Below are 138,042 nucleotides of genomic sequence, written 5' to 3'. Positions count from 1 at the left end.
ATATATCTAGACGAGAATGTCAAATCTATAAAATTAAGATTACATTATAAATATCTAATGAATATATAATTATTAATTATAGTCTAAATATTTTGATCAATAATTTAGATTAACAAATTGTATGGTAACTTTGATAGAAGATAAGATTTCCCAAACTATACGAGGAAATCTTTCTATTCTGTTGAGAAAAATCTTCTATTCTGTTGAGAAAATTTTTTTTCCTAATTTGTATAAATAGGAGAGGAAACATATTAATGTATTGAAGCATTTTTATTTCTTCAATAAAGCTTCTTCTCTTCTTCAATAATTATTCTTATCTTCTATTCGTTAACCCTAATCACACCATGTTTTTAAATGATAGAGTTTGGTAAAGGGTGATTGTCCACGGTCATGTCGGGTCGCAATCTGAGTTAAGACATTTTTTGGATTCTTGCTCCGGCATGAATGAACAGTCTAATTTTTGGGGTCCTTCGATAGGAATTGCTCCCATTTCTTAGTCTCTCTTTTATCTCAGTTCTTCATCAAGAATACTTTACTCGTGAGATGTGATTGGATTTGTGGAGTCCACACTGACAAGTAAGGCATGTCATCAATGGATGGATGAGATGGGGGATTACAAGTTGGCCTCAATTATTGCAGGCTTCACACAACATGTAATTTAGTAGCACAAGTCAGTGTGAGATGTGATGTGGTGCACAAACTCTGTTGTGGTTTGTGGTCTTTCCCTTCAATTAAAGTTAGATAATTATCATTAGTTTTCTATTGAACAAGCATAAATTGTTGGATTTAATTTACAATGAAATGTTTTATGATGTCAGTGATGAATCATTGCTACTTATTCTAATGAAAATAGCAAGTGAGTGGGGCATGGAGAATCACTAAGGGTAGATTTACCTTGCAATCATCATCTCATTAAGGTAGATTACTATGTGTCCTTTTTTGTGGTGCATGTTTGTCTTAATGTATCTGACTCTTGCAACTTTTCATAAGATGTTGATCTATGCTGCACAATTTCTACTGAAAGTGGGTCTTAATTGTGACACATAATAGCAATAAGGTTGAGACTTAACATCAATCTAATCTTGATTGCCTTTTTCCTTTGAGCTAAAAGACATCTTTTGATCCATTGGTCCATATTTTTGTTTTAAGTTGTCACTGTTTGTACCAGCAATAATTGAAAGAAGAGCTCTCTCTTCACCATTCTTGGGAGATCATGAGTGATGGATACCTCCAGTGGAGTCTATTCAACAAAGATCTTGAGGACTTAACCAAGACCTACTTTTACCATCAATGTAATGTATACTTCACTATTTTGGTGGTTTTCATGTGTATTCTTGCATTTATCCTATATGTCTTGGCACATAAACACAAATATGTTCCTGACAAAACTTCCTTCAACCTTAAATCAAACACCAAAAGTGTTTGAAGTTTACCTTCTAAAATCTTCAAAAATACAAGAAAATCAAATCAAATGCTTGCTATAGTACCCTTAGAGAGTACTGACGCCAGAGAAAGCCTAGTGTTTTGAGAAGTTAACCAGGCATGGAACACGTTGATGTGACCATTTGACCTAATGCCACGGCTTTTCTTGTCACTTTTACAAAGATGAAGCTGATCGAAAGGACTTGTCTTGCTAATTTTTTGATTATAATCCAAAAAATCAAGGTTTCACGTGCCAAAGCATGATCCTTGAAATTTCGCCAAACAGGTGGAGGAAGAAGGTGGCAACTTCGCTTCTCTTTATTTAAGCCTCTCCCGTTGCTGTCCTTTGCCACTTGCACTCGCCGAGACAGAGCAAGCGGGATTCTCCGAGCAATGGCGGACAAGACAGAGGCCGAAGGCAATGGTGCATCTGCTGCTGACACTACCACCACCCATGAGGATGGTCTCATCGACTTCCCCTTTAAGCTGGAGTCACAGTGTCTGCTGTTGCCGCACTATGCCGACTGCTCCAAAGTTGGCTATGTTCTTGAAGGTACCACCATCGTCTTCCTCGGTTCTTGTCATGCTGTTCCTCACCTTCTGCTCGTTTTCCTGCGGCAGGAAGAGCTGTGGTTGGGGTGATACTGCCGGGGGAGACCAAAGAAAGGGCGGTGCTGATCAAGAAAGGAGATGTGATCACCGTGCCCAAAGAAACCTACACATGGTGGTACAACGACGGGGACACCGACTTCTCCATCATATACCTGGGCGACGGCGCCGCCGGTCTCACCCAGGGCTTGATCACCTACTTCTTAGTTGCAGGCCAAGCGGCGGTCTACAATGGCCTCTCCACGGACTTCCTCGCCAAGGCCAGCGGAGTGAGCCAAGAAGCGGCGGCCAAGTTCTTCTCGAGCCAGGCCGGCATCCAGATCATCAAACCGGAGAAGAAGCTGTGCGTCAAGACTCACGACCGCGACCGCCACGGGATCGTCCTGCACGAGGACAGCGCCCGGTTCAGCAACCACGTCCCCTGTGGCGGCCACGTCGTGTCGATGACCAAGGACAACCTCGCCGCCCTGGAAGGGCGGTTCAGGTTCTCCATCAACATCACCAAGCTCGAGCCCAACGCCATGCGCGTCCCGGGGTTCTTCCCCGCCATCCAGCTCGTGTACATCACCAGAGGCAGCGGACAAGTTCAGATCAGCGGCGTCAACGGCGCCACCATCATGGACAAGGAGGTGGCAGCAGGATGCGTGTTCGTGGTGCAGAAGTTCTACGTGATGGCGGCGGTCGCGGGCAGCGAGGGGTTGGAGTGGTTCTCCATCATCACCAGTGAGAGGTAACGAGAAGCGACTTAAAGCTTCAGGTCCTTGACGCTCTGATGCGAAGCTCCTCATGCGTTCTCTGCAGGCCCATCTTCCACCCGGTGGTGGGGAAGACGTCGCCGCTGAGCCTCACAAACGCCGACGTCCTCGAAGCATCTCTGGGCGTGACCTCGGACTTGCTGAAGCTCGTGAGGGCGCACGGCAGCTCGCATGATGTTATCGTAGCTGCGCCAAAATAAGAGCGACTCCCGGCGTTACCAGATGCGTCTGCTGGAACTAAACTGGTCTCGATCTACCTGCTTTGGTTTGCTTTGGTGTGATGCAATAAGCAGTGTCCGATGCAAGGCTGAGAGTGTAATCTGTGAGTGCTTATGTCTCCAATAAGGAGGAGCAATAGTCTCTTCTCTATGATATATTTGATCTGCTTTCTTACCTTCGCTCATGGCCGTCAAATATCACTGTGCTACACAGCTCATGGTTGATTGATGTCTGATAACAGAGACCTGAAAGGGAAAGTTCATGGAAGAGAGTGCAAACAAAAAGGTTCATTAAAGGAAGCACAAGCAAAGGTTCATTCAAAATCCAAGTGATAGTCACAGAATCTCATGTCTAATTCACTTTACGAACAGCATTTATGGTCACAGAATATCATGTCTGCTGCAATCCAGATGGTCACAAATCTCCTAAGAATACATGATTGTGGGCTGTGTAAAATAAATCACTCTTCCTTTCTCTATAGGATAATAAAAAAAAAATAAATGTATCGAGAAATATATTCTTCAAATTTTGGTTTAGTTAATAAATATTGGTAATGATATCTACAATTGTCAACATCAAAAGTTGATGGTATGTTGGATTACCATTATATCTTGCGCGAGGTTATTCCGGGGACGACGGTGGTGCACCGGCTGAGAGCTCTGGTTCTTCGACGAGGGGACCAAACCTTCCGAACTCCGCTGCATTGATCTGGAAACATAGCTGTGGAAAGTTGCAACAACTCGGAACCTGTCCACAAGAAAAGATGATATAAATCTTCTTAGTTCCAGGAAAAAGAACACAACTTTATAAGATTGATAACCCATTTTAGATCTGTCAAAAGATGTTCTACCACCTGAAATCATTTGTAATCAAGAGAAAATTGGGGAAGACACAAGCCAATACCTCATCGGAAACCTTTGTTGATCCAAGACATTGTCTCTGGTCAATCTCCAATCATCTTCAAGTTAAATTAACCCTCAGTTTCAGTAAAAAGTCTTCAATATACATCAACAAAAAATTTTGGAAGAGGGAAAGAACTACAAGAATACTTGTGAGAACTTAGAATTACAATTGTGTACACCATAGGATTAGATATAACACATGCAAACCATAAAGCTAAAAAACAGATATTAAGATTCTGACATCAACAAAATGTTAACACAATTGAAAGCTGCCTATAATTTGCCCAGATTGCATTAAAGCCGCTGCCCCCATAATAAGGGGACAGAATAAAAGTAAAAGAGTATGATTATATTTCTATCCGAAGATTATGAATGATTTTGTGTGAAGAAAATTATGAATGATCTTGTCAAAAAAAATATAGGAAGAAGATACAAGCAACTAAATGGTAACCAGTTGGACCAAACTTCAGATGATTAGTTTCTGGGTGAATGTAAGACATCGGCATGCTCCATAAGATGCTGCTTGTTTCTGCACGTTTGTCAGCCCAGTTCTAAGTTGTATATGATCTGGGCAGCCAAGATATCGACCCAAGTATCCGGAAGGCCCGGGAGGCACCAATGCATGCAGTCCTGGCCCCAGATTGCCACAGCGTCCTTCTTGCCCAACCAGATTGCTGGATGTGCATCTGCTCTGAACTCACTCATATGAGTCAGGTCTAGAGACCTTATGTTTGTACCTAGCAATGCTTGTTGAATCAGAGAGTTTACTTCCCTTGCTTCCTTATTGACTCCCTTACGTTTGGCGTCAAACCATGAATCGAGCTGTGGAGGACATCAGATTTAACTGTCAAAAACACGTATTCTAACCACAATGTATCTTTCAAAGCTTAGAACAAGATTCAATCAGCATATATACCTCGGTCTCTTTCAGAGGCTCACCGAACAAGCAACTGCCATTGTGATCCCATTCCCCACCAAAGAAGTGCCTCGGTGACTGAGTACGCCAAAACTTGAGGGTCTTTTCAGGGACTTCTTTTTCAATGTAGGAGATCATACTATTCAGAACTACCTCGAGTCCGTCTATGATGCCAAGTGGAGGGTCTAATGGTTTTCCTCCCTGATAAAAAACAAGTGGTGTCTCATTTGGGAATTTATCAGTGCCCCACCTGTTTCAGTCGGTTAGATAACAGCCTTTAATAATTTGGTCCCATAAACAAAAGTTATAGAGCAATATAACCATCTCAAGAACAGCCAAAGCAGGTTATAACTTATAAGAGTGAGAACTACATGTTTCATAATGAACAACAGATACAGAAACTCCCAAAACATAAGAAACACTTTCATAGTGCAAATAAAATAACATCTATATAAGTATACACTTTAGAAAAATATGACCCATCACATGGAAACCAAGAGGTTGAGTCCATGCAAACTATTATTTAATTACAGAGAATGGACCAAATTAAAATATTAGATGAGGTGTTGAACCATGAGAAATAATGGACTGAAACAAAAATGTATGTACATGATCTGATCAAAGTAAAGCTTGAATCAGAACTGTGCACAATAATTAACAACAAATAAAAGGAAAACAATTAACAGAAGGCTGAATTGATGCACAAATTCTACAGTGGACATATATCATTACAGAAGAGTGAACAAAGGGAAGGGGCACTATATTAAAGTGACCAATTCCAAATATTCTGATTTGATAACATTGACATCAAAGTCAATTGGTGACCATAACCTAATTTTGACCACTAGCTGGCCAGAGGTCAAAGGCTGATGATCATCATTCATCAATTCTGATTGATCTGAATTACAAATGATCAATGACTGGGATCAAATTATCGATTATGAACAACCAAAGATCATCAACCGGTAGCCATAATTTTACATTACCGACAATTGATGATCTCTAAATTAATCCATTTAAAAAAAAACATTACCACAAAAATATTTTTCTTCAACCATAATTAAAAAAACAAAATTATTAAGTCAACTTCCAAAAGATAGATCTATCAGAAAGTGATTCTTTTACCTCAAACATTTGTATGCACTTAAATAGGCTCTAAATTGAACTGATACAACAACTACAACTACAACTAGCTGTAATACCCTAATTATTTGGGGTTGGCTATATGGATCTTCTTCCACCATTGAGCTCGTTTCAAATCAATATTCTTGGTTTAGTTAAGTGCATTTAAAACCTTTAATGATAGTGTTAACAAAGTGTTTTTTATGATTTCTTCTACCTCATCTCACACCACTGATACTAATTGTCTCATCTCATCTAGCTACAACATAAGATATTATCCCCACTTTTATTGCCTCATGACCACATAAATTAAAGGCAACAAAATTATAGTCAATTAATAATATCGTAGTAGTGTGTATATTACCAAATGAGAAGTAATGTATGACAAAAGCAATGATCTACAAACATGAAAAGAAACAAAAAAACATCATAGTTACTTCACTTGACAGGCTTTGGAAGAAATATTTGCATCACATGGCCAATGACAATGTAAAATACATATTCATTCAATCTACTTAAAAAAGGCTCGCTAATTGCTTAATTTGCTCTTTTTCTTTAACTTTATTTCTAGAGAGCTTCATCATTTGAAAGGGATCGCTCATTTTTGCTGCTTATGACTACAGATTTGGATATAATTTTAATTTCAATATGTGCATAAATGTTTCCTTCCCAAGGAACAGTACAGTATTAACCTAGAAATAACCACAATCTAGGAACTTGCATAAGGAAATAAACATTTTTCATGTCTCTCAATAAAAAGTGCATCTTTCTTGATATCATTTTGTATTTGTCCACATTCAGTAAAATTTCCTAAAGAATGTTTATAAACATTTAACTTCACACTGATCTCCATGAAACAGTGCAGTGGTCTTCGGTAGACAATTTGTACTACTAGTAATTCCTTAGGGTAGCTTATGAATAGCTAGAGCTTGCAGGATACATTTGTAGAAGAACCCATAGAAGAGTAACATAAGCCTTTAAGCTCCCCAAAGAGCAGCTATGGAAGAAGAATCACATGGACAACATCATCATCTCAGAGTGCAGAAATATCACCCTTAATTGAACAATAATTTGAAAATGTAATGTTGCCAAGTATTAGTGTTAAACATGTTCTCTGCAGGAATTCAACATTGCAAACATGATCAGCAACCGTAGTTAAGTTATACTCAGGAATCTATTTAACATATAATGACAATTAATTGTGACTATAATTTATGCTTGATTTAGTACAATGGAGAATGTAATTTGACATTGATCAAGGAACAAATCCTGCACATTAAATGCAATACAAGGCTTGAGACCAAGTTTATCCAAACTAAGTTTTAAAGTGGTCCATCTTAAGGCCGTATATAAATGACATAAATTTGGTACACAACTTGAGCCGAGACTATCTTGTAATTGGACCAGTCTGTTGAGTAAGAATGTAATTATTTCCTTGTACTATTTCTCTGTGTCATGATTCAGCTCTATTAATCAATGGCTGAAATAAATTTCATTTTACTTCATTTCTCATTTGAACATTATTTTAGGGGATATTTTGCAAATGTCACGTTTGTCAAATGACAATATCATCAATAACCCTACACTAGTTATCAAAAGAGAATATTAAAAAATGTATAGCAAATATGCAATTAATCAGATGAATACTCCAGATCAGAAAAAGTAAAACATCAAATGTTCATTAATTTTCATAAATATTTTATTTTAAACCTTCAAATAAATGAAGCCTAAATTTGTCACTGAAAAACAGGGCCACACAAAGAGCCCCACAAAAGCTGGCTAATGGCTCGATACATATCACTATATACACTATACATGTTGTGCCATAATGCAAACTTGAATAAATAAAAGCATATCAACTGACTAGGATGCAAATGAATAATTTAGAAACATTGAACAAGGTTATGGTTCACAAACGCCACTGTCAACAAGCATTCACTGGTTTTGAAATATTTCAGATTTGTGGCTATTTATTCAATAATCTTACTTATAGCAAGGTACCAAATACAAGCATGTCAGAGACATGCATGCATCTCCACCATGAGGCTGGTGGTCGCTGAGTGGTTACTGGGGTCCATTGCCATTTAACACTGCAGTAAGCCGGTATGTACTGGTCACATCTCAACATCAGCTGGGTTATATATGCTGGTGTGCATCCATTTTTACAGTTATATGATTAGTGCAGGCACTACAAACCAGCATTCTCCAACTCTTTTCACAGATGTGCATTAAACCATTCTATCACTTGCCAGGATGAGCAAGGCACAGTAACAAACAAATGACTGGTTGGACCTAGCATGAACCAATGAAGTAGAATGAAAACCAATCACAAAGATGACGTGTATGAAGCAAGAGAAATGCATGATGGAACTTACCAATGCCCAGTATTGAATAACAGGATATCATAGAACTTTGTGACATTAGCCCAGTCATCAGCTGGAACATCAATATCAACTTTATAGGTCCCCTTCACTCCATCTTGACCAAGATGAGCTGAGTTATCCACAGGCTGCCACCTTAAACAACAGGTTTGAGCATGTAAACATCTGACGATTAATGTGACATAAGGAGAAAACAACCCACATGACACAAATAACTACATAGATCAGCACAGAATATTATTTTTGGTGAAAGCTCTGAGATAATTATTATTCTCACCTCTATGCATAAGAAATTTTCATTTACATATTTCAGAAAGCTCAAGGACAATATTTCTGATGAATAATACTGCAATTGTGATTGTGGATGAAGTGTCACATTTAAGATGACATAGGGTCTATATAGCACATAATATGAGCACTAAATCTTGGAGGATGGGAAAAGCTTGTTGCAACCATAACAAAATGAATCATAACAGTGAAGCAGCATGGACCACCAGGGATTAGATGGTTTTCTTAGGGCATTCTTTGTTCTCCTAATAAAAATTTATTTAAAGACAACCATCCAATATGATAAGAGTGAAATAAATTTTGATGAGTAAGCACAATTTAGGATACAACCAGTCTAAACTGATAATTACATCCTGCATAATTGCTCCGAGATCATGTATTGGAGCAATTCCTTATTTGCTTTATAAAATTAATATTTCTCAAACACAAAAAAAAACTTGGCATTTTCCTCCTTCAGGACTTTTCCCGAAATTGAGGGATATTTCTAATGAATTACTTGCCCTGGTTGTTTGAGCTTAAAAGATAAAGAGCAATGCAGATCTTAAAATTCACTGGCTTTCATGTTAAGTTTCTCTTGCCTATATTTTGAAGAATTTGCAATATAGAATTGTTATCAAGTCGATACCAATTATAATATTTTGTAATATTCATAGAACCTTCTATATTTGAGTTCTGATCCATCATTGACCATGTAACGATTGAAAACTCTTAAATAATGAAGAGGTAATTTGGCCAAGGGAATTTCATTTCCAGCTTTAAGTTTTAAGTGACATGAGATGTTATAACCAGAACTTCATCTTCATGTAGGGAACAAGATGAGATGCTGTTGCATTTGCTGGCCATGTTAAAGGGATACAATGTCGTATTGCCTGCATGGCCATGTTGTATAGATGTGACATTTGTCCCCAAACTTTTGAGATAATTTATTATATAGATGAACAAGTTTTCTATTTAAAGTCTTTTTCTGGAAAATTATATGTAATGGCCATCCTTTCAATTTAAGTGAATGCTGAACAACATTACTCAATATTTTCTACAACAGCCGTGTGAAGCACTAAAAGTTATTGTGCAGTGTCAGAATGTTTAAAGCTAAAGCTAACAACATATTCTCAGTTGTTTTTCCCTATGGGCTTCATTAGAAAATAAGTTCACCAGTTCAAATTCCCTGATACAGTTTATGGGAATCATCAAAAACAGGGTGATCTCACCCCCAGCTTATAATTGATAGAATGAGATAAAGCTTACTTGGTGTTACCTAGCTGCTATTGTGGAGCATATAATGCCCTCTGTAAGAGGAAGGCACCATGATAAGTTATACACCATTTACAAAAATCTTCTGTAATTATGTACCCTTGTAGCATATACACTAAATCCAGTATCACCTGACTTGTCATTGAATTCTTCATCCAGTGATTCGGTATTATATTCACATACACCCGTCAAGCAAGTGCCACATATGTCGCAATTGCCAGTTCAGCTATGTGAAGACTTCCAGATTGAAAACAACCATAAGCATTTAAAATAGCAATATATGAGTCTGCAGATTCTTAAATATATGTTGCATAGTTCTAACACTTGTTCATTAATTCTCACAAAGAAGTCTGGTTTTCACTACCATAGATACTCCGGTGTTGTTACTGTATGGCTCGAAACCAAGATAAGTTACTCGAGTGTCGTTATTGTATAGCTCTATTGATTAGGGATCTTCTAACTTCAAGTTTCACCGCAAATAAAACCCCAAAAGCGAATCCAAGAAGGTGCATTACTAATCTAGCATGAAAGACGTCCTGAATCATGGCTGAAATGATAGCATTCAGCGGAAGTCAAGCTCAAACCAGAAGCAGATTTGAGATGCATGATCTGAGATCCACAAAGCAAAGCAATGACAAAGAGAAAAAAGAACAATGCCACATACGTGTACTTCGCGAGCAGCACCGCGCGGTGATAAGCCACGACAACATCAAACTTGGGGAAGTAGCCACCCCGCCACGCCCCTTTCCGCTTCCACTTCTTCGCCCCACCATCCGCCGACCTCAGCGTGCACAATAACGCAACCAAGAAGTTCTCGTTCAGCGAATCGCCAATGAACCCGATCTTTCGCCCTCTCATCGAGCCGAGGAACGCCGCTGGGTCGATCCGTGGGATCGGCTGCCCATCACAGCGATTGGGGAGCCAAACCCAGGAGTTGATGGAATCCATGCCCTCGCGTCCGTTGCGGAGGCAGTTCCAGGCGTTGCGGTGGAAAGGGCAGGAACCATCGTAGAGGGGCCGCGGGCTGTCGCGGGCCCATCTGCCGGCGGAGAGGTCGGCGGCGGCCGCGCCGCATGGAGGCGGAGGGGGGAGGAGGCGTCGAGAGAAAGAGGCAGAGTGGAGGAGAAAGACGGAGGCGGCGTAGAGGAGGGCGAGAGTGATGATAAGGAGGAGGGAGAGGCGGAGCGCCGGCGAGGGGAAACGAAGGAAATAGGGCGCTGGCGATGTGTTCCGGTGGAGGTGACGAGCCATTTGCGCACATTGCGCTCGAGTCAGGTGCTGATATCAGCCCAAGACGAGGGAAAGTTTGGTTCATTGCTTTATTAAAATATTCCGCGATAATTTTAGAATTATATATATGTATATGTATATATATATTGTATTTTTTTCAAACTTTATAATCCTATGTGATAATAAAATAGAAAAATTAAATTAAATTAAATTAAAAATATATTCACTCAAAGTTATCTTATCAAGATTTAAATCATCAATCTTGTGATTGAATGTTTATTTTAGTCATCCGACTTTTTCAATAGTGTTACAAAGATAATTCTCTAAGTTTATTATTATTATTATTATTATTATTATTATTATTATTATATATAGTTAAATTGATGGTTGTGAGGTAGAGACCTAGAATGTAATCCTAACTTCTCAAACGTATGGTACTCCTCGATCTATTAGAAATCTTTTGGATTATTCAATGCTTAAAAGAAAGAAAGATACCTATAATTAGGTAGGCGAGCTATCGAGACGACTATACAAGAGCCATTGGAACTACTGAACCTCAACAATGAATTATACTCATAACAATTTGTCTATCTCCTCACTAATTGGTTGTTAGCAATCAAGAGCAAACTAACGAGACATTTGCTTCATCGATTATGCCTCGAGGAGAATGTTCAGATGATGCTGAGTTACATTGGGATCGATTCCCGATATGTCTCGTGACGATCATATAAATCTCACAGGAAGTTGATGAGCTACACTTGCTTCTCCTTAGGAAGGGTCACCTCAACCTTAACAATTCGATCGGGTTGGGCTTTTTATCTAAAGGTGCTTCAATCAGTAGCTCTACTAGCTTAGGATGTGGGATATACTTGGCAAGTCTCAAGGGTCCATAGGTGGTGCCTTAGGTTGGACTTTCTTTGGTAGAGAGATCATCGGGTAGCATTGGCATGACTCCATCGGTTTACCTCTCAACTCTCCGATGTCAGTTCTCATCGAGAACTTAATCACCATATGGTAAGTCAACACCATCGCCTTTATTCTGTTTACGTGTATGATCGTATTTTATGTCAAGAAAATATCCATCATCATGAACTTAATCAATATTATCTTGGAGTAAGGCTCGCTATGACTTATAAGTTTACAATCCTAAGAGGGGAGATGGAGTCACTGATGAACACCATCAGCGAAGAAGTCATTGAAGTAAAGTCATTAGTTTATAGCCTAATTTTTTTAAAAGTATTTAATTAAATTATGTCAGTAGAGTTGTCTATGTCGATCATGACCCTCTTCATTCGAGTGTTAATTATCCTCATAGAGGCCACTAAGGCATCATTATGATTCGGGTTAAGGTACTCTATTTTTTCCTCCTTAAAAGTTATCTTTGGGTCACCCTCTATCTTCTGGCATTCTTCAATGGTAGATCTTACGGCTCGAGAAGCTATCTACCCCTCCCCTCAAGGTAGGTTTACTAATGATGACATCAATTTGCCTCTCCACTCCCCCTAAGGTTAGGGCGAGAGTTTCGAATGCTTTCGAATAAGTTGCTTAAGGTGCCTCATTGTATAAGCTCTTTAATTTAGTCTTTCAGGTCATAACATTTTTTGACATTGTGATTATAATCTCAGTGGAACCGACAGTACTTGGACTTATCTCTTTTGCCAGTGAAGTCTTCATTGGTTGGGGGCCTCTTAAGAGCTCATTTTTCGTTATCTGTAAGAAAGTTTTAGTTTCACTTATGTTTAGAGAGGTTAGCTTGAGCCTTAGGTGAGGTAACTTTGGTCGCTTATTTCTTTTTCACCGTGACGACATTTAGGTCGGGCTAATTATGGCCACTCCTGTTGCAGCCTCTTGTATGGTTCCTAACACTTATATAAGATCATTGTCTCGACGATAATATATTGATTGACTATTTAAAGTACCTTAGGTACAATCGTTAATGGCCTCTTTATCACAGACCAAAATAGATAAGAGAACTTGACACAATCATAAAAGTATATATTATGAGTGATAGATAAGTATCTACGTTATGCTAGTTACATATATCATATAAGTCAATCACGTGAGTGATGACATGTGTAACATGCTACATAGTCTTTTTGGTTATTATTATTATTATTATTATTATCTTCTCACTTTATATTGTCTGATTGATATATTGTGATGTCTATAGATCTATACAATGAGAATTGGATTATGATAAGATCAGGATAATGAGATAAATTCGCCTATAAACACATACTCTAAATATTCTTGGTCATAGATTACTCGTGAGGGATATCTGCTAGTCATAAGTACCCTATAAGCCAATCACGTAAGTGATGACATGTGTGACTTAACACGCAAACTCTTTGCTTATTATTATTATTTAGTATTTTATCACTTTATATTATATGTTGCTCGAATATATTGTGATGTATATGGATCTGTGCAATGGGAATCAGATCGTGATGAGATCATGATAGTAAGACTAATTCGCCTTTAAACACAGATTCTAAATAATCTCGGTCATATGTTACTCGAAAGGGACATCGAGATAACTGGACAGACCGGTGTGCTATATGCCTGTCTATATGATGGATGCAGCTAGTCTCATAGTTGCTCATGTGGGGACACTATGGATACAATACAAGTACTAATTAAAGAATGAGTTCACCGATTGATCTGCTTACGGAATATTGGATGGTTGATGATACCTTATTATCAAACAGTGATTTCGTAGTCCTAATGGTGTATATGGTCCCTAGACTTGAGACGTCAAGGATATCCTGTATAAGTACTCCACTCTTTGATACCAGACTTATAGGTTTGGAGGTTTCAGGTCTAGCATAATCGGACATTGGGAGTGATAGTCAACCTTACAATGACTATTTAGTATCGATAGAGGATCATTCACTCTTGATGTCATGAGAGAAATATCTCATGTGTTCTTGCTCAAACAAATCCATGGTCAAGGTCATTCAGATTGAGGGAGAAAGAGTTCTCCGGGAGAATCTGATTTGAGCGAGACTCGAGTAGAAACCGTATGAGTCTGATAGCACCATGCCAAGTATTCGGACTCTGAGATATTAGATGAATGAGGGACTATAGGTACATAGTAACTGAGGACAAATAGGTCCAATGGATTGGATTCCCCTGTATCGTCTGGGGACTACGGCGTAGTAGCCTAGTACATCCGTAGTCGATGAGTTGAGTGAATCATTATAAAGATAATAATTCATTGGGCTAGAAGGAGTTCTGATAGATATGACTCATGGCCAGCTTGATATTGAGCCTAGAGGGTCACACACATATGATAGGCGTTGCGATGAGTAGAGATTCAGATATGAGATATCCGCCGGAGCCCTTATCTCATTGGATATCCAATAAGCCCATAAATTATTAGATCTGAGATCCAATAAAAGCTCATGAGAGATTATTGGATAGAGATCCACTAATCTAAGAGGCTTGGATAGTTGGATGAAGATCCAATACCAAATAGGGCATAAACCATTATGGTTAAGTTGATAAGAGACCTTTATAAATAGAAGGGATTCAATGATTCATATGCTAGGAACTTTTTGGATTGCTTCTCCTATTCTCCTCCCCTTCTCCTCCTCAGACCAGGCATGGAGTTTCGATGAGTGTCGTCGCAGCCCTGTTGTATGGATCACCGCTAGAGAGGAGGACGCTTAACCTCTTTCACCCTCTCCTAAGTATCTATAGGGATTCAGGGATATACGATCTCCCTAGGTAACATAATCTTTACTATACGTAGTTTTCTATTTTGCGGATTTTGCGCATTAATCTTCGCATGACGACGAACATATCTTTGGAAAATTTGAGATTTTGTTTTTAATGTTCTTCCGCTACGCATGTGATATCGTCCCTCAAATTTCCTAACAGTAGTATCAAAGCCAGATTGTTCGTAGGAAAGATTAGTTTTGAACTACGTGTGTTATGTTTTGAAGAAGTATTTGATGTCAAAATCATTGATGTAAAAGGGGCAGCAATTGTTGTTGCCCTCGCAGATGGTAGCTTGCTACCGTCTGTGTGCGTGCAGCGACAGGCACAGGCAGGCAGCATAGTGCCAGCGCATGCACAAGCGTTGTGCGTGTAGCAGAAGGCTTGCGGCCGACGGGGCCTAGCAGCCCACGGTTACCCCACCCGCGGGCACTGTCTGCAAGGGTGGCGCTCGCCCGCGGGGGAGCCACCCGCAATGGGCGGTGCCTGCGAGCGTTGCCACGACAAGGTGCAGTGCCTGCAGGCACTGTCCCCGTGGGCAGAACAACTCGCTGCCCGTGGGGGCAGTGGCGCTTGTAGGTGGTGCACCTGCGGGCACAACGCCCGCAGGGGCGACGCCCCCGCTACCGCCGCAGAGGGACGTCGCCGGCAATGTGGCGGCGACCGCAACAAGCAATAAAGATGGGGATTTACGATTTTCTAAGCAAAAGATAATTTTGCCCTTATAAATTTGAGAAATTTCTATTTTTATCAAAATTAAAAAATACCCTTCATAATTCAAAATTTTCCTACGTGTCCCTAATTTCAAAAAATAATAATTAATTAAAAATTTTAATTGATTATTATTACTTTTATTATCTAGTAGTCCTACATGATGATGATGTGTACATGTGATGTATGATATGTGGACGGATGATTATTGACCGTGTGATATGTGTAACTGTGATTATTATTATTGAGGCATACAAGCTTTCATTTTATTTCTCATTTATTGTTGGGTCTATGTACTTATGATTAAGTTGTAATCAAACGATAGGCGCAATAGGAGAGTGGAAGTGATAGCGGGACCCACGAGACGAACAATCACGATGCATAAAAATACGTCGAAATGTCGACGGAACCGACGAGAATGAGATGGGTGATCACAAGGCAATGAGATGCATCACTTCGACGGAACCGACGAGAATGAGATGGGTGATCACAAGGCAATGAGATGCATCACTGTGATTAGACCCACTAGCTCAGGCCTAATCACATAATGCTGTGTGGTCCATGATCTTCTGGTGTGATTGCTCATGTGATGTGTGATTACTTATACACATACTATATATGTATATATATCTGGTCGGAACTATGCTGATTCTTCGACTACGGCGGAGAGGTTCGCCAACACTTGCCTTTCCTTTTTCACTCCGTTATTCTATGCCCTTATTTTGCCTTGTTATTATCTCTTGCGTTATAAGCTCTTCCGATCAATCCCCGACGCGTTTCTTTTCTAAGACGAACGCGTGGCCGAATTGATCGATGAAATAGGGTTGATGAGTTCCACCGACGCAGACCACAACCATCGCCGTTCATTACTGCGTGCTACTGGGAAGGAAACAACCACGGCCACGGGAGAGAGACCGAGCGACGAATGGGTAACGCGGCCACCCCCACCACACACGCCTTTTCGTCGGGTGGGTGGAACGCAGGATTCAGCGACAGTAAGACAGCCATGCTTTTACTTGGAGGCTCGTGATTTGCCGGATTCCATCCGTCCCTATGTCGTCCTCCGCGGGGTAGGACGGGCGCCCCTCGCCACCCGACGAATCCGTTGTGGAATCGATCGCTTTCTTTGATTGAAGCAACCTGTGGTGATGTGTTTCTGATGCGATGTGAAGCGAGTCTGCATGCATGATCTACGGCAACAACAACTCTTATCTTATCTTCCTCGCCATAGAGGATTTCCCTTAAAAAAAAAAAAATTTTCAAAAAATCTTATCTTCTATAAGTTACAATAGTAGAAAATTTCCCTCAACAGAATAGTAAGATTTTCTCGTATAATTAAGGAAATCATATCTTTTATCACATACATCCCTTCTACGTCTCATTCCAACACTATATTTTTTATATGTTCTGATTCTTAAACAATTTATGATTTAAGAAATATAAAATTACATTAATATATAAACAAACATATCAAGCAACAAGACAACAATTAGCTTTATAGATTTTAGGCTGATTAGAGCGACGTTGCATCACATGTTACGATCAGTCGTCAGCAGCCTTCTCAGCACGACCAACACGTGCACCACTATGCCGCACACGAACCCGAGCGCAGCGCTGGAGCCAACCAGCGACACCGCGGCGCAGATGAGCATCACGAACGACTCCGCCTTGCTCGACATGTCCCTCGCCGCCATGGCCAATTCCACCCCGGCGAACAGCAGCAGTACGCCCAGCAGCCCCACCGGGAACTCCATCAGCAGCCTCAGCAGCGACCCCCCCAGCACCAGCCCCACCGCCAGCTTCGCCGCCCCCAGCAGAGCCACGCAAGCGCCGGACCGCCCGCCGAACTTGTACTGCCCCGCCAGTCCCCCCGCGCCGTGGCAGCACGGCATCGCCCCGAACCAGCAGCCCACCAGGTTCATCAGCCCTACCGTGATCGACACCGACGTCGCCGATGAGACCTTGTCGGGGAACAAGTCGGTCGTCAGCTTGCACACCGCGATCACGGAGTTGAGCACCGACAGCGGTAGCTGCGGCACTGCGCCCTTGATGAATCCTTCCTTCCATGCGTGCTTGGAGATCTTCACTGCGTGGATGCGCGATGGACCTGCTTTCAACTCTTTCACCACGCCGGGCTCCCTTATTATAGCTAAGATTATGCCGAGCACAAAGACAACCACAGCTGAAGGAACAGAGAAGATCACTTTCGTCCAAGACTTGGCTCTTCTCCGTCCCCTGCCTTGTTCATGGATGACTTGCTCCTCCCGACCCTGTTCTGCTGCCTCACCAGCACCGTTGACGATCACAACGAACACGGTGGCCGCTATGGCCAAGACCAAGCCGTCGAGGCCCATCCAACGCCTGTCGCCGGAAGCCTTGCCTTTGGCGAGATCCTGGTCGTACCTGACGTACTTGACGGCGGTCATCGCGAAGGACAGGCCTTGAGCCAGCTGAATGCCGCGAACGACGGGGAGGGGGATGAACTTGTACGCAAGCTCCATGAGACGAGTTGCACCCAGCAAAAACACCACCGCGGAGGTGCATATTCCGGCGGCCATGATCTCCGGCACGCCGAAGCTCGAGGTGGAGATGGCCACGGCCGCGATGGACTTCATGGGCTGGACAGGCATGGGCACGCCGTAGATGACGCCGGTGATGATGTTGTAGACGCCGGTGAAGACGAGGGTGGTGCCGAGGTCGAGGTCCTTGGCGAGCGCCAGGGCCATGATGATGGGGATGTAGGTGCCCAGGTCACCCAAGGCGCCGTTGACCTCCGCCCACCTCGACCGGAAGAGAAGGTTGGCGCGGGCCGCAGCGAGGATCGTCTTGGGGATACCGCGGTCCGGCTTGTCCTCGACTGTTTCGCCATCGCAGGGGTTGGCCGCGTTGGTGGCCATGGTGCTTGTGTTCGTTCGACCTTGGTTTCGGCGTCGTCCGGTATATATATATAGAAGCGAGAGCGCCTTGGTTTGGTGCTTTCGGCCGAGTGCCGTTGGTGGTGGTGGTCCTTTGGAATCATGAAGGGCCAACTACGAGAGGAGCCTAAGAGAGAAGTCGGCGTCAACTGTGGCACATTTTGAGGGAGATGGAGGATTGATGACAGCAAGCGAAGGCAGCAGTGCTTGCCATCTCTTCATGTTGACATCCAGAAAATAATGCTTCTTACTCTTATCCGGTCAACACTTTGTTCATTGTATATTAATTATTGTATATTAATAGTGTATAACTGCAAAATTGAATGTTCTTATCTGCGGAAGGCTCGAAGCGAGTGCCAAGCAATGAATTTTCTATCTTTGAGTGAGATCATTATATGCCATTGTTGTGGGAAGATACATATATATGCTTATGAGAAGAGAAAGACTCCACTAGAAAAGATCTGCTTGCTAAAACCATTTCTTTGCAGATTGGTCGTAATTAGATGACGATTATATTTATCAAGATAACATTGCATTTATTTGACATCATTAAATATTTACTAACCATTTGATTAAGCCAGAATTAATTATTTCATAGTTATTTTTGCCTTAATCTAAGCAATGTTTGGTGAAGTTAGTACGTGATTGGTAATATGCTTTAGATGTCACCAGTGTTACGGTAAGTAACTTTTTTAGCCGTGGCCTCGGGGCCGACGCGGCTTGGTTCTGGGGTCCGGATGTCGGGGATCTCGGGCGCAGCTCCTCGGGGTCTCCCGGCGGCCTAGCACCGTGGTAGGGGTCGGTGGCTCGGGTCGGGAGGTCGGGTCGGCGGTTCGGGTCGGTGGTTCGGGTCGGGAGACAGTTCCGCCGCAGCTTCAGGAAGAGGCAACACCGTCTCGCACCTGCACATAGGTCGGGCCGGGAGCTCGGCCCGACCCCTCCGACGATCAAGTTAGAGAAAGATGTGGAGGGGATTGTGGATGAGGCAGAAGAAGAGCAGTGTTTTGTGTCTGAATGAGTTCCTCCCCCTATGCTTAGGACTCAGGGGTATTTATAGGAGGAGGTTTGATGTTGGCGTCTGACATTGCCACTGGGGATGCGTGGGAGGCCGAGCTGCCGCAGGGTATGGGCGAGCCTCGGTCAAGCGTACGGAGTCAAAGCTGCGGTGGTTGGCTGAGGGCTGGTGACGTCGGCGTACGTCGAGTCGGCGTCAATGCTTGCCTCCTCGGGCAGTGTGTTCACATGGCGTGCTGACGTGGCACGCTGCCATTTTTGCCCCTATCATATGCCCCCCCCGAAAGGAGCTATGCGTCAGTTTTTGCATGACTTCTTACTTCAGGCAGGCTGTTCATGCGGATCCGAGGGGCATGACGCAGACGAGTCGATCGCGCGAATACTTCCCGAGCAGAGCTTAGCCGGGATACGCAACTTGGTGGGGAGGCTGAGCGAGGTCGGCCTAGGGGCCATCAGGACCGATGAGGGTCGAGAGGCACTATGCGGGTGGTGCGACCGCGCAGGTGTGACTCGGGGCGATGCAGAGCCGAGGAGCACAACGCAGGCGGGGTGACCGCGCAGGTGTGACTCGGGGCGGTGCAGAGCCGGAGAGCCGAGGAGCACAACAGGCGGGGTGACCGCGCAGGTGTGACTCGGGGTGGCGCAAAGCCGGAGAGCCGAGGAGCACAACGCAGGCGGGGTGACCGCGCAGGCGTGACTCGGGGTGGCGCAAAGCCGGAGAGCCGAGGAGCACAACGCAGGCGGGGTGACCGCGCAGGCGTGACTCGGGGTGGTGCAAAGCCGGAGAGCCGAGGAGCACAACGCAGGCGGGGTGATCGCGCAGGCGTGACTCGGGGTGGCGTAAAGCCGGAGAGCCGAGGAGCACAACGCAGGCGGGGTGACCGCGCAGGTGTGACTCGGGGTGGCGCAAAGCCGGAGAGCCGAGGAGCACAACGCAGGCGGGGTGACCGCGCAGGCGTGACTCGGGGTGGCGCAAAGCCGGAGAGCCGAGGAGCACAACGCAGGCGGGGTGACCGTGCAAGTGTGACTCGGGGTGGCGCAAAGCCGGAGAGCCGAGGAGCACAACGCAGGCGGGGTGACCGCGCAGGTGTGACTTGGGGTGGCGCAAAGCCGGAGAGCCGAGGAGCACAACGCAGGCGGGGTGACCGCGCAGGTGTGACTCGGGGTAGATTGACCGAGGCGCTTGGTGCAGGTGGGCCGCGGCCGAGGTGATGGGTTCGGGCGTAACGCGACCGAAGCGATACTTGACTTTCGATTAGCGTTAGGTCGTTTTGACCGTTGTGCGGGCGCGGGCGCCCGGGTCGCCTTTCGCCTGGGAAAGGTCAAAGGGCCGTGCTTTTCGGGCGTCGTCGGTTTTCGAGGTTGATATGATTAGGGGCTCCGTACTTCGTACCGCGTCGCAATTAAGGGCCGCACCGGTCGAAGTTATGGCGATGCGACTTTTGCATCTTCGCAGAGTGGCTCAGGAGAGGAAAGGTCGCCGTTTCGACGGGAAACAGGCTATAAGTAGCGCTCCGTCGGTCCCTTTCACTTCTTGGTACCTGCTTCTGCTTCAATCCCTCCTTTGGGTGTCCTAGTCCGGCACTTCTTCAGCCGCCCTTCCTTCCCAAAAGTTCGGTAAGGATGGCTTCCCCTCCTTCGTCCCCTCCTTCTCCGCCTCCTCTTCCCGGTGCCGCCGGTGAGGAGGTGGCGTTGGCGAGCTCCCGCTCGTCATCCGAGGAAAGGGCCACCAAAGCCCTCGAATCGCTTATGTGGCCGCACGACCTCGACTCCACCGTGAGCGAGTCGTCGCTCGGCCTCCTCCGGGACCATTACGGTATCCCGACGGAGTTCACGCTCATTGCCCCCGAGCCGGGGCAGCGGGCGTATGACCCTATACCCAAGGGCTTCGCCCTAACAGTAGACGCCTTTGAGGCCGGGCTGCGCCTTCCGTTCCACCCCGTCATTACCGCCTGCGTCTCGTGGTGGCGCATTTCCCCTTCCCAGATGGCGCCGAATTCTTGGCGCTATCTGGTGGCGTTCCTTGGGGAATGCTATTATGCCCAGATCACCCCGAGCCGGTCCCTTTTCCTCTCCTGTTTCTGTCTATCCAGAGGGTCGGGGGGCTATTATTTGTCCGCCCGACCGGGTTTCCGTGTCAGTGGGGCTCCTTCCAGCAACAAGGGGTGGAAGGAGCGCTTCTTCTACGTTTGCCATCCGAGGAGTTGGAGCTTCGGGCTCCGGTGGGCGACGCGCGCAGTCAATAATACTGCCCCGGCCCTGGACGAGGGGGAGCTCCGAGCCCTTCGAAGATTGAAGGAGATCCTCCCTTCTTCTCGAGTCATCCGAAAGATGACCGAGGCGTGGCTGGTCGAGGCGGGCTTGAGCCCAGTACCTCGAGGTATGCCCTGAGAAGGTGGCGGTGGGCCTTCCAGTTTTGCTTTTCTTCTTTTTTTTCTTTTGGGATACTAACCGAGGTCGTTGTGTTTGTGCAGAGATGATGAACCTTGCCGTGGTGCGTGGAGGACGCATTTCGTCCGCCGCATCTCCGCGGCGCTAGGTCGGCCCGAGCGTTGGCACTAGAGAGGCGCCGGTGGATCTCGAGGACTCCCGTCCTCGAAAGAAGGCAAAGGTCGTAGCTCCGAGGAAACCGACTCCCCCAAGGGCTCAGGAGAGCGCAGAGGCGGCGGAGTCGGGCTCGCGCGATAGGCGAGGAGGGCGAGGTAGGGGCGAGGCAGGCCCGAGCAACGTGGTCGCAGGAAAGGCGCCTCGGGAGCCCTCGATCCGGGACTTGTGCCGTCTTCCGGCGGGCCCGCCGAACGACTTCTACCATGCACGCCTGATAGGCGAACTTTCTGAGGGCCAACCTTCTGATCGGTTGGTAGCCCGGTGGGGGGGGCTGACCCGCGGGACCTGGGTCTGGGCCGACGGGGAGACCGCGGCCGCGTTTGTCCGAGGGGGGCTGCACCCTGATCTGGCCCGCGAGATGTACACTCTGCCGTCCGACGTCCTGTTCGGGAAGTCGGTGAAGTCGCTGTTGTGGGTAAGTGTTCTGCTGTCGGCTTCCTGCTTGTGGTGCTCCCGAGGGTCGTTCTGACTTTCTTCTTGCAGGGCCAGCACTACGCGATGGCACTGGCAGACCGGGTCCGCGACGCGGGTCGAGCCCTTGGAATTCTGTGCGACCGCAACGCCGAGCTGCGCAAACAGCTCGAGGAGGTGCGGGCCGGGGCGGCTCCGAAGGCGGTTGCGGCGGCCGAGCAGCGCTCCTCGGAGCTCGAGGAGGAGGCGATGCATCTCCGAGCTGAGGCAGGGGCGGCCGACAAGCGTGCGTTGGCGCTGGAGACCGAGGTCCTTCGCTTAAGGTCCGAGGCGAAGGCGGCCGAGGAGGAGAAAGGCAATCTCCGGGGACTCCTGGAGGGGGCACAGTCAGAGGCTCGTCTGGCCCGAGACGAGGCAGCCGTCCTGACCCAGCGGCTGGAGGGCGCACTGGCTGACGTGAAGGGGGCTTCAGAAGCCCTGGCGGCCGAGCGGGAGGGGCGGCCAGAGAAAGAGAGGGAGATAATCGAGGCTTATAAATAGTCCCCGGGCTTCCAGCTCGGGCTGGCTCGGTCGGGGCAGGTTACCTACGAGTATGGGTACCGAATCGCCCTTGGCCGGTTCCAGACGAGCCATCCCGGGCTGGAAGTGGAGGCGGATCCGTTTGTCTCGCATCCTGAGGATTTGGATGTGGACATACCTCGGCCAACCCGTTCGTCTGAGGGTGGGCCACCGAACTGAACCTCAGTTGAATGCCATGACCGGCGCAGAATTCTCGGAACCTCGTGCCGACGAACTGAGGTCCGTTGTCGGTGACAATGGCTCTGGGCAACCCGAACCGGGTCACAAGGTTTTTCCAAACGAATTTCTCCATTTGGTGTTCCGTCGTCGTGGCCAGTGGCTCAGCCTCGACCCACTTTGTGAAGTAGTCCACTCCCACGATTATATACTTCCGCTGCCCAGAGGCCGATGGAAAGGGGCCAAGGAGGTCCAGTCCCCACTGGGCGAACGGCCATGCGCAGTCGATGGGACTGAGGGGGACCGCAGGCTGTCGGGGCGTGCGGGCGTGTTGCTGGCACCAGCTGCACCGCTGTACGTAGGCTTTTGCATCTCGACACATGGTTGGCCAGTAGTAGCCTTGGCGTAGTATCTTGTGCGCTAGGGTCCGCCCGCTAATGTGTTCGCCGCAGATCCCCTCGTGAGTTTCAGCTAGGACGGTCTGGGCTTCATCAGGCTCCAAACACCTCAGAAGGGGGTAGGTGAAGGATCGTCTGTAAAGCCGGCTACTTTCCTCGGTATACCACGCGTGTGTGCGGCGCAGACGCCGAGCTGCGACTTCGTCGAGGGGGAGGGTTCCATCTCGCTTGAAGCTCAGCAGCTCTTGCACCCACGTGGTCGGCGCGCCGCCCGGGGTCGTGGGTGCTACCTCAATGGCGCGAGCGGGAAGCTCCTCTATCTCCGGCCATGCTTCGGGGGTTCGTCTTGACGCCAGCTTAGCGAGCGCGTCGGCTCGTCCGTTTTCCTCCCTCGGAACATTAGATAATGTGAAGTAAGGGAATTTCGCGGTTAGATCCCTTACCCGCGTCAGATATTTGGCCATGGTCGCGTCACGAGCTTCGTATCCACCGCTGAGCTGTTTGGCCACGAGTTGCGAGTTAGTGAGGACATGTATTGCGGCTACCTGCATCTCGAGGGCCAGCCTTAATCCGGCTAGGAGCGCTTCGTACTCCGCCTCGTTGTTGGTGGCTTTAAACTCGAAGCGGAGGGAGCGTTCGAATGAACGTCCGTCGGGAGCGAGAAGGACCAGCCCAGCTCCGGCACCCTTTGAGCTGGCCGAGCCGTCCACGTGTAGGGTCCAAGCCTCAGGAGTTCGCTCGAGGTCTTTGTCCATCCGAGTCAATTCCACGATGAAGTCGGCTACCGCCTGGGCCTTGATGGCGGTTCTGGGCACGTAGCTGATATCATGTTCTCCGAGCTCCACCGCCCATTTGAGGAGCCGACCTGCAACATCGAACTTTGTTAAGAACTGCCGAAGGGGCTGGTCGGTGACGACTTCCACCGAGTGCGCTTGGAAGTAGGGGCGCAACTTCCGAGCCGAGAGCATCAGGGCGAGTGCGAGTTTTTCTATCGGCGTGTAACGCTCCTCAGGTTCTTTCAGGACGTGGCTGACGTAGTAGATCGGGAGTTGTGCGCCGGAGCTTTCCTTGACGAGGACGGAGCTAACTGCGTGCGGGGAGGCCGCCAGATAGAGTCCCAGCTTCTCGCCGGGAATGACGGAGGCGAGTCGAGGGAGGCTGGCCAAGTGCTGCTTCATCTGTTTGAAAACCTCCTCGCATTCTGATGTCCATTGGAAATTCTTCGGGTCTTTGAGCGCCTTGAAGAAAGGGAGGCAGCGATCGCCCGATCGGGCGAGGAAGCGAGACAGGGCGACAAGTCTACCGTTGAGTCGCTGCAGGTCTTTAACTGTCCGGGGGGACTGCATATCGATTATTGCCTGTACTTTCTCTGGGTTGGCGTCGATTCCTCTCTGGTGTACAATGAACCATAGGAACTTCCCGGAGGTGACGCCGAAAGCGCACTTCGTGGGGTTGAGCCGCATGCTGAATTTGCGTAGCGTGGCGAAGGTCTCGGCTAGGTCGGCAAGGTGTGTTCTGGCCTTTCTGCTTTTCACAATCATGTCATCCACATAGATTTCCATGTTCCTCCCGATTTGGGGGGCAAACATCTTGTTTACCGTCCTCTGGTATGTGGCTCCGGCGTTTTTCAACCCAAACGGCATGACCTTGTAGAAGTATATCCCTTGATCGGTGAGGAAGGTCGTGCGTTCCCTATCTTCGGGCGCCATCCTGATCTGATTGTATCCTGAATAGGCGTCCATGAAAGAGAGGCGTGCGTGCCCTGCTGTCGCGTCGACCAGCTGGTCGATCTTCGGGAGGGGGTAGCAGTCTTTAGGACACGCACCGTTGAGACTGGTGTAGTCAACGCACATCCTCCAGCTTCCATTGTGTTTTTTCACGAGAACTACATTGGACAACCACTGAGGATACTTGGCCTCTTCTATGAAGCCAGCCGCCAAGAGTCGGTCCACCTCTTCTTGTATGGCATGTTGCCGATCAGGTGCGTGGCGCCGGGGCTTTTGCTTTACCGGACGGGCGTCAGGTGGGATATTGAGATGATGCTCCGCGACCTTGGGGTCGACTCCCTTCATGTCCGATGGAGACCAGGCGAAGATGTCGGCATTTTCCCGCAGAAGACCGACGAGCTGTTCCCGTTCCTGCTCGAGCAGCTCTGATCCGACCTTGACCGTCTGATCCGGCCGTGCTTCCCGTAAGGGGACGTCAACAGTGGACCCCCTCGGCTCAGGGTGAGGGGCCGGCTTTTTTGCCTCCCGGGGATCTTCTAGAGGCACCTCTCCCCTGGTCCTTTTGCCCAATGAGACGGAGGTAAGGTAGCAGCGCCTGGACTCTTGGGGGCTTCCGGTGACTTCCCCGACTCCCTCCCGTGTCGCGAATTTGACGGTCCGGTAGTAGGTCGAGACGACGGCTCTGACCTTGTTGAGGGTCGGCCGACCAAGTATGGCGTTATAAGCGGTGGGAAGGTCGACCACTAGAAAAGTGGTCATGACAGTCTTTGATTTCAGCAGGGTCCCCAGAGTTAGAGGTAGGGTAATGGCTCCCAGAGGTGATATCGAATCTCCCGTGAAGCCGGTGAGCGCCGAGCACATTGGGCTTAAATTTTCCCTGGCTAGGCCCAGCTTCTGGAGGGCGCCAAAGTAGAGTATGTCAGCCGAGCTCCCCGTGTCGACCATGATTCTTCTCACTTGCGCGTTGGCTACCCTGGCCGATATCACCAGGGCGTCGTCATGGTGGGGTCGCTCGGCGGCTCCGATTGGGAAGGTGATCTCGGGTTCATGCTCATGCCCCGAGGCTTCGTCGGGGGCGGTCCGGGCATAGGCCTTCCTGCCCGACATAGAACTTCCTCCGGATGCAGGGCCCCCGGCTATGACATCGATGTGTCGCTCAACCGGGCCCTCCGGACGAGGAGACAGCTCTTTGCTCGGCCGGAGGTACTGGCCGAGATGGCCTCTGAGGATGAGCTCCTCGATTTGTCTTTTTAGCTCGTAACACTGCTCCGTGTCGTGCCCGTGCTGTCGATGAAATCGGTAGTACTTTGAGCGGTCTGCGAGCTCTCGCGGGTTCTTCATCGGGTGGGGGTCCCTGAGCAACCCCTTCCCCCTTTCGTGTAGGAATATCTCCGTCCGGGAAGAGTTCAAGGCGGGAAGAGGAGGCCTTGGGTCAGGCCTGTCCAACTTTCGCCGGGAGGTGGTGGGTTGCTGGTGTCGGGGCGGCTCCGACTTGACCTTTCTGTGCTCTTCTCGCCTTCCGACCATCCAGGTTTCTGCGGCGATGAACTGGCTGGCCCGTTGGAGCATCTCAGGGACCGCGACGGGGGGCCTTTCCACGAGGGACCAGAAGAACCTGGAGGGCCGCAGGCCGGTCATGAAGGCCTGCATCAAGAGAGAGGGGTGAGCATCCGATAATCCACGGATTTGCGTCGTAAACCGGTTCACAAAGTGAGAAAGGGGCTCGTCCTCCTTCTGGTTGAGCCCCAAGAGCAACGCCATGGATGGCTTTGGTCGGGAGTACGCTATGAAGTTAAGCTCGAAATCCTTGGCGAGCTAGTCGAAGGAGGCGATGGTCCCTGGCTTCAGGCCGCTGTACCACGCGCGGGCCGGTCCTCGCAAGGTCGTCGGGAACGCCTGGCACATCAGGGCGTCTGAAGTCCCGAATAGCGCCATCTGGGCCCAGAAAGCGGCCACATGGTCCGCGGGGTCGGTTGCGTCGTCGTACGCGTCCAGGGCAGGGAGGCGGAAGTGCGGCGGGATCGCCTGATCCTGTATCTCGGGGGTGAACGGAGATCCTTGGTGTCCGTCCGTCCCGAGTTCTCCTTTTGACTTACGAACCTCCTGTTGTACCTCGTCCAGCCTTTGACTGACGAGGCGCAGCTGGGCCCGTAGGGCGTTCGTCGAGTCAGCAGTCGGGGCCTCGGGCTCGGGGCGGCTCACCGTGCCCTCGGCTTCCGTGCTCCCCGGTCGGGTTGTGGGGTTTCGAGGCGAGCCCGGAAGTTCTGGGGGTGGTGCGTGGGTCCGGGCGAGAGTCTCCTGTTGCTGCGAGGGCCTCGCCGCACGCGGAGGGGATCGTTGGGAGACAATGGTCTGCACCATGCTTGTCAGAGTTCGGACCTGGTGGGCGAGGTCATGAAAGGCCTCGGGCGACACTTGCGAGGGGTTGGCGGGTGCGCCGCCAGGGGGTGACAAGCCCGGGTCGTTGAACAGTCGCCAGTAGCGTTCTGACACCGCTGCGGGGCGTTCGTCGTGGGTCTCATCACGCCGTTCCCCTAAGGCGGGGAGCTCCGCATTTGAGGATCCGTCGGGGTAAATTTGCTGATCGCTTGACATTTGGACGCCGGGCCCTCCTTCTAGCGCCAATCTGTTACGGTAAGTAACTTTTTTAGCCGTGGCCTCGGGGCCGACACGGCTTGGTTCTGGGGTCCGAATGTCGGGGATCTCGGGCGCAGCTCCTCGGGGTCTCCCGGCGGCCTAGCACCGTGGTAGGGGTCGGTGGCTCGGGTCGGGAGGTCGGGTCGGCGGTTCGGGTCGGCGGTTCGGGTCGGGAGACAGTTCCGCCGCAGCTTCAGGAAGAGGCAACACCGTCTCGCACCTGCACACAGGTCGGGCCGGGAGCTCGTCCCGACCCCTCCGACGATCAAGTTAGAGAAAGATGTGGAGGGGATTGTGGATGAGGCAGAAGAAGAGCAGTGTTTTGTGTCTGAATGAGTTCCTCCCCCTATGCTTAGGACTCAGGGGTATTTATAGAGGAGGTTTGATGTTGGCGTCTGACATTGCCACTGGGGATGCGTGGGAGGCCGAGCTGCCGCAGGGTATGGGCGAGCCTCGGTCAAGCGTACGGAGTCAAAGCTGCGGTGGTTGGCTGAGGGCTGGTGACGTCGGCATACATCGAGTCGGCGTCAATGCTTGCCTCCTCGGGCAGTGTGTTCACCCGGCGTGCTGACGTGGCACGCTGCCATTTTTGCCCCTATCAACCAGCTTCTCTCTGAAAGAAATGAAACGCTAAAGCAAAGCGAAAGCAAAAGCTAAAAGCTCCAAAGTTGGGACCTCGATGCACAAGATTTGATTGCCAAGAATCCCCCTTGGCCAAAGCAAAGAATCCAGCGTTAATGTCTTTAGCTACGTGTCCCTTCACTGCTATCTTCTTGTCTGTTCGTCTTTCGTGCAGCTGGTTGCGGAAGAAACCATGGCTGCAGCCATTTCCACTCTTTCCATCCTCTTCATGGTTTGGACGATCAAAGGTACCTCACCATCCTTTTGTATCCGTCGGTGATATGTGTCGGCTCCTTTGTGATCTCTGCTCTGTTCGTTGATTCAGCTGTTGATGGAGCCGGCATTGGCATCAGCTACGGCAGAGCCGCAAGCAATCTCCCCCCACCCGTCCAAGTCGCGCAGGTCCTCGCCCACAGCACCACCTTCGACTGCGTCAAACTCTTCGACGCCGACCCCGCCACCGTGCAGGCCTTCGCCAACACCTACCTCGCCGTCGACGTCACCGTGCCGAACGACTTCGTCGCCAACCTCACCGACCTCAGATTCGCCCACAAATGGGTGCGAACCAACATCGTCCCTCGTGTCGACGACACCAACAACGCCCGCATATTCGTCGGCACCGAGGTGATCTCCACGGCCAACAGGTCACTGGTCTCCAGCCTCGTGCCGGCCATGCAGAACCTGCACACCGTCCTCACCAGCTTGTCGCTGCAGCACCGCATCAAGGTCGCTTCCCCGCAGTCCCTCGGCGTCCTCTCCACCTCCAACCCCCCGTCCACCGGAAAGTTCAGGGAAGGGCGTGTCGCCGAGGTGATGAGGCCGTTGCGGAGCTTCTTGAGAGCCACCGGCTCCCCTTTCACGGTGAACGCGCACCCGTTCTTCTGATTCGCCGTCGACACGCTCGACTACGCCCTGTTCCGGCTGAACCCCGGCGTGGAGGACCAGAACACGGGGCTGGTCTACTCCAACATGTTGGACGGGCAACTGGACGCCGTCTTCTCCGCCATCAAGCGCTTGGGCTTCGACGACGTCGACATCGTGATATCTGAGACGGGGTGGCCGTCGGTCGGCGACCCACGGGAGCTCGGCGTCAACGTCGATAACGCCCGGGACTACAACAAGAACCTGGCGCAGCACGTCTCTTCCGGCACCGGCACGCCGCTCAAGCCCAACCGCACCTTCGAGGCGTACATCTTCTCGCTCTTCGACGAGAACCTGAAGCCCGGGCCTCTCTCCCAGCGGAACTTCGGCCTGTTTCATCCTGATCTGCTGCCCGCCTACATCGGAGTCATAACAACAGAGGTAGAGAGCCTCGTTCCTAATAACTTGGACCAACGCGGGTGGATCTTCTTCTCTTGTCTTTTTCTTGCAGGTGGGAGGTCACGCCACCGCTGCAGTGCAAACACTGAACCCAACACACTCCGATTCAAAGCGATGGTGCATTCCGAAGCCGAACACCGACGTCCTGTTGTTGCAGCAGAACGTCGAGTATGTCTGTGGGCAAGGTATCTATAACATCCTGATAAGTATAGGGATAGTATCCATAGTAAATATTTGTGGAGGTTTATATCAATATAATCCTAATAAATCATTTTTTATTGGGTGCTGGATCTTCATCCAACAATCCAAGCCTCTTAGATTAGTAAATCTTTATTCAATACTTTTTTATGGATTCTTATTGGATCTCAAGCATAGGATCCAATAATTCATTAACTTATTGGATATCTAATAAGATAGGGGCTCCTACGGATATTTTATATCCGAACATCTACTTATCGTAATACCTACTATATGTGTGACTCTCTAGGCCCAATATCGAGCTGGCTGTGAGTCATACATGTCAGAACTCCTTCTAGTTTAGTGAATTATTATATCCATAATAATTCACTCGACTTATCGACCTCGGATGTACTATGCTACTACGTCGTAGTCCCTAAACGATACAAGGGAATCCAATCCATTTGACCTATTTATCCTCGGTTACCGTGTACATATAGTCTCTCATCCATCTGATATCTCAAAGACTGTATACCGAGCATGGTGTTGTCAAACCCATATGGTTTCTAATCGAGTCTCGCTCTAATCGGATTCTCCTGGATAAATTTTTTTCTCTCAATCCGAATGACCCTAGCCAAATATTTGTTTGAGCAAGAACACATGAGGCATTCCTCTCATGACACCGAGAGTGGATGATCCTCTATCGATATTCAATAGCCCTCGTAAGGTTGACTATCACTCCCGATAACCGGCTGTGTTAGAACTGGGAGATCCAAACCTATAAGTTCAGTATCAAGATGTGGAACACTAATACAAGACATCCTTGGTGTCTCAAGTCTAAGGAACAGATATACCACTGAGACTACGGAATCACTATTTGACAATAAGGCATCATCAACCATGCAGCATTCCGTAAGCGGATTAATCAGTGAACTCATTCTCCAACGAGTACACACACATGTATATATATGTATATATATGTATATATATATATATATATGTATATATATACATATATATGTATATATATATATGTATGTATGTATATATATATGTATGTATATATATATGTATGTATATATATATGTATATACATATATATATATATATATATATATATATATATATATATATATGTATATACACATATATATATATACATATATACACATATATATTTATATACATATAAATATATATATGTACATACATATGTATATATATACATATACATATACATATACATATACAACAAGCAATAGAAAGTGATAAATACCAAAATATAATAAGCAAAAAGACTACGTGTTAAGTCACACGTGTCATCACTCACATGATTGACTTACAAGGCACATATGACTAGCAAATCCCCAGCAATGATATTTCAGATTGAGAGAAAAGGACCGATTAGAACAAGACTCGAAAAGATTCTATATGGCCCGATAGCACCATGCTCGGTATACGGTTTCTAAGATATTAGATGAATGAAAAACTACATATAAATAGTAACCGAAGGTAGAAATGTCCAATGGATTAGATCCGACTGTACCGTATGAGGACTATAGCATAGTGACATAGTATATTCATGGTCGATGAGTTAAGTGAATTATCACAAGATGATAATTCACTGAACTAGAAGGAGTTCTAAGTCAAAAACGAGTTTTAAGTCAAAATAAGTTCTGACATATGCAACTCATAGCCAGCTTAATATTGGGCTCAGAGGATCATACATATATGGTGAATGATGTAATGAATAGAGGATTGGATATATTATATCCAATAAACCCCTATTTTATTATATTCGTTGGGTGAGATTTAATAAAAGCTTAGAGTGGATAATTGTGTAGAGATCTAATTTTCATTAAGCCATGTATAATTGGATGGAGATCCAGTATCCAATATGCTAGGAAAATTAGATGAAGATCCAATACCCAATAGGACATGATCTATTAGGGATAACAGTAGAGGCTCTCTATAAAAAGAGATGTGAGACTAAAAATGTTTTAAGGCTAGACCCTTAGCCGCCACCTCCCTAACTTCTTCCTTGCTTCTTCCTTAGCCAACTGCCCCCTCTCTAGTGTGAGAGAGCAGCAAGAAGACTGTCCCATACTACATTGGTGGTGGTGCGCGAAAGCGAGGAAAGAACGCATTGTGAGAGAAAGTGGATCATCGCTTCATCCGCCATGTGGATCATCGCTAGAGAGGAGAACACAAGATCTCCTTCATTTGTAGACTAAAGTCTATATATCAAGGATATACGAGTTTCCTAAGGTGAGATCATCTCACGTCTTACACCGATTTCAGATTTAATGAGTTTTTGGCTCCCGATCATTCCACGTGATTCGATAAAATTTTATTTTTGAGAAATCAATTTTTGTTTTATTTTTTAACAGTGCATGTGATGCTGCCCAAGGTTTCCCAACACTATACCCTGTATCTCATTTGTGAACCGAGTGATAAAGTCTGCAAGCGTTTCTTTCTCCCCTTGCTTGAGTCCAATGAATATTATTATTGAAGCTGAGAGAGTACATTTTTTATTAAGTGAAATTCAAATTCTCTTGCTAGTTAAGTGAAAGTTGCGAGTGAGTGTACTATTTTCGCATTGGGCCTCTTATTGTGGTTAGAAAGGCACAATACATTATGATATCCAATGTATCATATAATGACATATGGGCATGGAATGTTGTAATATGCTATATTAGGTTGGTCCTATCATCGAATGCTTTTATGGATGGGAGATGAAAGTTTGTTAAAATTGGCCTCCTAGATTTTCTAGGTGAATGAAGACTAACCCGAGGTGGGGTCAATTAGCGTCTTCCCTTTTGTTTATTGAAACTCTCATCGTATCTACTCTAAATGTCGATCCATCTACCATAGTTGGATCCAGAAAGAATTATTTGTCAAGTCTACTGACCATGTCTCAAATTCAATTAAGGCAGAGAAGGATAGTATGCTTCATTGAATTCCATGGTTGGGGATTGAAGTGCCTCTTCGGTCAATGGTTTGACAGGCCTTGAATGCTCCTAAGATATCAACATGTGTCAGGTCAAAAAATCTCAATGAGTGTTAATGGCAGTGGAGTTAGGAACTATGGCTGAGTTTGTGGCATCATCTGTTGGACTAGCATCAATATCACATTAGAGTTTGCATCGACGTGGATGCACAAATATGCGAAAGGGTGGCTATTGCTCCCCTTAGGTTGAAAGTACCGTGGGTTAGAGGCAAAGCCTCTTTATTCGAGTATTTATTGAGAGAATCAATATGTGGACATTCCTATAATATTGACCCTTCTTTTAGGACAAAAAATGTTATAAGAGGATGTTATTGATATATGAGTTAGCTCAATATAGTTCAAACATATATGCACAAGTTTGTCTGAGATGCCTCCGAGATGAAAATGTTGAGCTTATAAAAAGGTTGATCGAGGTGCCACTTACACAAAGATCAAATTCGGAAAAGATTTCCTAGTTGATTCCTCATATGCCCAAGCTAATAACCTAAGGAAGATAAGTACAATTATCAAGCGTAAAAAGTGCTATATTGACTATGTTAAAAGCGAGCATTTATACCCGGTAACAAAGGAACTATATATTTAATAAAATATTTTTGAAAGAATCGATATTTAACTATGTTTAACAATCTCAATTTGATCTTTTATTCATGTGGACGATAAAAGCATAGACAACTCATAACAGTCTATTTTGCACTGATGTCTACACACAGACTAGCGGGGGCTAACTTTTGTCTCCTTCCTCTAGTCTAAGAATACATGTCGGATGTTGATTGATCGACACAATCGTCCCTATCACATTTTATACCAAACAACAAATCCCTTATCATTAAATAAAAACTAAAAAACAAGAAGGTACCAAAAACGAAGTTTAAAAATGTAAATAAAACTAATAATGTTAGTCATCAATAAAACACCATGAACATAAATCCATGCACTAAACTAGTGAAGTTATGTTATGAGTAGTTCACTTAACCGTTGAAGAGATTAATTTTCAGCTGCAAGTTGAAGATTAGAAGTCAAACACTTATGGAAATACATCTCCGAAGTTAAGAACAATAGACAACATTACGTAAGTCGAGTTGTTTTATTCATATTAATGGAGCCAATGCAAACGAAATTGGAAGACTAAAGGATTAAAATCTCCATCTCGTAAAAGTGACTTAGATATTTATGGTTCTTTTAATGATTGTTGATATGGAGTTTGAACACACGATCCATCAACACGTCATATTTACTTATATATATATATATATATATATTCTTAGCTTGATATGATAATCTAATAATCAACCTACGTGTATGTTGACTTGGCATTTAAAATAAGATTTATTATCAATAAATTTAAGATAAATGGTGATTGAGAGTGTTTGTCAAAATTTTTCGGATCCTAATACTTTCTATATCCATATGATTTATTATCATGAAACATTTTTTTGATGATATTTGATCATGTTAAATTAGTGTTGTAAATCCTATTAATTTGGGAAGTCATTTAGATGGACCAATAACAAATCCTAGAATCAAGATAATTCCCGAAACCCGGTTTATTTTTCGGATCGGTCCATGAACCGGGTTTTAGTGATCAGTCTCATTTCGACCGCATTAGGACCGCAGCTTAACCCGGCTGGATCGCTTTCCCTTCACAAAACCCCAAATAGCCCGCCCTATCGCCACCTCTCTCTCTCTCTCTTTCTCTCCGCCTTCCTCAAGGATGGACGGCGGCACTTCGGGCGGTGGTGACGTCTTCCTCTCTCCTCTATTCATCTTCCTCCTCGTCGTCGTTCTGCAAACCCTCGATGGCCTCCTCGAGCTCGTCAAAAGGGTAAGCGAGTGCAGATCGGCAGGGCCAGTTCTTCCAGAATCTTTCTCTTGTTTCTGTGCTCTCCGTTGAGATAGCATGGGATTTCCCTTCACGATTCATATTTTGGGTTCTGCTCTAAGAAACCATGGTTAACATTTAGTTATCTTTTCGGAATAATCATTGTTTTGCGGAGTAGAGTTTGATCTACGGTGAAGATCTAGCGTGAAGCGATCTTGTGTATGCTTATGGTACTCTGTTAATTGATGCTCTGTCTTATGCAATTGTGAAGGCGAACAGAATTCGTAAGCAATGAAGAACAATGTTTTGCTTGTTAGGAACTGCTTTGCTGAAATATATATCGCTATTGGAATCGAGAGATTTCCTGTTTCCTTTTCAGCATCTTACTTTCAAATGGTTAAGTTTCGTAAAATTATTCATTAACAAAAGGATAATGTTGCCTACTCTAATCTCCCAAATGGGTTATATGTAATTGAGTTTATAAACTGATGGACCATGGGCTGTCTATGTTTAAGGAAACGGTAATTATTTTCTTGTTTATCTTCTCTATTTACTTTTGCTTATTCTCTCTTTCTCTATTGCTAATTGGATTTCAACCTACTATAGTGCTCAACGTTACCTAATATGGGCTGAACATTATATCAGTTGTTATTAGAGCAAATATTTTTGGGGGATAATTTAGCTACGAGTGTAGAAGAGCTTATTTTATAAGATGATCAAATAACAACTTGCAATTTTTTACACTAATCTTGATATTTGCAAAGCTTGATAAGTGTTGATGTCATCCAATTTGGGAATGTCAGGCTTGCTTTGAACAATTAACTGTCTACCCACAAGATTGATATGATGTATTTATTTTGGTTGAGTTCCTATTAGAGGATTTGAGACATGATGGAAGGTGTTCATTCATCAATTATGTTATTAGAAGAAGAACAAGGCCTGGTCAACAATCCTCTTTCTTAATGCTAGAAAATAAATAGTTAACTTCTTTCAATACTCTATTGTGTAAGCCACAAAGTTGCTGAATAAGCCAAGAATCCACAAGATCAACATTCTTGTTTTTTAGACCTAGTTGATACTGTTACATAAGAAGAGCTTCTTGTAAATGTCAAGAGGTGATGAAGGTTATATTTTTAAGAATAAATTGAGGAAAATTTCAAGGATTTGCTAATTGAATAACCTCTTTTCGTACAAGGCTAAGGCTGCATGCATTGAGACTCAGACCCAGGAACCTTGTACACTGGGTGTCCCTTTATTGCAAAGGAATTGTTGATTTAACTATTTATTTTAAAGCATCCTCATGCATCTGCGTAACCTGCTATTGATCAAACACTTGAAACAGTTGTATTTAATGTCATTAATCATTTTGTCTAATCCTCGAGTACTTGGCTTCTTTGTTTTGAAAATGAGCCATTTAATATATATTTTGCAATAATAGTTCATCTTGAGGAAATGATCAACATGGAGCTAATTGATTATTATATAGTTTTCTCAGGTATCATTTAGAAAGAGTGTCATGATGCGTTATAGGTTGGCAAGTAGTTGCCTCTTTTGTTACTTGGGAATAAAAGGATACTTTATTAGTTTTATCTATTTAGACTGTAATTGATCGTGTAATTATGTAAGCCAGGAGCCATCTCTTTACAAGCAATGAATAATAATTATCCAGTTTCTCTTGTGTCTTGCTCTCTTTTCTAATCGGAGGCTGAGTTAACATAAGGCTATCTATTAATCCTTCAAAAATAAAATGATTGTAGGACAAGCTGTACTTGATATTATAGAGCAATCAAACTATGGCTAAAATGTTTGACTTGTTTGTTATTGAGCAACTTTGTGATACCAGAATTCTTATTATCGACCAAAATTTGACAATGCATATGGATTATGGAGTACTCTGTTGAATATATACTTACTGTTGGATTATTAATGAATCAGTATAACTTGAAATGATATTGCTGAAACAAGTTTGTTACATTTTTCCCAATGTTCCTTTAAGATAAGGCTTTAAGCGCCACACTTTGGGGACCTGTATAGAAATTCAAATAGCTTCACTTATTGGAATTGGACTAAGATTAACATATCTCAAGGAACATATTTTCAAACTTTGAATCCTGGAACATGAGAATCTTTGTTTTGATTATTATAAGGCCTATTTTGAATGGAGGTTAACTTAATCATTTTGTCTATTACCAGTAACTTCTTTAATCAGATTTATGAAATACTGATTTTTTTTCTTTGCTGATAGTTACTACATCACCATAATTGACTGGCTATAATTTATTGATTGCCACTATCTTCTTTTCAGGGTTGAATTTTTTCCAGAATGATTTAAGTTTGTTTTTTGGTTTCCATCTATAATTCCTTAAGGTTCAGTTGCATGTATGCTGGTGCATGAAGCAAAATGTTTCTTCCCCCAGAATGATTCATGTATTTTTTGGTTTCTATCTATAATTCTGAAATGGTTTTAGGCATGGAGCCTCGATGGTTGGAGAATAATTTTTTTGTCAAGATGCATCCGTTTCAAAATTTCACATTTAGCTGCATGCACAGACATTTTCTGCTGCTCTGTGCTGTTAGACATTTCGATTTACACCTTTTTTCTAAACATATATTTCACTTTAGATTTTATTCTTTCTATAGCCATTGAACTTCACTCTGTCATATCTACTTGCTGGTTCCTGTAAGTAAATATTTATATGTGAGTTCAACTGTGGTATGATTTTTTCCTCTCTTCTGCAACTTTTATCCCTTGCCCTTTTGTTTCTCCTTCTCGACCTTTTCTTTGATCGTATTGCTCTTTTTTATTGCAAATGATATTAGTTGTTCTATAAGATACTGATTTTTTCTTCTAGAATATATTTATGTAAATATGTGAATTTTGATGACTTTTATGAGGACCTTTTGAGTATTCTTGAGTAACACTGCCTTTACAGAAAGGGATGAAGAGTGCTGAAGAAGTTCAATTGCGAAAAGAAATCAAGCAACTTTTGAAAGAGGCAAGCTCGTTATCAACGTAGGTGATCAAACAACCCCCAGAAGAGATAATTGTATTACAAATTTACAGTCATTCAAATTTTTGGTTTTAGTATAGGCGGCTTCTTGTAACCTTTGATGGCATGTCAAGTCAAATATTAAGTATGGTCTCTGGCAGTTTCCTCATTACGCTTGCTTAAGTATGCATATATTGCATATATTTTGAGAATGGTCTATTAGTGTTTTCCTTTTACTGCAGGCCCTCAACCTTTGCTCAATCTGCAAAGCTTAGGCGATTGGCTGCAGCCAAGGAAAAGGAGCTACTAAAAAGTATGTAAATTGCAGTTTATTTTCTTTTCATTTTTCTTTCTCCAGATATTTCATTTGGGCTTAGATTATGGGAACCAAGTTCTTTGCGATCATAACAGCATGTGAGATAATAACTATCTTTCCGTGTGTGGTTTTATCTAGAAGAACTTTTCATGCTGCTTTGACTGATGTCCCAGTATTCTCCAATTAATAGATCAATCCCTTAACTTGGTTCTATATAAAGGGATATATATTTGAGCAAGGTTTATAGTCTGTAATTGATAGGCCTCACTCAGGTGCAATACATTGTGAATTATTCTTTAAATGCCTATTTGCATAGTAATGGAAGATGATAATGATAGACTGTAAGATCTACTTCAATCCTTCTAATAAGGTGTCATTTCATACCAAGTTTTTTCTTGAATTTATTAGTTTTAATTAATTCACTTGTATCTGGATGGTTTTTTTTCATATAATTAGGGGTTGAACTTTAGGTTTTCTAGATATAGTTGGATTCTAGTTAGATGAGTATTAGATTTGAGATCATTTGGATTTTTCTGTTCCTTTTGACTTGGTATATATTAATGCTAGGTTCTGATCAATTGGGAAAAATATCAGGTTATTTCATTAAATTAAGTGGTATGCTTGTTGCAAACATTTCTTTGCTACTTTCCTTATCTTTCTTCAGTTATTATGCAGAGGGCAGGCCTTGATACAACGTTTAAGGTCTCTCCTCTGCAACCTAAGTGCTTAGGGTTCCAGACACAGAAATAGTTGTGCATTGATTTTTTTTTTAATATTATCTACTTCTTCCTCTACTTCTAGTTCTCTGAGCATTTCCTTTTACTTGTTTAATGCAAATGCAGAACAGGAGGAGCACAAGAAGGAGAAATCCTGGGCTTATGAGTTGTGTGGAAGGGCCCTGTTGGTTTCTAAGGTAAAATGAGTATCCATATTCTTTCTTTTTCCGGAGTCAAGGATTCATTGACCATTTCACTTCTGCTAGGTACTGCTCTATGCTGCACTTGTCTTGCGGTTCTGGGGGGTTCCTGTTGCAGCAGTTCCTCAGCATCTGTTGCAACCTTTTGGTAACACACTTATAGGCCATTTTCTCCCTGAAATTGAAATAATCAACATTGCTTACAAATTTATGTTGAATAATGTTGCTACATTTAGTTAACCTATTTATGTTTCATTTTTATGAAATGTAAATAAAATATCTTAATATGTTGGTCACATTTATTATTGCCGGGTTACACATCGAAGCAGACATTCCTGAATTTTCTTGTCCAGTATTTCTGCCTTCCATTCTTATGATCAGTATATAAAACAGGAAACAAATTGTTTGTCATTAGCTTATTGAAATATTAGATTGCTTGTCATTAGATCATTGGAAGTGTAAACAGCATAGAAATGTGGACCAACCATAATTTTGGCTCCAGGCTATTCTTTTATGAAAATTGAGCATTCATTGTAGTATTTGCTGAAAGTGATCACATAAAGTTTATTGCATATATGGTGTGATGCACTAAATAATTAGACTTACGATTTAAGAATGGCTGGCCCACGGAGAAGTGCTCGTTTATGTTTGGGTTTAGGTAGGGAGGGACAAAATAATCACATTCTTGTTCTTTGGCTACTATTTTAACTGGTTCTAGACTATGACAATTTCCAGAAGCTATTTTTTACCTAGGTGTGGCAATTTTAGTTGTGGTTGGATCTGGCTGTTTTATGGTCAACATAAATTTGCTGAGATTATGACCCATTTATTGTTAGGGTAGAAGATTCAATCACAGCCAACCAACTAAGGTTCAGTCAAGTTGAAGTCAAACCAGTCAAACAAATAATGTTTAAATAAATTCTAACAAAGATAAACTAATTAATAGGAGGATGGTGCTGATTTCTATTGTACCAAGGTGTTATTCACTGTTGGATGATACACACTGTAGGGTTATAGGGAATCTCTGAATGTATGCTGAAGAAATATCGATTTTATTAAGTCGCTTGAGGGATTAGAGAATGCAAAAAATTTAAAAACCCATTCTGTTGTTTATCCATTGAGCTTTTGATCCAATCCATCTGTTCGAACACTGGATTACCCAGATTTATTTCATGTTGACTGACACCAATAATTTGGCCTCCTAGTTCAGAGGTAAACATGTACCTCCCAATCATAATCAGGTTCAATTTGGATGGTCCATAGTTGATCTGACCAACAGATTTTTTCAAACCAACTTATCTTGGGCGGGCTAGGATCAAGGATTATGACTTCTATCAACCCAAAAGCATAAAAACTAGTGTGTTGAGCAAATTTTTGATGCTTATTTGTATATTTCCCTTTCTATCATCTGTATCATATCAGTTTATCTATGTGCACCGCATCTCACAATTGACCCAACATCAAAGACTGATGTCATCTTGATTTGGCAGGCAAGATATTGTCCTGGAGGGCTGGAGATGCTGTCACAGGCCAAATCATGGTAAGCTCATTACTAGTTGTATATCAAACACAATGACTCCTGGAATTTCTTTCTTCCATGACCTTGTACTATTTCACTGATCTAAATACAGGTTGGGATGGTTCCTTGGCTGGTTTTAACTTCTCGTGTCAGCAAGTTATTTTGGCAAAAGCTCTCAAAAAGCTTTCTTAATTATTAATTATAGAACTGACTTTGCCCAATCTATGATTGTAATCTGGTATGTGGGCCACTTAGCTGTAGTTTCTGCTGGATCCAGATTTGTAAGTTTTGTGCATCTCATTATTCTCCTTCTCTTATGCAGGCAGTTTTGTTCAGTTAATTTTCATTCTTTTTACACTTCTTTATAGCATCAAATGTATCAAAATGGAGTCAAATTCTTCAAAATTTATTCAAAATTGTGCTTGGTTATGAAAAATATCACCTACAACATCTTTGGAAAATGATCTAATGATCTAAGTTAGGAAGTTCTGAGAGTTGCCTCATGTATTTATCAATTACACTGTTAAGCATGCTTGGCATACCACCAAGGTTGTCACATGACCAAACTTAGGGACCTGCCTCATGTATGAGTTGCAATGTATGGAGACTTTGCACATGCTTTCAGGAGCTAATGCTAGATTGCATGCAAATTTAATTCAATGATACAGAGAACAGAAGATTCTGATCAAGCCCTCAGCATGATATTTAATGCAATAGCAGGATGCAACTATGTTTGCTTTGTAACACAGTAGGATCACACCTGATGAGCATCAGTGAAAAATACAAAAAAAGAAGTGATGTGCATAATATATATTTGATGCCTCTGTTACAAAATGGTTGATCACAGAACATTAGGTTGAAGCTCTCAAAGCAATTCCTGGAGGGAAACAATGGTAATTATCCAAGATATTGAAGGCTCCCTAAGTAAATCTTAATGTCAGGTATTGCTTCAGGTGTTTCTTGAACAATTGATTGCAGTAGAAAAAGAGAAATAAATGCTTGTTTTATTCACATCTTTATTACCTGTCCCCAGAAGATTCCTTGATCAGTAAATGTTCATGCCAAATAGTAAAATAATTTGGTATATGTATCCACATAATTAAAAAAAATCTTAAAAACTTGCATATGACATTGTGGTTAATTTGTGTCAGCTAATTATCATTTGGCTATTAATTGAAGTTATAAAGGCATTAATGCCTTCTAAAAATGAGTTAATTATAGATTATTATTTCGGTTTTTAAATTTTAAAAAATATAAATTAAAATATATATACTTATAGAAGTGAAACAATTATTGTCATTTGTTTTAATGTTGTTGGTTTTATCGACGGAAGGTGTAGCGCATGACAGCACGTGTACGAATGATACAAAAATAATGGGTAAAACGTTAATTTTAATGTCTCAATTATGTTTTCTTTCTTTTTAGTGGTAGTGGCGGATGATGATTGTCATTGGAGTCATGGATGATTGTTGTGGCTGTGATCGATGAAAATGATATAGTGGTCGACGAGAACAATATATGGATATCTTTAGAGACGAGCCGGGTGGAATCCTGGAGGTAGAGTTGAGGGGTTTTTATGGCTTCTTGCAATGGGAGGAGGTGGAGGAGGAAGATGAAAGAAAGAGCGACGACGAGAGATAAGACAAAGTGAGAGGAGGAAGAAGACGACGTAATTGCAAAGCGGCGAAAGGAGGAAGAAGGATGATGGATTGAGGAAGAGGGGAAAAAGGGAGAGGAGAAGGAAGATGAGGGAGAGTGACAACAAGAGGTGAGACAAAGGAGAACAAGAAGAAGACAACGTAGATGTCCATACTCTGTATCTATGTTGGTATCGCTTGACATCTGTATCAGTGTCGGCATAGATGTAGAGCGACGAAAGGGGGAAGAAGGATAAGGGATCGAGAAAGGGGAGGAAGAAGGGGAAGGAGGGAGAAGAGGAAGAGCGATAATAAGAGGTGAGACAAAGGGAGATAAGGAAGAGAATGACGTAAATGCTGACACTTTGCATTTGCGTCAGTGTTGACGTAGATGCCAAGCGACTTCGATATAGATGTAGAGCGTCAGTATCTGCGTCATCCTCTTCCTTCTCTCACAAGAAGCTACAAAAGTCCCTCAACTCTACCCCTAAGACTCCATTTGGCCCATCTCTAAAGACATCCCTGCATCGTTCTTGTCAACCATTGTATCTATCATTCTCGCCAATCATAATTACAACAGCTATCCACGACCCCAATGGTGTCGTCGTTCGCGACCACCTCTAAGAAGAAAGAATAGGATATTAAAATTATCGTTTTGTCCATCATTTTCGTGTTATTCCTACATGTGTTGTCACGTACTACATCTTCTGTTCCGATAGTAAAATTAATAACGTTAGGGTAAATGAGATTAATTGTTTCACTTTCATAATTATAGGGGGTTAATTGTTTCACTTTGATAGTTATAGGGATTCCAATGTTAATTTTTTAAATCTAGGAATCGAGATGGGAAAGAGATTTGACTACATGGCTAATCTATAATTAGCCCTTTAAAAACACATAGAGAATATTTTATGTATTTATACTTTTTTTAAAACTCAAAATAGATAATGCTAATTATGGTTAATCACATTTAACTTGAATATTCTAGATTATTAAAAGAGTAATATATTTAAAGAATTTTAATATTTTGAGTAGTATATATGTTACATCAAAATTTTGAAGGAAAGAAATTATTTTTCAATATGTATTTTCGATTTACACTCATCATTAACAAGAAACCTAATTCAAATAAACAAATTATGAAATACCTCGATCAAAAATTTTACCAAATCTACGTTCCACCGACTATCCAACCGTATACGAACTTTTCCCAACATCTTATACTTGATATAATATCTTACTCCAATTTGATTAGATCTGATAGGTCGAATAGATCTACTTGTCACATAACGCATGAATGATCATTCCTTCTTGTTTAATGAACATATCCTGCAAATCACAACACCTTCACATCTCCAAGAGCCGAAGCTTCACATGAGCATATCCTGCAACTAAGAAGCCACCATCATCTTCTGATCTCTTCTCAAGATGAACAGAGTCATCAGCAAAGAAAAGAGGTGGCTCCCATTTTCTTATCCACCTACAGTTGATTGATGTTGTTCCTTCATTTGTCCGACACAATGGTCCAATAACAGTGCCAGCGGCATTTATGCAGTGGAATCATCATCATTCACATCACTTCGTACTACTACTACTACTACTACAAAAGAAGTAAGAACTCTTAACAGCAACTAATCCTGGATCATGAATCACATCATCTAAAGAATATTGCTAGATTAATTGCCTGTGCGTCAACTATTGATTCTTCTGTGTGACCTATGGTGGGCCTCGGGCACCGTTTTGGGGTAGTGCGATGGAGATAGGATTCCCTTCTCTTCTTGGGAGCAATCAAGTGCTCCGGAAATAGCTCGGCAGGTCAGGAAGCATCAAAAGGACGTGCTTCCTTCCCTATTCGACCATTCTTCTTTGGACACAGCCACTTATCGTTCTAAGCTGCGTCTTACGATACATGCAATATAAGAGCAAACGAAGAAAGCAAATATAATCGATCGTTCATAATAAAATCTTAACTTGAATTTTTTTTCATGATATAGAAACAATGGTCAAATGTAAACAAAAAAAAAAATCCACCAAAAGAGTATTTTTAATAACTTATCCATTAAATTTATTGAAGTCGTCTCTATCAAGTTCAAAGTCTTTGTCCACTTTAACACGATGTGTGGTGTATGCGCGATGAGAACCCCACACTCATAATAGACGTTTCTTAACCCCGTTCATATGTAATGTTTTTTAGTATCGGGGCTCCTCATCTTACCATACTCTATCCTAACTCACCTCAATTCTACATCATCCAAATTAATAATAAAAGGCACGAAGATCAACTCGAGTTCTCACCATCGTTAAAGATTTTAATTTTTCTTACGTTTTAGATTTAGTATTTTTAATTAAAAATAAAAGATAGATCACATCCCGACTCGAATATCATCATCATCGTTTGATCTTATTTCAAAAATATAAATTTTAAATTTATCATCATCATTATTATCATCGTCGTCATCATTCTCGCTAATATAATAAGACTTTATTTTAGAAAATTTATCACAGGATAAAAGTCACACAAGCTGACAAAATTCAACGACATAAGCTCATAAAAATCCGAATCGTCGGGAATCCGAACATTAACTCCGCCGTTCATTAAAGATCACGAAAGGATTCGGTTGGTTTCAGGTCCGCATAACCATTTGCAGGAGCAAGACTTGCATGTGAACGCTCATGTCCCAAAGTCAACCTCGTGCCGCATTTAACTCGAGTCAACCTTTGCCGTATGAACTCCGTGGAGCGAAGTCAAAACTCGAGCTCTACGTTCATTTACATATTCTCAACAGTTATTATATGCGGATGATCTAATCTACCATAGTAATAATACATATTTAATATTAATGATGAGGATCAATACATATTTTTGTAAGGTAATTTTTGTTCGTCGACTCGAAGATGTCTTCCGGTCAAGTAATCTCATTGTACGATATGGCCGTCTCAGGTGTAGCGCATTGACTTGACAATGACGGGTCAAAATGGAAGAGGGGAAGGAGAGAGAGCAGAAGCGGCAGCACTTGCGCCAACCTTTCTCTTTCCCATTCCTCCAATTTCCCCACTCTCGGCCTTCTTCCTGACTCTTTCCCCTGCTGTGCTCTTGTTTTCAGCTCTCTCTCTCCCCGGGAGACAGAAGGCACAGCAGAGAAGTGGAGGAAGGGAGGGTGAGGCCGGCAGAGTCGGGAATGGGGAATTGCTTCACTTTCCCTGCAAGATCTCAGAGTACTCCTCCTGACACCAGGCCATCCAGTCCGGGTATGTGTTACTGGATCAGAAAAAAGAAACACATAAGCTTCTTCAAGCGAAAAAAGGTTACCTTTTTTTTTTAATCTTGATTTGGTTATGGCTTCCTACTTTTCGTTCGCTTTCCCTTTCTGGCCTTGTATTTATGTCTCTAATCTGTATCTTCCCCTGGTCGGATTGGAGAGGATGAAAGCTTTTCTTCTTCTTGTGATGCTGTGTTGTAATTTGGCTTGGTTTGGTGCGACTGCTGCAAGATTAGTTTGTTCTTATTTAATTTGTTCTACTTTCGATGCTCTCCACAAACTTAAAGAGTCCTGCAAAGATGAATGCTTGAGTTGTTCTCTTCCTTTTTTTTTCCCCAAATTATTTGCTTAATGATCTTAATACAATCTGAATTCAATCTTGGAATTCCCAATCAAGATATGATTTTTGACCTGGAGATTCACATATATCTGCAATTCCTTCTCCGACTTTACTGTCCCTTTCGTCGCTTATGGACACATCTGGGTGTTGCTGAGAGAAAGATGACCTGTTTTCTCTCCATTTCAATGTCTTCCTGTCTTGGAATTGCAGGGCACTGGAGATCAAAGGCCAGTAGTAGTGCCAACACCGAGAAGCTCTCGACCTTCGACAGCAGCCACTTTGGTCAGTCCTATGGCAGTTTCGCAAGCGCCGACGGGGAACTTCGCGAGGGTCGGATCCTGGAGGTGCCAAATCTTCGAGTGTTCACGTTTGCGGAGCTGAAGACTGCCACAAGAAACTTCAAGCATGATAAGGTTCTTGGTGAAGGTGGATTTGGGATAGTGTACAAGGGATGGGTCGATGAGAAGACTTTGAATCCTGCAAAGAGTGGACTTGGCACGGTGGTTGCTGTCAAGAAATTGAACCATGAGAGTGTTCAAGGGTTAGAGCAATGGCAGGTAATTGTCTTTAAGCTTAAATAGAGGTAGAATCCACCATATTTAGTTTTGATGCTTGTTTGGTCTTCTACTAGTCGAAATAATGTTCTTCCACTTGCGCGTTTTAATTAACCCGTATTTGCTATATACGTTTCGTTTCCCTTTTTTCGCAAATGGTAAATGGTGAACACAAGATTTGATATGAGATTTTGATTCCATTTATCGTTCATAAATGGGGCTGATACATACCATCACTCAAGGTTTTAGGTTTTAAAACTTGTCGGATAAGATTTTGAACCCTAAATCCTTGGCTTGACAAGTGGATCTGCTATACCGTCATCGGACCAATGTATTTGCAGTACGATCGTATCTACATAACACTTGAGCGTCTGTACATTATTTCCTTTCTTGTTTCATGTATACCAACCAGTAGCATCATTTTTTGCTCAATTTTCAATGTTTATTTTGAGGTTTCTTTACTGTAAGACAAATTAAGCTCAGCCTTATACTGAGTTGATTGATAAGTTGGATCGAATACTACTACACTTTTATCACAAATTAAGCACAAGAATCATTGTCAAAAAGTATGGTTTGATAGATAGTTATCAGTTATATCTTTAATGCATTGAAAACAACACTCCTGTTTAATAAGGATTCTCTATCCAAATCTCGGCATCCTTTACACAGCTGAACATTTTGGTTTCAGCATTTAGGGAGTATCCGAAGAAAAAGGGTCAAAAGAAAGAAGATATGTTTTATGTGAATAATAAAGAGAAAACACCATATACACACTCTTGTATGCTACCAATGATAATTGCAGTAGTCGGTCGGTATCTTGAGAAGAAAAAGATTTCTGTTTCTTGTGTTCATTCTACTTAATCCAGCTAAAAAAGAAATCTGTTACTTAAAACTGCAGTCCGAAGTGGACTTTCTAGGGAGGCTTTCGCATCCCAACCTCGTCAAGCTCTTGGGTTATTGCTGGGAGGACGTGGAGCTTCTTCTTGTATACGAGTACATGGCGAAGGGCAGCTTGGAGAACCACCTCTTCAGAAGTGAGTTTTATGAAGATGCTGAACTTTCTACTAATTCAAAGATCATAGAATTAATAGCTTTTGAATACCAGTGATACGCAATCTCTTTTTCTTTTTTTCTTTGAAATATTTTACCTTGCAATTCCACATTACTGAGATTTATAAACATGGCCACATCAAGCTATGCATGATACTGGTGTGAGTAAATGAGATTTGACAATAATGTTAGCCACTTTTCTGATATCTCATAGCAATAATATGAAAGTGGTAAGCCTATCGTCTAATGCTGTAATGATAACGACTAAAGCGTCTTATTTCTTATTTTTCTTCTCTTCAAGACAGTTTATGTTCTTTCGTTAGGATACTTAAAAGTATGTTACCTCAGTAATTAAGCATTTTATTTCGGTACTAAAAAATGAAGGGATATATAGGACTTCCTGTCGTTTAAATAAAAAAGGTTATATTTAGAGCTCCCTGAATCAATTAAGACAAAATATTCAGCTAATGCTAGAACTTATACATTATGTGATCAAACCCCACTCCATCAAGATTTGTATATCCTTAGAAGTGAACACATGATCTTTGTTGTTCTCAAGTATTAAAAGAGTCTAAGAAATCATTTGCATCAAATTAGTTTATAAAGTATTTGAGAAGACCATTTCTTTTCTGAGCACAGGAGGAGCAACATTTGAGCCACTTTCTTGGAGCCTAAGGCTGAAGATAGCCATAGACGCAGCTCATGGCCTTGCATTCTTACATGCATCAGAAAAGAAGGTCATCTACCGCGACTTCAAAGCTTCTAACATCCTCCTTGACTCGGTAACACTCTTCCTTTCAGAAATCCATATGCTTCTTTAAAGTCGGTGATCTGATTATGTGTTTTACTCCCTGTGAAGAACTACAATGCGAAACTCTCGGATTTCGGTCTAGCAAAGCATGGGCCAACTGATGGAGACTCGCACGTCACCACTCGTGTCATGGGCACTTTTGGATATGCGGCACCAGAGTATGTCGCAACTGGTATGTATCATTGAGTATTTCTGCTCGCTGTAATCACTACATATCTTACGCAAATCAATAGTTCTGAGTACTCAATTAGAAATCAGAATGTTCGTCACATTCTCAAATGGCAATTTGTAGTCCTCTGTAAGTGAGCCACATCATAAGCTTCACTATTCAAACATTCGAATTTGCCCATCATGAATAGTGATGAAAAGCTACTTTATTATAAATGGAAGACGCAATGTGTAGAACTAATGCATGTGGTCTCTGTCAATATAGGATTATAGAGACTTTCAGTGGCTCAAAGGTCATTAATTATCAGCATTACCGTGGCTCAAAAGCTCAACCACTACTTATTATCATTAGATAAGAACTCTTTTTCGTGAATGGAATTATTAGATATTTTGGACTCTACAATCTTTATGATACTTGTTATTTCTTATGGTCGGAATGTGCATCATTCGTGATGTTAACAAGTTGCCTATGTTCATCCAGGTCATTTGTATGTGAAGAGTGATGTGTATGGTTTCGGAGTTGTGCTACTGGAGATGCTCGCTGGTCAGCGAGCTCTTGACTCTAATCGTCCAAGTAATCAACACAATTTGGTGGCATACGCTAAGCCGTTGTTAGCCGATCGGAGAAAGTTGGGACGACTAATGGACCCTCGGCTTGAGGGACACTACCCTTCAAAGGGGGCTCTTCAGGCAGCTCAGCTCACTCTAAAATGTCTTGCTAATGATCCTAAGAGCCGCCCATCCATGAAAGAAGTTGTTGAGACACTGGAGCAGATCGAAGCCACGAAAGGTAGATCTAAAGCGGCTAACAATGTATCCCGGCAGACTGTGGCTGGCAGTCGCAGCCATCTTTCATCATGCAACCATTCACCGCTTCATCCGAAGCATGAAATCCAAGAGACAGATGGTGGCACAAGCTTCAGTTAAATAGGAATTTTTCCTGTAAAAAATCAGTCAGATAGTTTTGTATGTTGTAGTTCTGATTGTGGTTCTTCTGGCAATGATTTATTCGACATTGGTGACTCAAATCTGACAATAAAATGAGGGTTTTGGTTTGTACTTCGATTATTTAACATATGGAATTGTAGGAGATAAAAGAGTGTTCTTCACTTGTAAGAGCAGTGCCTTCCTTTTTATGTAGTACAAGTACTGCAATGTTGTTTTTTCAAACAGTCAACCTTCATTGATGACTTCCTGAAAACTGAAGGCATGGCTTCTTTTTGAATCTGTATAACTTTAAGGGTTCCAAACCTCCAATCATCACAATGGAAATTTCTTTTGTTGACTATAGTCAAGCCAGAAAAAACACAGAATCAAGATTTGTGAGGCCAGCAGAATTCTTGGACAAGACTCCATACCATGAATTGTGGGTTAGTGGTTTGACTCTTGCATCAAAGTATTAAATAAAATATAGAATGCAGAATTCAATGAACAATTGTATGGTGAACCTTATTCTTGGAAGACTAAAGAGTAAAACTTAATTGGAGTCAACTGTCAGCTCTGACCTTTAGGGTCTCTTCTCCACTGAATGAATCTGTCTCCCCCCATCTCTCCACAAGTAATGATGGCCATTTGATCCTCCCATGAGAAGATGAGGTGCAATGACCACAAAAGGGGAGGGTTGACCACAAGTGATTTGAATTTTGTGACACTTTGCACTTTCAGGCAGAAAGGTTTGGAAAATGAACTCAGAATAAGAAGATAAAAAAGTTTCAGAATCAAAAGACTAAGACTTTTGCTTGCCCACAAGTTGAAACCTCATCAAGTGCTTTGGGGTTGACTTGCTAATTGGCTTGTGTTAAGCAAACAAATACCAGGAAGGAGAGAAATTGGCTTAAGATCAACAATGTCAAACTATAATATACATATTTAAACTTGTCTATGTTAATATTGTTTGTAATTAAACACACTATGGGTCATGAGACTTTATAGGTCTTAAAAGAGACGAAAAAGTTAAGACTAGTGCTCAGCTTCCACTTGCTCAGAAAATGTTCCAAGTTAGATTTGCATCATCCTCAAAAGAAGGTACATTGACATCATTATGTAACAAAGACAACCTGATAGGAAATATCTCCATTTGCAATGTAATATCTAGGCAATCATTTTGGCATTTAGAACATAAGAAGTATACAAACATTTTGAATCATGGCCAAGATGCAGATCAAAGTACATAACCCACAGGATGCTGATATTGTCAATCAAAGAGCATGTAAATGAAATTAGGGTACTTATTATCTGATAATAAGCATCTACAAGTTACTTACACAAACCCATGGCTTAAGTTTACAAAATCTGATTGAACAACAAGCATTAATCTCAACTTCATGCTGTAATCTAACTAAAATAACTCATCAAAGCACAAAACATAAAACTGCACAAGGTTCCTGCACAGTAGATGAATATGAAAATTGCTTAAGTGTACATTCTCTTTCACACTCCAATGGGAAGTATTTACTGCTCTGGAGCTCTGCTCACGAGAGGTGTCTGACTTAGAATGGATGCATGATCATTTGGTTGAGATTTGCCAAGAACATTCAGAGCTTTCATTCGTTGCAACTCCTTCCCTGCAGAAAATTAACAGATACATCATAATTTGTCACAAGAAATGCATTGCATTCCCCCAATAATCAATAAACAAAACAGCAGTCTATGGCTATGTTAAGAGAGAACTGTTAAGGTAAAACGGCTTTTACATGGAATTATTAACAGATTAGTACTACAAACATTTTACTAAACATCTGAATCACCTTCCTCCAACAAGAGATGTATGGCTCTTTTCTCCAATTCAACAGCATGCCTACTCCGGCCAATGGCAGATAAAGATCGTAGCACTGATACAATCAACAGATCAATTAAGAAGCTTGCAATATCAAAAAAATTTCAGATTTATTGTAATATACCATAATCTAAATGCAAATTACTTTGGATATAATCTTCCTGGTATGACTGATCACAGGTCTTTAGGAACATCTGCAGCCTAAGGAACCTGTCTTTCCAACCTTCCTTATGCACTTTGTGAGGAGGATCAGCAAGAAAAGGACACTCAGTGGCAATGGCTGAATCTTGTGGTTCTGGACCTGCCAATCTAGAGATGGATTTCCCATGTGAATGGGGAAATGATAGCCCCATAGACGATGTGGCCGGGGATGTAATTGCATCAGAAACATATAATAAAGAAGAAACCACCTTAGGCTCCTGAATCAGTTCTTTCTGCATATTAAGCCTTTTTGTGCAGTTACTGCTTAGCTTCCTTAATTCTGGAGATTCAGCATGATCGATATAGACACAAGCACCCATCTTGCCTTGTTCAGTCTCGAGCTTCCTACGTGTATACACCAGATTTGCAAGTGGAGAAACTTTTACTTGGGGCAGATTACTGGAAGGACTAGGTGGACCATCAGGTTGCTGCCTCTTGGTTTCAACCACCTTCCCAGATTCATGGGTTAATCCCTTCCCACAATCCTTGGGAAGAGAGGTCAAAAGTGGCTTGTTAGTTATGTTCTTAGATTCATTTGGCAACTCCCTTAAAGCCACTTTCTTAGCCAAGAGAATTTGTTCGTCCCCCACAGGCATCATACTTCCACTAACAAATCTGCACTCATTGAACTTATCAATCATTAATAAATTTTCATAAGAAATGTCAGGTTCCCACTCACTCAGCACAAGCAGAAGCTAGTGGGACAAAAACAGTGAACGAAAATTAGACATATTATGCAAACTTCCACCAACAAATGGAAAACAGCTGACGGGCCAGAGAAAATGACCTCAAAATAGCTTCATAGTCAACATGCTTAACTATTTCTAGAGTCTAGACACAAAAAAGCCACAGAAACAGCTCTCATCATTGGAAGTTCAACATAATAATGTCAGGTTCTCACTCACTCAGCATACACAGAAGCTAATGGGAAAAAACACAGACTGAAAGTTTGATATATCAAGCAAACTTCCACCAACAAATGGACAGCTGAAGGGCCAGAGAAAATGGCCTCAAAGCAGCTCCAGAGTCGGCATGCTTAATTATTTCTTGACAAAAAAGCCACAGAAACAGCTCTCATCATTGGAAGTTCAACAAAATCACATATTTCAAAAAGATAAATATGACAAAAGATGAAGACAGACAGGCATATTCTACAGAGAAAACCCCATTAAAGACTGCCCTGAATACTCAGAAATGAAAACACATAATCTATGGTCTCTTGGCTAAGCATGAAAATAAAACACAAAATACAAGATCAAGTTACTCTACCAAGATCTCAATAAAAAAAATCAGCTTACAGCAACATTGACTCGAGACACCTGACTCAAGTACCCAGCAAGGCAAGCACAAGGTACTTTCATTGCACCAAGGAGAGGCCATTTAAAATGAATTACATCTTCTGTGCTACACTCCTAAACACTATAAAGCCCTCAATAGACCAAATATGTCAAATCATATGCCAATTCTTTTCCGAACTCCAAGTGGTCTAACAAAATCTCCACCCCTCACTCCCCCCTTCGTATCTCTTCATCTTGTCTGGTCCCTATTAAAGATGCCCCGACAAACCCCAACTCCCTCCTCCCTCCTCCTCTTATGCTGCTGTTTGTGAGGTCAGCATATGGCGGTGCAGCCATAACTGCCGCTTGACTTGTCAAATGTGGCGATATAAGTTGCTTGCCTTACTGGTGGCTACAGCAGATATTGATGCTTGTCTGTTCAGTAATTGTACAAGTTCTATCATTTAACTGACAACATAACTGCAACAGCTTGCTCAGACAACAACTACAGCAACAATGATGAATTGATGATGATGATAGACTTTGCAAAGTAAAGAGACATTTAGGAAGATTAGGAAAACTAGTTTTCATATACTTTCTGAAGATCATACAATTTCTTTTGAAAAAATAAAAACTAGTTTTCTAAGAAAAATATATTTTGATTCCAATTATTAAACATAATTTTTAGTATCTTTCATTTTGCTAAGAAACTTCTGAAAGAAACATTTTTTTAATAATTAAATAAGCACTCAGTTTCTGGGTTCACTTTTTGCTATTGTCAATCTTGGCTTGCTGTTCACGCAGTTGATGATCTTGACAAATATTAGTTACTAATGTTAGAGGAGTATGAAATGAGACACATTGATGACAAAAAGATGGTCAACATTGTCATGTAAATATACATTTAAAAGTGTTCACAGCAAGGTCTGCCGTATCAGATCGTACCGCCCGGTATGGGCAGTATGTATCGGTCCGACATACCAGCGGTACATAGACCGCCCTGTATCGGTCCGCACTGTAGCAGTAGCACTGTAGCACTATAGTAGTGCAGCGTAGCACTGTGGCAGTGCTACAGTGCTCTGTACACCTGGGTGTACCGAGCGGTATACCGTACCATACCGGTACCGAGCCCGAGTCAAAACGCCGGTACGGTATGGTACAACAGACCTTGGTTCACAGCATGCAAATATTTCTGCTATAGTTTGAGAGTTGAAGTTGTTAAAACATGTATTGGATATTCAATATACAGCACAATAAGAACTTCAACTTGGCAAACTTTTGAATCTAAAACTTCTTTTATTGTTGGATTCAGCTGTTGACTTGTCAAGTAAATGTAAAAAGAGACCTCAATGAAGAACTGCATTTTCATTAAAGTTTGACTTGGAAATTCCAATTGGACTTAAGTCTTAGATCAAAATTTAGATTTCATTGAACTAATAGGCCATTACATTGCAAAAGAAATTTATTCATTTCTGTTCATGCATGTAAAATATCTTGTTTCAATTCCAAGTGTAAATTTGCTCTATTATAGGATTTACCAAAGTAGATATCTACACAAATTATAGCAAGTCCCAGTGACTTTTCATTATCAATATCATATATTCAGCTTCTAGTTCATGATTTTTGAAAACAACTTAACCATGTTTCTTGAACTACATAGGAATATGTTTGATGTATGACTGATTTTCATTCTTGGCCTGTAGTTAATCTTAAGACAAGTTTCTGAATAGTCAATGCAATAGCTTCTTATTACATTAACATGAAGTTGATATGATATTGTGTTCTACTATAGCATTCATACTTATACTCATGCAATGTGTTACACACGACAATGTCTGGCCTACAGGAAATCTATCAATTCCCTTTGCATATATCTACATGTATTGATGGAAAAATAATGAGTAAAACTATTAGTTCCCATACATGAACACAGGAATAGTGAATAGTTATTAAAAAGGAATTATAGGTGAGCTGAAGTTTATTTAAAATAACATGAGTAGACTGATCAAGTTATATGAGTCAATGTTTTCCAGAATGTTAACCTTAAACTTTGGTTCTGGAGAAAAGGTAACATTCGCTAACAATGTAACAAATCAAAACTGACTAATTGAATCTAAAGAAGCCTTTGTTGTCCAATTAAGCATGTCTATATAGTTTCATCCTGCCATATTGTCTATGTTCAAACTGTCTTTATGTACACTATATAATTAAACAAACATATACTTAAGGATAGAACCGGTCATAATGCAAAGATATTAGCTACCAACCACACATAATGTGACACTTAAAATTCAGTATATTAAGATTGCTTGGAAGTAGGTTCTCACTCTCGAAAATTAACTGTTTGAACACATTGCAAGACATGTTTGAGAAATGGCAATAATGCATATCAAGCTTGATACAGTGAACCACTTGCATACGATTGCATTCTGAATTTTGACAGCACATTATGATATGACATCTGTTAATGACCACTGCTATATATGTATGTATATATATGTATATATGTATGTATATGTATATATGTATGTATATATATATGTACACACACACACACACACACACACACACACACATATATATATATATATATATATACACACACACACACATATATATATATATAAAGAGTGGAAACCATGAAAGAAGGAGAAACAAAAGAGAAGAAAATTTCTTGATTTTTTACGTTTGTTCCTATGGTGCCACATCACCAAGCATATTCTTCCAGTCTCTCCAGTAAAATTTTATATCCTAATCTTACTTCAAAGTATCTTTAGCTTCCATCATATTATCTTTCAACTGTCCATTATTTTCCTTAATTTTTGTATACTTTCAAATTTAAAATTCTATGATTCTGCTTGTGAGGTAATGATGTGTTGTACATTGGCTCTCCCTATACCTCACATTGCAGGGGGCATCAAGCATTGGGCCAACCTCACTAGTCGATAGTGGAGGTCTTGATTGAATAATTAACTAGCTTCTCCCCAACAATGATAGGATGAATGCAACTGAATGGTAATAGATGAGACCCACTAGTCTATAGGATTAATAAACTATAATTTTTTTAACAGAAGGAGCCCATTAATAGATGAGACCCACAAATTCTAGAAAGCTGAAAAGAGAACAGAAGAATCATCTAAGAAGAAATATGATATACCAAGACCTATACTATCTCCCAGATACTTACAGCATGGTTCTAGTTTCTAAGCTTGTTTAGATCAACCAAGAATAAAAAAATGTTAGACCAGTAACAATCTACCAGGGTAAGAAATGCATACTATGAACAACATACCAGGGCTTGAAATGCACATAGTCCTTATTCCTTTTTGCTTAGACAAAAATGCATATTTATGCTAGAATAGCTACAGTGGATTTAGAATGGATAACTGTAACAGCTTGCTTATAAAGAAAGAACAAGATCAGAGATCATACCAGTGTATCAATTGGATGTAGTAATACTATAGAAGGACAATCCACAAATAGACTCTCGCGAGGAAAATCAATGATACATCACATATGTCAAGCTAAAATGATACATTACTCCTTAAAACTTTACAAGCTTCTTGGTAGAACTTCTAATAGCCTCTGTGGAAGTAGATTTTCCTGGTACATATTTCAACTAACTAAAAATGTCACAAGACTCTTGTTGTTCAATAAAGTTATTTGCAGATAACGTAATGAACAAGTTCACTAAGATGAAAATCAAGCTAGTTAGGTGCATATAAGAAAGAAACCAAGAGAAAGAAATGTTTGCCAACTAGTTATGGAAAAGGTGTTGACACTGAAAAAGTTTGAAAATGCAATAAGTATAAATCAAACTAGTAATCTGTGACTTGCTAGTTGTCTAAAAATTATTATCGCAGGATGTTAGGTTCTCTTGGTTCATTGTACTTATTGATGCCTTTGAGATGAAAATCTTTCCCCATGGCACAATCATCATCTCCCACTCTTTGTAGACTTTACCAAAACCTAAAAGAATTTTAAGCATATGATCCTTGGTTACGTGAACTTTTATAACATTCATTAAGATAGATATATCATTGAAGACCCTCCCTCACTTAAACTTGGTTGGGCTAGAATCTATGAAGTTTAAGGATCAACATCTAGGTGATAGATCAACGATAAATTTTATTGACTCTTAATCTTCCATGAGACCTTTTTTATTTTGACTATGTTGTATACACAACCACTATTAATTAATTTGGACATAAATCAAATCATGGACCATTCCTTTTTGGGCGATCAAGGTGCCATAAAGGGCTTATCACACGGTAAGTCCGGTTCTTTTTTATTTCTTCTTAACCCTAAAGAAACCTACTCGCGCATGCAATTTCTTTTCTCATCTCTCATACACACCTCCCTTGTGTCACTTGCCCTCTGCTCCCACTGTCACCGCTGTCAGCTCGTCGGTACACTTGGTACAAACACACCACCAGCGCCTTGACATAAGCCTATACAAATCAAGGCCCTTGCTTACTAAAAGGAACCCACGGTTTCTACAATCCTCAGAACTTGCACTAAGAAAATACAGAACACCCCCAAAAGAATTAACTTCAACTGGAAACGTGGATACCTAAACCAAGAAAACTAAGAATCTTTACGGAGATCAAGAGCACAAAACATATTTGTTCAAACTGAATCACAAAAGAGAACAACATAGTGCCGAACTTGCAGTGAGAAAATAAACATAACAAACAACGATCTAACTTCAATCGGCAATGTGGGCACCTAATTCAACAAAACTAACATCTTCCTACTACAAACAGAAACGCCAGAAAACAAAATGCACTGTCGCAAGGCAATACCCACAAACTCTTGGATAACTACTAGAAGCCAACCAATCATTCTTGCGAGAAGGTGCGGAGAAATAATTCAAAGAAACAAAACTAAAGTGGAAACGACAATTGGCTTAATCGATCAGTCCATACCTCAATGAAATGCCATCGCGGGCTCACGGCTAGCGAGAGAGAGATTTAGGGCTAGTCGAAACTTGCGCTCGATTTGGGCGGGACAATGCTATGTATGCGTGCGAAATCACAGAATTCGCTATGCTGTCGTAATCTCCACCGTCCATTTGGATCACTAAGGGTGCGAGAGGACGTGGTGGCTTGCGAGCCGTGGCGATGGGGTGTAAACGATAGTGGACGGATATGATGCAGTTCTCAGGGAGATCGAACGGCAGATCTGGTGAAGGCATAGGGATTCATATGCGGACATAAAGAAAATTTTCCATTTCATTAAATAACACAAAAGGCATATTTCAGCTTCTCAAATCGTGGTTATGTTTAATGAGGAGTTAGTCTAACTAGTCGATCGCTATTAATGAGAAGAATTCACTATGATTCCGTCAACGTAACTTATATCCACTTTCCGAGTTTTCCTCCAACAAAATCTCCGACATCCACTAAAGGAGAATTACATGAACTCACGTTTGAATCAGAGTTAAAGATTTTGGTAACATACAAGATAAAATATTTAGAAACATATATAGCATAAATTATTATAATAATTTTTAATCTAAAAATAAGATTTTTAATCTAAATTATTTTTAAGCTAATACAATTCCTTGTTACTCCTGCTGCTAAGCTTCACTTAGCGAGGAACGAAAACAAAGAATCTTCATATTTATTTAATTTATTCATAAAGATAATATATCACCTAATATGAATTGTTAAATATTTATTTTATAAATTTTATTAGTAAAAAAAGAAATAAAAATAATTATGCTTAAATTGGAGGATTTATTACACATTCCATTATAGTATTTTTAACTAAGTTTTTTTGTGACTTTAATTATTTTAAATTTCCAAAATTTAATCCTACACTCAGTTGGTCTAATAAGAATCTAATCCACAGGAGAAACGTACGTGGGCTTCCGGCCCATTCCAATGCATGATCCGCGTCGGCTATTTTTTGAGATCCGCGTCAGCCTTCGCGTTGCTGATCCGAATTCAGTTTCCTTGCCCCAAAGGCTCAACCCCGTCGGATGCAGCAGGAAACGACGCACTCCGCCCCCTTTCCGCTGCTCCGAGATCCAAGCAATAACCCTACATCGACAGTTCTTCGTCGATTCGAAGCCGATCTCTGCAAGCCATAGTCGTAGATTGAGGGACGACCTCTCGATTCCGCTCATCCATGGCGCTTAATCTGCGGCAGAAGCAAACCAGTAAGCCTCCGTCTCTCCTCCCCGGATCTCAATCATTTCTTCCTTTTTGATCGTATTTTCGATCTTTGATCCGGTTATTTCGGTAGATCACATCGTCCGGATGCTCAATCTGAACCAGCCGCCGAACCCCGGCGGTGGGATCTCGTCGGGCGCCGGCGCCAACGAGGAGGTGTACAAGATCCTGATCATGGATGCCTTCTGTCGCGGCGTCCTCTCTCCGCTGATCCGCGTCAACGACCTCCGGAAGCATGGAGTCACCCTCTACTTCGGCATCGACAAGGAGCGCCAGAAGGTGCCCGACGTCCCCGCCATCTACTTCGTCCGTGCCACTCCCGACAACGTTGAACGGATCGCCGCCGACGCCGGCCGCGGCCTCTACGACTCATTCCACCTGAACTTCTCTTCCTCCCTCCCTCGCCCCCTCCTCGAGGATCTCGCGCGAAGGACCCTTGAGAAGGACGCCGTCCACCGGATTTCCAAGGTCTATGACGAGTATCTCGAGTTCGTCTCGCTCGAGAACGGCTTCTTCTCGCTCGCTCAGCCGAAGACCTACGTCCAGATCAACGATCCCTCCGCTGGGGAGCGCGAGATCGAGGACATCTTGGAGAAAATAGTCAGCGGGTTGTTCTGCGTGCTTGCCACGCTTGGAGTTGTCCCGGTAATTCGGTGTGCCCGCGGTGGCCCAGCCGAGATGGTTGCATCTGCCCTGGATGCTCGTTTGCGTGATCATTTGGTCACGAGAAACAATCTTTTCATGGAGGGTGCTGGTCTTACGAGCTCATTCCAGCGTCCGATCCTCTGTTTGTTCGATCGGAATTTTGAACTGTCAGTTGGGATCCAGCATGATTGGAACTACCGCCCACTCATTCACGATGTACTGGGGATAAAGCTCAACAGGGTGACAATGCCTGCAGAAAAGTCTGCCGTGAAGTCATATGAGTTGGATGACTCTGATCCGTTTTGGGTCGCTAATAGTTGGTCTCCATTTCAGAAGGTAGCAGAGGAGATTGAGATCCAGTTGAGCAAGTACAAGCAGGATGCTGATGAAGTGAACAGGCGTACTGCTGGGAAGGATGGGGCTGAGTTTGAAGGGACATATCATATTGGCGATACAAAGCATTTGGCGAATGCAATTAATTCACTTCCTGAGCTTACAGAACGGAAAATGATAATCGACAAACACACTAACATTGCAACTGTCCTTTTGGGTGAGATCAAGGAGAGGTCTTTGGATGCTTACTGCACCCTTGAAACTGATATGCTGACCAAAGGAAGTGTAGATAGGAGTGCATTGCTTAGTCTTCTCAGAGGGAAAGGTACTAAGGCAGATAAGGTTCGTCTTGCAATAGCTTATCTTCTTTCTTTGGAGACCACACCACAAGCTGAAGTGGAATCGATAGAGACGGCATTGAGGGAGTCTGAGGTGGATACACGTGCATTTCATTATGTAAAAAAAATAAAGTCTTTGAATGCACAATTGACAGCCTCAGCAAGCTCTAGTAGCAGGAGCAACATTGTGGATTGGGCTGAGAAACTTTATGGGCAGTCCATTAGTGCTGTGACTGCAGGGATGAAGAATCTCTTGTCAGGAGGGAGAGAGCTGGCACTAACAAGGACAGTGGAGGACTTGATGGAAGGGAAGCCAAATCCAGAGGTTGATTCTTATCTTATCTTTGATCCACGGGCTCCAAAGACAGGATCTGGAGTGCAATTGAAGGGACCCTTCAAGGAAGCGATTGTTTTCATGATAGGTGGAGGGAATTATGTCGAATATAGAAGTTTAATGGAGCTGGCACAACGCTCACAGCCAGTGAAACATGTGATTTATGGGACTACAGAGCTCCTTAACGGGACTGAATTTGTTGAGCAGCTTACTGAGTTGGGGCAGAAGATGGGTCTAGGAAATAGTGGAGTTACCCCACCCCAATGAGGAATAAAAGTATCACATCATGTGGTGTTACTTGAAGAGAGTTCTGTGAGATTGTTTGTATGCAGGTTAAGATCAAAGTTCAGCCTTGTAAACCAATCTGAGGTTTTGTGGCAATCCTCGATGGACTTGAACGCAGTGGCATTCTTCTGAAGTAATCAGCCATGTAGGTCTGCCACCTTATACCGTGCTCCTTTTCTTTCCCTTTTTTATTATAATATTCTGATGCCGTTAAGAACCTAGTGTTGGTGTTGTCCATGTGGCAAATTTGATTATTAATAAATCGAGCTACTTTTTAAAAAAATTAAATATAATCCGTATACTAGGAACTTCAGATGGCAGGTCCAATAGCATTTAGATGGTGAATAAAGTCTTCTTGAGTTGGTAAGAGGCTTCCACTTGAAGATATAAGTAGGTGTCTTTATTTTTGGGAGCATGTTTAAGTAGGTGTCTTTATTTTTGTAACAATAAAAAGTTTAAGTTCTAAATTGAATTAGTATTAAGAATTAACAAGCGCATGTTCCCTTATGTAATCATGTGCGCGTTTTGTTCCTCGTGATGAAGCCATTTAAAATAGTTTTTTGGCCACTTTGTTTGGTTGATGTAGCTTTTTGCTAATTTGTTTTCATTGTGCCATATCAACCAACCTGACATGCTCATATTTTTATTTTGCACATCGGTTGGTTCTTTACATAATGGCACAAATCACATTTCTGGTATTTGTTTTATTTGTTCAATATGCAGCTTTGGTAGGTGAACATCAAGACATTTTTTCTTCTAACTACATTACTGTTAAAGAATTTCATGCATCAAAGAATTTTCTTTAATGATGTCATGGATTCTACTAGATATGAACTTATGAGTATTTGACAATCATACATTATGTTTGTAGACCATGGCACTTCATGTTCATTAAATGGTGTCAAAAAAACACATTGTGTTTGAAAAAGTAGGCATTGATTTGTACTGTCAACACTGGTAAATTAAAGTACTTATTAGTTAATTGTGCCAAAAGATAATCAATTTCCTTTAGCCATGTTAACTGGATTATTGTTGGTTCCAATTATTGCAAATTTAAAGGCTGAGATTTTCCCTAATGGCTAACTGTTTAGGTAATATCTCTTGATTGAAGAGTACTACAGTCAGGCCTTATCCAAATAATTCATGTGTTGTATCATTTAACCAATATCTAATGCTGTATATATTGTATAATCTTTTTGTGCAATCTTTTGTTAATTTTTTGTATAGATTTTTGTCATCTTGACAGTTAAGCAGCTTATCACAGGTTAAGATATCTGATAAAACATGTCAATTGAGATATACATAATTATCAGTCTCGTTTTGTAGAATATCAAGGAGACTTAGTGATAACCAAATGCTAAAATTTGTTCATCTGGCCTCTTGAGAATAACATCAAAGAATCACTTGAGAGTATTTTTTCTTCTTTTAGCTGATCAGTTGGCCTTAAATATAAAAGAGCATTTGCAATGGATTCAAGGTCCCTGCCTTGTGGGGTTCCTTGATATTTTGATCATCAATATATCTGGGATTCTTGGACTAAAAAATTGTGTCTTAACATTTTCAGAAGTCTGTTATATTGGCTTTATTGATAGTAAAAATGTTATGATGGTAAGTTAGAATAAGTTACTTTTCACTTCTTTGTTCTTTATGGACTCGGCCTTTCTTTATTACTTGACTGAGCCAATTACATCACAAGCGCCAAGCCTACACTTAAGACTCCTTGTGAGCAACTAGTCTTCTTGCCGTTACAAGTCATATTATGTGATCTTGGTACAATTGATATAAAGTAAATGCTTACCAGGCTTGATCTTGTTAACATAGAAAACATTGAGATGATGGCTACTGTCATTTGAGGACCATCCACAATCATTGCATAATAATCTGGCGATCTTTGTGAATAGATATCATTTATCACCGATCTTGACCTTGTTAATAATATCATCAAGAAGATGGGTGCAATCGTTGCTTGTTCTTCTTGATGAAGTGAGTTCGTTGTCCTTGTTGATTGCACATTTGCTGGAATCAAGTTTTCAATCGTGCAACTCACGGCAGAATCAATTGATGAACCTCGACCCCAGCAGTCATGGCCTGACCTGCACTCATTGACAGGTCCCATGTCAATGTTGCTGTCGACATGATACGTTTTGTCACTTGCAGTCTTTGGGAAATATTAGAAGTAATTGTAGTTTTTGGTTGGAATCAGCAATTGTTGGGAGTACTTTTTTTTTTTTCTCCAAAATACATGAACACTGTCACAGATTATGCCCAAAATATATAGAGATTCATATAAGTGCCAAAATCTGAGGTAAGAATATGCACAAACCTTAGTTGATGTTTATGTCGATAACTTGGACATGTTTGTATGGAGTTTTGTTGTCAATAAGGTTAATTATGAAATGTGTGTAAACTGTTTGTTTGTTTTTTTTTTCATCTTTTTTTTGGGGGGGGGGGTTTAAGGAATTTTTAGGTCTATTGATTTGAATTATGGGGACCTGTTTGCTGTATTTGTTTGTTTTTCACTTGTTTAAATTAGGTTTATCTACACTTTCAGATAGGATTTGTTTTCGACTATGCAGGCAATTTGTTGGGCTCAGGTTTATGATGCTATTTCCATCTTTCTTTTGTTGAATACAAAATGATAGCGGGTTTAGTTTAGTTTAGTTTTTTTAGTACTTTGTATGTGCTTGACCACCGGTTTCAGTCCGATTGATGAGCTCGGGTAGTAATTCCATAGGATTTATGTTTAGCATTATAAAATGGAGAAGTCTCAAATTAAGTAGGATTAAGGTCCAATCGTGCATGTTCGATGCTATTTATTACCAGCTGATTCAAAGGTATATTTATAAGCTAGATGGTCAAGACTTCACAATAACGACAGGGTAGGTTTTGGGGGATTATTATTATTGGTGGAGGGTTGCTTCTAATGCATAGTTTGGCGTTTGGATATAGTCGAAGCGAACAGTGCATATATCAGACATATGTGGGCATGGTGGGGGTTTTTGCTAAGTAGAAACATCAACTGGTGACGACGAGTCTTATGGTAACATATTTGTTATGGCTTGGGTTGGATTATAATTAAATTACAACTTAATTTAAGATTGAGTTAAAACCAGCTAGTTTTGAACTAATTGTGGATTAATAATTATTCCATTAGATTGACTCGTAGACGAGTCGAGGGGAGATGGCATGTGGAGGTGTCATTTAACAAAAATTAACGGGTGACGTTTCAATGAGCACCTAAGGTGGTAATCAAGACGAAAAAATATATTTATTTATTTATTTATTTATTTATTTATTTATTTGTTTGTTTTCATCGTGCTTGTGAAGCAATTAAGCCCCCACACAATAGTGATCATCCATCCCATCCTAGTCACTAGCAAGGACAAGTGGAGGAACAAATGCTGGGATCATCATCCTAAGGTCATTGTATCAAATTCCACCACCATCAAATCACCTTGGCAAAATGATCGGAGATTCTGTTTTTGCTTTGTTTGAGAAGACACCCGCAAGATGCGTTTTTACATGTATTTTTGTCGGGTTTTGGAAACGAAAGCAACGTGCCAAAAACGGAGGCATCGACGCATGTTTCGAGCATCCCAAAGTATCGATGATCTATGTTGAGATAGATGCTCAAATCAATCTGATTTGTCATCCATTTCTTGTTGTTGCGATGTGTATGCCTTCGATAAAAAAAGAAAGATTTCTCCGACATTCAAGTTTAAATACCTCGAGATCTCGAGTAACCGGATCAAATGATCTATGCTTTGGTAGATGCGATCTGATTTGTGATCCATATCTTGATGCAGTGTGCGTATATCCGTATCTCGAGTAACTTGGTCAAATGATCTATGCCAAGGTTGATGAGCCAATTGATCTGATTTGTGATCCATATCTTGTCTAACTTGTCGTAACGTATGTACCCTTCGTAACAAGATTCCTCCAACACTTAAGTTAGATCTCGAGTAATCTGATCAAACAATATATGTCGAGATAGATGCTCGATCTGATTTGCAATATGTATACCCTTAGTAACAAGATTCCTTCGACACTTAAGTTTAAATATCTCGAGATCTCGGGTAACTTGGTTAAACGATCTATGCCGAGGTAGATACTCTCGAATCTATCCGATTTGTGAACCAATGTGTGTACCTTTAGTAACAAGATTCCTCTTGACTCAAGTTTAAATACCAACCTGGTCAAATGAAACGATTAGGAAAGATATTATCCAGATAAATAAATAAATAATATTCTAAGAATATTTTCACATGATGAATTCATTATATTCATTCATCTTATCCTTTTTCTGCACAGCTAATAACTGTAGGCAAAAATATCACCTATCAGACGATATCTTAGTAGTGAATCCATGATAGAACACCTATGTTCCTAGTCTAAGTATAATAAAAGAAAATTTAATTTTCAAAATAAAAAAATAAATAAAAATCGCTTGTTAATGACAAGCCAATCTGTTTAAGTCCGATCAAAGGATATCCAAAGATAATTTAGATAGGTCAGGTAAACCTAAGAAAAAGCAATAAGAGAATGCCTCCTAGTTTAACCAGTTAATGTTGCCCTCCGTAGAGCTCAATCACAAGAAATGAATCGTGAATTAAAACCCCCTCCTATGCTTACTGTCCAAAAACCATGAATTACTGTTACCTGAATCAATATGCACACCCCATAAACATCTAACCAATCACAAGAAAGGAAAACATCAATTTTTACCATCATGTAATCACTCCCAACACTTTCATAACAATTCAAATAGCAAAAAGTAATAATAATAACCATAACAATGTTAATTTTTATAATTTTCAGTCCACCTGCATCTCAACCAAATATAGACAATGGATAATTTAAATGATCAAGAAGATGCATGTGGAGGATATATCACAAAAGCGTAATCCAAAAATGTCAAACTATTAGGTGTTGTGAGATAAATCTTAAACCAGAAGATGAATCCACTAGGAATTTGGTACATTCTATTATCAGAAAGATTAGGGGCAACAATCCACTAATATATAAAATAGATCTTCAAAATGGCATGTGGTAGGCGGAAAAAAATGTAAAGTATAGTATTTCTACCAAGATTCGAGTTTAAATAAGCGAAGCAAAGCATTAGCTAGAATTTACCTCGGTTGCTACTGCCTCCACATCGAGGGCACCATTTGATGAAAGAAAAGACTTGTATCACCCTACAGCTATTATGACGAGAACAAGAACATTCAAAATAAATTGAATCGCAGATCCTTGAAGCCAGCATGCATGTAGAGTCGACTACAGATGATGCAGAGCATGAATGCATTCACCCCAACCATTACCGGTTAACAAATGATCTCAAGCAGGCCATATTTGTCTTGCCATATATTACGCTAACCAATCCAACTGAAACATTCCTGCATCTTACAATTTTCAGTAAGGTAGTTTTACCAAATACATAGTGAGTAGCAAAAGTGAATGATTTTGCTGGCTTGATGAAATAGTTGGAGCTTTATGGCTCATAGGAGAGTGTCAATCTTTGCTTCTCTAGACCATGCAACATTAATGTCTATTGAGATCAAAGTAAGTTTGAAATACCATTGCTATCGATCAAAAACTGACTGATTTACCAGTCCAATAACCCATCGGATGATTCATCGAAGTAGGTCCGGTATGGGTCTGTATGTCCAATAAGCTCGTAGTCGACAGACCAGCATTGTAGTCGACAAACCAGCATGAACCTTACCATCCAGTACTAGTACCATTTAAAAAAAAAAATGAAAATAACTGTCAATGTCCTTTTTCTTATTCTTTCTTTCACATGGTTGCTCTCCTCCTCTGCCACTGCCACCTCCTTTCCTCCTCTTCTTCTCCTCTTTCCTATTCTAATCATCTTTATTCTCTGGTCCAAATAGTATTAATCTGGTCACTGGGTGATCAGACCAAGAGATTTTAACCCTTTTTGATGTGGTTGGTAAATTGGAGATGATTTTGGTTGAAATAGAATCTTTATTCTGATGAACAAAAAGTTTTTGAAGATCAACTGAGCGATCAAAGTTACTCAAGAATAACTTCTTGATGATTTCACTTTATCAAGAATCATTGCTCTCATCAATCTTTGTATCTTCTAACAACTGTCAAACACATCATTTCCTTTCGACATTCGGTTTGGCAATAGCCTCTCTTGCCACCACTAGCATTTTCCACACAACAATTTTTAGAATTTAAATTAATCGTGCACAATCACATAGCCATTTTAGAACCTTTCTAGAAGTCAAATGAACCATGCACCAATTTGTTTTTGCCATTACGATCAAGTAATAGAGGTGAACCAATTATGCTAGAGTAGCCATTTCCGACATCATTGCAGCATACAAATCGATGCAGGCTATGACTGTCAGTGTAGCCCCACCTAGTGTTAATAGATCTCTTCGGTTGTAGTTGCATACACCATTACTTGGCATATATGTATAGTTATTAGAAATGCTGCTATATTCTGACATTGCAGCTTACAAATTGATGCAGGCTATGACTGTCACTGTAGCCCCACCTAATGTTAATAGATCTCTTCAGTTGTAGTTGCATACATCATTACTTGGCATATATGTATAGTTATTAGAAATGCTGCTATATCCTGCTAATCGATGACCATTCTTACAGAGAATGACTTATTAAGATTTGACTAAAACAATCTAACTGCCTTAACTCCCTAATAAACAACCAGTCTTATCTACAACTTTCATCTCTCATCCCTCGACATATAATCCTGAAACTTAAGCGATAACTTGGCATCCTGCTTAGAATTCTGCCAATCCGATGGTCCTCTAGACATGTATTCTTTATATTTCCTAGATGAATGCAATATGTCTTTATCAAGTCACGAATTTGCCTAAACATTTTGAATCCAATGTCAGAATCCGATTAACATACTCTCTGCAATCCGCACTTACAATTACACAATATAGATATGGTGATAATATTATCTTTAACCACCTAGAGATGAAAAAATAGTGCTATAGAAGACGAACAAAGTGAGAGCAATTGGTTCATTACCAGCCGCTGCAACATATATAGCAAGCTAAATTGTGCAGATTAAACAATTATAAACAAATTTGCCACTGGTTGATTGGTTTAGTATTATGATCAATGATGGCCTGATAATTTCCTGTCAAAGATAGGCTCACTACCAGGAAGACATGAACTTATAAATAGTTCACATTGACGACCATCACAGAATATCACACATCCAGTTCACATTTTAGATTTTTGTAAGATTACATTTGCCCAAAGAACAGAAGTACAATCCTAATAAGAACAAACATTAGAAGCATCAGCACGTTATAAGTAAAACTCACACCAAGATAGTACTTTCATATAAAGCAACATTTACTTGATCCTAGTAAGAACAATACATATCAACAAATTAACATTCCCAAATATGCAAGACCTCCTGCTAAACAAAATTATATGATGTTTTTTATCTAAAAAGTTCCAGCATTGGAGCAAACATACACCAAGGAATTATAAATCTGTTGAGTTCAAGATGAGGATATGGACTATTCAGGTGGACAAAGCGATAAGAGCAACTGTGGAGATGATGAATTATTCAGCGACGAGAGCTCTGGACGACAGTAAAATATCCAGTCTAGGAAATAGTATGTAGAAGCAAGGAAGAAGCAAATGTACACAAGAAGATATCAACCACTAACCTCCACTCTCTAGGAAGCATAGAGTGGCACCCTTGCCGCCAGTCTTGTGACCTGAGCAGCACGAGCCTTGGCTATGGTCGCCCGGTGGAAGAACTGCTCCCTGCACAACGCCCTCACACTCTTGAGATACGATTCAAACGTGATCGCCCCCTCCTGCACCGCCTTGTCCAGCGAGTAGACCGTGTCCTCCACCGCCAAGTCGGCAGCCGTGCACTCCAGTATCTGCCTCGACAGCCCATCCACCAGCTCAAACACTTCATCGGCGTCCAAGACATCCCGGCCTGTTTTTTTGCCTTCGGTCTCCCTCGTCCAGCCCTCGAGCACGTCGGTGTTCATGAGCACGAGCTGCAGCTGCTGCTCGAGCCCTTCCATCTCCTCGACCATCTCGCGGACCCCGCGCACGAGTTCCTCTCCCCGGCCACGCAGATTGGCCTGGACGGAGAGGATGGCCTCCATCTCCGCCTCCTGAGCCGTGCGCAGGCCGGCCGCGTCGCGGTGCACGTTCTCCAGGATCTTGGCGACGGCGTTGCGGCGGAAGGCCTCGGCGGAATCCTCGGTCGGTCGCACCGGCTGCTGGATCTGCGGTGAGGGCGGGAACCCGCCGTAGGGGGACGGCAAGGAGGAATAGATCCGGGATTGCAACGGCGATGATGAAGAAAGGGAAGGGACGGGATCGGGATTTGGATTGGGAGGAGGGGGATTGGGGTGTACGGTGGTGACGGGACGGGAGTAGAGAGGGGGGTCGAGGCCGAAGAGGTGAGAGAGGGAGCGGACGAGATCGACGAGGTTGGAGGCCGGGAAGACCCAGGTGGCGAGGTAGGGGACGGCGGCGGCGCGGACGAGGCCGGAGGGTTCGACGAGGGGATGACCGGGTTTGACGAGCATGTCGCGCGTGGGGGTGAGGAAGACAGCGGGGGGGCGGCGGGGGTAGGGCTCGAGGAGCCACACCGCAGACGGGAGATTGTAGGCGGCGCCGCGGTAGACGATGGGGAGGGTGCCCTCGGCCTGGAGGAGGTGGGAGGAGCGGCCATCGTCGTGGGTGAAGGTGGCGGCCCGGGGGCGGAGAGAGGGATAGGCCTCGGCGAGCGCCACCAGGTGCTGCCGGATCAGCCACTTGGCGTCCTCCGCGTAGGGGAGCGCCGCCGGGCCGCGCTGCGACAGGGCGGTGCTCAGGTATTGCTGCACGTACTGGGAGCCCGGCTGCGAGGGACAAGCCATCGGAGACGACGACGACGACTCCTTCTACTCTTGATCTTGTGATGGAGGGCTGTGATTTGCTCTGAGGTCAACAAGATCCGGTCATCGTCGTCACCTCGCACCCACGTCTCCTCCTTTTCTTTCCCTTCTTTTTGCTACGGCGGGGGTCGGTTTGTTTGCTTCCGTCGTAAGTTTTGGCGTGTCATTGGCAGTTACAATCAAACACTCTTTTATTTTCTTTATTTATTTCTATTCACAATAATAAATTAAATACATATCTAAAATAAACAAATACATCCCTCCAAAGTTAATGACTAATGATTTCATATATTTTGCTTTAAACTAAACCTTTCCTTTGGAAGCGTAAAAACTAAAGAATTATATATTTAAGGAGTCAATAAATTTTCTATTCGACAAAAGAAATTATAGATTCATTTTTTTTCTATTTTTTCCGTTTCTTTAACTACACAAAATTGTTCTTAATTTTTTTTTATTTTTAGCTTGACTTTTCTCCGACCAAATTTATATATTTTCTTTTGCTAACATTCGGACTAATTAAATAATATCTTATATAATTAATTATTTGTATCGTTTTGATTCTTATACTTTCAAATGTTAGATTATGATTCGTCTAAAAATAAAATATTTAATCTTATTTTTCTTATATTATTATCTATATTGACGAAAATAACGTACGGTGATAAATTGAAATGAGATAACATTAAACTTTATGATATTTATAATATAAAAGTAAATGTTCTACTTTTATAAATATAAAATTTTAATATAATTTTTAAAAATATATTAATCGAGATACTAAATATAATTAATTATAAAAATAATATATAATTAGTCTCCCAATCCGTCGATTCTATGTTATTATGAGGCTTCTCTGACCCTTGGATTTGATCAAAGCTGTCTGAAGCACCTCATCAACCTCAGTGGACGGTGCCTGATCTGCACCATGACCACAGCTTCAACTCTGGCTGGCAGAACAAGAAATCCATCCCAACTCTTCACAGTTCTTAGTCTACTGTGGTAAGAAGAACATGCAATCGGTGCGGAGAACAAAGGGAGTATCACGCCATTTGAGTTACTATGGAAATGGAACACAGCCGATGCAACTATAAGTAGCAGCTACTGTGGTCTTCCAGTCCCTGCATGGCTGCTGCTTTGGGTTCTGAAAGTGAGGGTTGCAGGAAGCTGAACACTCGCAGATGTTCAGTTTCCTCCAACATCTCACCTTCAATGGCTCAAGAAAATTACAACAAAGTGGAGATTTGAATGTGAGAATTGGAGGAAATCAAAGCAATTGCAATCAAACATTGGTTTGGTTTCCTCCAATATCTCACCTTCATTGCTCCACGCAACTGTTCAATCTTACTCATCTTCTCATTTAGCCTCAATCGTTTAAGCGATCAATTACAGTTTGTCTGATACTTAGTTTTCGACTATTTAGAATCATAAATCTTGCATTTGTAAGGGTAGGATCTCTGTTAATGTTTTTATGGAGGGTTTACTGCTTTGACACCCACCTAGAAATCGAAACAAAGAAACAGTTCTAACAATATCAAAATGTACAATTGAAGCATGAAATTTGTTGTCTAACATATTCTTCAAATTAAGTTATATGATTCTTAATACAATATTGATATCCTATAATTCCACAAACATGGTTGGTAGTTGTTAGTGAACCTTTACGCTGTAGCCAAGGTCTCGGTCCAGTTTTCGATGTACAAGGTTGTTCATGTGGATACTCTGAGGGCGAGCGACGAGTCGGGTCGAGTTCGAGCCTCATCCCTCAAGTGTTATTTTTTCTCTTAGTGAGTGGCCTGCTTCTCCGTCGTTGGGCTCCTACATATAGGTCGGGATCGGGAGGGAGATTTTCCGACTCGATCCCTCCGAAGCTTAAGTTTGCTTTGGGTGGAATAAGAGAGAGTTGAGTGTTTGAAATGCCTCCCATTCCTGATTAGAGAAGGTTAGCTTTTATATCTGTGAAGATGAGTTGGTCATACAGGGTTAATTTATTACGGTCGGCACCTCCGACGATTGACTTAAGCTTATATACGAGCGTCAACCGACCTGCACGGATCGGCGTCGCACGGCGTCTTCCCGAGCTTTCCGGAGTGACTATACTGTGATGATGTTTGTCTGCCTGGGTCCACATGAGCTTTGCCAATATATGCCCTGTTAGTAGTGATTAAATATAAATTTAAAAAACTATGCAAGAATTTTATAGTTCATACAACACTCCATGGAGATTAAAAATATATGATGATAATAAAAAATAAAATACTACATCTCTTTCTTGAATTAACTCGAATTTAAATCAAAATTCAAATCCCTTCGTACATCCTCTCATATACGCATCAAATATTCAAATCCCTTCGTACATCCCTTCCTTGTTTTTGCGTTAACGATTTTGACGTTAAAATTCTTCCTAAACACAACACACGCAGTTCAAAACCAATCATTCGCACTAACAACCTGGCTCTGATACCACTGTTGAAAAATCTTAGGGGCGACATCATATGCGCAGCGAAAAAACAAGAAAACAAAATCCCCGATTCCCAAAGAGATGTTCGTCGTCATGCGAAGATTGGTGCGTAAAATCAGCGAAACTTAAAACTGCGTATAGAGTAGATTGTGTTACCTAGGGAGATCGTATATCCTTATTTCCTTGCAGATCTTTAGGAGAGGGTGAAGGAGGTCAAGCATCCTCATCTCTAGCGGTGATCCACACAGCAGGGTTGCGACGACACTCCTCAAAACTCCAGGCCTACTTTGAGGTGGAGAGGGGGAGGAGAATAGGAGAGGCAAGCAAAGGCTATAGCCTATAAGTCTCTGAATCCCTCTTATTTATAGAGGTCCCCTGTCAAACCCTAATGGGTCCTCCCCTACCTCCCATAGTGGGTATTGGATCTGCATCCAATAAGACAAGGGCTCCGTCGGATATCTCATATCCGAACCTCTACTCATCGCAATGTCTACCATATGTGTGTGACCCTCTAGGCCCAATATCGAGCTGGCCGTGAGTCATATCTTTCAGAACTCCTTCTAACTCAGTGAATTATTATCTCTGTAATAATTCACTCGACTCATCGACTACGGACGTACTAGGCCACTACGTTGTAGTCCCCAGACGATACAGGGGAATCCAATCCATTGGACCTGTCTATCCTCAGTTATCGTGTACCTATAGTCCCTCAACCATCTAATATCTCAAAGACCGTATATCGAGCATGTGTTGGGAAATCATGGGGGCGGCATCACATGCGCAGCGGAAGAACAAGAAAACAAAATCCCCGATTCCCAAAAAGATGTTCGTCGTCGTGCGAAGATTGGTGCGCAAAAATCCGCGAAACATGAAACTGCGTATAGAGTAGATTATGTTACCTAGGGAGATCGTATATTCCTGTTTCCTTGCAGATCCTTAGGAGAGGGTAAAGGAGGTCAAGCATCCTCCTCTCTAGCGGTGATCCACACAGTAGGGTTGCGACGACGCTCCTCAAGACTCCAGGCCTACTATGAGGTGGAGAGGAAGAGCAGAATAGGAAAGGCAAGCAAAGGCTCTAGCCTATGAGGCTCTGAATCCCTCATATTTATAGAGGTCCCCTGTCAAACCCTAATGGGTTCTCCCCTAGTGGGTATTGGATCTGCATCCAATAAGACAAGGGCTCTGTCGGATATCTCATATCCGAAGCTCTACTTATCGCAATGCCTACCATATGTGTGTGACCCTCTAGGCCCAATATCGAGCTGGCCGTGAATCATATCTGTCATAACTCCTTCTAACTCAGTGAATTATTATCTCTATAATAATTCACTTGACTCATCGACTACGGAAGTACTAGGCCACTACGCCGTAGTCCCCAAACGATACAGGGGAATCCAATCCATTGGACATGTCTGTCCTCAGTTACCGTTTACCTATAGTCCCTTATCCATCTAATATCCCAGAGACCGTATATCGAGCATGGTGTTGTCAGACCTATACGGTTTCTACTCGAGTCTCGCTCTAATCGGATTCTCCCGAAGAACTCTTTCTCTCTCAACCCGAATGACCCTGGCCAGGGATTTGTCTGAGCAAGAACACATGGGATATTCCTCTCATGATGCCGAGAGTGGATGATCCTCTATCGACACTCAATAGCCCTCGTAAGGTCGACTACCACTCCCAATGACCAGCTGTACTAGATCTGGGACAACCAAACCTATAAGTCCAGTATCAAAGAGTGGAGCACTCATACAGGACATCCTTGGTGTCTCAAATCTAAGGACCAGATACACCACTAGGACTACGGAATCGTTGTCTGACAATAAGGCATTATTAACCATCCAGCATTCCGTAAGCGGATCAATCAGTGAACTCATTCTCCAATGAGCACATGTACTGTATCCCTAGTATCCCTACACGAGCAGCTATGAGACCAGCTGCATCCATCATATGGACGGGTATACAGCACACCAGTCTATCCAGTTATCACGATGTCCCTCTCGAGTAACCTATGACCGGGATCATTTAGGATATGTGTTTAAAGGTGAATCGATCTCATTATCGTAATCTCATCACGATCCGATTCCCATCGCACAAATCCAAGGACATCACAATATATGTATGCATTTATGCAATAGTTATAAAGTGATATACACCAAAATATAATAAGCAAAATGATTCTGTATCAAGTCACACGTGCCATCACTCATGTGATTGGTTTGCTGGGCACCTATGACTGGCAGCATGGTGCTGTCAGACCCATATGGTTTCTACTCGAGTCTCGCTCTTATCGGATTCTCTCGGAGAACTCTTTCTCTCTCAACCCGAATGACCCTGGCCAGGGATTTGTTTAAGCAAGAACACATAGGATATTCCTCTCATGATGCCGAGAGTGGATGATCATCTATCGACACTCAATAGCCCTCGTAAGGTCGACTACCACTCCCAATGACCAGCTGTACTAGATCTGGGACAGCCAAACCTATAAGTCTGGTATCAAAGAGTGGAGCACTCATACAGGACATCCTTGGTGTCTCAAGTCTAAGGACCAGATACACCACTAAGACTACGGAATCGCTATCTGATAATAAGGCATCATCAACCATCCAGCATTTCGTAAGCGGATCAATCAGTGAACTCATTCTCCAATGAGCACCTGTACTATATCCCTAGTGTCCATACACGAGCAGCTATGAGACCAGTTGCATCCATCATATGGACGGGTATACAGCACACCAGTCTGTCCGGTTATCACGATGTCCCTCTCGAATAACCTATGACCGGGATTATTTATGATATGTATTTAAAGGTGAATCGATCTCATTATCGTGATCTCATCACGATCCGATTCTCATTGCACAAATCCAATGACATCACAATATATATATATATATATATATATATGCATTTATGCAATAGCTATAAAGTGATATACGTCAAAATATAATAAGCAAAAATATTCTGTATTAAGTCACACGTGTTATCACTCACGTGATTGGCTTATTGGGCACCTATGACTAGCACAATCATGGCCTTTTTTTCCACAAACACTCTCCACTTCATCTCCACGGCTTTGCCGATGGTGATTGGGCAAGGAATTTTGATGATAGAACATCCACATCGAGGTATATTCTCTTCCTTGGATCTAATCTAATCAATTGGAGTTCTAAGAAGCAAAAGACAGTTGCACGTTCTACAACTGAAGCTGAACACCATGTTATAGACATCGCTGCTGCAGAACTCAATTGGGTCATGAATCTCCTCAAGGAACTTGACATCAATATCACCTCTACTCCTACAATATATTGTGACAATGTCGGAGCCACTTATCCATGTACTAATCCAGCATTTCACTCACGCATGAAACACATAGGCATCAACTTTCACTTCGTACGAAAACAAGTTATCAAACATTAACTACGTGTTTCTCATGGAAAAATTCTCTCTTCTAATATGTATAAATAGGAAGTATTGTATTATTTCAAATTAATGCAATCTCTTCTTTATATTTTATTTCTATCACTGTGAAGCTACCTTTGGACCAAATGAGGTGTCTGTGGAAATCGCATAGGCAAGTCTTTGGATAAGTCTTGTGACCAAAGGCTACAGAGTGCGTGTTGGGGTACCGCTTCTCATCTGTTGCTATCTGTATGACACAAATGTTTCTACTGCTCATTAGTCACCAAATAATTCCTCATGGACAAGACCAGTCAAGAGTGGCGCTTCCTTCTCTCTCTCTCTCCTCTTTCTATTCAGCGTATAGTCATGACAATTCTGATAGTTGTATGTCTCCTTCACTTGTAGGAAAAGAATCTTAAGCCTCTGCCATCTTTCCACCACTTTTATTTGGGTTTCCTTGTGTTGTAAGTCCAAAGAATAAGTAAAGTAGTTTATATATATATATATATATATATATATATATATATATATATAAGAGGATCCTCCTTATTTCACAAGTCTTACACTTACTACATTATGATGCAGAACTAATTTAGTTTATATTTTTATTTTGATAAATTTAATTAGTTTTAAAATATATTTTATAAGATGTTATATATATATATATATATATATATATATATAATAATAATAATAATGCTTATCATTAAGATATTATCAAGAGAGGAAGATTATTTCTCGAATTAAGTCAAAAGAATTATTTTCTTCTATATTTGATTTGATGTGATTATAATATTTCTCATTCTACTTGAATCTATATAAAAAGGGATTAAAATATTATAATACATCAATCGTCGGATAGTTATCTATTTTTTATATATTTTTATTTTTATTATTAAAAAATATGTTATTACTCATCATACATCACATAATTTGATGATAATATATCATGTCCACTTATTAAGGGTTAAAAAAATAAAAATCAAGTTGATAATTTTTTTATATACAAATACTGATCTCGTCCTAACCAAAACCAAACTCACTTACTTGGGTTCATTCGACACAATTTGGAAGTTTTAACTAAAGACTTTTATTGCTGACAACAAAAATCCTAAGATCAAATCTACCTTCTCCATTTATCATTTTTTAAAAATATTTTATTGAAACTAAAATATATATTATGTAATCTTACCATTCAATTAATAATAATACTAATAATAATAATAATAAATGTCGCTGTACCTGCTGTAGAAGTAAAGGGTCTCGGATTGTAGCAGTCCAAGTTGTCTCCGTAGCTCACCCCCAGCAAGTCGCAGTACCTCTTGTAGAAGCCGATCCTATCCGCCACCCTGGCATCGGACCCATTCCCGCACTCCAACCCTCCATTGATGATGTTGGTGGTGACACCGTAGCCCGTAAGCCTTCCGGCCGCCCGGTCGGCGTTGGATGGCGTCCACCTCCCGGTTATCACGTCGTGGCACGACGGCATGGGCGACTGAGGAGTCATCCAGAACCACAGAGCCGTCTTGAAGGAGATGGTCGCGTCGGTGGCCACCAGGTCTGGGTTCTTGAGTAGGTCGGAGCCGATGGCTTTCCCGGCCGGCCCGTAGTTGTAGTTGCTGCACGCAGAACACATCGGATTGTTGCGTTAGAAAGGCCATCGTTGTGAACTCGATCGCAGCGATGAACTGTAAGAGTATGGCTTACTATGAGATTTGGATGGGGCCTCGGCCGTAGTATTTCTTGCCTGCAGCGCACGGCCACTGCGAGTTGGCGACGCAGTAGTCCTTTGGGGGGTTCCGTTCACTGATGAAGCAGTAACCCCACGCGTACGGGCCATCGGGCGCCGTCGGCCACCCACCTGCCAAACCTCATGCATTCAGCTCTCTATCCATAAACAGTTGACGAGCCTTGGGAGCTGTACGAAGTACCTGTCGTCTCGTGAGACGTTTGCGCCAAGAAAGCCGCGATCTCCCTCTTCTTCGTGGCGTCGTCGCCGGTCGTCCCGAACCCACTGAAGGAGTTGGTGGCGGCGATGAAGGCGGTGTACGTGTAGAAGCCCTTGCCGGGGCAGGCTGCGTCGTTGCGATGCTTCAACATCTGATCGAAGAGGGAGGAGCTGATGATCGAGCCAACGCTGCCATCGCCGAGCGACGATAACAGGGTGAAGATGACCAACAACAACAGGGCCTTCATCCTCCTTAGCAGTGGTGGTGGTGGTGTGGGTGGGAGGTGGTGCTTATATAGAGAAATGGACTACGTTGAGAGGTCTTTTGCCGTTCGTTGGCTGTCTTCGTCCAAGGAAATGCTTTCTGCCCGCTGTGAAGCTACCGTTGCCCAAATGAGGTGCACGTGGGAAATCGCAGACGCAAGTCTTTGGATAAGTCTTGTGACCAAAGGCTACACAGAGTGCGTGTTGGGGTACCGCTTCTCATCTGTTGCTATCTGTGTGACACAAATGTTTCTACTGCTCATTAGTCGACAAATAATTCCTCATGGACAAGACTGACGCTTCCTTCTCTCTCTCTCTCCTCTTTTTCTTCGGCGTATAGTTATGGCAATTCTTATAGTTGTGCGTCTCCTTCGGAAAAGTTCCCTTCAGCCTCTGCCAACTTTCCGCCACCTTTATTTGGGTTTCCTGACTTGTGTTGTACGTCCAAAGAATGAGTAAAGTAGTTTACATATACATATAAATATAAATATATGTATATATATATATACATATATATATATACATATATATATATACATATATATATATACATATATATATATATATATATATTGCTAATCATTAAGGATATTATCGAGTGAGGAAGATTATTTCTCGGATTAAGTCAAAATCATTATTTTCTTCTATATTTGATTTTATGCGATTATAATCTTTCTCATTCTACTTGAATCCATATAAAAGGATTAAAATATTATAATACATCAATAGACGGATAGTTATCTATTTTTTCTCTATTTATATTTTTATTATTAAAAAATGTTATTACTCATCATACATCACATGATTTGATGATGATATATCATGTCCATTTATTAAGGGTTAAAAAAATAAAAATCAAGTTGATAATTTGTTATATACAAATACTGATCTCATGGTAACCATACACCAAACCCACTTATTAGGGTTCATTTGACACATTTTGGAAGTATTAACTAAACACTTTTATCGCTGACAACAAAAATCCTAAGATCAAATCTACCTTCTCCATTTATCATTTTTTAAAATAGTTTATTAAAATTAAAATATATATTATATAATATTATCATTTAATTAATTAATTAATTAATAATAATAATAATAATAATAAACAACAACAACAACAACAACAACAATAATAATAATAATAATATTTAAGCAAACAGAATTGAAGTGCGTTTGAAAATGAATTTCTTTTTAAACGTGAATCGGGAGACTGATCCTTAGTTTCCGCCGATCGATGCCGGCGGCCGAATGGTCAGTCAATATAAGATAAGATGTTTCTGCACAGTGTTGGAATTATGTTGATGAGGGTGACATTGAACTTAATGGTCCAGCTTGATTAATTGCTTAGAAAGTCGAGCACATGAACATGTTGCCATCCTAGTCATCGTGCTTGTCCACCTAATTTATTAGATATTTGGACCAACTAAAGTTCATCTCCATCATGTTAAGGTAAGTTATATTATGGCTTACTGGTGTCACTATAATCAATATGTTTACTAAAGTATCTCCAAAGAGAGATCGAAGAGGTCGAAGGTTTACGTCATATCTCATATACGAATGTTATGTGATAATTATATAGAAATTGAAGCAATCTTGCAATTTTAAGGGTAGGGTCGCTGTTAATGTTTTTATGGAGGGTTTACTGCTTTGACACCCACCTAGAAATTGAAACAAAGAAACAGTTCTAACAACATCAAAATGTACAATTGAAGCATGAAATTTGTTGTCTAACATATTTTTCAAATTAAGTTATATGATTCTTAATACAATATTGATATCATATAATTCCTGGTTGGTAGTTGTTAGTGAACCGTTACGTTGTGGTCGATGTCTCATTACTGCTCAATTCAATCTTCGATGTACAAGGTTGCCCATATGGATGCTCGGGTGACGAGGGCGAGCGTCGGGTCGGGTTCGAGCCTCATCCCCCAAATATTGTCTTTTCTCTTAGCGAGTGGCCTATTCTTAGTTGTTGAGCTCCTGTACGCAGGTCGAGGTCGGTAGGGAGATTTCCCGACTTGATCCCTCTGAACCTTAAGTTAGTTTTTGATGGAATAAGAGAGAGTTAGGTATTCAAAGTGCCTCTCATTCTTGATTAGGGAGGGTTAGCTTTTATACCTACAAGGATGAGTTGATCGTACGGGGTCAATTTACTGTGGTCGGCTCCTCGAGCGGTTGACTTAAGTTTATATACGAGCGCGTGACCGACCTATATGGATCGACGTCGCGCGGTGTCATCCTGAGCTCTCCGGAGTGGCTATACTGAAATGATATCTGTCTTCCTAGATCCATGTGAGCAATATCAAAATATATCATATCAATAGTGATTAAATATAAATTTAAAAAACGAGACAAGGATTTTGTAGTTCACACAACACTCTATAGAGATTAAAAATATATGATGATAATAAAAAATAAACACTGCATCTCTCTATTGAATTAACTCAAATTTAAATCAAAATTCAAATCCTTTGTGCATCCTCTCACATCAAATATTTTTCCTCTTAGACTCATAGTTAAAAATAAATAAATCATAGTTCTTAAGAATTTATTTTGGTACTTGAAATCATTTTCCTTGAACTAACCTTTTTCTCTAATTAAATATTACCTACTAACACTAACATTTTTATATTGTCTATCTTAAATAAATCTTTTAAGGGAACACTGAATATATTTTTTATGGACAGTCTCAATATTTTTCTGATTCAAGTACGTGGGTGGCATGAAGAACAGAGTTGACTTTTGGGTTGACCATTCTCCCCTGACGTGCTTCCATGTTGTCACGTATACCGGTAAGAACTTGGGAAGATGCCTCGACGTGGAAGCCACTCAAAGGGCAGCATGCAATAATCTTTTCATGAAATTGGAGGTAGCTTTTGCACGAGACTGCAACGAGATAGGATACTGCAATATAAACAATGTTGGAAATCTCGAGGATATCTGATGGTAAATGAAGAAGATGCAAATTAATTGCGATTCATGAAATATATCATACGTTGATCTGCCGAATGTTAACCGTACGATTACTTCTCTCTCGGTGGAAGCATCCTTTGTTGACCATTTCTCGTATTAAGAATTATCTAAGAATATGTTGTTTATTGCATTCACCAACAAAGATATCCATGGAAATGATGATTAATGAAACCGAGGAAAGAGTACAATGCAAAGACGTGCCCATAATAATTCCTAATTTATTGTTTTATAAAAATCATAGTCAAACGAAAAAAAAATCCTTCGCTTGTTAGATCATTTATTTTTTAATAAATTATAATAAATCAATAAACTCGAATGACTGTTTTAACATAACATACATTTGATTATTATTTTTAATGAGAACTAATTAAGAGCTTTGGATGAATACAATATATCTTTAGCTTATAGGATTTATCCTAAAACCTATCTATAGCTCATAGTTAATTACATATTATCGTTTGTAGTTAAATTTTATCTCGATATTTAGGCTTAAAAATTTATATTTGAATATTTATAGTTATTAAAATGAAACATGTTCTATCGATTTTATCGATAAAAATATGAAATATATACATATATATATATATATATATATATAATTTTAATATTTCGGTTGATGATGACGACGACACCCAGTGGTGTTATCATCTATCACTACTAGTTAAAATATTAAAATTATTTTTTTACCTATTATTTTTATATTTTTCAATAAAACCAATGACATTAAGATAAATGAAGATATTTTTTTATAATTATAAAAATTTAAATATAAAGATTAAGATTTTACTAAGGGGGGTAATATGTCATTGACCCCTCACGCCGGGTTATTTTTCTTGTTTTAATAATATATTTTTCGATTGTTCTCTCTGTTTTCTTATAAATTAGTCATATAATTTAAATTTAAATTAAATATATGTTGGGACCATTTTGCATACGGCACAACTTGATCATTTGGTCTTACCAATGATTAATCCGATGCCACAACATAAAACAAGAATAGTAGTTGCCGAGGGAAAACATTAATTTGACACAAAAAGTAAAAACACTTTCATGACCACATGCATGCATACTCAAAAACAAATTCAATGCTGGTTTATATTAGCACCAGCTTAGGAAAATAAAACACTTCTTTCCACATGAGATGAAGCATCTGACAGAAGAAACGTCTTGACGGCACACTTTGGGTCGGACTCAGCTGTTCCTTCAAAGGAAGGTCAGTACATTGGGTGCTTATAAAGCAGCCTTTGGTGGGTCGAAATTGTATGCGGTTTACGGTCACATCAACCGTGTCATAAAATAAACCGAGAATTAACCCATTTGGCCGGTCCGACTCGTTAATTATATTGTTTATTAACAACATGGACTATAATACTCTTGATTTTGTATTTATTTTTTATATTATCAACACGCTTTTTTTCTTTTAGATCTGACCTTTTTTTATTTATCAGACAACTCACGCGATTTATTTTTTTATGTTTTGATTAATATTTTATTATTTTTTTGTAACATCCGAATTAATCAGTGTTTTATTGTGTTCGAGTCATATATGTTATTTGATAATTATTTTTATCATACTTTTTATACTTAAAAAATAAACTTATATTTATTTTAAATAATATATAAATATATTTATTTTATTTTTTAATGTCCAATTAGTGATAATTACGTAAATGAAGACCGCAACCCCCTCCCACGTCGTTCGTCTCCCACGGAACCCAAAAGTCTTAGTTTTGTACACTCTATTATCCCTACCCACCGGCTTATCTGGTTATTTACTGAGAAATATATGGGCCCCACAGTCATTGCATCTAATTTAACGAAGTAACTGGGGGGGTAAGTCTGAGGGGAGAAGAGAAGTTTTCTTTGTCACCTGAGTCAAACGGCGCGTTTCCCACTACGTGACACGTATCACGAAACCCGCATCGTAACGATCTCTCGCGCGCATCAGAATTTTTATTTCCTAATATGCCCCTACCTTGTAAGGGTAAATGGGTCATATCGCAGCCGGTGTTCTGTTGCGCCTACCCAACAATCATTACGTACTCTGTTTATACGCCATCGGGATCGCCCCCCTCACTCGTTTATACGTCGTTGCGATAAGAAGCGCTTCTTCTTCAAGTATCCTAAAACCCCACGGAGTCGATGGGGGAATCCCGATGCCGATGACATGGGGAACGGCGACCACCACCGCAACCAGATTGCCGCGGCAGCCGCCCACGCCTCGAAGTGGACGGAGCGGCGGCCGGTGCTGGCCCTTCTCGCCGCTCTCCTCCTCCTCGCTGGCCTACTCGCCTTGTCCTGCTCCCGCGGCGCCCCGACGTTCTCCCTCTCCCCTCTCAGATCCCTCCCCCTCTTCCGCCCCGGCGAGCCCCTCCGCTCCTCCTCCGACGGAGACACCGCGCCGATGACCGAGGAGGGGAGGCGGAAGCGGGAGCTCGACCGGAGCAGGATCGCGATATGCCTCGTGGGCGGGGCGCGACGGTTCGAGCTGACGGGGCCGTCCATCATCAGGTACCTGCTCGACGACTTCCCCAACGCGGACCTCTTCCTCCACACCCCACTCGACAAGGACTCGTACAAGCTCTCGCTACTCAATGGCGCGCCGAGGATCGCCGCCGTGCGCATCTTCACGCAGAGGCCGATCCCGACGACCGAGTCGCAAGAGAGGGTGCTTACAGCCAACGGCTCGCCCAACGGAATCCAGGTGAGGTCGATCTCCTTCTACCATCGTTCATAGTGCTCGTCCTTACGACGAAAAGGAACGCATATTTGGTCCGCATCTCTCGGATCTCGATATCTTCTGGTATCGGAAGATGCTATAGTTTGTTATTCTTTCCACGGTTTAACACGATCATTATTACTTGTTTCTTGGTGAGCATTTTATGATGCGATGGAAAGTACCGATGAGTGCAACTTTAGATAAGCACCAAAAACTATGTGCAATACAACCAGTTTTACTTGCTATGGTCGAGAAAACTTTAGATAAGCACCAAAAAGTACTGATGAAGAGCTTATCCTATCTTTTACGTCATGTTGCACTAGTATTATTCTAGTACTGATTCGTCGGTCTTGTTGCAGGGTCTGTTGCAGTACTTCAACCTGGTGGAAGGTTGCCTGAGGATGATCGAGTCGCACGAATCTAACGGCAACTTCACCTACGATTGGATCGTCCGCACACGCGTCGACGGTTACTGGTCCGGCCCGGTCGACGTGAAGGCCTTCTGCAAAGGCGCCTACGTCGTCCCCTCCGGCTCCCGGTTCGGTGGCCTCAACGACCGGTTCGGCATCGGCGACCGTGCCACCTCCGAGTTCGCCCTTTCCCGCCTTTCCCTTATCCCTCGCCTCGACGCCGCCGGGTGCCGGCAGCTCAACTCGGAGTCGGCCTTCAAAGCGCAGCTGGCGATCTCGAAGGTGCGGTGTGAGGAGATTAGGGTTCCCTTTTGCGTGATGAGCGACCGGAGGTACGAGTTCCCGCCGAGCCGGTACGGCGTGCCGGTGGCAGCGATGCGGAGCAAGGGGCCGCTGAGCGGGGCCAAGTGCCGGCCGTGCGAGCCGGTATGCGCCGGGCAGTGCGCGGCCGAGGTGGGGGCGGTGCTGGACCGCGGGTGGAGCTGGACCGAGTGGCGCAACGACAGCATGCAGTTGTGCGACGCCAGCGACGGGTGGGCTCCGGGGTGGGCGAACATGTTCGACCAATTTGCAGGGCCCGAGCTGGCGGCAGCGCGGAATAGGGTGGTGGCGCTGGATATGGCGACATGCGTAGACGACTTGGAGACCATGAGGAAGAAGGCGGGGAAATGGGATGCGCCGGCGGCGGACAAGATCTGCAAGCCGGGCGTATTATTAACCCGTACAAACTCGACAGTTTTGTAGACTTGGTTTTTGGCAGGAAGCTGCAGGAAAATGGCACATTTCTTTGAAAGTAGAATTCACATTATTGTATAGAAACAGAAGTTCAATTTGGTACTGTACTCATCGGGTAGACTCGTAGTAGGGAAAGTGTTCGACTAATGATAAGGATTGGGTTGGTGGTCACTGTCGAAGGTTGCGGAGTTTGGAAGACAATTACCATCTGTGGGGATTATGGTTGGAGAAAAGAGTAGCTTCATATATCAAAGCCGGCAAAAAGAGAAATATTAGGTGGGCTAAATGCCCTTTTTTCCCTTTTGGACAAGTGTGATTGATAACACCTCGTTCTAACTTAAAATTACTTGTGTAGTCCCCCACATCGGCCCGATTTCTCGATCCAATTATACATATATACATATATCAATTTCACCTATAAGTTATAACAGTACTCGGATCTCTTGAGAGCGTACACAGAACACCTTAACTGCATCAAATTCCTTTGGGTTGTTATTGGCATGGAAGACATTCCAATGGGTGTGGTGGCAATGAAGTGGAGGTTGAAATTATTTAGGGAGATAAATTATCACGTCATTTCCGCGTAATTAATACTGCAAAATAAGCTTACATGATAGATTATGAGTTACTTTAATCTTTAATGTAAGTTGTAATCGGGTGAATAATGTAAACTTAGTAGTTCCAGAAATCGTTAGTGGCCAAAGTGCTGATGCTACGCTGGACTCATTAATATTCGTGCCTTGCTACAAGATTACGTGATTCGTGGTCGTAAGATGACGACGGCAAGCTCACAGATGACGACATGGTTATTGCATGGGCAGTTGCGGATGTTAGGTTTCCACAGTCACGATCTCGACGGTGGAAAGAAAAGGAAATTTCCCATGATTCACGCAATTTCCCATGATTACGATCTCGACCTCGTGATTCACACAATTTCCCATGATTACCGTATAGTTCATTTGAACCCTTTATCAAAAGCAAATAAATATCCCTAAAGCACTTATAAATACAACTAATTTGAACGACGACCTGTTAGTCGTATAACACACGACGGATAGAAGAGATTGTTGAATGGTTCTTCTACAGAAGAGAATGTTGTGAAATGTAATCTCGTGACCAGTGTAATCAATTGACATTTCTTCTTATAATTATTATGACATCCAATTCAAGGTTTTGATTTTAAACGATAAGATAAGATATTGACTAATAATCCTTTATTATTATTCGAAGCATTAACAACTCAGCCAAATTTCATAAGCTTCTTCAATTGAATGATAATTTTGGAAATTGAGATCGCATTTGTCCTAACGGATCTACAAAAAGGGTGCTCGGTTATATATATATATATATATATATATATATATATATATATATAGTTAGTTAGTTAGTTAGTTAGTTAGTTCTGGAAGCAGGGTCACGACTTGCACTAAGCCATTTAGGTACTGCAAGATATTTGATGACGTTTGATGGATGCATCTGACAACGGTCAACGATGATTGTGGGCCATGTACTTGGTTCAGCTTAGCTTTTATTGAAGACTTCCTCCGCAACTTCTACAGTCAACTCACGGAGTCGCTATCTCAGTAATAGCGTTTATTGCGTTATTACATGGATTCGTCACAGTAGTATCGGACTAAGTAAAGGGTTTCTGGTTGTAGCAGTCCAAGTTGTCTCCGTAGCTCACCCCCAGCAAGTCGCAGTACTTCTTGTAGAAGCCGATCCTATCCGCCACCCTGGAATCGGACCCTTTCCCGCACTCCAACCCTCCATTGATGATGTTGGTGATGACACCGTAGCCCGGAAGCCTTCCGGCCGCCCGGTCGGCGTTGGTTGGCTTCCAACTCCCGGTTATCACGTCGTGGCACGACGGCTTGGGCGACTGAGTAGTCATCCAGAACCACAGAGCCGTCTTGAAGGAGATGGTCGCGTCGGTGGCCACCAGGTCTGGGTTCTTGAGTAGGTCGGAGCCGATGGCTTTCCCGGCCGGCCCGTAGTTGTAGTTGCTGCACGCAGAACACATCGGATTGTTGCGTTAGAAAGGCCATCGTTGTGAACTCGATCGCAGCGATGAACTGTAAGAGTATGGCTTACTATGAGATTTGGATGGGGCCTCGGCCGTAGTATTTCTTGCCTGCAGCGCACGGCCACTGCGAGTTGGCGACGCAGTAGTCCTTTGGGGGGTTCCGTTCACTGATGAAGCAGTAACCCCACGCGTACGGGCCATCGGGCGCCGTCGGCCACCCACCTGCCAAACCCCATGCATTCAGCTCTCTATCCATAAACAGTTGACGAGCCTTGGGAGCTGTACGAAGTACCTGTCGTCTCGTGAGACGTCTGCGCCAAGAAAGCCGCGATCTCCCTCTTCTTCGTGGCGTCGTCGCCGGTCGTCCCGAACCCACTGAAGGAGTTGGTGGCGGCGATGAAGGCGGTGTACGTGTAGAAGCCCTTGCCGGGGCAGGCTGCGTCGTTGCGATGCTTCAACATCTGATCGAAGAGGGAGGAGCTGATGATCGAGCCAACGCTGCCATCGCCGAGCGACGATAACAGGGTGAAGATGACCAACAACAACAGGGCCTTCATCCTCCTTAGCAGTGGTGGTGGTGGTGTGGGTGGGAGGTGGTGCTTATATAGAGAAATGGACTACGTTGAGAGGTCTTTTGCCGTTCGTTGGCTGTCTTCGTCCAAGGAAATGCTTTCTGCCCGCTGTGAAGCTACCGTTGCCCAAATGAGGTGCACGTGGGAAATCGCAGACGCAAGTCTTTGGATAAGTCTTGTGACCAAAGGCTACACAGAGTGCGTGTTGGGGGTACCGCTTCTCATCTGTTGCTATCTGTGTGACACAAATGTTTCTACTGCTCATTAGTCGACAAATAATTCCTCATGAACAAGACCAGTCAAGAGTGACGCTTCCTTCTCTCTCTCTCTCTCTCTCCTCTTTTTCTTCAGCGTATAGTTATGGCAATTCTTATAGTTGTGCGTCTCCTTCGGAAAAGTTTCCTTCAGCCTCTGCCAACTTTCCGCCACCTTTATTTGGGTTTCCTGCCTTGCGTTGTACGTCCAAAGAATAAGTAGTATATATATATATATATATATATATATATAATAACGCTTATCATTAAGGATATTATCAAGAGAGGAAGATTATTTCTCGAACTAAGTCGAAAGCATTATTTTCTTCTATATTTGATTTGATGTGATTATAATCTTTCTCATTCTACTTGAATCTATATAAAAAGGGATTAAAATATTATAATGCATCAATCGACAGATAGTTATCTATTTTTTCTCTATTTATATTTTTTATTATTAAAATTATGTTATTACTCATCATACATCACATGATTTGATGATGATATATCATGTCCATTTATTAAGGGTTAAAAAAATAAAAATCAAGTTGATAATTTTTTTTATATACAAATACTGATCTCATCGTAACCATAGACCAAACCCACTTATTAGGGTTCATTTGACACATGTGGAAGTATTAACTAAAGACTTTTATCGGTGACAACAAAAATCCTAAGATCAAATCTATCTTCTTCATTTATTATTTTTTAATATTTTATTAAAATTAAAATATATATTATATAATTTTATTATTTAAATAATAATAAATAATAATAATAATATTTAATTAAATATGATTAAAGTGTTCATTTGAAAATGAGTTTATACCGATCGATATCGGTGGTCGGATGGGCAAGTCAATATAATAAGATAAGAGCCTTCTGCACTGTTGGAATTATGTTGATGAGCGTGACATTGAATTTAATTCAATCATCTTATTCGATTCCAGCTTGATTGATTACTTGGAAAGTCAACACATGAACATGTTGCCATCCTAGTCATCGTGCTTGTCCACCTAATTTATTAGGTATTTGGACCAACTAAAGTTCATCTCCATCATGTTAAGGTAAGTTTCGATCATTAATTCGATGTAGCGAACATAATTCGATTAGGTTTATTCTTTTAGTGTTATTGTATGTGAAGGAGGGGAAGAAGTTATGTTTTCAGAATCACAGCTTTGATTATGACCATCGTGTTATCGTTTATTCATTTTGAACAAAAACTAGTAATGAGATTTGATAAGTTTGAAATGATAATATATTTGAAGAGATTGTTTTATATAATATTTGTTTTTAGTAGTAAATTTTAGTTATTTAAGTTATATTATGACTTACTATAATATGTTTACTAAAGCATCTCCAAAGAGAGATCGAAGAGGTTGAAGGTTTAAGTCATATCTCATATACCCATGTTATGCGATAATTATATAGAAAAAATAGATTAAAGTGACAATGGTGGCGAAGGGCTTAAGTGATAAGAATTTGGAAATAATATTTGTGCCTCCCAATTTTAATATTACATAGTACCTCTCTTCTTTTGAATGTTTTAATCTTCATTTCTATTGATAAGTATTCCATAAACTCATATTATTTATTTGATCTTTATTAATCTCGACCCATCCCTTCTTGTTTATAGGCGTTCATTGCCGACTAAGTCTCGGCAAATCTATTACCTACAAATGTCTATTGTCGAGCAGGTATTGATTGCTCCCTGTCAACTAAGTCTCGGCTTGTCTCTGTCGACTACGCCTTACCCAGCTCACTGCTTCCACGTGGTCGAGCTAACCTCATAGTAGGTCAATTATTCTATTTCAGACATAGTCAAGCCAAACCTCATAGGAGGTGCATTCTCCTGCTTCCACGCGGTTGAGGAAATCTCATAGCAGGTCCATCTATTCGCTTCAAACATGGTCAAGCCAAACCTCACAGCAAGTGCATTCGGTTGCTTCCATGTGGTCGAGCAAACCTCATACCAAGTCCCATCCTTTCGCTTCAAACATGAGCAAGCTAAACCCCACGACTAGTGCATTCTCCGGCTTCCACATGGTTGAATAGACCTCACAGCATGCACATTCTCTGGTTTCAACACGGTCGAGCCGAACTTCCTAGTAGGTCCATTTATTCACTTCAACATGGTCGAACCAAACTCCCTAGCAAATACCTTCTTCGACTTAAGAGCAATCCAACTAAGCCTCCTACGTCAAACGATCCATCACCCCAAATCAAAATAAGCAAACACCCCAATGGAGGGAAAACCAAGTCTCAGCCAACCTTCTTCGACTCTCTCTCGACCATCCCTACCTAGTACACCTCGCTCAGCCAACATAGGGCCAACTTACGATGAGTTAATCTACCCAACCGAGAGGATCGAGGACTCGACTCACAGAAGCCCCAAGTCGTGCCCCACGATTCTCCTATGGCACAACTCCTTTAGTGGCAGAGAATGATATAGCATATTTTGACATCCACCCCACATGACATGTCAGCTACCATAGTAGACTCGGCGTGGTATCCCTAAGCCGACGTATTGTATCGAGCCAACTTAGTACCATGAGCCCGAGGCTAGCCAACCACTTGACGTCGTCCCTTTGCACCCGCTTTGCTCGAGGTTGTACAAGATAACGCAATCGTGTATTGGGCCATACAGGAGGTAGGAAGCAATGTTAAATGAGATTGAATTGAGCAGATCAGACGATGTTTGCACCCAACATATGGGTCGGCTGCTTGCAGCGTCAACAGGAATTAAACACTCGCGTACGATGATGACCGGGGATCATTAAAGCTACTATGCATGATCACATATAGGAATAGGTATAAAAGCGACCCTAGGAATAGTGTTGGGGTCGAACCTCATACACATACACTCCAACTCTTGCTCGTTCAAATTTCGAACGGGTCGAGTTGGGAATCCCCATCCCAATTTTGACCTATATGTAGGCACACCCAACAGACAGCTAAAAGAGTGTTAGGACTCTAGCTAGGAGAGTCCTAATTGAGAGGGACATTCATGTAAAACCTACCTAAGCCGACCCCTATTAAAAGGTGAAGAGACCGACTAGGGTTAGAAGGTTGTTTCTTAAAGAAGAATTAGGAGTTGTAAAGGAATATGAGTCTTGAGTAGGAGTCCTATTAGGAGTTGGTTAGAAGTAGGAGTCTTGAGTAGGAGTCCTATTAGGAGTTAGGGTTTAGAAGCCCTATAAATAGCCATGTATTCCTCCTCTTTTCATAAGTAATAGATGAATCTTTTATGCAGCCTTAGAGCAGCAACTTGGATGGAGGAACCCCTATAGAGTTCCAAGGAGACCGATCTCCTAAAGAGATCAACCTCAAGTTTAGAATATGCAAGGGTTCTAATAAAGAATGATCTTTAACCTCCACATAGAAAAATGAGACCTATGCCCCCTCAACTAGACCTCGGGTTAACACGCTCCAACGTAGAGGTTATATCAATGATCTTATGCACTTGGGATGGGCCAAATCGTGCGAACACCTCGACTACGGTATAAAGGTACAAAACAATATAGATATTATGTTGGACTCATTAATATTCGTGCCTTGCTAGAAGACTGTGATTTGTGGCCGTAAGATGACGATGACAAGCTCACTGATGACAACATGGTTATTGCATGACCGATTGCGGATGTTAGGTTTCCACGGTCACCATCTTGGAAACAAAAGAAAATTTCCCATGATTAACATAATTTCCTTTATAGTCTCAACCTCGTTCTCGAGATCTAAGCGCCACATTCTCGATATCATGATTACTAGATATTTTTAGTATTTTAATTTTTAGATTTAAAAATTTTATATTAAAATTTTTACAATTAAATCTTGTTCGTATCCCAATCCATATAGAAAATCCTTATAATTAGGTTTTTTTAGGATCCTTAATATTAAAAGTATATTAATTTTTATAATTAAATCTTCTTAGTATCCCAATCCATATATAAAATCCTTATAATTAGATTTTTTAGGATCTTTAAGATTAAAAAAAAATTAAAATATTTATAATTATAAAATAAATAAATAAATAATTTTATTTATTCTAACATCTTCAATTTACCGATCGAATACGCATTTACTTACTCCAAGACATTTGATGGATGCATCTGACGACGATCAACGATGATTGAGGGCCATGAACTTGTTCAGCTTAGCTTTTATTGAAGATTTCCTCCGCAACTTCTACAATCAACTCACGGAGTCGCTATCTCAGCAGTAGCGTTTATTGCGTTATTACATGGATTCGTCACAGTAGAATCGGACTAAGTAAAGGGACTCTGGTTGTAGCAGTCCAAGTTGTCTCCGTAGCTCACCCCCAGCAAGTCGCAGTACCTCTTGTAGAAGCCGATCCTATCCGCCACCCTGGCATCGGACCCTTTCCCGCACTCCAACCCTCCATTGATGATGTTGGTGGTGACACCGTAGCCCGGAAGCCTTCCGGCCGCCCGGTCGGCGTTGGATGGCGTCCAGCTCCCGGTTATCACGTCGTGGCACGACGGCTTGGGCGACTGAGGAGTCATCCAGAACCACAGAGCCGTCTTGAAGGAGATGGTCGGGTCGGTGGCCACCAGGTCTGGGTTGTTGAGCAGGTCGGAGCCGATGGCTCTCCCGGCCGGCCCGTAGTTGTAGTTGCTGCACGCAGAACACATCGGATTGTTGCGTTAGAAAGGCCATCGTTGTGAACTCGATCGCGGCGATGAACTGTAAGAGTATGGCTTACAATGAGATTTGGATGGGGCCTCGGCCGTAGTACTTCTTGCCTGCAGCGCACGGCCACTGCGAGCTGGCGACGCAGTAGTCCGATGAGGGGTTCTGTTCCTGGACGAAGCAGTAACCCCACGCGTACGGGCCATCGGGCGCCGTCGACCACCCACCTGCCAAACCCAATGCATTCAGCTCTCTATCCATAAACTGTTGACGAGCCTCGGGAGATGTACGAATTACCTGTCGTCTCGTGAGACGTCTGCGCCAAGAAAGCCGCGATCTCCCTCTTCTTCGTGGCGTCGTCGCCCGTAGTCCCGAACCCGCTGAAGGAGTTGGCGGCGGCGATGAAGGCGTTGTACGTGTAGAAGCCCTTGCCGGGGCAGGCTGCGTCGTTACGATGCTTCAGCATCTGCTCGAAGAGGGAGGAGCTGATGATCGAGCCAACGCTGCCACCGCCGCTCGGAGTGGAAGGGGAGGGCGTGGAGCCTGTGCATTGGCTCTGGCATCCTTGGCCGCAGTATGGATCCGTGTTACCGCACCAGCCGTACTGGCTACAGCACAGCCCGCCGGGGCAGAGAGCCCCCCCGGCTTGCCTTCCGCATTGCTCGGCGAAGGCGCCGAGCGACGAGGCCAGGGTAAAAATGACCAGCAACAAGGCCTTCATCCACCTTAGCAGTGGTGGTGGTGGTGGTGGTGTGGGTGGGAGGTGGTGCTTATATAGAGAAATGGATTCCTGCCCGCTGTGAAGCTTCCTTTGGACCAAATGAGGCGCATGAGGAAATCGCAGAGGCAAGTCTTTGGATAAGTCTGGTGACCAAAGGCTACAGATTGCGTGTTGGGATACCGCTTCTCATTTGTTGCCATCTGTCGACACAATTGTTTGTACTGCTCATTAGTCGACAAACAATTCCTCATGGACAAGACCGGTCAAGAGTGGCGCTTCCTTCTCTCTCTCTCTCTCTCTCCTCTTTTTCTTCAGCGTATAGTCATGACAATTCTTATAGACGTGTGTCTCCTTCACTTCTACGAAAAGTCTCTTCAGCCTCTGCCAACTTTCCGCCACCTTTGTTTCGGTTTCCTGACTTGTGTTGTACGTCCAAAGAATAAGTAAAGTAGTATATATATATATATATATATATATATATATATATATATATATAAGAGGATTCTTTTATATGGTTATGTTTTCATCAAGTAGAACTAGTAATGGTTTGGAATTTTCTATCAGTGTTCTAGATCCTTATTTCACAAGTTCTTACACTTACTACATTATGATGCAGAACTAATTTAGTTTATCTTTTTATTTTGATAAATTTAATTAATTTAAAAATATTTTTTAGAAGTTGATATATATATATATATATATATATATAATAATAATAATAATAATAATAATAATGCTTATCAATAAGGATATTATCAAGAGAGGAAGATTATTTTTCGAATTAAGTCAAAAGCATTATTTTATTCTGTATTTGATTTGATGCGATTATAATCTTTCTTATTCTACTTGAATCTATATAAAAAGGGATTAAAATATTATAATACATCAATAGACGGATAGTTATCTTTTTTTTTTCTCTATTTATATTTCTTATTATTAAAAAATATGTTATTACTCATCATACATCACATGATTTGATGATGATATATCATGTCCACTTATTAAGGGTTAAAAAATAAAAATCAAGTTGATAATTTTTTTATATACAAATACTGATCTCATCGTAACCATAGACCAAACCCACTTATTAGGGTTCATTTGACACATTTTGGAAGTTTTAACTAAAGACTTTTATTGCTGACAACAAAAATCCTAAGATCAAATCCACCTTCTCCATTTATCATTTTTAAAAATATTTTATTGGAACTAAAATATCTATATATTCTGTAAACTTACCATTCAATTAATAATAATAATAATAATAATAATAATAATAATAATATTTAATCAAGAAGGACTGAAGTGCTCATCTGATGAAAATGAATTCGTCCTTTGAATGTGAATTGGGAGACTGACCCTTCGTTTCCGCCAATCGATGCCGGCGGCCGGATGGGCAAGTCAATGTAAGATAAGATCTTTCTGCACGGTGTTGGAATTATGTTGATGAGCGTGACATTGAACTTAATGGTCATCGCCCTACTTTAATCGTCTTATTCGATTCCAGCTTGATTGATTACTTGGAAAGTCAACACATGAACATGTTGCCATCCTAGTCATCGTGCTTGTCCACCTAATTTATTAGATATTTGGACCAACTAAAGTTCATCTCCTTCATGTTAAGGTAAGCTATATTATGGCTTCTGGTGTCACTATAATCAATATGTTTACTAAAGCAGGTCGAAGGTTTATGTCATATCTCATGTACGAATGTTATGTGATAATTATATAAAAAAAAATAGATTAAAATGGCAATGGTGGCGAAGGACTTTGGAGAAAAGTATTTGGAAATCATATTTGTCCTCTCTTTGTCCAATGTTTTAATAAGTTTTTGATAAACTTATATTAATTATTTGATCTTTATTAATCTCGACCCGTCCTTTCTCACTTATAGGCATCCATTGTCCACTAAGTCTCAGCTAGTCTCTGTCGACTAAGTCTTAGCCAATCCATTGCCTATAGTCATCCATTGTCGAGCAAGTATCAACTAGTCCTTGCTAACTAAGTCTCGGCTAGTCCCTTCTCACTTACAAGCGTCCATTGTCGAGCAAGTCAAGCCAAACCTCATAGCAGGTGCATTTGGTTACTTCCACATGGTTGAGCAAACCTCGTAGCAAGTTTATCCTTATTCTTCAAACGTGAGCAAGCCAAACCTCACGATCGGTGTATTCTCTAGCTTCCACATGGTTGAATAGACCTCAGCATGCACATTCTCTGGCTTTAACACGATCGAGCCAAACTTCTTGGCAGGTCCATTTAGTCACTTCAACATGGTCAAATTGAACTCCTTAGCAAATACCTTCTCCGACTTAAAGAGCAATTGAACCAAGCCTCCTACTTCAAACGATCCACCGCCCCAAATCGAAATGAGCAGACACCCTAATGGAGGGATACCATTCGCCTCACAAATAGTTGATCGTCGAAAACCAAGTCCGAGCCAACCTTCCTTGGCCCTGTCTCGACCATCCCTACCAAGTGTACCTCGCCCAGCCAATAGGGGGCCAACTTGATGAGGTAATCCACTCGACTGGGGGGACCAAGGACCTGACCCACAGAAGCCCCAAGCCGTGTCCCACGATTCTCCTATGGCACAACTCATTTGTAGGGAGAGAATGATATAACATATTTTGGCATCCACCCCACATGACATGTCAACTACCACAGTAGACTCGGCATGGTATCCCTAAGCCGATGTGTTGTATCGAGCCAACTCAATGCCATATGAGCCTGAGGCCAGCCAACCACTTGACACAGGTCCTCTGCACACGCTTTGCTCAAGGCCGTATGAGGCAACACAACCATGTATTGGGCCACATAGGAGGTAGGAAGCAGTGTCGAACGAGATTGAATCAAGTAGATTAGACAATGCATGCACCCAACATATGGGCCAGCTACCTACAACATCAACAAGAATTAAACACTCATGTACGATGATGATTGGGGATCATTAAAGCTGCTATGCATGATCACATGCAGGAATAGGTATAAAAGCAACCCCAGTAACGGCATTGGGGGTCGGATCTCATACACATAACTCCAACTCTTGCTAGCTCAAATATTGAAGAGATCAAGTCCGAAATCCCTCTCCTAATTCCGACCTTTATATAGGCACCCAACAGATAACTAAAGGAGTGATCTTCAACCTCCGCCTAAGAGAACAAGGTCTATGCCCCTCAACTAAACCTCAGGTTAACACGCTCCAGCTCAGAGACCATATCGATAATCTTATACACTCGAGATGGGCCAAGCCGTACGAACACCTCGGCTATGGTATAAAGGTGCAAAACTGTGACGCTAAGCTGGACTCATTAATATTCGTGATGACTATGTGATTCATGGTCATAAGATATGAGACAAGCTTACATATGACAACATGGTTATTGCATGCCGGTTGTGGATGTTAGGTGTCCACGGTCACCATCTCGATCGTGCAAACAAAACAAAATTTCCCATGATTAACGTAATTTCCTTTTTAGTCTCAACCTAGATCTCATGATCTCAATCATCACGTTCTCGATCTCATGATTACCGTTATATTTAGATATTTTTAGTATTTTAATTTTTAGATTTAAAAATTTTATATTAAAATTTTTATAAGTAAATCGAGTTAGTATCCCAATCCATATAGAAAATACTTATAATTAGATCTTTTTAGGATCTTTAAGATTAAAAAGTATATTAATTTTTATAATTAAATATTCTTAGTATCCCAATCCATATATAAAATCCTTATAATTAGATTTTTAGGATCTTTAAGATTAAAAAATATATTAAAATATTTATAATTATAAAAAAATAATTAATTTTATTTATTCTAACATCTTCATTTTACCGATCGAATAAGCATTTACTTACTCCAAGACATTTGAGGACATTTGATGGATGCATCTGATCACGGTCAACGATAGTTGTGGGCCATGGTACTTGTTCTGCTTAGCTTTTATTGAAGACTTCCTCCGCAACTACTACAGTCAACTCACGGAGTCGCTATCTCTGCAATAGCGTTTATTGCGCTTAATACATGGATTCATCACAGCAGCATCGGACCAAGTCAAGGGTCTCTGGTTGTAGCAGTCCAAGTTGTCTCCATAGCTCACCGCTAGAATGTGGCTGTACCTGCTGTAGAAGCAAAGGGTCTCTGGTTGTAGCAGTCCAAGTTGTCTCCGTAGCTCACCCCCAGCAAGTCGCAGTACCTCTTGTAGAAGCCGATTCTATCCGCCACCCTGGCATCGTACCCTTTCCCGCACTCCAACCCTCCATTGATGATGTTGGTGGTGACACCGTAGCCCGGAAGCCTTCCGGCCGCCTGGTCGGCGTTGGATGGCGTCCACCTCCCGGTTATCACGTCGTGGCACGACGGCTTGGGCGACTGAGGAGTCATCCAGAACCACAGAGCCGTCTTGAAGGAGATGGTCGCGTCGGTGGCCACCAGGTCTGGGTTGTTGAGCAGGTCGGAGCCGATGGCTCTCCCCGCCGGCCCGTAGTTGTAGTTGCTGCACGCAGAACACATCGGATTGTTGCGTTAGAAAGGCCATCGTTGTGAACTCGATCGCGGCGATGAACTGTAAGAGTATGGCTTACAATGAGATTTGGATGGGGCCTCGGCCGTAGTACTTCTTGCCTGCAGCGCACGGCCACTGCGAGCTGGCGACGCAGTAGTCCGATGGGGGGTTCTGTTCCTGGACGAAGCAGTAACCCCACGCGTACGGACCATCGGGGGCCGTCGCCCACCCACCTGCCAAAACCAATGCATTCAGCTCTCCATCCATTAACAGTTGACGAGCCTTGGGAGCTGTACGAATTACCTGTCGTCTCGTGAGACGTCTGCGCCAAGAAAGCCGCGATCTCCCTCTTCCTCGCGGTGTCGTCGCCGGTCGTCCCGAACCCGCTGAAGGAATTGGCGGCGGCGATGAAGGCGGTGTACGTGTAGAAGCCCTTGCCGGGGCAGGCTGCGTCGTTGCGATGCTTCAGCATCTGCTCGAAGAGGGAGGAGCTGATGATCGAGGCCACGCTGCCACCGCCGCTACCGCCGCATTGGCTCTGGCATCCTTTGCCGCAGTATGGATCCGTGTTACCGCACCAGCCGTACTGGCTACAGCACAGCCCGCCGGGGCAGAGAGCCCCCCCGGCTTGCCTTCCGCATTGCTCGGCGAAGGCGCCGAGCGACGAGGCCAGGGTAAAGATGACCAACAACAAGGCCTTCATCCTCCTTAGCAGTGGTGGTGGTGTGGGTGGGATGCGGTGCTTATATAGAGAAATGGATTCCTGCCCGCTGTGAAGCTTCCTTTGGACCAAATGAGGTGAATGTGGGAAATCGCAGAGGCGAGTCTTTGGATAAGAAGTCCTGTGACCAAGTCTACAGATTGCGTGCTGGGATACGGCTTCTCATCTATTGCTATCTGTGACATTAATGTTAGTAGCTCATTAGTCGACAAACAATTGCTCATGGACAAGACCAGTGAAGAGTGGCGCTTCCTTCTCTCTCTCGCTCCTCTTTTTCTTGTGTGTGTGTCTCTTTCACCACTAGGAAAAGTTTCTTCTGCCTCTGCCAACTTTCCACCACGTTTGTTTGGGTTTCCTGACTCGTGTTGTACCTCCAAAGAATCAGGAAATATTTCTTATTGCACTTAAATCTATATAAAAAAAGGATTTAAATATCATAATACATAAATTGTACTTAAATCTTTGAATTTTTTTATTATTAAAAATATATTATTACTCATCATACATCACATGATTTGATGATGATATACCATATTCATTTATTAAGGTTTAAAAAAATAAAAATCAAGTTGTTAAGTTTTTTATATACAAATATTGATCACAATAAAAACCCTAACATCTAACCTACCTTCACCATTTATCATTTTTTAAATATTTTATTAAAATTAGTAAATAATAATAATAATAAAATTCAATTAAATTGGAGAAGTTCTTATCTGAAAATGAATTCTTTTTTTATTGCGAATTGGGAGACTAATCCTTTGTTTCCTCCAATCGGTGACGGCGGCCGAATGGTCGAGTCAATATAAGATAAGATCTTTCTGCACAGTGTTGGAATTATGTTGATGAGGGTGACATTGAACTTAATGGTCATCGCCTTACTTCAATCATCTTATCGGATTCCAGCTTGATTAATTGCTTAGAAAGTCGAGCACATGAACATGTTGCCATCCTAGCCATCGTGCATATCCACCTAATTTATTAGATCCTTGGACCAACTAAAGTTCATCTTCATCATGTTAAGGTAAGTTTCGATCATTAGTTTGATGTGGCGAAGCTAATTCGATTTGGTCTAAATTTTTTTTAGTGTTATTGTCTGTGAAGAAGGGGAAAAAGTTATGTTTTCATAATCACGATTTTAATCATGACCACCGTGTTATGTGATATATTGACATTACGTCATTTCCTCATTCGATAGTAGGACGAAAGCATATCGATTATTGTGGATCGTAAACCGTGGTAAACGATACGACTTATACGTCGAGGAATGAGTCATCGAACAATCGAGCTGACCTACGACCCCCTTTTGTTGGCCCTTATGGGTGACAGCCCGTAGGGGAGTCACTCGACTAACAAGCGATGCCCTTATTATTACCCTCTATTGATAACACACTACAAGGGATTGTACTGGCCAATCATCCATATAAATAAGACACAAGAGAATGACGTATGAATAAGAAGCCTGTTAGTCATGCCCCTTAGCTTCCAAGATATAAGATTCGATCCTTAATGCTTGAGTAGGGGGTTGAATCGCCAATACTCTAAGCCTCATGTTCTCATTATCCCACCAAAGATTAACTTGACTATAAGAGGAGTCGGGTTGGAAAATCCCTTTTGGCATCGACCTTTGTGCATGACCCTAAGGAGACCAAAGCCCACGCTGAACCACAATGGCCACCTCATTCCCGATATCGGCTTTCTTCTCTTACTACCACGAGAGTTAGTTGGACGACTCTATACCTTTGGGACAAGATTGAGTTGTGAAAATCTTTTATTGACGACATCAAGGCAATAATATTTTGATGCTAGAATAAGGGCCATAAACCCTTAGCTCCCCTATGGGGGGACCATTGATAAAGATATTTAGTTTCATATTGATTGATGAGTATATGAACTAAGGGCTTATAAGCATCTAGCATCACTCCCATTTTCAAAGACATCATTTGGGGCTCATGAGTCTTAAAATGATAAAATTATGTAAACACATTCATTATGACATGCCTAGAACCCTTAAGATCCTTAGGATGAGATTGAGCCTTTGAATGGCGTAAGGCAACAACAATATTATTTAAAATAATAATATATTTGATGAGATTTTTTATATAATATTTATTTTGTAATTGTTCAAGTAAGTGATAAGTAGAGGATTTAAGTTACATAAGTTATATTTGTTGAATCTCATATTTTGATGATGAAACCAATTGATAGTATTTATGATTTGATCTGCGTTTTGAGTGACGCGGGATGCTTCAATCAGGGAGAGACAATTAAAGTAGGAAGAATCATGTTGAGCCGGAGGAAAACATGTCTGAAGATTGGACATCGGGCTGGAGGATCAGTCGACGAATCGATAGAAGGCGTCGGGCCATATATTTGGCCATCGAGCTAAGAAGAACGGATATTGCGCCAAGGATATCGGAGTTGCAGAGGTCAACCGGCCGATTGGATAATAGACCGCAAGAGAGGACGATATGCCGAAGAATTGGACGAAGCGTCGATGGACCAATGACATGCCCGACGACATGATTCATGCTTAGTAATAGTTGTCTAGATCGAAGTGTGTTTTTATGTGTATAGGATTAACTACGATAGTAAGGTATAAAGCAAAATGATGTTCCGGAGTCAAGAACGTGATTTCGTTATGAGTTTGAGAGTTCGTCGAAAGTCTATACGTTAGTCGGAAGTTCTGTCGGAATTGACCGAGAAGTCCTGGAGCTTGCCAAAGAAGCTCGTCGGAACTCGCTAAGAAGATCATCATAAAGTATAGGAACTTGTCGGGAGTCCACTGGAACATTGTCAAGAGATCATCGGAAGTTCGTCGGAAGATTGCCGGAAGAAACCAAGACTTACGGACTTTGTTTAGCTTAGTAAATGCCTTAAAATTTATAGTTCGCACATAATATGGATTAGAATTGGGCCAACCCAATTAGGGGATAGTTGGGCCAAGTTTGGGCTGTGTTGGACCAAGAGAAAGACCCAAACAATGACCAAATAGGTGAAACCGTCGTGACACAGTCTCCGAGATTGTGTCAGGTGGTGGTATCGCCCAAACTCAGTCTTCGAGACTGTTTGGGCGGTGGTATTGCCCGTACGTTGAAATTTCGGGGGTTTGAATTTTGGGCTCCAAATTTGAATCCATTTGGAGCATGTAAATACCCCATCAATTTCTGTATGGATAAACAAGAAATATTGAGCAAAACCCTGTGATTCTAAAATTATAAACCTTAGAAAGTTGAGTTCCCTCCTCTCAAAGCTTAGAGAGAGTTCTAAGGGAGGTGTGAGAGGGATACTTTGTAAAAGAGGGTTGTAAAAGATTGTCTCCTAAACATATGAAAAGGAGAAGAGGGGTGTAAAAGGGTAGTTGGTCTTCGCTCAATGAAAAAAAGATCGATAGTGGATGCCGATGGCCTCGACGGAAGAGGAATCGACGAAGTGAATGTAAGTCACGACGACCGAACCACTATAAAAATATGGTTTGCGTTTCTCTTGTGCAATTTACTTTACTGCAAATAACTTTACTTGCTTTACATCCACTATGCTCTTCCGTACGCTTTCAAAGTTAATACCTTTACGAAACGGTTTTTCGTCGGAAATAGATTTAATCGCAATGAAGTTTTGAACCGACATAATTTTTACCACTGTACTAATTCAACCCCCTCTTAGTGTCGACTCTTTTCCTAACAATATTATGCCTTAGTGGTGTCGCTATAATCAATATGTTAAACGATAATTATATAGAAAAAATAGATTAAAGTGGCAATGGTGGTAAAGGGCTTAAAAAAGATTTGAAAATAATATATTTGTGCCTTCCAATTTTAATATTACATAATATCTGTCTTCTTCAAATATTTTAATCTTGCCTTTCGTATATGTTATTTCTGTTAACAAGTGTTCGATAAACTCATATTAATTATCATCAATGAACTTAAAAATTATTCTTCATTAATTTCAGTAATGATTTGATCTTTATTTTTACATATTCTAAAAGGGGATATTAGTGTTGAATTTTAACGTCCTTATGTTAATGATAAGTTGACAAAGATTAACAACAATAGTAAATTTTGCCACATACCCAATTGCATGAATTGTAAAAGAAAATGATGTTTGTTTGGACTATCAAAATCTCATTTATTTACTTTGGGAATAAATTCATAGTGTACTTTTGTGGATTATTATATGACTAAATAATTATTTTGTCAACTCTAAAAGAAGCATTAACTACTTATACAATCCATACTCTAATAGCGAGTTCATTTTTATGAGTAAGATGTAAAATATGTAGATTTCCTCCCTATTTATAATATGCAATTAAATATGTAGAATTCCAAATTAATAATATGAGTTATATTTATTGATTAATATCCTAAATCAAACTCTATTCTTAGTTAATATGTTCAACTAACATAATTTTTTTATAAAAAATATATTTATATAAATACATAAAATAAAAAATTATTTTTAAAAAAATAAAAATTACTATATAAAAAAATATAAAATATTGATTCGAGCCTATCAACGATGCAATAATATACATTAATCACTACATAATTGAAATTTACATATGAAAAGAAATCACTCTCTTAATGGTGCATTGTATCTGAGAAGATTACTGTGATGTCATTTCTATCAATCATGACATCCGCTCCGAATGATCTTGGCCGTCCATTCCCCCGCTGGTCCCCACAGCAATGCGGTCCTCGGTGGGTCAACATGATGAAGGACGATTCCGGTCCTCCGCCCATGGCTTGAGTCGGTGCTACCCCACTAAAATTTTCGCTTCCATGGCCCCAACGTTCCACGAGTCACCTTCTTCGCTTCTCACCTTCGGTGACCCGAACCAACTCATTCAGAAAACGCATAGTGGCAAACAATATTGTTTCGCTACCCGTCCCTCGCGATCTAACACGACGAGTGATTTAAGTGGGACCCACCACAAGGTCTGGACAAGTAAAAAGGTAGGTATGCAATTGGGTTAGAATGTTGGGGATTTATAAGAATAAAAGCAGACAGTCGGATTTCACTAGGGATGACCACTAGCAAACACCAGTCTCCATCAACAGGTTACCGTTGCAACTCCGCCCCCTCTAACAACGCTGCCCTCCTCCCCCACTCCGCCCTCTCTTTCTCTCTCACACGCTCACTCCATCTCCGCCTGCTATTACTACTGCAATCGAAATGGCTTCGGAGGCCAAACCGTCGGCCGTTCGAGCGGTCCGGAAGCTGATGGGAGCGGGCGCATCCGCCATCCTCGGCCGCGGCTTCAACTCCTCGAAATGGTTCGGCGTCTTCCGTTCTCTTCCTTCGTCGACTCGTCTCCGTCTCCTCGCTTCTTCTTTGCAAGATCGGGAGATCTCTTTCTTCTTTCTGGGCTTGTCGTGTGTCGGTCTCTCATCTTTCGGTTTGGGGTTTTCTGTATCCTCTTTCAGCAAGACGGAGGCGAAGATGGCGACGGCGCGGATAAAGCTGCTGCGGAACAAGCGGGAGGCGCAGGTGCGGCAGATGCGGCGCGACGTCGCCATGCTTCTCGAATCCGGCCGCGACGAGACCGCTCGCATCAGAGTCCGTACCCTCCGTTCCCATCCCCCATCTCGTTTCCTTCTTTTGTTAGTATTACGATCCGGATCTTGCGGCTGCCGTATGGATCCAAGATTTGGGGTTTTGCTTCGCTTGTTAGGTTTCGTTAAGGAAGAATGGGATGGGTTTCATCTACAACAAGAACAACAGGTCCTCTGTTATGACATCGAACTTGTTCTAGACAAATGTTTCAGACAACAAATAGGAATCACAAACATCTCAATGGCCATTGGGTTCTATTGAGTGCAATATCAAGTCAAAATAAGCTATAAAATCCTTTTTGGTCGTTTATAACGAAAAGTTTCTTCAGCTTCTGCATCTCCATCTTTTGTCATATGTTCTTAATTTAAAATGTAGTGAAGTAATTATAGAGATATTTTGTGCAGTTGATTGGACAAAAAGTTCAACATTCTTGAAAAGATGGATGGAACACACAAATTTTACTTATTGTGCCTTTTTTGTCTTTTACATATAACTTGCGTCTATGATTTAGGTCCAAGCTTCATGTCTAGGTTTTGGCTTTTTACAAAGCAGCAATTTAGGTTTGGGTTGTCAAGTGTCTTCTGTTATTGCTTCAACTTTGATCCAGACAAAGTATTCCAGCAACAAATGCACGACCTCAATGGACTTTATTTTTTGTTAACAAATGCATGACCTCACTGGACTTTATTTTTTGTTAACTGTGCTACTTATTGATTCTTGTGGTTATTTTTCATGAACATCTAATGATGGTGCCAATATCAACATCTTTTTGAAGATGACTTGCTTATTAGTCTCTCTAGGTGGATTTACATTAATCTCCAGCATTATGCTTTGTATTAGGTCTTATTAAATGCAGTGGAATCTTCAAATGTCAAAGTTCTTCCTCTTGAAACATACAACCCCGTCTGTAGAATAATTGTTTCTATTCTATTTAAGCAATATATTATGTCTTTGGACATATTTTATATACCTTGAAGTATCTGTCCGGTTTGAGTCTGATCAATATAACATATTTCTTTTTTACTTCTTGAAGCATCATCTGTTATCTTTTTTCAAATTAGTGCTTCTTTATCCTTAATCATAAAATATATATTTATGAAATATATATGTTCTTTCTGAAATTTTGTATGTTCATCAGAAAAAGATTTTTCATACCAGAGGCTCTTTTTTGAATGCAACATTATGCTGAATTTGCTATTCGGGATACCAGGTTATACTTGATTTTCATTTTCTACAGTGTAACTGTTGACTTGTCATTTATATTTGCAAGTGTCATCTTTTTTTCAAAATTATTTAGCATTCGCTTTCTTCTTGCCTAAGCTTTCTCTGTTGACTCATCCTTGTGCTAATTCATCTGAATCTGGTATTTAAAACTTGGTAAATGCCTTATAAATCATCGCATTACATGCATCTCATTTTGAATTTTTGCCAAGTTCTTAATGGAGTGACCATGCTATGTGCTGGTTGGATGAACTAGTCACATATGCAATTGGTCTCAAGTGCTAGGTGTTGACAACAGGGATATTTTTCTGTCAGTGAGCATTGTTGAGGCAATATCACTAGACAAATTAAAATTACGAAATCTTCTTTTATGGGTTTTGGTAGAGCTATAATGACTTAAATTTAAAATATTTGTAACAACAATTTTTTAAAAAAAAATTTCTGCCTTTGAATTTCTTGTTGTATATTATTTAAGTCAGAATCTGGTGAAGTATTTTTCAAATTTTTTTAATGCCTAATCAGAGATCATAAAAGTAACTGCAATACAAATTTAAGCAACAGTTTCTTGTTATGATATACTGATTCATCAATATTTTTGTAGGTTGAGCATGTTATTAGAGAACAAAATGTTATGGCAGCCAACGAGATCATTGAACTTTTCTGTGAGCTATTAGTGGCTCGCCTTCCTATCATTGCAAAACAAAGGTTTGTTCAATTTGCTTTTAGTCAACAAACTATATAGAAGTTATTCTAATTCTTTTCGTTATTTTAGGATTTGCCCACCAGATTTGAAAGAAGGTATTTCAAGCTTGATATATGCTTCACCAAGGTGCTCAGAAATTCCGGAACTTAGCAGAATTGTTCATATGTTTGAAAAGAAATATGGAAAAGATTTTGTATCTGCTGCAACAGATCTACGACCTGAGTCTGGTGTAAACTGCATGGTAACCACTTTTATTCTCCCAAGACCCATTGGTGATTATTGTATTTTTTACATAACATTTTTTTCTCTGCTGTCAGTTGTTTGTTTTTATAACATACTAGTGTTCGCCGACATTGTTCTTTAATATGGAAGAGGTAGGTACAATATCCCATCTGTTGACAAGCCTAAGTGTAAAAGAATGCCATGCTCTCATGAGTGCTGATTTCTTTTTTTTATTCATCCAACTTGCCCATCTAATTTGTCGGAGCAACACTATAGAGATGACTGTCCTGGAAAGTGCAAAATATATAAAAGGGGGCAGATTTATGAAAAGTATCAGGAGGCTGGTATAGCTATTTCACTGAGTTGCATGTTAGAGTAGCTTCACATTTCCGCCCTAATATTTTTGTGATGGGTTGTTGAATTTTTAGTTGTACGTGAAAATGAGTTGGCTAAATCATGAACCTCAAATGAAGCTTCCCACTCATGAGTCTGTGCTGGTCTAATTTGAAGGCAGGCTGATTTTTTCACATGCATATGTCGACATATGTTTCTATGTACTACACATTAGTGTATTATTGTGAATGTATACGTGCATGTACACAAATACTGTCCGATCACAAATATTTCTAATATCTATGATTCTATAATTCAATATACCATATCATTCAAGCTCGCGCTGATATAGTGCCAATACATAGCACATGCCACCCAGCTGGAAAGGTGGGGAATTAAAAACAATATAATGCCCCCTGCTGCAACACTGAATCTTCTAATTGTTTGATTTATTCTTATACTTCCTTTTGCATGCATCTATAATATATTTTTAACAAGTATCAAGTTCTTACACGTTCTCTATTTGTAGCTTATCGAGAAGTTATCAGTCAGGAAGCCAACTGGTGAAATTAAGCTGAAAGTCCTCAAGGAAATAGCAAAGGAGTATCGGGTTACGTGGGATGCGGCAGAGTCTGAGCAGGAGCTTCTCAAACCTCCAGAGGAAGCTTTAGTATGTTGCAAAAGCTGTGTGTGTGTGTGTTTGCGCCTCTGCATGTGTACTTGCTTACGATTGCATAGTGAATTGACAAAATTATATGAATATCTATTTTTAATTTACAGGAAGGACCATGCACCTTCACTAGTGGTGCAAGCTTCCCTGCTAAACCTACATTGCCACTACATGACATACAACCAAACGAACCTTATATCAGGTTTCATCTCTCCTTCTGTTTTAACCAATTGATAAATGCTTCTTAAACTTATTTTTATGCTGCTTTTTTTCATAGGCCTAACAACAACAGAGAAGGTTCTATTTTGCAATTCAATGATCCCATGTCGGCTGCTCAAGCTGCTGCAGAGTCTGCAGAGAAAGCAATTCAGGCTGCACAAGCTGCAGCTCATCTTGCCAATCAGAATTCTCATTCATTTGATCAGCCAACGCAAATGGACACCTTGATATGCAATCTCAACAAATTTAATCAGCCAGAGAGACTGCAGAGACAGTCTCTCAGTTCTTGTCAACCATATGGAACAAATGATCTTTCGGAAAATGAAGTCAAGCCCCCAGGAAAGTTTTTCAATTCACAGAGTTTCAATTGTTCAAACAATATGGATGATGACAGCATGGATACTGTCAACCTGGATGAGAAAAGAATACTGAGGAGGAACAGCTGCACAACACATACTGCACATTCAGACATAAAGTTTGATGATTCAGATGGACTCGAATCGGATACCGATGAAGAACTTGAGATGGATTCACCTCCTCTGGAGAGTCATCGCCCACCAAGTAGGCCTCCTCCTGTGTTGCCTTCGCAACAGGTTCATTCTGAAGAATCATATGCTGATAGTCACCAAGAGTCATCAAAGAAAAACTCAGGTACTCATGTTCATCCAAAGTTGCCTGATTATGAAGCTTTAACTGCCCGCTTCGAAGCACTAAAGTCGCGGAGGATCTGAGTTATACTGTTAAAACATCTACAACCGAGTGCATTCATCTCTCCTTCATTTACTGCAGACCGAAGCTAAAGCATCTTGATTGCATACTCTACAGTTTCCTCACATACATCTCTAGTTCCTTACATGTGTTCTGTGTAAGTCCCATTTGGCATCATACTAATAAATGAAGCTGTTCAATTTACATATTATAATAATCTCATAAAATTGTTATTCATGCGTCATTTGTCCATTATATACCTGTATCTCTTACTGTTCTCTATCATGTTGTCTTCCTTCTCATTATCAAAGACCTAAGTAATATTTACAGGAAGTACTCGCATATTCTGGCCAAGAGATTAGACTAACACCAAGTTGGCTCAGATGGAAGCTTTAGCACTGATTAGAAGATAGCCTTTGTTTTAGGAAATGGTAATCTTCATGGGAGCACTGTGCTTGTCTTGTGCATTTATAGTTAACATATTGTAAATATAATTCTAAATCGTCTACCCTACCATTAAAGACCATGGTTTATGGTGTTCCTCAAGGATTTAACACCCTAAGCATTATGCTTTGTTCAATAGATTGGTACTCAATACATGGTAGATCTCTAATCGAGAGAAGCTGCTGAAATCTACAGTATAAAAACTAATGATACAGAGCTTATGATAATAATAAACTGTAGGTGTTCTTGGATTTATTTAACAGCACATGCTTGTGGACTTGGAATCATTAGCATCTACTGAGTAGAACTTGACTTCTTTTCTGATCCACTGGTAGAATCTGTTTGTGGTTTTGTAGAATCAATTGATCCAGAAACAGTAGGAGTGTTTGATTCTGGTTGACTAATTATTGGCTGGTCTTTTGTGTCTTCTTGTTGCGCTGACTGAGTATTTTTAGGTACTTGTTGACTAGTTGATGAGTCATGCTGTTCTTGTTGAGGTGTTCGAGTTGAAGCTTGTTCACCTTTCGATGGGGTAGAAGAAACTGTTTGAGGACTATCTGCTTGTCGAAATGCCTCTGTTGCGACTATTTGAGGATCTTGCTGGGCCTTGTCAGGAGTAGATTGTTGAGCACCTGTTGATGTAGCCGGTTTTGGTTGGGTGCTTGGTGTGTTGCTACTAGCTTTTTCTTCTTGAGTAGTAGACTTGTCATCAACAGTGGTTCCTGTTGCTTGATTGGCTGGCGGTAGCTGTGGCCAAGGCATGGAAGCATCAGGAGAAGCTGGTGCTTTGGAAATCCCTGAAGTGGGTACCTGTTCGCAAAGGAAGAACAAAGGTTTGATCATCCAGCCTAATCTAATTGATTGCTTGAATGATTAATAATATATCCTACATAAGAAGTATAATTTACATCTGTATTAGTTTGAGTTGCTTGATTGGTGGCAAGATTGAGGGTAGGTGGCTGTGTTGTAGGGTTAGAAGAAACATCTGCAGATGGTGTAGTTCTGCTGGATGGAGAAGCAGATTCGTTGGAAGTCTTCCTAGTAGACGTCAGTCCTGTAATTTACAGCATGTAGAAATGTAAGTTGACTCCAAATAATTGTTGGGACTTACTTCTTGTGCAGCAGACTTTGTGTCAAGTGTAGCTTGATTGCTGGTTTGACCTTTATTGGATTCTTCTTTAGGTGGAGCTCGTCCAATAGAAGCCTGGGAAGGAGATGTAGTTATTGCTTCAACCTGATTTGGTTGCGATGAAGGCTTTGAAGTATCTGTTGGTGTTGTAGTTGTGCTTTGGGATAGAGGGGTTGATCCTTTTGACGTCAGTCCTGTAATTTACAGCATGTAGAAATGTAAGTTGACTCCAAATAATTGTTGGGACTTACTTCTTGTGCAGCAGACTTTGTGTCAAGTGTAGCTTGATTGCTGGTTTGACCTTTATTGGATTCTTCTTTAGGTGGAGCTCGTCCAATAGAAGCCTGGGAAGGAGATGTAGTTATTGCTTCAACCTGATTTGGTTGCGATGAAGGCTTTGAAGTATCTGTTGGTGTTGTAGTTGTGCTTTGGGATAGAGGGGTTGATCCTTTTGAAATTTCTATAGTTTGTCCAATAGAAGCCTGGGTAGGAGATGTAGTTATTGCTTCAACCTGATTTGGTTGCGATGAAGACTTTGAAGTATCTGCTGGTGTTGGAGTTGTGCTTCGGGAGAAAGGGGTTGATCCTTTTAAAATTTCTGAAGTTTGTCCAATAGAAGCCTGGGTAGGAGATGCAATTACTGCTTCAACCTGATTTGGTTGCGATGAAGGCTTTGAAGTATCTGTTGGTATTTGAGTTGTGCTTTGGGATAGGGGGGTTGATCCTTTTGAAGTTTGTCCAAGAGAAGGCTGGGTAGGAGATATAGTTACTGCTTCAACCTGATTTGGTTGCGATGAAGGCTTTGAAGCATCTGTTGGTATTTGAGTTGTGCTTTGGGATAAAGGAATTGATCCTTTCAAAATTTCTGAAACTTGTCCAGTAGAAGCTTGGGTAGGAGACGTAGTTACTGCTTCAACCTGATTTGGTTGCGATGAAGGCTTTGAAGTATCTGCTGGTGTTGGAGTTGTGCTTCGGGACAAAGGGGTTGATCCTTTTAGAACTTCTGAGGTTTGTCCAATAGAAGCCTGGGTAGGAGATGCAGTTATTGCTTCAACCTGATTTGGTTGTGATGAAGGCTTTGAAGTATATGCTGGTGTTGGAGTTGTTCTTTGGGATAGAGGGGTTGATCCTTTTGAAATTTCTGAAGTTTGTCCAATAGAAGCCTGGGTAGGAGATGTTGTTATTGCTTCAACCTGATTGGATTGTGATGAAGGCTTCGAAGTATCTGCTGGTGTTGGACTCGTGCTTTGGGATAGAGGGGTTGATCCTTTTGAAACTTCTGAAGCTTGTCCAATAGAAGCCTGGGTAGGAGATGTAGTTACTGCTTCAACTTGATTTGGTTGCGATGAAGGCTTTGAAGTCTCTGCTGGTGTTGGAGTTGTGCTTTGGGATAGAGGGGTTGATCCTTTTGAAACTTCTGAAGCTTGTCCAATAGAAGCCTCGGTAGGAGATGTAGTTACTGCTTCAACCTGATTTGGTTGCGATGAAGGCTTTGAAGTCTCTGCTGGTGTTGAAGTTGTGCTTTGGGATAGAGGGGTTGATCCTATTGAAACTTCTGAAGTTTGTCCAATAGAAGCCTGGGTAGGAGATGTAGGGGTTGATACTTTTGAAACTTCCGAAGCTTGTCCAATAGAAGCCTGGGTAGGAGATGTAGTTACTGCTTCAACCTGATTTGGTTGCGATGAAGGCTTTGAAGTCTCTGCTGGTGTTGGAGTTGCGCTTTGGGATATAGGGGTTGATGATCCTTTTGAAACTTCTGAAGCTTGTCCAATAGAAGCATGGGTAGGAGATGTAGTTACTGCTTCAACCTGAGTTGGTTGTGATGACGGCTTTGAAGTCTCTGCTGGTGTTGGAGTTGCGCTTTGGGATAGAGGGGTTGATCCTTTTGAAACTTCTGAAGTTTGTCCAATAGAAGCCTGGGTAGGAGATGTAGGGGTTGATCCTTTTGAAACTTCTGAAGCTTGTCCAATAGAAGCCTGGGTAGGAGATGTAGTTACTGCTTCAACCTGATTTGGTTGCGATGAAGGCTTTGAAGTCTCTGCTAGTGTTGGAGTTGTTCTTTGGGATAGAGGGGTTGATCCTTTTGAAATTTCTGAAGCTTGTCCAATAGAAGCCTGGGTAGGAGATGTCGGGGTTGATCCTTTTGAAACTTCTGAAGCTTGTCCAATAGAAGCCTGGGTAGGAGATGTAGTTACTGCTTCAACCTGATTTGGTTGTGATGAAGGCTTTGAAGTCTCTACTTGTGTTGGAGTTGTGCTTTGGGATGGAGGGGTTGATCCTTTTGAAATTTCTGAAGCTTGTCCAATAGAAGCCTGGGTAGGAGATGTAGGGGTTGATCCTTTTGAAACTTCTGAAGCTTGTCCAATAGAAGCCTGGGTAGGAGATGTAGTTACTGCTTCAACCTGATTTGGTTGCGATGAAGGCTTTGAAGTCTCTACTAGTGTTGGAGTTGTGCTTTGGTATAGAGGGGTTGATCCTTTTGAAACTTCTGAAGCTTGTCCAATAGAAGCCTGGGTAGGAGATGTAGTTATTGCTTCAACTTGATTTGGTTGCGATGAAGGCTTTGAAGTCTCTGCTGGTGTTGGAGTTGCGCTTTGGGATAGAGGGGTTGATCCTTTTGAAACTTCTGAAGCTTGTCCAATAGAAGCCTCGGTAGGAGATGTAGTTACTGCTTCAACCTGATTTGGTTGCGATGAAGGCTTTGAAGTCTCTGCTGGTGTTGGAGTTGCGCTTTGGGATAGAGGGGTTGATCCTTTTGTAACTTCTGAAGTTTGTCCAATAGAAGCCTGGGTAGGAGATGTAGGGGTTGATCCTTTTGAAACTTCTGAAGCTTGTCCAATAGAAGCTTGGGTAGGAGATGTAGTTAATGCTTCAACTTGATTTGGTTGTGATGAAGGCTTCGAAGTCTCTACTAGTGTTGGAGTTGTGCTTTGGGACAAAGGGGTTGATCCTTTTGAAACTTCTGAAGCTTGTCCAATAAAAGCCTGAGTAGGAGATGTAGTTACTGCTTCAACCTGATTTGGTTGCGATGAAGGCTTTGAAGTCTCTACTGGTGTTGGAGTTGCGCTTTGGGATAAAGGGGTTGATCCTTTTGAAACTTCTGAAGCTTGTCCAATAGAAGCTTGGGTAGGAGATGTAGTTAATGCTTCAACTTGATTTGGTTGTGATGAAGGCTTCGAAGTCTCTACTAGTGTTGGAGTTGTGCTTTGGGACAAAGGGGTTGATCCTTTTGAAACTTCTGAAGCTTGTCCAATAAAAGCCTGAGTAGGAGATGTAGTTACTGCTTCAACCTGATTTGGTTGCGATGAAGGCTTTGAAGTCTCTACTGGTGTTGGAGTTGCGTTTTGGGATAAAGGGGTTGATCCTTTTGAAACCTCTGAAGCTTGTCCAATAGAAGCCTGAGTAGGAGATGTTGTTACTTCTTCAACTTGATTTGGTTGTGATGAAGGCTTTGTAGTCTCTATTGGTGTTGGAGTTGTGCTTTGGGACAAAGGGGTTGATCCTTTTGAAACTTCTGAAGCTTGTCCAATAGAAGCCTGAGCAGGAGATGTAGTTATTGCATCAACCTGGTTTGGCTGTGATAAAGGCTTATCTGCTGATGTTGGAGTTGTTGTTTGGGTTAAAGGAGTTGGTCCTTTTGAAATTTCTATAGTTTGTCCGATAGAAGGTTGGGTAGGAGATGTAGCTAATGGAGTATCCACATATGTAGTCACCGATTCTACTTGATTTGGTTGTGATGAAGGCTTTACAGGAGTTGTGTTTTGGGTTAGAGGGGTTGGTCTCATTGAAGTCTGGGAAGCATCCGCTGCTGTTGGAGTTGGTCCACCGGACATCGAAGGAGCAACTCCTTCAGCAGTCCTCAAGTTGGAAGCCTGTCCAATGGCAGGTGTCACACGAGTAGCAAGTGTAATCCATTAGAAAACCTTACGTTCCAAGAAGTAGTTGATCTTACTTCAGAAGTGGTAGGAGACGATTGCTGCCGAGGCATTGAATCATCCACTGGCGTTGATCTTCCACTGTCGGACACAGAAGGAGCAGATCCCTTCGAAGTCTCTGTAGTAGACGTAGCTAATGGAGCACTTGCTGATGATGTGATCTCCTGACTAGGTTGAGGGCTCTTAATACCGGAAAGATTTGATTCTTTAGTTTGAGCTGGCGTCGAGACCTGTTCAGTGGCAGACAAGGCATGAACAAAGTTCTATCCATCCACCCAATCGAATCGGCAAGAATTACCGTGTAAGAAGAAGAACTCGCATCTTCTTTGGAAGTCTTCCAAGTTTGTTGTGAAGACTGGGAAGCATCTGCTGGTGTTGGAGTCGTTCCACCTGAGACGTAAGTGAACTTTACATCAGTAGTAGTTTGAGCTACTCGATCGGTGGCCGGCAGTGAAGCAACTCACCAACTGAACCTTGTGGTGTTGTCTGAGGGGGAGATGGAGTAGATTCTGGTTGGGACTGAGGTGGCGAATAAGGAACCACTTCGATCGACTGAGTTACTTGAGCTGGTAGAACGTAGCCAGTCGTCGAAGGTGACGTTCGATGAGACGTGAAAGGCAGAAGGTGAAGAGTGGTGGTGTTTTCTTCTCCGGCGGCGATCTGCTCCTTCAAGACTTCAACCTCGGTCAGTATCTCAACCACGTTGGTCCACGAACGCCGCTTTGAGATCGACTCCCACCACCTTCGCACGTTCTTCCTCACATCGAATAGATGGCGCCACTGTCGGGAAGTGGCGAGGTAGTGTGAGTTGGGGAGGTGGGAGAGGTCAGCGAGAGTGAACTTGTCGCCGGCCAGGAACTCGTTCTCGCTCAGCCGTTGGTCGTACACATCGAGAACGCTCGCCAGCCGCCGCTCGCTCCTGGTGATCAGATCCGGGTCGGGATCCACCATGGGCGTAGCAAATGCAAGGTGGAAGACGAGTTCCCAGCTTGGAGGATGGAAGTTGTGTTCCTCCAGCTTCAGCCATTGCTCGATGGAGGCTCTCTCAAGGATGTCTCTTCCCAGGAGATAACTGTTCCCGCGGTCAGCATACTTCGCAGAGATGTAGCGGCATAATGCTCTGGATTCTGCAACACAACTGGTCAGATGAGGCTAAAGACACCTGTTAGAATCGAAGCAAAAGTTTGAAGCCTAAACCTATTAGAATCGAAGCCAGATACACACCACCAGATCAATTGGTCGAGCAAATATAAATACACTTCCAATGTTAAATTTTGTGTATGGATGAAATAATAAGGTAAATAAAAGTTCACCAATGATACGTGGGGTGAATTAGCCTTCACCTCAATTCAATTCGAACCGAAACCGAACCAGATCAATGGTTCGACGATTCCGAACTGACCTGGAACCGAAGCCATACGGTTCAATTTTGAGTTTGGATCTTAGTAGAATAATTTATCTATTTATTTAGATTACCAATTGAAACTAATGGTTCAAACCAGAACCAACAAATTAAGAACTAGAACCAGAATTGTCTGGAGCCGATTTGGTTTCAAATTTGGTAGAACCAGAATAGATAGTTCCCAAACCAAAATCGATGATTTCAGATTCGTGGTGAGGGCTAATTTAACATAGTTCAAAGGGAACAAATGAAATTGAACCATAATAACAGTATTAAATTTGTTCCAAGTCCAAGTGTTTAATCTCTAACAAAAGAAAAAACGCATTAGCTCCTTTTTTGTGTTATTTTTCCTAAAACTACTGCAATGTGGATGTAAGGTTTCTTCTAGGCAGGCATGCATAATCTGTGGTTACATGGGAGATTGAGAAAGGAGAAAATGTTGACAATCCATAAGTTGAATATAGACTACTGTGAGTTTCATGAAAGAGTGCATTACCTAATGTGAAAGTGCTTCCATCTTCCACCACAGTGACAGGTGCTCTTGTAAAGGCCTGAAACCACATTCAAGAACTGAGGCAGATAAAGTTCCATGGAAGTGCATTGGAGCCACCAAAACTTCTGTTGGCTTGACGAATACATGTCTACAAACAACAGCTTCGTACTCCAAGCAATTTGATGTTCTCGGAGGAGCATAAAGGTTCATTTGCTTACCTGAAGGCTGAGGAATTCATAAGGCATGTGCTGGCCTTCATACATGTCGATGAGCTCGAACTTGACGTCCTTCTCGTAGAGGCACGCAAGCACCCTGGACACATCTGGTAGCATGGGCTTCCCATAGTACAGCTTCAGCGTTGAGGCCCCTGGCAATGCTGCCATAGATGAGACGGAGATACGCAACTTGGAGTGGATGGAGCAATGTGTGTGTGTATATATAAATGTATTTAAGGTTCCAAACTGTCGCATGAAGCAAAGCAGATGCTGCAAGAAACAGGTATATAGCCTGAGAAAAGGCATAAATGAAACCCTAAAGAGAAAGTGAAAAGGGAAAAAGGAAAAGGAGAAAGTAAATATAAGCAATGCCGGTTGCAGGTCTGAGTGCAGGTATTAAATACCTTCTGTTCTTCCTGTTCAAACCTCAAGTACTCCATCCCTGCGTTGGAAGTTAAGAATAAGTATGCATGAAACTTTGGCAGTCTTTTCTGATTATTGTCAACTTTTTTCCCCTCTCATTGTTCACTACTATTCGAAGAAACTTGTGCTTATGCAAAGCAGGAAAAGAAAAAGGCAAAGGAAGAACTTATGGTAATTATTCTGAAGTATGGATAGAGTTTGTGTCTAAAGCATTCAGAAAGCAATAAACCTCTGGCTGGATTTGCTTAAGCTGCACTGCACCTGTGTTATTGTACAGATCGTCTCTTGTAAATGACGACTGAGTTGCTGCTTGATCTTGTTTCTGCAGGGCTTATTCAAGTTGGGGTTGCAGCAAACTACAGATCTTTTTACCCATCACCATGCATGGAAAAGAAGCAGTGAGTTGTCACCAGTGCATGCATAAATCTTTTTGTAATGACTCGTCACCAACAGGCTCCTTTGCCATCATGACGACAACCAAGTGTTTACATCCCCCCATGTCAAGGGTTCTCCATAATATGCTTGACCTATTTAAGACAAGAATTGTATTCCCATAAATTCATAATTTTTCATACTATTTAACCAGTCAATTTAAGAATCTTGTTTCCAGAATAATGGTAACATATGTGTGATACATTTGGCCAAAGTTAATTTTTCCGTTAGATCAAAAGTAAATAGCTTATGCAAAAAAAGGTCATAAACACTTGAATTTCTACAATAAACATAGTTTCTTGCAGAAACAACTTTTTATACAGCAACATACCAAATAAATCAGGTCTGAAAAATGTCCATTGTGGATTATCGAATTGGGACTGAATAATGAAATTAGTTACAGCATAATCAGCTAGTCGTCATTTTGGCATCTGTTATTATGGTTTCGTTTACAACTCTAACAAATGATACTAAATCGTTACTATCTTTCAAAAGATTCTTAAATTTGTGTCGATCCTTCAAACCATTAAGCAAGTGAATGTTTTGTGTGGCATCTAAATACTAATATTTTGGGCATTATGGACAATCGTTACAGTAACAATTAACAAATTCTATAAGACTGTCCCTAATTTCATAAGGTATCAACAAATTGTCCCTCAGGTAAATTATCAGAAATTCTTCTATTACTAAGGCATTATGGGTAAAATTTAGAGTAAATAATGTTGTGTAAACTTGTATCATGTATCAAGAACATGCATGCACAAATCCTTAATATATAAAATATAATATAGGTCATCCATTCGGGTAAGAATTAAAAGATGGCAATGTCCAACATTACAACTCTACAGCATGCCAACCATCACAATATAGTTTCCTATGTCATGTCATTTAACTAAAAGAGAAGCTAAAACAACTGTTTAACAAAATAAGAATTGTTGATTTCCGAATTCATGTATTTGATTCATCAATTACACGGTCCATTTGAGAACCATTTCATTTGAACATTACACTGAAATCAGTTAATCATATCAGTTAAAAAAATTTCCAAGATTTTTGTGCAAGGATTTATTCACTAAGCATTCTTAGCATACACATACTGAATCTCTCTCTTGGCCATTCCAATTTCTATGGGATATAATAAAAGAATTGCAAAGCATATCGTGATGATTTCTCCTGTACTAGCTAAATTATTTTATAAGGAAATAACAAACCACTTGTGCGGTAAACAAATCAAATTCAACAAATTCAAAGGGTAAATGTGATCATAAAAGTTGATGAATGTAATTTTAAAAGCCACAGTTGGTAATAAGGGGTAAAATATAAAAGAACTCACCATTGCCAACAAAAAAGTCATACCCACATCACAACTTCTATATTTTCTCCCAACTTTGTTACATTCTCTTAGTTGTGACTTATGAACTCACTATATTTTCAACATACTCCAGCTACTTTTTGCTGTTTCCACTACAAATTCACTCTGAAAAGCCGGCTCTTGGTTCAGATCTGATTGTGTACTCATGGCTTCATCCACTTCCCTCGATTTTCTAACTAAGCTAAGGTATGAAGAGCCCTAAAGCAGCTTGGATTTGATCGATTCTTCACTTGTAAAAATTCTTAGAAGAACAATACAGATTGTCCAAATATCAGATCATTATACATTCCATTCTTTAGTATCTGATCTTAACCCCTCTTAAACCTAGGACAATCACGTAACTTCTAAGCTTACGGATTACATCACAGATATCAGTATTTTAAATATTTACCAATTAAAAAACAAATCTCAAGAAAATTGTCTAAATAAAATAGCTAGCCACTTGTTGATACTTCCAAATTCTCATAAAAACTCTTCTGGTGAAAACTTCTTGACATATTTTTAGCACCAAAAAACAGTGACAACTAATGGAATTAAGGAAACTAGTTATCAACAGGTAGCAGACTATATTATGCCAGTGTGACTATGAAAGAATGTTCTAGTTCATGCCTTAGTTGATAGGTTTCATGCAAGGATTGAAATATCATACCGTACTGGAGTTTCGAGATTCGCTTGGTACGGTACGGTACTGTATACCAAGCGGTATATATATATATATATACCACCCGATAGTGGGCAGTCCATGTACCGATCTGCTGACGAACCAATACGTACCGTCCGGTACGGATGATATTATTCAAAATTGAAGACCTTGGGTTCATGAACGCGTACAAGAAAAGTATAATACTAAATGACAAATTTGGGTACAATTTTTCAGAAACCAAAATTTGCACACACTGAAACATGATAATTAAAAAAAGAAGAAATTTGGTGGAAAGAGTATCAAAAGAGCAGAATGACCTTCAATTATCACATATGCAACAGTATGAGGGATAACCATCATGGCTGCCAGCTCAACTACGTAAATCAGCAATCTGAAGCCACTGTTCCACAGCATACCCATCCTGCAACAATTGTTCTGCTACAACAAAGTGAATAGAACTAAAAATTTGTAAGAAATAAAATATCAAATTGAAAGCATAGTAGTTTTCATAAAGTCATGAAGTTATCACAAACATGAACAAAACCTACAACACAAAGAAGTGAAGAAGAAAAAGAAGAGACACGCTAACGAATACCTTGATGAGGCCCAACATGGAGGCAAAGGGTCAGAAGCATCGATGTCCTTGGTGAGAATAAGCCTGCGGGAATCCCAAAGAGGCACAGCAACCAGCTCCATGCACTCTGTCATGCTGAGAACAAAGCAGAGGGCTTTTGGACATAGCAAACTCTTCTTGAAACGAAGTACATATGCCAAAACAAGCATTGAGGGCCTTCTACGAGGTAATTTTAGCCAAAACATACTCTGATTGACAAACTAAATCTTAAGTTAACTATTCCTTTCATTTACAGGGAAGTTTATTTTGAACAGGCAGACTATTGGTTGCACTTGGGTGGGAAGTGCAAATCATATGTATACATTTAATTCAAATTTCCTACATGTAGGTATAATCAATGCTCATACGATATTCACAGAAAGAAACATTGTATACTGGACCTATTATTACATACCCATTTTCAATCACCTAGGCTCAACAGTATCAAATCGCAGACTATTGTTTGTTCTCAAAACTCTGTGCCTAACAACAAAAGTTAAAAAAATTAAAACCAATTATTCAATAGTATCATCATTATCTACAGATTAATTATCTTACCTGAGTGCAATGTGTCGTATCTAGTGCTTGAGAACTTTGAAACGAGGAACAAACAGTTGATCCCTGTTAGCAGATCGACACACCGCAAGCAAAAGTTGGTAAAAATACCAGTTAAATTTAGCATGTGATTCATCAAAAAGAGTTGAACATATGTAAAGTTAGCAAGTCGAGAAAAATACCCCAAAAAACTGTGTCAACATAGGACTGCCCCTCTGCTGAACTACTCCAGAGTTCATCCATGCTGATGAATCTGGATAACCAATGGCCTATGGATATCAAAGGTAAAATTTTATTATCCAAGGATTATGGAGACCTACTTATTTCTTTGTGTCTGAAATATTGCAACATACACCAGCTGATGTCTGATATGCTGGATAATGGATGATGAGTCCTATTGAAGGCATATCTGAAGGTCTCTCCACGCCCTATTTCACATATATTAAATATTACACATGATATAAAAGCTCAATGTAAGTGAAAGTTATTTTACCCTTGTTGTGTGTTACCTGCAATAAAGTGTGCCCAGTCAAAGGAGAAGGATTTGATCCATCATTTATCTGGTCAAGTAGTTTTGAGTTGGGGTTCTTTTTAGTTTTTAAGGCCTTTTGCTCTTATAATGTCTGAACTCTCAAAATCTTTTACTGATTCATCCTTTTGGTATGAAGTTGACAAAGATAAAGGATCACGAGTCTCAAAAGCAGCTTCGTTTATGTCTTTTCCCTTTTGTATGATTTCTTCAACTTTCATGCTCAAGTCAGCTGAACATTTGTCCAAAAACTTATAAGCTTCCTCACATTCTGATGCTCGAGCAACAAGCCTAACATACTTGGGGCACAAGTATCGATAATGCATTGAAGCTTTCATCTTTGTGGTAAGTTGGATATTCTTACCATCTTGGTCCTTCATGCTCTCATCCCATGCATCCTTTGACCATCGTCTTGAGATATACTTGCTTGGCAGGTACTTGATGTCCATAGCATCAAGAACTTTCACAGCATGGCTACATAAGTATCCATGTGTCTCAAACTTCCTGCAGGTACATGACACACTTTGCTCCAAAGGGTCCCCAATGACTTTGTACACTGTGGGTTGATCACAAATTGCAACCAAGTATTCATGAGTTGGGCCACTCTCGTTGCGGTATGTGATGTAAGCCGATTGGAATTCCTCATACTCAGACTGGAACAACTGAAAAATATTATTGGTGTAAATTACTGCAGTTTGCATCAGCATGGGAGCCTTAATCTTAAACTTCGGCAGCTTTTCCCTCGAATTGTATTCGGACTCCAATTCCTTATACCAATTATCATTAAACACCCGTTCAAAATGCCTAAAAAACTGCACCAAGTCCATATCAGACTTGAGATAGTTTCTCAAGCTAGAGTTCAAACTCTCACTCAAATTTGAACTCCTAATTCCAGCTGAAAAGCTGTACTTTATGTATGGTCTGGCCCATTTCTCTTTCACTTCAAATATTTTTTGCAACCAACTGTTGTCATGAATGCTATACTTATCAAGCATTGCATCCCATGCATGTAGGAACTCGTTCACTTCCTCATATTGACTGATACAAGCTTTGAATTCTTTCTTAAAATCACAGTCACCTTTAAACAACTGACTAAGATTTTTACCTGCATTTTGTTTCATGTGTGAAATACAAAACTGATGGTATGTTTCTGGCATAACTAGAGAGACTGCTTTTGATATGGCATCATCCTGATCGGTGAACATGGTTTTGGGTTTCTTGCCCGACATTGCCTCAAGGAAAGTCTCAAACAACCACTGGAAAGACGCTGTAGTTTCATCATACAAAAGTGCTGCTCCAAACACGATGGTCTCTCTATGATGATTAAAACCCACAAATGATGCAAAGGGACGGAGTTCTTTGTTGCTCCGAAACTTTGTTTCGAATGAGACAACATCACCAAAATGACAATAATTAATTATCATTCTCGGATCTGTCCAAAAAACATTAGCTATCTTTTCATCTGCATCTAATTGCACTGCATAATAGAACGAAGGATTTTCCATCAACTGAGTTTGGAAGTACTTAAGTAAGCTTCCAGCTTCTCCATACTTCATGTCTCGCTGTCGTTTAGTGGAAAGGTGATTCCTGTGGTCTTGCTTGCATAAGCTGTAATCATTAGCTAAAAGAACCTCCGAGCCCTGTGCTTCCGAAATTTTCGGATTCGACCGTATCAAGTAAGAACACGAAGGGATGTGGAGAGGGTGATTGTGTTCAGCTTCGAAGCTGCAGATCAGATATTTTCCATTCGTCTTGCTGAGCTTAATGGTCATGTGCGCAAGGCAACCAGTCCTGGTCTCAGGACGAGGACTCTTCGGGTGCCTTACCTTTTCCTGCCGTTTGTCGGGGCCTCGAAACCCCTCCTTAGAACAAGTGAATTTTCTAGACGTTATCTGGTCAGTCTTCCTCGATCTATTCCCATACTCTCTTCGGATACTGAATCCAGTCTTCCATCCATACTGAGTGTAGAATTCGTGAGCGTCCTGTTCGGAGTCGAATTCCATTCCTTCTCGAGGCAGACAGCTGATAACCGAGTCCGTACAACTCTCCGTGCTTTCGTTATTCCCGAGATTATCCACCATGGAACCACAACAAATGAATTGGTCTTACCTTCCGACGCCGGAGGTGCTTCGATGGAGACGCCTTTGACAGCGTCCCAGCAGCAACAGCGACGATGGGGAGAGGCGGTGCACGGAGAAGGATTAGGGCACGGGGAGAGGAGACGGGCGGCGGCTTCGAATCGTTTAGAATTGGGGGTAGATCGAGTGGAGCGGTTCGCATCGGCAACCAATGAGCCGATGGAAATGTATAAAAGGAGGCGTTGATCGGCTGATCCATAAAATGAACAAAATAAGGAGTTATTAGAAAATTGCAGCTTTTTTATGTTGCGAGAGAAAACTCTTATTAAATGGACTCTGCACGTGCACCGCAGGTAAAGACATACGCGTGGTGTGATAGATCGAGCGGAGCGCACCATCGACACCGCACCGCGTCGTCATCCTCGTCGCCGTGAAATCCCTCGCCGTCGTTTCGTTCCGTGGCGAGATCTTTGGGTAGTCCTCCATCGCCTTCGCATCGCGTCTCTTGGCCCCCTCCCCTCCCCTCCTCGCTGTTGTCGGACGCGAGGCGGTGATAGTTTCGCGAAGGAAGACCACCTGTGGGGAGTTTTTTACTCGAGAATCGCGTTTGAGGGTTCAGGATGGCTACCTCGGGCAAGCGGAAGAGGAGCTGCAACAGTGGGATTCTCAACCTATGCCAGCGCGAGGTTGGGTTCCTCTCGCCGAGAACTTTCGCCCATCGCGCTGGGGCTTCCGAGGTGCGTCCCTATTGGTTTGGTTGTGTTCAATAGTTCCATTTTGTAGGGTGTTTCAATTGAAGCTTTGATCATTACTTCATCTTGGAACCCTACTCTCAATTGTTTAATCGGTTTCAGCACAACTGATCCTTTCATCATAAGGTTTTATGTGAACTTGTAGATTCATTTTTCGGGTGAGAAAACTTCTCGTAACTTTTAGAAGTGGCCAGTTTATTGATCAGAGTATGGACAGCGGATAGGCTCTCTTCATTATTTATGAAGGAACTATTCTTCATTGAGGAAAATTGTGAAGGTACACTAGAACAAAGTTTACATGACAACCAAGTGACTTCAATATAGTTGAAATTTAAGCGATGTGTTGGTCCTCTGTTTACGACAACCTTGACGTTTGAAGGCTGTTGCAGTATTCTTGGCCTAATTTCTAATTAGCTTGAAGCTGATAAAGGTTGAAGTTATAGGTTTAGCTTTGTGTTTCAAACTCTTAAAATGGCAGTATACCGTTTAGAAAATAGATGACATATTAATGGAGAAAAGGGAGGATTTTGCACTAGATTTTTCTAATTAAAAATTAGACCCTGAATTTTCTCTTTGGAGAGAGAGAGAAAGAGAGAGAGATTTAAATGTTGAACTTGAACTTGAACCGAAAACCAATATATGTCTGGAATATGACCTGTATGCATCGATTTTACAAGATGTGACTTGAAAGCCATGCTAAAGTTTGACTACAGTATATCAAAGGGAACTAGGGTGCACCTTAGTTTCATGGTAATGTTTTTCCTTTGCGATATAGAGACTCAGGGTTCCTGTTGTGAGAACAACCTCCTTAGGCAGTACATTGATGTTTCTAGAACCCTGCAATTGATGGGAATCCTGTGCAGTTGGTTTGTCCACCTTGGAAGTGACTTGCTTTTTTCTTTTTTTTATGACCATTTGCTTGGTTTTTTTGCCATGCCTCCTAACATATTCAAGGACATAAGCTAATAGTCCCTCAATTGCCATGTTAGGTTTTGCAAAAACCTTTTTCCTTCCATACCTTTTTTTATTGTAGTAGCTGTTGTAATCGAATCTTGCTCTTTTTTTTGTTTCTCAGTTTGAAGCTCTAGTTCAGGCCATTTTTTATTAGCTAGGTAGTCCTGCCATGACTTTTTTAGTTGTCATTTATCTTTGCATTATCTATGTCGGTGCATCATTCTCCTTTGCTTCCTCCACCTACTCCCCATCGGCTTCCTCAACCTCCTCCTCGAAGTGGCCTCCTCCTCCCTGCTGTTGCTGCTGTTGTACCCATTTGCCTTATCACTTCCTGGTGTATATGTCCCTCTCTACTTGTAGTGGTTCGACTGGTTTCAATTGGAACCGACCAGTAGTATATATGTACTCGGTAATATACTTGTCTGGACACTGTCCGATACTGGTAATGCACTGAAATTTGAATTCTTAGCAGGAAGTACTATAAGTTGATGGTGGTACTTGTAAGCAGTGGTGCAAGATGATCACTCTGGTAGAGATCTAGTGGGTGTGTCTCGATTTGTATTTTTTGTGTGTATGAAACGTAAAGGAGGTGCTTATGATCTTTCACTGATAGTTTGCATGGGAGGTGCAGGATGAATTTACTAGCATTCTATGCTTTTTCTAATCTCGTCTCCGTAGACTCATGCAAGATTTGCAACACTTCTGAGTTTTTCTGTCTTCTGTCCATATATCAGGGAATCAATTTGACAAAGATATTATAGAGACTATTGTTTAAACATAAAAATGGCAGAAAATGACACAGGGCTTGAATTGGTGAATTATATGGGTAATAGAAGGAGCACTACAGTTGGAGAATTCAGCAAGAATTAGGAAAAGTAGAGGAAAGATCATATGCAGTAGCATAGCTGCTCCAATTTCTTCTGGAACCTTCATTTTTTAAAAAAAGTTTAAGCTTATTTAGTTTCATGGCTGAATTTGATTGAAATATTATGCATATTGCTTGTGATATTCTAGATTTTCAAAAAAAAATTAAACCTTTTTGTTGACAGGATCTTGTTTTGCATTTGGGAATTGACAGAAAGCTAAACAAGCATGAAGGTTGTGTGAATACTGTGAGCTTAAACGCAGATGGGAACATTCTTGTATCAGGATCAGATGATAGAACAGTAATACTATGGGATTGGGCTGTTGGAACTGTTAGGATTTCATTCAACTCTGGCCACAAAAACAATGTTTTCCAAGCACGCTTCATGCCTTACTCTAGCGACCGGACTATTGTTACATCTGCTGCTGATGGAGAGGTATATGCTTTCATAAGTTGCTTTCTTTTAGTGTTGTTCCCTCTTTAATGTTCTCTTTTTTATTTGCAGATATAATATCTCTTTGGCCTTAATTAATGTCATCAGGTGAGACTTGCCCAGTTACGTGAAGGTGGACAAGTAGCTGTAAAATTGCTAGCTGAACATGATGGTGCAGTCCATAAGGTGGCTATCGAGCCTGGAAGTCCTCATGTTTTTTTTAGCTGCGGTGAAGATGGCCTGGTTCGGCACGTGAGTTTTCAATTGGTCTCTTCTTGCTTGCAACTTTTACCAATATGCCATCTTGCATGTTCCTGACACAGTTTCTTCCTCCTAGTTCGACCTGAGATCCAAAAGTTCAACAAAGCTCTTCATATGCAGATCTTTTACAAGCAGCATAGCTTATATGTCACTTGTTAATCTAAATGCTATTGCGATAGATCCAAGAAATCCCAACTTTTTTGCAGTTGCTGGAGCTGATGACTATGCTCGTGTTTATGACATTCGCAAGTATAAATGGGATGGGTCAACAAATTACGGTTATCCATATGATTGCTTCTGTCCTCCACATCTGATTGATCATACAGAAGGCATAACAGGCTTGGCATACTCAGACACCAGTGAGCTGCTAGCATCTTATATCAACGAGTTCATCTATCTGTTTCCGAAGGATCAAGGTCTGGGCTCAAATCCTGTTGCTGCATTCTTAGAGTTGGATAGTGATTCAGATGATAAGTCTGATGTAGATGCAACATCTCTATCTCCTATTGATACAAATGTGAGGCCTGGACTTAGGGTCTACAAAGGGCACCGCAACAGAAACACAGTAAAGGGTGTCAGCTTCTTTGGGCCTAATTGTGAGTATGTGGTTAGTGGGTCTGATTGTGGACGCATATTTATTTGGAGGAAGAAAGATGGGGAACTCTTGCGTGCAATGGAAGGAGACAAGTATGTGGTGAATTGTATTGAATCTCACCCTTATACCACCATGATTGCAAGTAGTGGAATGGAAAATGACATAAAAATCTGGGTTCCTAACACAAAGGAACCTGCCCAAACCATAAATCTGGATGAGGTACGTATCATGAATATCCTAGTACTTTGTGTCTGCTTAAGCTGACTTGTGTTCTCAGTTATCCTTAACCAATCCGAATCTTAGGATCATAAATATATTGGATTTGATGCGATTTGGTCTCAAGAACATTCAAAATCACCTTATTGAAATTTGAAACAACCAAGGTTATTTATTTAGAATACATGACATAGACTTGAATGCTAAAAAGTCATTTTAGGTTTTGGCAATTTTCATCCCCAATGAGGCATCATTTCCATGCTATTCTATTTATTATTAGTTTAGGAACAGAGTAACATATCTGCTCAGAAAAGATTTTTATTACTTTTCTATTCACAAGTGCACTTCCTTTTTCAGTTACACAAAATTACTGTTGCTTTCTCACAAACATCTAATGTCACTTTTTTTTTTCATGGGAAGTTTCTGATGACAAATCGGTTGGATTCTGAATTCGACTATGATGATGAATATGACTGTGATAATGACAACGACGATGATGACAATGATGATGATCATGACAGTGATGATGATGATGATGTCAGCTTTGGTGATGGCGATGATGACATTGATATCGACGATAATGACATGGACTACTATACCCATTTCAACAATTGGCCATGAAAACAACAGGAGTTGGGACGAAGTCAATTACCTAGTGGATGCAAAAATCTTGTTCCCCAAATGAACTGCTGGAACAAAGCCAACTCTTTTCAAGATCATGAGCCTCGATTTGAATTAGACAAGTTAAAATGCTTAATAGGAAGTTTTAGAAGATTGTTTTAGCAATACCCAAAATCATGTAAGTCAACTTGCATATCTTGCTTCAATATCTGCTCTTTCTTTTGTAAAGAGATAGCTATACACATACACTACAAGGGGGTTTCCACTGTTCAGTTAGCAATGATATTTATGCTATGTAATTAATGTTATCTCCAATGTGTTGTCTTCCTTGTTAATTTGGTCTGTTGTCTCACTTGCCAGGACTATCAATCAGTTCACTCTTTGTCGTTTCTCTCAATTTTGTCTTTCATGCTTCCATTTCTCTTCTCAGTACTGCAAACAAGTTGATGTGATTTCTATCTTCGAGTCCTACAGGGTGATCTCTCTTTCATTCGGTGATTGGTGCTTGTTGAGATCTTTGCCTCTGCTAAAGAGCAGGTATCTTACCGTGGTCTTAAACTGCATCTTTTGATCTTTAGTTCCTGTGAAAATTGCAACCTCTTGAGACTTTGTTGCTGCAGACAAAACGTCTTGGCACCTTCTACCTTGCCCTAAATGACATTAATGGGTCACTGTAGAGAACTAAGAGAAAACACTCGAAGATTAAGAGAGAATTTATCTTTTATTAATGATCGATTAAGGCACCTATTTCTGCAGGATGTTGATGCTCTCCAGTCAAAACGGACGATTCCTCATCACTCGAAGATCTCGTATCACTGAAGACTATTGTAGACCTTACCGGATGATGCCCACCGTAAGGCTCAAAGAGACCTCGATTGATGGTATCCAAAAGAGGATGTATTAGAACTCATGCTTCTGTAGGAACTTGGCAAGAGGTGATTTCGTGAGTTGGCAGGCAATTATAGGATTGATTCACATAAATATATTGTAAGCTTAAATGATTGAACAAATAAAAGATAAATTTAATGAAACATAATAGTATAACAACAACATAAAATCTCAACTATTTCTATATGAAACTTTTGCTGGCATTAAAAATGAAACATAACACTAGTAGTGCAAATCAATTCTTAGTCTAGCACTAGAACAAAGGTGGGCACTCAAGAGATTCCTCCTACCATAAGGTTTCCAAGCTATATGAAGAATGATAGCATAGTTAGTTTATATGTAAACACAGGAACACTTGAAATACATGGTTCTTTACTTGTTCATATCACCTCCCCATGTTTTTCTTATATATAGATGAAAAACAATTCAGCTGCAGTTCAGACAACACATGCACCTGTTTCTCATGACATATAACCAATCCATGTGTGCAGTAAGAAATCACCTCACTGGACACCTCAGATCCGTCCTGATGGATGAAGGATAAGTTACTCGAGATTCTGCTCTGCTAGCAGTTATCGGTTAGTGACAACATCAAGGAGTTCGATCACCAGGAAAGGCCCTGTTCTGGCATATTCTGAAGACCAAGTGGATCAAAGAAAGAGGCATGAGGTCCATGATAAGGAAAATTATTCAGAGTGAATGCCATTGCGCTGGAGGTCCACTGCTGATGCCCGAAATAAGCATACTGCTAGGGTAATGATCCTGTGTGTAAGAAATAGTACAATGTCGTAGGTTAAGACAGACATATTATCTGCTGAAGTTAATCTCTGCTTATGTAATCGAGAGCTCGATCATGGAGGTTGGTCTGGTTTAATTTAGTACATATGATTAATGAACCGAGATGAATCCATCGGGGAGGCTCAGACCTCTGTTGGAGTTGTACAAGGAGCAAGAGATTTGTGTGGCACATTAATACCACCCCCTCTCACTGACAGAGAGGGGCCCCTGAGTGAGTTGGCTCTGCTAACAAGATTGGAGTCAAGGAACACGACGATAACAGTTATGTCATCGTGGAAATGCCGACGTACTCCACGATCAATCTTCTTGAGATCAGAGTACCTCATTTCCCGTTTCTTGGCTGCTTCTTGAAGGGCAGCTTTTACAAGCCTTCGAGCACTTCCCTGCAGGTTTAATTGATTTGAATTAATCAGACCCAACTATCTACAAATACAAACAATGTGCTATACTGAAAGGCATGTTAATAGAACTTTTGTCCAATGGACGATTCAATAATTAAAAGTACCACAATCAATTATCTAAATCAATAGAAATAAACTGCTAACCAGTACTCATGGTAAACAATACATTGTAGACATTGTTACCAAACGTCAAACCCCACTTTCAGATGTGTCAATGTGTTGGGTATCCATCTGACAATCTTTAAAAATTTTGATCAGATATACATGCATAAAGGCATCCTAGTTGTGGTGCCTACGAGAAGCTCTGAGTCAATTTTGTAAAAGAATTTTGCAATTTCAGTCATTTCTAAACTATTAGCTATAAGCATTTCATAGAATCACATGCATCCTGCGTCTGAAATAGGCATGGTTCTCAGTTCCATGTGTTACATATGTGATGTCAAGTGTAGAGTAGCCACTACTAACTGATGTTTCTCTATTTGGAGATAGAGAAAGGCCTATATGAGAAGATTAGTTGAAGTTATTAAAATATTTTATTGCTAAAAACTATACTGTAAAATAGCCACGAAATATATACAAGAGTTTCGGTAGACTTATTTATACTTTATAGGGCTACTAAAGGCCAACCCTAGTTACAATATGCTAAACATGACTGATGATGGAACACACTTTTAAATTAACCAAATTCATTTATAAAACCCAAGCCATTTCCGCATTTTTGTAGTAATATGGGTCCACGTGACTACTACCCACTCGATGTATCATAATCCCTAACTTTGTGTCATGTGTGAAAGTGGCCTGACATGGTGACGACAAAGAATGGAGATCTCAAACAACACCTGACTCACATAATCAAGCAAGCAATGATAGTCATCTCCATTATTGTAAAAGCCCTCCCATGCATTCAATTTTGAGATTGACTTGCCTTGGTGATTGAACTTCAACATGTTTTGGAACTCCCATGTACATCTCTAAACTGATCAACCATCCACGACATGATGATGATAACTCCTATAAGTGGAATGCAATATACATCTGCATCATTCTATTGCCTTGAACCTCTAAAGGATATTGGTTGCTTCGCTTCTGATCTTCAAGACAATGAAGAATATAATTGGCTCCATATCAAACTTCAATTTCTAAATGAGCTTAAATGTGATGAAGTTATTGGTCTAATCAGTGTCGATTAGTATTGCAGGGAGCAATCATACAGAGAAGCTGAAAATTTCAGGGCCAGCAGAACTCAGATTCGTCACATCGTACTTCATTATATTTTCTTTAGTGGCAAAGCCAATTCCAAGCAAAGCCCTTCTTCTCAGCCAAGATCAGCATACTAACTGGCTTTCACCTAAAGCAGAGGATACCCCCTTTGTTAATGGGCTAGTGTTGTTTGCAAAAGAAATAGTTAATATAGATTCATCAGGTTAGTGTGAGATCCGCTAACCTTTGTTCTTCGGGTATGCAAGGCCTCCTAGTGGGAAAGATGTTATTCTACAATTTTGGCCACACCAAAAGTGGCAAGCAGTAGACAGATTGACTGTCGATACCTCAGTATGCCTACAATCTTTTAGGCTATCGATAATCTATGAGATGCCTGGAATCATGGTACCAAATACCAATTCTCACAAATTCATCCTGATATTTTGTTACAATTCCCATCTCAATCAATTATGAAGCTTGATACTATAATTCACTCCAAATTTAACCATCAAGGTCTCCAAAAATCATCTCCATGTATGTACTTCGCCTATCCTGAGTATTATTTGTACCACTATATAGTAACATACTCCCAAGTGAAAGAAAGCCATACCAAATTTGGAGTCCCCAAGAGTAGCTATACATTGAAAACACTTGCACAAAGAAGAGCCAATTCAGACGATGACTTTTGCTTTACTTTGGAAAATTCAACTGCTTAATAGATTGCCCAAGCCCCTAAAAGAGAGGTGCTCTGGTGACGGAAGTGGCACAGGGTTTTAATGTTGTTGCTAAGGCTATAGCAGTCTGTTTATTCCTCCCACATACAGGTTGTGAAATCATCTTATTTCAATAGCATAAGCCCGATTTCTATCAAGTTTAATAAAGACCAATGTACTTTTGATCAATTTCTAGCTGTATAACCAAAAATTTGGTCAAAATCAACTAAAACTGACCGAACTCAGTAGCAATTGGCCAAGTTTATGCCATTTAATGACCTCAAAAGAAGAAAGAATAGAGAGGCGAGTGAAAAAAAAGGAGGAAAAGGCAGCAAAAAAGGCAAAAAAGGAAAGAAAAAAGGCTACCACTATGGAACAGAGATGCTACTATTTTGTTTGCTATTTATTGCAAATGTCATGTTTGTCATATGCTCCCATTCTATAAAATGAGTACTCAATACCAGTTGGAAATTAGGAAAGATATGGATTCCAAGATCAGATCAACAAAGTATGAGACAATTTTGTGAAATCAAAACCATAATTATCGATACCACATGCGAAGAATTGAATATAGAACTCACACTGTGAGAATTCTTTTGAACAATATTAACAGCTTCTTGATTATTAAGATGCTCCCAAAGGCCATCAGATGCAAATATAAGGAACTGATCTTGAGGTTGTAGTGGTTGTACAGTAATTGATGGCACTGAGCTCAGTATAGGCTTCTTGAAAGGTTCACGAAGTCTAAATTTCACATGCAATGGTTCACGATTAAATTCTGCCTTCTTTAGGTACACATCACCAATTGACCTGGAGATCTGCAATAGTCATGTATTCTTGATCAGAATGAAGAAACAAAAGAAATTGAAAAACAGCTAAATATAATATCATAAATGAAGGTTGAACACACAGGATCAGTTATATTACAAACATATTAGGACTCTTAGCCACCAAGAAGACTCAAACTTGGATACCAAAGGCTCTCCACAATAGCTGATTAAATGAACCATACACATGTTTGAAAATTACTAAGTAAACTCTAGACCTACTATCACACAGAGTGGATGAGAATACATGATGAAGTTCTTTCCTTCTGTAAGTTGACTAGGATTGAGCTGTAAACCCCACTCCCAAGCTCGACAGGCCTCATAGAGAGCTGGACTAGAGTGCTTTGAGCAGAATCTGCTGGACTGACATGCTGTAGGCTGCACCAAGCTATCAAAGGCCAAACCAAGCTATGTCAGCCCTGTGTTGTGCCCTTGTCATTGTTGGGAAGGCTGACCTAGGACCAAATAGACCCTGGCTGAGCCCCAGAAAGATGCAAGTGGTCTGAGATTAGACCAAAATGCAAATGTTTTCACTCACTTGGATCCACTATATCCAGGTGTCCAGGATCAAACTGTATTTTGACATCTTTAAGCTTGCATCCTTCTTTTTCTTCATGCATGCTAAAGCAAAATAAAATGCTGCAAATTAGGGCCTACAAGTTGGTGAAAAAAATCGTCATGATGTGTTCTATCGCAGTAGGGACCAGAAAACATTTAGATCTTGGAATCACTTCACTCGATGAAATTTGAACCCAACAAAATCTTTTTCAACTTGTCATTCACCGTCACAACTTGTGGAAGACTTTTGGAATATCTGGGTAAGTCAGAAATTTGCTGCATATGTCTTCATCAACTGCCCTCGATTATCATCAACAGTTGAAGCCATAGTATTGATCCAGCAAAAGAAATGATCTCTGGCCATGATGTAGCTTTGGGGCTATAAGATATTCAAGTGATACACCCTTTGGTGTGCTTTCCAGCTGTCGAAGAGCTTCTGAAGAAAGTTGAACAGGTCGATCAGGTACAATCTGAAGTTCCAACATCAATTTCTTGTAAGCTGAAATTTTAAGCAGCTGCTGAGATTTTTCTGGGTTGATCTAGGGGCCTGCTGAGGCTTCTAGGATAGACATCGAAATCAGATTATATCATGGGCTCATCCAGAGGTGCAACCAAGGTAACTGAAAGGAAGCATTAAATTGCTACAGATCAACCTAGATACTTTTACTTGATAGTTTAGGGATTTCTTAAGATATTTTCAGCATTTAGTACAAATAGAAACCAACTCTGCTTAGGATTTAAGGCATAGTAACCTACAGAGGCTATGCCTGGATGATTTTTATATTTTAATTGGAAAAAATTATTCTAGTTGATAGGTCAGGGAGAATTCTTCTAAAATAACAAAGTGCTTGTTAAATGCAACACTAACATATAAATTGAACATTATTACTTACGATACTCAAGAACTTGAGAAGACTTATGCCAGCTATCTAAGTATAAATTAGTCAGTTATTCTTTCATTCTACCACATAAATTCCCTATATCCTACTGAAAGATAAAACCCTAGAATAATTAGGCTTTTTGACATCATTTGTCACATCTAAGCAGGTTAAATTTATTCATCACACTATTCTATCTCAAGCTTAAACCAACAGAAAAAGCCTCTGTAAAGTGGCAATGCATAACCAGAACTAGATAGAGGCAAACTTGACTAGGATAATTTAGTTCCACTAGGAATAATGCCCTTCATAGTAGTAGAAAATCAGTATTGAAAACTGCTAAAATAAGTGCAACCGGGTATTTTTTTATGATGTCCTAGATTACATGTAAGTAAATCCATGCTAATCAAACATCTTGAATAAAGGTCCCAAAAGAAAGTGATTCCGTAACATTTTCTACAGTATTTTCATGGCTGTCTTTAGTCAAAGGATGCTTTAAGTTGCATCAGCGAACAACTTCTGTGAATGATAGGGTGATTCAAATTTTCAGTCAGCATATTATTTAAAGAAGGATATAAAATCCACAAATTCTTCAAAGCTATGTGAAAGTGTTTGTACATGGAAGTAAAAAAAAAAGGCCAAAAATTTTTCTTCTTTAAGCTTTATTTTAAAGATGGTGTGTGAACACATGGAGATTTTTCCAGTTGGCTCCCCTGACTCTTAAAGATTAGCTTACTACCTGCATAAGATTTTCTCTGACATAACTATTGATGGAACCTTTATAATCATTAAAATGAGAAAAAAAAAATGATAAAACGGAAAAGCTTTTTGAGTAACTTGATAAGTTATCCTTCATACTGAACTCTTCGGTCAGAAGAAAAGCACTCTCTCCCACAATAAAAGAAAATGCAAATGATGTCCGGAAATATAGATAAGATCATAAGATTATGGTTCAAACTCAATGCCACATAAAATGCTGCAGCTCCAATAATCTAAAAGCTCAATCAAACACCAGTAGGTGGTTGCAGAGGGACTGAGATAATCAGTTTGGAATAAGAGTAGAAGAAAACTTTTAGCAACAAAGACTGCAAAATGTATGCAATATCATATTATATCAGATGTCAAAAGAATAATATGGAGTTCTAGAAAAAACATGGCAAAAGAGATTGTAAAACATGATGGCAAAAAAATACTAATCCTGTATGTAAAATTCATCACCAAGACATTTGCCTCTAAGTCCATGATGGAATTAAAGTCTGATGACAATACTATATAAATATTATCTTAAAATAAGGAAAAACCCCATCCACAAGGCTTCCGCCCAAAGCAAGATTTGGGGAGGGTCAGCCAGCCATAACAATGATATGAATTCAAATTTTCAATCGTTATGCATCTCTCCATTGGTTCTGAATAAAATTTAATATCACAATTCACAAGAAGGATATATAAGAAATACCAGAATTACTTATTACTAATGAGCATTCTTAGTGGCTTACTCTCTTTGTACATTTTTAAGCTCTGAAATGATCAAAGCAATAGTGAGCTTTGAAATTCTTATTAAGAAAGTCAATGTTATTGTGCATAGTGTTTAAATTTAAAATTTCAGTTGTTTAATTAATATATTTTGACCTTACATACAATTTTTTCCATGTTTTCATAATAGCTTATTTTTCATGGAGTTCAATTTGAAGATATGAATTGCATTTATGACTCTACCACCTAACAAGTAACAACACATGTTTCCACTTAATTCCTTTCTCATGGAAACATAGCTTAGGCAGAGAAACATGAAAACTGTCTTACTTAAAATGTTTATGTACTTAATCTCTAAGCAAAACTAACTAAATTGCCACATGGAGTGACCATTGAGAAAATTCCAAGTGTGTTTTTTACCAAAGTAATGCTTGGTAGGTTGCACGCACGTAGCGCAACTAAAGTGTCCAATAAGTCCCCTTATACTGATTATATATATTCTTGTGAAAATTTGGGTGAAGCATATATAGATAGTAAGTAATGTTTAAGAAAATAATTTATCTTATGTATGAAAATTAAACCCACAGATGGCATATGCAGATATATACACACACAAATATGATATGCACCTGGATTAGGCCCTTCACACGCCAAACATTATGCTTCATAACAACAATTTGTTTATCATCGGGATGCATTGACTGCAACTCTCGTTGCACAGACTCAATTCCTACGTTGTGCTCAACTGACAATTGCACAGCCAAAACTTCTCCAGTTGCTTTGACAACTCTCCCTAAAACAACACGGGAGTCCCCAAGATTAGCTATATGTAGCATACCACCACAGATTACACCAACCAGACAACACGTGCCAACAGCTGCAATCTGAGGTTTTACAGGCCATTGTTTGGTCACCAGGGAGGTAAATCCCTCCTCAGTTGCTTGGTATGCCTTTCGTATTACATCAGCCGACATCAACTGCTGCTCTGTTGCAAATCCTGCCAACACAACCACTTCAATCAAATAGGTCCTGATAACTACAAAGTACAAACTATATTAAAGATATTAAATGATGCCACTGAAATGCATGCATACATCTGCATTACAATAACTTGAGAACTAGCAGCAAATCAGAATAAGATTCTAATAGATGGTAGGAGAAGAGAATTGAGATATGATGCATTAGATATTCATGACTTAAAGCATAATGCAAGAAGAAGAAAAAATGGATTAACGACTTCCAAGAAGCAGCATAACCCAACTGAAAAAGAAACAATTTCGTTATTCATATAATTAGTTATTGGCATCATTATAACAATCCTAGACAGCAGATAAAGCTAGTTGCAGCTGAGTTACTTGACAGACAATACAACATTGGTTACCCTCTATGTAAATCCAGATAAGAGCTTGCTTGGGAATTGAGGAAACTAACTACCCATTTAATCGCCATAAAATTGTATACAAGGTTTTCAACAAAAATTCATATAAGAAATCCATATGATGGCGATATAACTATCTTCTGAATGAGCAACATATTTTCCTGTCCAAGCAAGACTGAAGTACCAATTAATTGAGCAATAATTAATGTTTAAAAATGAGATTGAGTAATGCAAGTTAAGAACTTACTCTTTAGGGGCTGGAAGATATGATCATTGACATAACGGGAAGTCTCTGGACCACCATGCCCATCATAAACCCCAACAAAAGTCCCATATGGTCCAAATTCAAGTGAGCTCAAAGGTCCTGACTCGATCTGGCTCTGGTCTTCAAGCAAGTTGTTAGCTTGTACCACAGCCATGGAGAACTCACCGTAAACATGCTGCCCGCTGTCCTTGTACCAGAGAAGCCCATCCTGCCAACCAACCACATCAGAGCCTGTGTGGGCATATTTGTGTGATGATGGCCGCCAGCAGGCCTTCAATAGGTTCATCAATTTCGCAAACATCCCTCATCTCGTCTAAGCCCACGTTTGAGTTCTCAACATCTGTCCTATCTTAATTTGCCTTCTTAAATTGAAAGCCCTGACCTTCTTTTAGTCTGGATCAAAAGGAAGCATATCAATTGCATTAGTTGCAAGATAAAGGCATCAGATAAAGGCAGTTTAATTAAAACTACTGGATCTGGAGGGCCAGCAAAAACTCAACCCTCGGTCTAATCCCATGTAGTCTTAGTCAAACCACATAACGGATCAACAACCTAAAACCAAGGACTACAAGTTTGATACTTCATCGGTTACCTTTGCAAATCCAACGTCCGATGGCGAGACCAACGAACATCAAGTCGCGGAAGCAAGCAATACGATCTGTTCGCTGGTCCTCAACAGACCATCTTCCTTCCCATCAATCTCAACCAGGGACTCCACCCAAAAGAAATCGCCGCTCAGGAATCACCCCCCAAATCCGAGGCGTTAGAGAGGAATTGGCCGTAAAACCCACCTTCCGGACGGGAATCGCCTCCAGAACGCCTCAGATACGCGGGATGCGTTCCTTGTACCAGTGATCCAAGAAAAGTAGGATTGCCCTTCAAGGAGGACGGCTCTTGGCGGCGATTTCGCTTACTCCGGCTTTAGCAGCCAAGTCCCAGTGGTCGAAGGCGTTTTCACTCGAACCTCGCTAGCAATATTTGGAATAGCGTCCTGATGCGTGTTAACAACATTATGTCATGCATGATCGCATGTTCCCAGCATCTAATTTATTTAAATTTAAAAATATTTTTGAATTAAAAATACGATGTTAATGTTATTATCATATTGCATCTATCACCACTGCTACTATATTTAAACTTAATTTTATGGTAATACGCTCATCAAATTTTTATAGATTAATTCATGTTTTTTACTCACTTTTAGTGTGAGACTAAACATCACGTTGATTTGTCATGATACGATTCCATAGAATAATTGAGTTATTAATTTGATTAGCCCATAACTATGTAACATTAGGAAGGTGATCAATTTGGAAAAAGAATATCAAGTAGGGTTTTTAATTTCATACCATATTACTCGGTACGGGTGATAAGTACTTGTCTGTTAATTTATCAATATGTGAATCGTTTACTATTGTCTGATATCATATTTTCGACCTAGTATGGGGTGATACGGGATTATATCGAGTGATAACGATCAAAATTTCAACCATTATCAACTTGTATCGAGTGGTATCAATCAAAATAAACCATTATTGATTGATAACGATTTTCAAATAGTCAATTTTAATCTCTGGAGGCATCCTGAAAGATTTTTAAACCCTTTCCACTCTCCTCTTTCAATCTATTACACTTCGACACTCTCTTAAATTCTTTCAAACTCATTTTTACTTTCAATCTCTCTCTTATTGTCATATTTTCACTCTCCTAAATTTTACAAAGCAACGATTTATAGATTCACGATATTCAACCTACGATCATCATCACATTGATATACCAATGACATACGCTGTATCAATATATTATATCGTATAATCAATTTTATGATTAGGTCTGACAAGCATATCAAATTGATATATAGATACATAGGATCGATGATCCCAATCTATCATGAGGTCTATTATTGTTTTTAGTAATAGAATCAGGTATATCTGATTACTTAATTCATTTGA

At 41.2% G+C, this 138,042-nt stretch overlaps 18 protein-coding genes and 1 pseudogene across 29 annotated transcripts; 8 read left to right on the top strand and 11 right to left on the bottom strand.

The window, feature by feature from the left end:
- The first annotated feature begins 1,759 nt into the window (after positions 1–1,759).
- LOC103978692 (cocosin 1) lies at positions 1,760–3,184 on the top strand. Its single transcript, XM_009394583.2, has 3 exons — positions 1,760–1,975; positions 2,044–2,761; positions 2,833–3,184. The coding sequence occupies exons 1-3, from the start codon at positions 1,816–1,818 to the stop codon at positions 2,984–2,986; spliced, it is 1,032 nt and encodes a 343-aa protein (XP_009392858.2). The 5' UTR covers positions 1,760–1,815; the 3' UTR covers positions 2,987–3,184.
- Positions 2,964–11,141, bottom strand: LOC135608318 (protein trichome birefringence-like 12). 2 transcript variants are annotated; one of them, XM_065101056.1, is made up of 6 exons: positions 10,530–11,141; positions 8,321–8,461; positions 4,824–5,073; positions 3,909–4,729; positions 3,608–3,752; positions 2,964–3,250 (listed from the first exon to the last, which is right to left on the bottom strand). In XM_065101056.1, exons 1-4 carry the CDS (start codon positions 11,114–11,116, stop codon positions 4,448–4,450), a joined length of 1,260 nt encoding a protein of 419 aa, XP_064957128.1. In that variant the 5' UTR covers positions 11,117–11,141; the 3' UTR covers positions 2,964–3,250; positions 3,608–3,752; positions 3,909–4,447. The 2 variants fall into 2 exon arrangements, with proteins under 2 accessions (XP_064957128.1, XP_064957127.1); XM_065101055.1 differs by having other exon boundaries at positions 3,608–4,729.
- A 5,814-nt stretch (positions 11,142–16,955) lies between these two features.
- Positions 16,956–18,454, bottom strand: LOC135606593 (molybdate transporter 1-like). The gene has a single exon (XM_065097631.1). The coding sequence runs from the start codon at positions 18,421–18,423 to the stop codon at positions 17,056–17,058; it is 1,368 nt and encodes a 455-aa protein (XP_064953703.1). The 5' UTR covers positions 18,424–18,454; the 3' UTR covers positions 16,956–17,055.
- Positions 18,455–23,053: 4,599 nt separating this feature from the next.
- Positions 23,054–27,094, bottom strand: LOC103986523 (uncharacterized). Its single transcript, XM_065099573.1, has 2 exons — positions 25,007–27,094; positions 23,054–24,919 (listed from the first exon to the last, which is right to left on the bottom strand). The coding sequence occupies exons 1-2, from the start codon at positions 27,092–27,094 to the stop codon at positions 23,054–23,056; spliced, it is 3,954 nt and encodes a 1,317-aa protein (XP_064955645.1).
- A 1,667-nt stretch (positions 27,095–28,761) lies between these two features.
- Positions 28,762–30,269, top strand: LOC135606592 (glucan endo-1,3-beta-glucosidase-like; annotated as a pseudogene).
- Positions 30,270–34,736: 4,467 nt separating this feature from the next.
- Positions 34,737–40,998, top strand: LOC135608317 (protein GET1-like). Its single transcript, XM_065101054.1, has 7 exons — positions 34,737–34,920; positions 37,851–37,930; positions 38,150–38,220; positions 39,066–39,136; positions 39,206–39,287; positions 40,630–40,679; positions 40,771–40,998. The coding sequence occupies exons 1-7, from the start codon at positions 34,810–34,812 to the stop codon at positions 40,855–40,857; spliced, it is 552 nt and encodes a 183-aa protein (XP_064957126.1). The 5' UTR covers positions 34,737–34,809; the 3' UTR covers positions 40,858–40,998.
- Positions 40,999–45,241: 4,243 nt separating this feature from the next.
- On the top strand, positions 45,242–49,537 carry LOC103978696 (probable serine/threonine-protein kinase PIX13). Its single transcript, XM_009394587.3, has 6 exons — positions 45,242–45,544; positions 46,106–46,452; positions 47,348–47,483; positions 48,139–48,281; positions 48,359–48,482; positions 48,960–49,537. Exons 1-6 carry the CDS (start codon positions 45,475–45,477, stop codon positions 49,403–49,405), a joined length of 1,266 nt encoding a protein of 421 aa, XP_009392862.2. The 5' UTR covers positions 45,242–45,474; the 3' UTR covers positions 49,406–49,537.
- Positions 49,538–50,688: 1,151 nt separating this feature from the next.
- Positions 50,689–57,722, bottom strand: LOC103978698 (uncharacterized). Of its 3 annotated transcripts, XM_018823039.2 has the most exons (5): positions 57,661–57,715; positions 56,165–56,335; positions 51,400–52,070; positions 51,226–51,309; positions 50,689–51,042 (listed from the first exon to the last, which is right to left on the bottom strand). In XM_018823039.2, exons 3-5 carry the CDS (start codon positions 52,052–52,054, stop codon positions 50,930–50,932), a joined length of 852 nt encoding a protein of 283 aa, XP_018678584.2. In that variant the 5' UTR covers positions 52,055–52,070; positions 56,165–56,335; positions 57,661–57,715; the 3' UTR covers positions 50,689–50,929. The 3 variants fall into 3 exon arrangements, with proteins under 3 accessions (XP_018678584.2, XP_009392864.2, XP_064957124.1); XM_009394589.3 differs by lacking the exon at positions 56,165–56,335 and having other exon boundaries at positions 57,661–57,722; XM_065101052.1 differs by lacking the exon at positions 56,165–56,335 and having other exon boundaries at positions 51,400–52,150; positions 57,661–57,681.
- A 952-nt stretch (positions 57,723–58,674) lies between these two features.
- LOC103978699 (SEC1 family transport protein SLY1) lies at positions 58,675–61,067 on the top strand. The gene is made up of 2 exons (XM_009394591.3): positions 58,675–58,898; positions 58,985–61,067. The coding sequence occupies exons 1-2, from the start codon at positions 58,868–58,870 to the stop codon at positions 60,826–60,828; spliced, it is 1,875 nt and encodes a 624-aa protein (XP_009392866.2). The 5' UTR covers positions 58,675–58,867; the 3' UTR covers positions 60,829–61,067.
- A 7,103-nt stretch (positions 61,068–68,170) lies between these two features.
- LOC135608313 (protein ELC-like) lies at positions 68,171–69,752 on the bottom strand. Its single transcript, XM_065101048.1, has one exon. The coding sequence runs from the start codon at positions 69,750–69,752 to the stop codon at positions 68,544–68,546; it is 1,209 nt and encodes a 402-aa protein (XP_064957120.1). The 3' UTR covers positions 68,171–68,543.
- Positions 69,753–69,776: 24 nt separating this feature from the next.
- On the bottom strand, positions 69,777–77,860 carry LOC135608314 (endochitinase-like). 3 transcript variants are annotated; one of them, XM_065101049.1, is made up of 5 exons: positions 77,559–77,860; positions 77,335–77,488; positions 76,870–77,246; positions 71,814–71,918; positions 71,397–71,696 (listed from the first exon to the last, which is right to left on the bottom strand). In XM_065101049.1, the coding sequence occupies exons 1-5, from the start codon at positions 77,821–77,823 to the stop codon at positions 71,533–71,535; spliced, it is 1,065 nt and encodes a 354-aa protein (XP_064957121.1). In that variant the 5' UTR covers positions 77,824–77,860; the 3' UTR covers positions 71,397–71,532. The 3 variants fall into 3 exon arrangements, with proteins under 3 accessions (XP_064957123.1, XP_064957121.1, XP_064957122.1); XM_065101050.1 differs by having other exon boundaries at positions 71,415–71,696; positions 71,814–71,901; XM_065101051.1 differs by lacking the exons at positions 71,397–71,696; positions 71,814–71,918 and adding an exon at positions 69,777–69,910 and having other exon boundaries at positions 77,559–77,857.
- A 5,032-nt stretch (positions 77,861–82,892) lies between these two features.
- LOC103978701 (uncharacterized) lies at positions 82,893–84,989 on the top strand. Its single transcript, XM_009394594.3, has 2 exons — positions 82,893–83,519; positions 83,894–84,989. The coding sequence occupies exons 1-2, from the start codon at positions 82,983–82,985 to the stop codon at positions 84,686–84,688; spliced, it is 1,332 nt and encodes a 443-aa protein (XP_009392869.2). The 5' UTR covers positions 82,893–82,982; the 3' UTR covers positions 84,689–84,989.
- Positions 84,990–86,190: 1,201 nt separating this feature from the next.
- LOC103978703 (endochitinase) lies at positions 86,191–87,381 on the bottom strand. The gene is made up of 3 exons (XM_009394596.3): positions 86,995–87,381; positions 86,771–86,924; positions 86,191–86,682 (listed from the first exon to the last, which is right to left on the bottom strand). The coding sequence occupies exons 1-3, from the start codon at positions 87,257–87,259 to the stop codon at positions 86,313–86,315; spliced, it is 789 nt and encodes a 262-aa protein (XP_009392871.2). The 5' UTR covers positions 87,260–87,381; the 3' UTR covers positions 86,191–86,312.
- A 4,276-nt stretch (positions 87,382–91,657) lies between these two features.
- LOC103978702 (endochitinase) lies at positions 91,658–92,941 on the bottom strand. Its single transcript, XM_009394595.3, has 3 exons — positions 92,476–92,941; positions 92,252–92,405; positions 91,658–92,163 (listed from the first exon to the last, which is right to left on the bottom strand). The coding sequence occupies exons 1-3, from the start codon at positions 92,897–92,899 to the stop codon at positions 91,794–91,796; spliced, it is 948 nt and encodes a 315-aa protein (XP_009392870.2). The 5' UTR covers positions 92,900–92,941; the 3' UTR covers positions 91,658–91,793.
- Positions 92,942–96,820: 3,879 nt separating this feature from the next.
- Positions 96,821–98,176, bottom strand: LOC135608312 (endochitinase-like). Its single transcript, XM_065101046.1, has 3 exons — positions 97,702–98,176; positions 97,478–97,631; positions 96,821–97,389 (listed from the first exon to the last, which is right to left on the bottom strand). The coding sequence occupies exons 1-3, from the start codon at positions 98,099–98,101 to the stop codon at positions 96,996–96,998; spliced, it is 948 nt and encodes a 315-aa protein (XP_064957118.1). The 5' UTR covers positions 98,102–98,176; the 3' UTR covers positions 96,821–96,995.
- Positions 98,177–103,181: 5,005 nt separating this feature from the next.
- Positions 103,182–108,789, top strand: LOC135580968 (uncharacterized). Of its 2 annotated transcripts, XM_065101045.1 has the most exons (8): positions 103,182–103,395; positions 103,546–103,678; positions 105,498–105,601; positions 105,669–105,840; positions 106,684–106,824; positions 106,935–107,026; positions 107,102–107,694; positions 108,651–108,789. In XM_065101045.1, the coding sequence occupies exons 1-8, from the start codon at positions 103,295–103,297 to the stop codon at positions 108,659–108,661; spliced, it is 1,347 nt and encodes a 448-aa protein (XP_064957117.1). In that variant the 5' UTR covers positions 103,182–103,294; the 3' UTR covers positions 108,662–108,789. The 2 variants fall into 2 exon arrangements, with proteins under 2 accessions (XP_064957117.1, XP_064957116.1); XM_065101044.1 differs by lacking the exon at positions 108,651–108,789 and having other exon boundaries at positions 107,102–107,988.
- On the bottom strand, positions 108,281–119,995 carry LOC103979512 (uncharacterized). 4 transcript variants are annotated; one of them, XM_065101038.1, is made up of 17 exons: positions 119,917–119,995; positions 119,761–119,835; positions 119,590–119,676; positions 119,411–119,473; positions 119,268–119,335; positions 118,835–118,948; positions 118,557–118,674; positions 115,774–115,811; positions 115,373–115,639; positions 115,158–115,212; positions 113,724–114,386; positions 113,558–113,649; positions 113,277–113,489; positions 109,626–113,196; positions 109,357–109,518; positions 109,104–109,249; positions 108,281–109,005 (listed from the first exon to the last, which is right to left on the bottom strand). In XM_065101038.1, exons 6-17 carry the CDS (start codon positions 118,850–118,852, stop codon positions 108,490–108,492), a joined length of 5,859 nt encoding a protein of 1,952 aa, XP_064957110.1. In that variant the 5' UTR covers positions 118,853–118,948; positions 119,268–119,335; positions 119,411–119,473; positions 119,590–119,676; positions 119,761–119,835; positions 119,917–119,995; the 3' UTR covers positions 108,281–108,489. The 4 variants fall into 4 exon arrangements, with proteins under 4 accessions (XP_064957110.1, XP_064957111.1, XP_064957113.1 ...); XM_065101039.1 differs by having other exon boundaries at positions 119,268–119,329; XM_065101041.1 differs by lacking the exons at positions 119,268–119,335; positions 119,411–119,473; positions 119,590–119,676; positions 119,761–119,835; positions 119,917–119,995 and adding an exon at positions 116,022–116,319 and having other exon boundaries at positions 118,835–118,854.
- A 1,622-nt stretch (positions 119,996–121,617) lies between these two features.
- LOC103978708 (uncharacterized) lies at positions 121,618–127,026 on the top strand. 3 transcript variants are annotated; one of them, XM_065101043.1, is made up of 7 exons: positions 121,618–121,808; positions 121,905–122,241; positions 122,368–122,751; positions 124,770–125,021; positions 125,127–125,270; positions 125,356–126,093; positions 126,511–127,026. In XM_065101043.1, exons 3-7 carry the CDS (start codon positions 122,635–122,637, stop codon positions 126,709–126,711), a joined length of 1,452 nt encoding a protein of 483 aa, XP_064957115.1. In that variant the 5' UTR covers positions 121,618–121,808; positions 121,905–122,241; positions 122,368–122,634; the 3' UTR covers positions 126,712–127,026. The 3 variants fall into 3 exon arrangements, with proteins under 3 accessions (XP_064957115.1, XP_009392875.2, XP_064957114.1); XM_009394600.3 differs by having other exon boundaries at positions 121,905–122,751; XM_065101042.1 differs by having other exon boundaries at positions 121,618–121,831; positions 121,905–122,751.
- An 883-nt stretch (positions 127,027–127,909) lies between these two features.
- LOC103978709 (probable protein phosphatase 2C 60) lies at positions 127,910–137,067 on the bottom strand. The gene is made up of 5 exons (XM_009394601.3): positions 136,683–137,067; positions 136,073–136,483; positions 135,077–135,444; positions 131,293–131,529; positions 127,910–128,780 (listed from the first exon to the last, which is right to left on the bottom strand). Exons 2-5 carry the CDS (start codon positions 136,389–136,391, stop codon positions 128,520–128,522), a joined length of 1,185 nt encoding a protein of 394 aa, XP_009392876.2. The 5' UTR covers positions 136,392–136,483; positions 136,683–137,067; the 3' UTR covers positions 127,910–128,519.
- Positions 137,068–138,042: the final 975 nt, after the last annotated feature.

The sequence above is a fragment of the Musa acuminata genome, chromosome BXJ2-3 (assembly GCF_036884655.1).
Source record: "Musa acuminata AAA Group cultivar baxijiao chromosome BXJ2-3, Cavendish_Baxijiao_AAA, whole genome shotgun sequence".
NCBI lineage: Eukaryota > Viridiplantae > Streptophyta > Magnoliopsida > Zingiberales > Musaceae > Musa > Musa acuminata.
This window is presented reverse-complemented; position numbering and strand designations above follow the sequence as displayed.

Bases quoted from the DNA above. Each gene is read 5' to 3' on its own strand.
- LOC103978692 (XM_009394583.2), top strand. From the start codon at position 1,816: ATGGCGGACAAGACAGAGGCCGAAGGCAATGGTGCATCTGCTGCTGAC. The intron at 1,976-2,043 runs GTACCACCATCG...TTCCTGCGGCAG, and splicing joins AGTTGGCTATGTTCTTGAAG to GAAGAGCTGTGGTTGGGGTG. The intron at 2,762-2,832 runs GTAACGAGAAGC...CGTTCTCTGCAG, and splicing joins TCCATCATCACCAGTGAGAG to GCCCATCTTCCACCCGGTGG.
- LOC135608318 (XM_065101055.1), bottom strand. From the start codon at position 11,116: ATGGCTCGTCACCTCCACCGGAACACATCGCCAGCGCCCTATTTCCTT. The intron at 8,462-10,529 runs GTATGTGGCATT...CTGTTGTTTAAG, and splicing joins GTGCTGCTCGCGAAGTACAC to GTGGCAGCCTGTGGATAACT. The intron at 4,730-4,823 runs GTATATATGCTG...TGTCCTCCACAG, and splicing joins AGCCTCTGAAAGAGACCGAG to CTCGATTCATGGTTTGACGC.
- LOC135606593 (XM_065097631.1), bottom strand. From the start codon at position 18,423: ATGGCCACCAACGCGGCCAACCCCTGCGATGGCGAAACAGTCGAGGAC.
- LOC103986523 (XM_065099573.1), bottom strand. From the start codon at position 27,094: ATGGCGTTGCTCTTGGGGCTCAACCAGAAGGAGGACGAGCCCCTTTCT. The intron at 24,920-25,006 runs GTACACCAGAGA...AAAGACCTGCAG, and splicing joins GGAAGTTCCTATGGTTCATT to CGACTCAACGGTAGACTTGT.
- LOC135608317 (XM_065101054.1), top strand. From the start codon at position 34,810: ATGGACGGCGGCACTTCGGGCGGTGGTGACGTCTTCCTCTCTCCTCTA. The intron at 34,921-37,850 runs GTAAGCGAGTGC...CTGCCTTTACAG, and splicing joins TCCTCGAGCTCGTCAAAAGG to AAAGGGATGAAGAGTGCTGA. The intron at 39,137-39,205 runs GTAAAATGAGTA...CACTTCTGCTAG, and splicing joins GGGCCCTGTTGGTTTCTAAG to GTACTGCTCTATGCTGCACT.
- LOC103978696 (XM_009394587.3), top strand. From the start codon at position 45,475: ATGGGGAATTGCTTCACTTTCCCTGCAAGATCTCAGAGTACTCCTCCT. The intron at 46,453-47,347 runs GTAATTGTCTTT...TTAAAACTGCAG, and splicing joins AAGGGTTAGAGCAATGGCAG to TCCGAAGTGGACTTTCTAGG. The intron at 48,282-48,358 runs GTAACACTCTTC...CTCCCTGTGAAG, and splicing joins CTAACATCCTCCTTGACTCG to AACTACAATGCGAAACTCTC.
- LOC103978698 (XM_065101052.1), bottom strand. From the start codon at position 52,096: ATGATTGATAAGTTCAATGAGTGCAGATTTGTTAGTGGAAGTATGATG. The intron at 51,310-51,399 runs GTAATTTGCATT...TGATTGTATCAG, and splicing joins CCAGGAAGATTATATCCAAA to TGCTACGATCTTTATCTGCC. The intron at 51,043-51,225 runs GTGATTCAGATG...AATTTTCTGCAG, and splicing joins ACATCTCTTGTTGGAGGAAG to GGAAGGAGTTGCAACGAATG.
- LOC103978699 (XM_009394591.3), top strand. From the start codon at position 58,868: ATGGCGCTTAATCTGCGGCAGAAGCAAACCA. The intron at 58,899-58,984 runs GTAAGCCTCCGT...TTATTTCGGTAG, and splicing joins TCTGCGGCAGAAGCAAACCA to ATCACATCGTCCGGATGCTC.
- LOC135608313 (XM_065101048.1), bottom strand. From the start codon at position 69,752: ATGGCTTGTCCCTCGCAGCCGGGCTCCCAGTACGTGCAGCAATACCTG.
- LOC135608314 (XM_065101049.1), bottom strand. From the start codon at position 77,823: ATGAAGGCCCTGTTGTTGTTGGTCATCTTCACCCTGTTATCGTCGCTC. The intron at 77,247-77,334 runs GTAAGCCATACT...TTCTGCGTGCAG, and splicing joins GGCCCCATCCAAATCTCATA to CAACTACAACTACGGGCCGG. The intron at 71,697-71,813 runs GTCGGTTGACGC...TTCTCTAATCAG, and splicing joins TGCGACGCCGATCCGTGCAG to GAATGGGAGGCATTTCAAAC.
- LOC103978701 (XM_009394594.3), top strand. From the start codon at position 82,983: ATGGGGAACGGCGACCACCACCGCAACCAGATTGCCGCGGCAGCCGCC. The intron at 83,520-83,893 runs GTGAGGTCGATC...GTCTTGTTGCAG, and splicing joins GCTCGCCCAACGGAATCCAG to GGTCTGTTGCAGTACTTCAA.
- LOC103978703 (XM_009394596.3), bottom strand. From the start codon at position 87,259: ATGAAGGCCCTGTTGTTGTTGGTCATCTTCACCCTGTTATCGTCGCTC. The intron at 86,925-86,994 runs GTACTTCGTACA...GGGGTTTGGCAG, and splicing joins GACGTCTCACGAGACGACAG to GTGGGTGGCCGACGGCGCCC. The intron at 86,683-86,770 runs GTAAGCCATACT...TTCTGCGTGCAG, and splicing joins GGCCCCATCCAAATCTCATA to CAACTACAACTACGGGCCGG.
- LOC103978702 (XM_009394595.3), bottom strand. From the start codon at position 92,899: ATGAAGGCCTTGTTGCTGGTCATTTTTACCCTGGCCTCGTCGCTCGGC. The intron at 92,406-92,475 runs GTAATTCGTACA...TGGGTTTGGCAG, and splicing joins GACGTCTCACGAGACGACAG to GTGGGTGGTCGACGGCGCCC. The intron at 92,164-92,251 runs GTAAGCCATACT...TTCTGCGTGCAG, and splicing joins GGCCCCATCCAAATCTCATT to CAACTACAACTACGGGCCGG.
- LOC135608312 (XM_065101046.1), bottom strand. From the start codon at position 98,101: ATGAAGGCCTTGTTGTTGGTCATCTTTACCCTGGCCTCGTCGCTCGGC. The intron at 97,632-97,701 runs GTAATTCGTACA...TGGTTTTGGCAG, and splicing joins GACGTCTCACGAGACGACAG to GTGGGTGGGCGACGGCCCCC. The intron at 97,390-97,477 runs GTAAGCCATACT...TTCTGCGTGCAG, and splicing joins GGCCCCATCCAAATCTCATT to CAACTACAACTACGGGCCGG.
- LOC135580968 (XM_065101044.1), top strand. From the start codon at position 103,295: ATGGCTTCGGAGGCCAAACCGTCGGCCGTTCGAGCGGTCCGGAAGCTG. The intron at 103,396-103,545 runs GTTCGGCGTCTT...ATCCTCTTTCAG, and splicing joins GGCTTCAACTCCTCGAAATG to CAAGACGGAGGCGAAGATGG. The intron at 107,027-107,101 runs GTTTCATCTCTC...TTTTTTTCATAG, and splicing joins CCAAACGAACCTTATATCAG to GCCTAACAACAACAGAGAAG.
- LOC103979512 (XM_065101038.1), bottom strand. The intron at 115,812-118,556 runs GTCATTCTGCTC...CTTCCAACGCAG, and splicing joins TGCATATGTGATAATTGAAG to GGATGGAGTACTTGAGGTTT. The intron at 109,250-109,356 runs GTCAAACCAGCA...TGTAAATTACAG, and splicing joins TAAAGAAGAATCCAATAAAG to GACTGACGTCTACTAGGAAG.
- LOC103978708 (XM_065101043.1), top strand. From the start codon at position 122,635: ATGGCTACCTCGGGCAAGCGGAAGAGGAGCTGCAACAGTGGGATTCTC. The intron at 125,022-125,126 runs GTATATGCTTTC...TAATGTCATCAG, and splicing joins CATCTGCTGCTGATGGAGAG to GTGAGACTTGCCCAGTTACG. The intron at 125,271-125,355 runs GTGAGTTTTCAA...TCTTCCTCCTAG, and splicing joins AAGATGGCCTGGTTCGGCAC to TTCGACCTGAGATCCAAAAG.
- LOC103978709 (XM_009394601.3), bottom strand. From the start codon at position 136,391: ATGTTTGCGAAATTGATGAACCTATTGAAGGCCTGCTGGCGGCCATCA. The intron at 135,445-136,072 runs GTAAGTTCTTAA...TTGTGTTGGCAG, and splicing joins TATCTTCCAGCCCCTAAAGA to GATTTGCAACAGAGCAGCAG. The intron at 128,781-131,292 runs GTGAGTTCTATA...TTAAACCTGCAG, and splicing joins TTCAAAAGAATTCTCACAGT to GGAAGTGCTCGAAGGCTTGT.